This window comes from Nerophis ophidion, linkage group LG02 (genome assembly GCF_033978795.1).
Source record: "Nerophis ophidion isolate RoL-2023_Sa linkage group LG02, RoL_Noph_v1.0, whole genome shotgun sequence".
In the NCBI taxonomy this organism is placed as follows: Eukaryota; Metazoa; Chordata; class Actinopteri; order Syngnathiformes; family Syngnathidae; genus Nerophis; species Nerophis ophidion.
In genome coordinates this window covers 24,778,488-24,904,871 of record NC_084612.1, presented here as the reverse complement: position 1 = coordinate 24,904,871, position 126,384 = coordinate 24,778,488, and the positions used below count along the sequence as shown (strand labels likewise).

Here is a 126,384-nt window from a genome sequence, read left to right as displayed (position 1 = left end):
CTCAGGAAGGGGAAGCAGTGCACTATCAACCCCGTGTATGGTGCAGATGGTGTTCTGCTGACTTCGACTGCTGATGTTGTGGATCGGTGGAGGGAATACTTCGAAGACCTCCTCAATCCCACCAACACGTCTTCCTTTGCTGAAGCGGTGCCTGGGGAATCTGTGGTGGGCTCTCCTATTTCTGGGGCTGAGGTTGCTGAGGTAGTTAAAAAGCTCCTCGGCGGCAAGGCCCCGGGGTTAGATGAGATCCGCCCGGAGTTCCTTAAGGCTCTGGATGCTGTGGGTCTGTCTTGGTTGACAAGACTCTGCAGCATCGCGTGGACATCGGGGGCGGTACCTCTAGATTGGCAGACCGGGGTGGTGGTCCCTCTCTTTAAGAAGGGGGACCGGAGGGTGTGTTCCAACTATCGTGGGATCACACTCCTCAGCCTTCCCGGTTTATTCAGGTGTATTGGTCATGGAACTGTGGACCAGCTCTATACTCTCGGCAGAGTTCTCTAGGGTGCATGGGAGTTTGCCCAACCAGTCTACATGTGCTTTGTGGACTTAGAGAAAGCATTCGACCGTGTCCCTAGGGAAGTCCTGTGGGGAGTGCTCAGAGAGTATGGGGTACCGGACTGTCTTATTCTGGCGGTCCGCTCCCCGTATGATCGGTGTCAGAGCTTGGTCCGCATTGCTGGCAGTAAGTCGGACTCATTTCCAGTGAGGGTTGGACTCCGCCAAGGATGTCTTTTGTCACAGATTCTGTTCATAACTTTTATGAACAGAATTTCTAGGCGCAGTCAAGGCGTTGAGGGGTTCCGGTCTGGTGGCCGTGGGATTAAGTCTCTGCTTTTCGCAGATGATGTGGTCCTGATGGCTTCATCTAGTCGGGATCTTCAGCTCTCACTGGATCGGTTCGCAGCCAAGTGTGAAGCGACCGGAATGAGAATCAGTACCTCCAAGTCCGAGTCCATGGTTCTCGCCCAGAAAAAGGGTGGAGTGCCATCTCCAGGTTGGGGAGGAGACACTGCCCCAAGTGGAGGAGTTGAAGTACCTAGGAGTCTTGTTCACGAGTGGGGGAAAAGTGGATCGTGAGCTCGACAGGCGGATCGGTGCGGCGTCTTCAGTAATGCGGACGTTGTATCGATCCGTTGTGGTGAAGAAGGAGCTGAGCCGGAAGGCAAAGCTCTCAATTTACCGGTCGATCTACGTTCCCATCCTCACCTATGGTCATGAGCTTTGGGTCATGACCGAAAGGATAAGATCACGGGTACAAGCGGCCGAAATGAGCTTCCTCCGCCGGGTGGCGGGGCTCTCCCTTAGAGATAGGGTGAGAAGCTCTGCCATCCGGGAGGAACTCAAAGTAAAGCCGCTGCTGCTCCACATCGAGAGGAGCCAGATGAGGTGGCTCGGGCATCTGGTCAGGATGCCACCCGAACGCCTCCCTAGGGAAGTGTTTAGGGCACGTCCAACCGGTAGGAGGCCACGGGGAAAACCCAGGACACGTTGGGAAGACTATGTCTCCCGGCTGGCCTGGGAACGCCCCGGGATCCCCCGGGAAGAGCTGGACGAAGTGGCTGGGGAGAGGGAAGTCTGGGCTTCCCTGCTTAGGCTGCTGCCCCCCGCGACCCGACCTCGGATAAGCGGAAGATGATGGATGGATGGATGGATGTGCCATAATCATTGACTAAACATTACGGGCAGCACTTGTATTGATAGTGACTACACAGTAGCGGCTGGATATTGGTAGGGACGTGTCCCTAGCGTCCCTACCCAATTCTACGCCCTTGATAAACCCCCATACCATCACAGATGCTGGCTTTTGAACTTTGCGCCTATAACAAGGTGTAGTGGGTAGAGCGGCCGTGCCAGAAACCTGAGGGTTGCAAGTTCGCTTCCCACCTATTGACATCCAAAATCGCTGCCGTTGTGTCCTTGGGCAGGACACTTCACCCTTGCCCCCGGTGCCGCTCACACTGGTGAATGAATGATGAATGAATGATAGGTGGTGGTCGGAGGGGCCGTAGGAGCAACCTGGCAGCCACGCTTCCGTCAGTCTACCCCAGGGGAGCTGTGGCTACATATGTAGCTTACCACCACCAGGTGTGAATGAATGATGGGTTCCCACTTCTCTGTGAGCGCTTTGAGTATCTAACAATAGAAAAGCGCGATATAAATCTAATCCATTATTATTATTATTATTATAACAAGCCGAATGGTTATTTTCCTCTTTGTTTTGGAGGACACCACGTCCTTTGTTTCCAAATATGATTTGAAATGTGGACTCGTCAGACCACAAAACACCTTTCCACATTGCATCAGTCCATCTTAGGTGAGCTCAATCCCAGCCAAGCCGGCGGCGTTTCAGGATATTGTTGATAAATGGGTTGGGCTTTGCATAGTAGAGTTTTAACTTGCACTTACAGATGTAGCGACCAACTGCAGTTACTGACAGTGGTTTTATGAAGTGTTCCTGAGCTCGTGTGGTGATATCCTTTACACACTGATGTCGGCTTTTGATGCAGTACCGCCTGAGGGATCAAAAGTTCGTAATATCATCACTTATGTGCAGTGATTTCTCCAGATTCTCTGAACTTATTGATGATTTTACGGACCGTAGATGGTAAAATCCCTAAATTCCTTGCAATAGCTCGTTGAGAAATGTTGTACTAAAACTGTTCGACAATTTGCTTACAAAGAGGTGACCCTCACCCCATCCTTTTTTGTGAATTACTTAGCATTTCATGGAAGTTGCTTTTATACCCAATCATGGCACCCAACTGTTCCCAATTAGCCTGTACACCTGTGGGATGTTAAATATAAGTGTTTGATGAGCATTCCTCAACTTTATCAGTATTTATTGCCACTTTTCCTAACTTCTTTGTCATGTGTTGTTGGCATCAAATTCTAAAGTTAATGATTATTTGCAAAAAAAAAAAAATGAGTTTTTTCAGTTTTAACATCAAATATGTTGTCTTTGTAGCATATTCAACTGAATATGGGTTGAAAATGATTTGCAAATCATTTTATTGCGTTTATATTTACATCTAACACAAATTCCCAACTTATATGGAAACGGGGTTTGTACAATACTTCTGCCAAAATCCTTTTTATATTTTATTATTTTCCTTATTCGTCTGTTCTTTTATATAGAATATCATAGGATTGAAAGTACTTTATTGATCCCTGGGGATCAATAATAAAAATAAAGGAAATTTAAATATGGTCAGTAGGTCAGTATGTATGATGTCCAGTTTATTGTTTTGCTCTAAGATAATATTCAATATAGTTGTTGAAATTCATACAGTTCTTTAATTAAAAGAAAACTTTTTTTTTTTTTTTACTGCTACGGAGCACTTTTTTTTCCCACCTTTCTGGAATAGAGCTTTTAGCAGCTTCCACAATATCTTTGCTCGTATTATTATTCCTTACATAAGTTTCATCTGTGTTTTTAATTTCCTGCATACCCCTATCAGTTACACCTGTAAACATTCCCCAATCATCTTTGTTGAATGTCCATCGCTTTGAATACTTTATTTCAGTATTATTGTTTTTGTTACCAGGAAAATGATCACTGTGACGCTTAGCTGGCATCGTGGTGAAGTTTTGTTTTCTCGTGTATGCAGGGTAATGGAACACAGTATGAAGGTAGGAATGATGATTTATTTCTAACTACAAAAACAAACTAATAACAGAAATACTGGCACAAAGGCACTAGAGACAAACCAACCGAACTAACATGTGAGCTAGAAGGAACAAAAAGCGCTAGCATGTAAACTAAGGACAAGCAAACGAAAGAATAGCGTGGAAGCTTATGAACACGAAAAGTCTTTACCACAATGTGGGAAGATCGACATCACCTGTTGCATGGGATAGCAAACGAGAATCCGAGACCGAATGAAAAACAAGGGTAGGCTTAAAGGCCTACTGAAATTAGATTTTCTTATTCAAACGGGGATAGCAGGTCCATTCTATGTGTCATCCTTGATCATTTCGCGATATTGGCCTATTTTTGCTGATAGGATTTAGTAGAGAACATCCACGATGAAGTTCGCAACTGGAGAAAAGCCCTGCCTCTACCGGAAGTCGCAGACGATGACGTCACATATTTATGGCTCCTCATATATTCACATTGATTTTAATGGGAGCCTCCAACAAAAACAGCTATTCGGACCAAGAAAACGACAATTTCCCCATTAATTTGAGCGAGGATGAAAGATTTTTGTTTGAGGATATTGATAGCGACGGACTAGAAAAAAAAAAAGAAAAGAGAAAAACAAGTTAAAAAAAAAACAAGTTAAAAAAAAAAAACGCAATTGCAATCGCGTTGCATTGAGACAGATTCATATGTTTTTAGAGACATTTACTAGGATAATTCTGGGAAATCCCTTATCTTTCTATTGTGTTGCTAGTGTTTTACTGAGTTTAACAGTACTTGATAGTCGGAGGTGTACATCCACGGCCGGGTGTCTCAGGGAAGTCAACGGCAGCTGTACGGACGGCACAAACTATGCTGATATCCGGTAAGTGGAGACTTTTTAACCACAATTTTCTCACCGAAACCTGCAGGTTGACATTCGGTTGGGATCCATGTTCGCTGTGATTCATAGGAAAGCTTCACCTCCGTGAATTTTAAACAAGGAATCACCGTGTGTTTGTGTGGCTAAAGACTAAAGCTTCCCAACTCCATCGTTCTATTTTGACTTCTCCAGTAGTAATTGAACAAATTGCAAAAGATTCAGCAACACAGATTTCCAAAATACTGTGCAAATATGCGGTTAAAGCAGACGACTTTTAGCTGTGTGTGTGCAGCGCTCATATTCATAACAGCCCGTGACGTCACGCATCATCATTACGCGACGTTTTCAAGAAAAAAGTCCCGGGAGATTTAAAATTGCAATTTAGTAAACTAAAAAGGCTGTATTGGCATGTGTTGCAATGTTAATATTTCATCATTGATATATAAACTATCAGACTGCGTGGTGGGTAGTAGTGGGTTTCAGTAGGCCTTTAAATAGAAGGGATAATCAAAAAGCAGGTGCGTGTGAAAAACAAGGCAGGTGACACAAACTGGTAACTATGGACACGGAACAAAAACAGGAAATGCCACCGGGAACTAAGGAAGTCAAATAACAAGACGAGATACAAAACAGAACCAAAACCAGAATATACCATAATCCGAGGAGCGGATCATGACAATCACTTCCTGTTGTTGTTTCATTAATGACTTCCTATATTATTTTGTCTGCGAAAGTGTGGAAGGCCAATGTCAAGTCTAACACTGACTGCACGGTCAGACCAACTCTTGTAGCCGAACCATCTTTTAAACATACCAAATTCTTCCCATCAATAAGCTCTTCCAAAACAATGCCATTGTGATCCGTTTTGTCTGCTCCCCACAATGTGCTATCTGCATTATAATCTCCAAACCAAATTAATTTATGTTCATTTTGTACTTCAATTATTTCCAGTGCAATCACTTCTAACCTTTTACACGGGTTATAAAAGTTTACCACCACCAATTTGCCCTCACCACTCCAAATTTCTACCACTACATATTCTAAATGTTGAACTTGAACTAACACGCTGTAGGGAATCCCTACTTATATAAAAACAGCACACCCACCCCCACTGCTATTTGCCCTGTCAATTTTTCTATCACAAAACTTCCCCATTAATAAGGACATTTAAATATGGTCAGTAGGTCAGTATGTATGATGTCCAGTTTATTGTTTTGCGGTAAGAGAAATTGTTTCAATTATTGACCCTTGTCTATGAGACTTCTTGCATTCCACTGTAGGAAATATTTTTGGTATTTTTGAGTTTTAGTGCCTGCCTCGCTTTCTAATTTTTATCAATTTTTGAGCTCCTCATATATTTGCTGCCATGTGAGATCTTTGATGTCCAAAAATCTTGCTGCCTTTTCCCTACAATCGCACTTTTTTCTGACTTATGTTTAGCTTGACATGTGCAAATAATTACTTCTGCATTGAAACAGACATTTTTTTTTTTCTTTTTAGACGATGAGAGAGAGAGCCTTCCTGCATCCTGCAGCAGGCATCTACCTAATTCTCATGCACTTTTTTGCTACCTCTGCATTCAACATTTCCCCCAGCCCAGTTTTTATCTTTTGTATTTCAACAGCCTTTATCCTCACTTCACAATCTCTGTGGCCTACACTGTGTGCCCCACACCAATTTACACATTTGTCCTGCACAACAGTTTCACACGTACCATATTCATGGCCTCCCCCACGGTCCCACCTGTTTGTTCCCCCTTGCTGTTAGCTATTACATGGCCACATTTCTGGCACTTGTAGCACCATAGAGGTGGTGGCACAAATATTAAATCCCATGGGGTTGTGTTTTTTCTTGCCCTGATTTGGGTTCTGAGCCGAGGATGTCGTTGTGGCTTGTGCAGCCCTTTGAGACACTTGTGATTTAGGGCTATATAAATAATCGTTGATTGATTGATTATGCTTCATGTACCATGTAAACACAAATGTAGGTAGAGTTTCCTCTTCAAATTCCACAAGCACCCATAAACTGTTGACTTTTTCGCCCCCTCTCCATGCTTATAATCTGCTCAGGTTAACTAATTTCCCTCTTTTAATTTCTCCTTCATTTTGTCCAAGTCGACCCTCAATGGAATATCATATATCACTCCTTTTGTTACTCTCATTGCTTCTATCTTTTCCCCCATGCAATTTCTTTCTTGCAAATGTTTTTAAGTTTTAAAGTCTTTTCTCTTTGTCCTTCACTCTTACACACTATCATTAGATACCCATTATTAAGCACGTTTGCTCTCGTTACTTCACCCAGGTTTTCACATAGGAACTAATAACTGCATTTGGAATTTTACCTTTGCAGCCTCATTATACTATTGGCTAAGTTTTGTATTCATAAATGTAAGTTTCACCTGTTTTTGTTTTTTTTTTATTTAAAAAACAACAACTTTACTTTAAAACGCTTAAAAAAAAAAGCTGTGAAAACTATGATGCGGTGCTCCAAATTTGGACTATTTATGGAACTTGTGTGAGCCTAAGGCTTTACACACACACACACACACACACACACATATATATATATATATATATATATATATATATATATATATATATATATATATATATATATATATATATATATATATATATATATATATATATACATATATATATATATATATATATATATATATATATATATATATATATATATATATATGTACAAAAGACTGTCTCTGAAACGCTTGTTTTCTTTTTGTGTCATTGAGTTGCTTGAGTGTAGTTCACTTTTACGACACTGGAGGGGGCATTGAACACATCACTATATCAGCAAGCTCTGAAAGTTACGGTGAACTTCGATGTCATTTGTTTAATTGACAGTGTGCGTCAATACAAAGAAATCACACACATACACAAATGCAAACAAACAACTCAATATACAATTGAACCTGCAGATCTGGACTTGGACAATCTATTTTTTCTCCTGCACTCACCTGAATGAATAATTGCTGTCCTGACCCGACACCCTGAAGTGATTGCTAATCCATATTTAACCAGTCATAGTCGTCATTACAATTTTTGGTCCTTCGAGCCGGATACAAGCAACCACTTCAGTCAATATGTTCAGGCCACATGAGAGAAAGCCTAGAGATATGGATCGTCCACAAAGATCAAGACAGCCGCCATCATATCTTCAGGACTACGAGGTCAATTGCCCTATGAGGTACCACGTCCCTGGTGATGAGCTGGCCAGACGAATGTCTTCTCCAGAAATTCACAGATCTTTCCAGAGCATGAGGGAGGAAAATGACCAATTGCGCAAAGATGTCAAACATCTTACAGACATGATCCACAGTCTTCCCACAGCCTCCTCACAGAATCAGTCGCGGTCCAGACGCCAAAGGGAAGAAATATCGACAACACCAGCACATACTTGTAAGCCGACGCCATCTAGTGGTCATCAAGGCCCACGTCAGCCAGTAAGTGCCCCACCGGTGAGCAGGGATGATTCCCCATCTCCACAAGGCAACCGACCTGACACAGTCGAGGATCTAAGGCAGTGCTTGCAGGAAGCAGGATTAGTCACAGAGCACATTGAGTCACAAGCCACATCTGGCAGTTCATCTCCTTACTCTCAATACAATTTTGGGGTGACCGACATTAAGGAGTGTCAACCACTGCTTTACTATGACAACAAAGACTGTCCACCACACAGTAAAGCCCACCACCAGTCCAAAGATATCCAACAAACACAATATAAATCTGTGCCAAGTCAAATATTGTCTGATGTCAAGTACCACCCGATTTATGAGGAAGACTACGTGCGCTATAATGATCGCTCCTATCAACGTGATGTCCAATACCATCACCCTTATAGCACACATCCACCCCATCTAAGTTATCCATCAAGCAGTAATGAATACAGTCATCCTGCTAAGCCCTATAGACCAAGTAGTCCAAGAGCTCATTACGAAAGCCGCTACTTTGGCCACGAAAGAGGTTACTCTCCTGATTATAGAGGCCCCTATAATGACAATAACCCCCCTGACCATGTATATGACAGTAAAAAAGGGGAACACAGATACTCACCTGACCTGCCATATCATTTACCAAACCGTCAGACTCCATTAAGCAGAACGCCCGGTCTAGATGCCTACCGGGGACCTAAACCCACAATCCCAGACTTTAGGTCAGAGGACCCTCGTGAGTTTGCAAGACTTAAACTAGCCCTTGACAATTTACTACCATACAAAGCCCCAGAGCACTTTAAATTTCAAATTCTCACAGACCATCTCAAATGTGAAGAAGCATTACTTCTTGCTGACTCATACAGTAACAGTCCATTCCCATTTACAGACACTATGAGGGCACTTACAGAGATGTATGGTCAACCACAGCAGTTGGCACTAAAGAAGATTTCTGAACTGATGGACGGGCCCAATATCAGGACTGGTGACATTAAAGCCTTTAAATCATTTGCACTTCAAGTTCGTGCATTGGTCGGGATGCTACATCAACTAGGAGGCCAAGGTTGGACAGAACTACGGTGTGGGTCACATGTTTCGCGCCTCTTAGCTAAGTTGCCACAGGACCTAAGAGCTAACTTCCATAGATTTGTGAACCCCATCAATACTCCCATTCCAACACTGCTTGATTTGGCTGACTGGCTCGAATATGAAGTGCGAGTTCAAATTAGTGGCGACCAACACAGTAGCACCTCATCGAGAGAGAGACAAGCTCTGCCCAAGAGTCGACGTCCTGACTACAAGTTACAGAGATCCACTACTATTCTCCATGGTAGTGAGTCTATGGAGTCAAGAGAGACATCAGATAAATCTCCAGTTAATTCAGTGAGAGAGGTAATTCAAGATAAGCCGAAAAAATACTGTCCCTTCTGCAATACTGTACAGCATTATCTGAACCAATGCAACAATTTTAAACTCTTGTCAGTGGAACAGAAAACACAGTGGATCAAGGAAAATCATCGATGCTGGAGATGCGGACGTGAACACCAAGCAGCTAAATGTAACCTCAAGGCCAAGTGCAAGCAGTGCGAAAGGAAGCACCTGGATGTCCTGCACCAGGTCAATACCAGCCAAAATGCCACAGCAACTGGTAAACTCCAAACACCTGAATCAAGCACTTGTTTAGTGAGTTCTGTGTCAGAGATTATGTACATTGATCGGCCAGCCAGTAGCCATCAAGTGTTACTCAAGTTGAGTAGAGTCATCCTCCAGAGCGGCAACAAGGTACTTGAGACATACGCAATATTGGATGACGGGTCAGAGCGCACAATACTCCTAAATGATGCTGCTGTTTACTTGGGCCTTCATGGGAAGACTGAAGACCTCGCCCTCCGTACAGTCCGGCAAGAAGTCTGCACCATCCACGGAGCAAATGTATCCTTCTCAGTATCTCCTGCATCACAACCAGGCAAGAGTTACAAGATTAATAAAGCTTTTACTGCCAGAGAACTGAATCTAGCCAGCCACACATATCCAGTCAGAGCTTTGCAGGAGAAGTATCGCCACCTGAAAGACATTCCACTACAGACCATCAACAATGCCCAGCCGCTACTGCTGATTGGGTCGGATAATCCCCATCTGGTCACTCCAGTGGAACCAGTACGTCTTGGCCCTCCAGGCGGACCTGCAGCGGTTCACACCAGGCTAGGATGGACACTACAAGGCCCTACAAGCCTCTTGAACCACCAACTGTCCACACAGCAATGCCTTTTTACCACATGCACTCCTCCAGAATCAGAGTTGCTTAATCATGTGGAGAGGCTGTGGCAGTTAGATATCTTACCATACAGGAGTGAGCGTTTGATCACCAGGTCAAAGCAAGATGACCAGGCAGTCCGAATTCTTGAACAGAAGACCACCAGGATAATGGTTGATGGTGTAAATAAGTATGCTACTCCATTACTATGGAAACAAAATATTCCATTGATTCATTCAACCAAAGAAGCAGTGCTGCCTCAGTTGCGTGCGACAGAGAGACGACTTGTGAAAGACCATGAAAAGGCTGTCATCTACTCTAGAGAAATCCACAAACTCATTGACGCAGGCTACGTCACAGCCATTTCTCCAATCAAGGCAGAAGAAAGCGACTATTCGTGGTTCATCCCCCATCACATGGTGCAGCACAACGGTAAAAACCGAATAGTCTTTAACTGCTCCTTCACATTCAATGGACAGAACCTTAATGACCACCTCCTTCCGGGACCCCCGCTTGGAGCTAGCCTATTGGGAGTTCTATTGAGGTTCCGGGAACATCCAGTGGCCATCAGCAGTGATGTGAAAGGAATGTTTCACCAAGTTCACCTGCTTGAAGAGGACAAACCATTCTTTCGCTTTCTGTGGCGGGATGTTAAAGTCAACCAAGAACCTACCATATATGAGTGGCAAGTACTCCCTTTTGGCACAACATGCAGTCCATGTTGCGCCACCTTTGCACTCCAGACTCATGTCCAAAGACACACAGAACCTGATGAGAATGCTCGCCTGTCAGTAGAGCGCTGTTTCTACGTTGATAATTGTCTACAAAGTCTCCAGTCAGAATATCAGGCGAAGCAGCTTGTAAATCGATTGCACACATTATTGAAGCAAGGTGGATTTGAACTCCGAGAATGGGCCAGCAACGTTCCTGCAGTCATCGAACACCTGCCAAAGGAATCTCGGTCAGAAAACAGTACACTGTGGTTCACACAACAGACAGCTGACCCTCAAGAGCGGACTCTTGGACTCTTGTGGCAGTGCAAAGCAGACACACTCCGCTACAAGCAGCATCAAAGTGAGTGCTCTGAATTGACAATGCGTAACATTTATCGTCTTCTTGCCCAACAGTATGATCCTTTGGGATACATCATTCCATACACCACAAGAGCCAAGATCATCGTGCAACGCCTTTGGGACAAGAAGAGAGGATGGGATGATCCCAATCTCCCTGAAGATTTGCTGCAGGCTTGGAGATCATGGGAAGAAGAGCTTCCTCAGTTGTTAAAGGTAACATTACCCAGGTGCTACACCGACCGCAACATAGACTGTAGTAATAGCAGCCGGACCATCCACGTCTTCTGTGACGCATCGGAACGTGTGTATGGATCTGTGGCGTACCTGTTGACCGACAGTGGTGATGGACAGGTTCAAGTGGCATTTTTAGCAGCCAGATCCAGAGTGGCACCAAAAAAGCAACTTTCCATACCCAGACTCGAACTGTGTGGCGCCTTAACAGGGGCGCAGTTAGGTTCAGTACTAATTAAAGAGCTCACGATCAAGATCCAAGCGGTGGTATACTGGACTGATTCTACCACAGTCCTCAACTGGCTGCAGTCTGACTCCTGCAGATATAAAGTGTTTGTAGGTACAAGAGTTGCAGAGATACAAGAACTCACCGACATTAGAGCCTGGCACTACATTGACTCAGCCTCTAACCCAGCAGATGATATCACAAGGGGGAAAACACTGACTCAGCTCATAGGAGTGAGCCGATGGAGTCATGGACCTTCCTTTCTCCTACAGTCATCTGACAAGTGGCCTAAAGCACCAGCTGGTTCAGGCCCCAAAGAAGATGATGAACTGAGGAGAACTGTGTTTTGTGGTTTTACAGCCAGCTCAACTGATTCAAATATACCTGACATCCTGCAGTTTAAAACATTTCAAGATCTTTTGGAGGCAACCACACAGAAGTTACACGGGGCGGCCGACAACACACAACTCACCGCTGGTGACTACCATGAAGCAGAATTGACCCTCCTGAGGCATGCACAAATGGAGACCTTTCCTGAAGAAGTATCACTGCTCAAATCTGCTAAGCCGCTCTCATCTAACAGTAGATTGCTAACCTTAGCTCCTGAATATGATGAGTCATCAGGCTTGATCCGTGTTGGAGGTAGGCTTAGAAGATGTGACAGCCTCAGCCAGGAAGTGCTGCATCCCATTCTTCTGTCATCCTCGCACCCAGTATCCAAGCTTCTAATTCAGCAATATGACACCCAGCTGCATCATCCTGGAGCAGAGCGTGTTTTTGCAGAGCTGCGCAGAAAATACTGGATACTGAGGGGCAGAGAAGCCGTTAGGAAGTACCAGCACAACTGTGTGGACTGCAAAAGGTGGAGAAGCAGACCACAAGTACCAAGAATGGCTGATATACCACCTTCTAGTTTGAGGCTTTTCCGACCTGCATTCTACTCGACCGGTGTCGACTGTTTCGGACCTATGCATGTTAAAGTAGGACGACATACAGAGAAAAGGTGGGGCATCCTGTACAAGTGTCTCACTACTCGTGCTATCCACCTCGATCTTCTACCCAACATGGATACCGATTCTTTCTTGATGTCACTCAGACGTTTTATTGCTCGCAGAGGGAAGCCCTATGAACTTCTCTCAGACCAGGGCACCAATTTCAAAGGAGGAAGTAAGGAATTGCATGAAACCTTCTGTGCCTTAGAACCTGCAGTTAAAGACCAACTTGCAGCTGAACAGATTTTTTTCCGTTTCAATCCACCTAATGCTCCACATTTTGGTGGTTCTTGGGAACGAGAAGTGAGATCTGTAAAGAACGCCCTCCGTACCACTTTGGGAGCTCAGACTGTGCCAGAGGAAGTGTTAATGACAGTCCTTATTGAAGTAGAGGGAATCCTCAACTCAAGGCCATTAGGTTATGTCTCCTCCGACCTCGCTGACCCGGATCCTGTCACGCCCAACTGCTTGTTGATGGGGCGGCCAGACTCTTCACTCCCTCAAGTGGTCTACCCTGAGTCAGAACTGCTGACCAGAAAAAGATGGCGTCATTCGCAAGTTTTAGCTGATCACTTCTGGAAGCATTACATCAAACACTTCCTCCCCACCTTACAAGCCAGACAGAAATGGCTAACTGAAAAGGATGACATTACTGTTGGGACAGTAGTTCTTATCATTGATCAGCAAACGCCGAGGGCTCTTTGGCAAATAGGGACTGTGAAGAATGTTATTCCTGGAGCAGATGGCCGAGTGAGGACAGCTGTGATTCAGGTTAAGGACCGAACCTACACTCGCCCAGTTGTTCGTCTCATCAAGCTGCCAGCTTTACCTTAGGACAATATAAGCACCTAGTGGACAAATTGGTACACCAATTTGGGGGCGGCTGTACAAAAGACTGTCTCTGAAACGCTTGTTTTCTTTTTGTGTCATTGAGTTGCTTGAGTGTAGTTCACTTTTACGACACTGGAGGGGGCATTGAACACATCACTATATCAGCAAGCTCTGAAAGTTACGGTGAACTTCGATGTCATTTGTTTAATTGACAGTGTGCGTCAATACAAAGAAATCACACACATACACAAATGCAAACAAACAACTCAATATACAATTGAACCTGCAGATCTGGACTTGGACAATCTATTTTTTCTCCTGCACTCACCTGAATGAATAATTGCTGTCCTGACCCGACACCCTGAAGTGATTGCTAATCCATATTTAACCAGTCATAGTCGTCATTACAATATATATATATATATATATATATATTGCATTCTACCATATTTGCTTTATTGAGTTTACAACCCCTTGGCGCTGTATTGTACTGTTTTTGTTCTTGTCTTTATTATTATTGTCCAAATGCTTGTTTGTAAATGTTCCATCCATCAATCCATTTTCTACCGCTTATTCCCTTTTAGGGTCGCTGGCGCCTATCTCTGCTACAATCGGGCGGAACGCGGGGTACACAGTGGAAAAGTCGCCACCTTATCGCAGGGCCAACACAGATAGACAAACAACATTCACACTCACATTCACACACTAGGGCCAATTTGGTGTTGCCAATCAACCTATCCCCAGGTGCATGTCTTTGGAAGTGGGAGGAAGCCGGAGTACCCGGAGGAAACCCACGCAGTCACGGGGAAAACATGCAAACTCCACACAGAAAGATCCCGAGCTGGGATTGAACCCAGGACTGCAGGACCTTCGTATTGTGAGGCAGACGCACTAACCCCTCTGCTCTGAAGCCTGTTTGTAAATGTTAAACAATATAAATAAAGGTGTATTTTATTAAAAAAACATATATATATAAATTGCATTTTGCCCTACTTTCCTGAAGTCCTGCCCTTCCTAAAGTTGTATAAGCACTTTAAATTCCTCCTTCCTATCAATCTTCATTTGCACCACCCTTTCATTCTCACTCACACCGCTTGACGCACTATCTCGACTCAATGTCATTTTTAAGATAGTGACTATTGTGTTTGACATCAAAACAAATGGTCCATTTTATCTTTGTAGAGGGACAAGCAGTAGGAAAATAGATGGATGGAAGTTAATGTGTAGCTATGTACTTTGTACCACAATGTCCACCAAAAGGCGCACTATGGCAAACGTACGATAATTACCGTATGTATACCCTGTTCAATCAGGGTACTGTAAAGTTGTATTTACATTTCATTAGTATTTTCTATTTGTAATTATGTTATTTTGCCAAATTTTTAACTATGAGACCCAATTGACTTTATTATATATATATATATATATATATATATATATATATATATATATATATATATATATATATATATATATATATATATATATATATATATATATATATGTCTGTCATATTACTTTTGGATAGTTAGTATTGTGTATTATATTTTTTTCAATCAAACTTTGTTTATAAAGCACTTTTTATGCACATGCAAGTTGCAACACAATGTGCTTTAACAAAATAGAATAAGAAAAGAAAATAATAAAAATAAAAATAATAATTCCGATTCTAAGAAGAGTTTGAAATTATTATTAATAAGACTAATTAAATAAATGTGCCATTCAAATAAAACATTTAAATGAATAAATTACCGTTTCAATCAAACAATCAATCAATGTTTATTTATATAGCCCTAAATCACAAGTGTCTCAAAGGGCTGCACAAACCACAACGACATCTTCGGTACAGAGCCCACATAAGGGCAAGGAAAAACTCACACCCAGTGGGACGTCGGTGACAGTGACAATGATGACTATGAGAAACCATGGAGAGGACGGCATATGTGGGCAACCCCCCTTCCCCCCCAGGGGACCGAAAGCAATGGATATGGAGCGGCTCTAACATGATATTGTGAAAGTCCAATCCATAGTGGATCCAACATAAAGGTGAGAGTCCAGTCCAAAGTGGATCCAATATAGTAGCAAGAGTCCCGTCCATAGTGGACCCAGCAGGAAACCATCCCAGGTGGAGGCGGATCAGCAGCGCAGAGATTTCCCCAACCGATACACAGGCGAGCGGTCCATCCTGGATCCCGACTCTGGACGAGCGGTCCATCCTGGGTACCGACTCTGGACCCAGAGGCCACCGGACATGGCCAATGGTCTCTGCAAGTGTCATGGCTCCCCAGCCGACTATTCCACAGCTGGGGGGCATAGTGGCTAAATGCCGCCCGATCACCCTAGATCTTTGTTATTATATTTGGTAAAGGTAAAAGGCCAGTTCCAGAAGACCTAAATCTAGTAATTCAATTCAATGTACTTGTGTGTATATACTAAAGCATCAATTCACAGTTGCATTTCTTTTTCAAGCCACTTAGGACGTTTTTTTTTCAGATCCTCACACATTAAAAATCTTTATTTCCTACTGTATTTATATGTGTGGACGTACAAAAGACACAGGAATAAATGATACATGTACAACAACAGTATAAAAAATAATGATAGTGATGGAGGACGATGTACAAGTCAAATGCCAAGACATGAAGATCCAAAAAGTTCATAGCTATAATGTGAAGAGATTTGTGGTGGATATTTACTACAGTAAATACAATGACTAAAAAGAATGTACCAATGGAATTTGCACAGTAGTGAAAAACATGATAGTCAATAGCCAAGGTCTGACAGCCTTGGAATGCCATGCATTGACATACCATTGGTCTTTACTAATCATACATTGTTGTAAATTCAGAATTCTCTGAGTAGATTAGAACAACCTTCTGATCAATATAAATATACTACGTTCCTCTCCATCTCCTAAGGCACAAATCATTTTCCAGCCATTGTTTTTATCTTGCTTGACCCACCCATTCTTGCATTTTGCCCTGTGATCCTTTCATGAGAGTCAGTCCACATGTGCACACATCTAAGCCCATTAACATATTGTGCACAGAATGCCACCGACGTGCATTCCAAACAAGCAGAGTCTTGCAAGGGTAAACACCTGGCCAACATCCCAGCCCAAAACATATGACGGGGCATATTTATGAGTTCCTGTGATAATTCCTCCCAAAACTGCTCAACGGCTCTCACTTATAGTGTTCTATAAGTCTTGATACCAAGTAAGCGTTTTAACCACTGAGCTATAATACAGACAAAAATATTAGGCAAACAAACAAATCAACAACTCTTTTCCTGTTCTAAAACTTAGGGAAGTTCACAAGTTTAATTAGCGTATTTTTTAAGACCGTAAGCAGCCGATATATAAGCCGTACCCGCTAAATTTTAGGACAAAAAACATTAGCCGCACCGGACTATAAACCGCAAATTTTGGGAAATTACACATTTACATAGAAATTTTTATTTACATCCCTTAGTTGTTTCCAAACGGTGCCTGTAATGCGGCAGTAAAACAGCTGATCAAAAAAAACAGAGAAGACACTGGTGTCACAGGGGTTCTCAACCTTATTGACCGCGGGGCCCAATGGGTCGTGTAGAATGATGTCTAGAGCAAACGATCGTTCAATATGTTTGGGAACTTCACCGCCGAATAATCCTTTATCATGCGACAAATATTATTTAATTTTTTTAAAGTATAGGGATCGATTCCATTGCATAGATGGATTTTTCTTTGGTTTGCAGGAAGATCTAGGCCGCATGTGTACTCGAGAGTTTGCACGCTGCATGCTGCACAACAGCCATCTTGGCTTGGTTGACCACCACTGTTTTTCACTTACGGGAAAAAGTCACGTGACGGAATACAAGTCCGTAAAATACAGTATTAAGATGGAAGGTTAGTCTTAAGTCTTACTCTAAGTCTTCTGAGGTACATTTGTTGTAAAGTCATCCCTCGTTTAATGCTGTCAATTAGTTCCAGACATGACCACAATAAATTAATTTACTCAAAGTAGAAATTATTAATTATTAATCAAATACTTCCATGCATATGGCTACTATCAGTTTACGACCTTGTAGATATGATTTTCTACAATATTAGAGGCCTTTAGACATGAAATGACACCTTTTAGTCATTTTACACTCTTTTAATCCAATACAATAATGCTCCCCAAGGCTGAGCCAATTAGTGGCCACGATACTGAACAGTGCACTCTAATTGTATTGGTCTCATCTAGTGGCCAATACTACTGTTCTTGATTGATATATATTTCTACTTTATTAAGCCAATGATTGAAAATGCTTTAAGGGGAAATGCGGTCTTTTTGGACTTGTTCACAATCATTAGGAGAGACAAGAACACACACTTATTTTTTTTTTACGATTTTAAAGATTTTTAAAAAACTCTTGGAAGATGTGGCCAATGCGAGTCTCCGTTGTAGCCTTCAAAGCCCTCTAAAACAACTTTAAAACTCTCGAGCAACATTTCCCATACACATTTCCAGTCTATATATAATGTAGTAACAGACACATTCATAACAAAATATAATATGGTCAATAATTACCTTATTTTGATCATTTTAATAATTTCCGGGACTGATTTATACCGGGCATTGATCTGTTTCCATAGCATCGCACGTCTGAATCCTGGCAACGACTGTTTGTTCCTATTACCAGAAACAACCAGAGCAGACTAGGCAATAGCCAACCAAGACGACTGTTTTTGTACAAAAAATAATTAACAACCTTATACTGCTACTTATAGAAGCGAGCACGAAGGAAGAGAGAGATGTTGGAGCAGGCGGAAGCCGGAAGAATGAGGTTAAAGGGATCTTGTCGCTATAAATATACAATATGGAGCCAAGCTATTTCAACAGAAATGGAGTGCATACCCAAAATCAACAGGAAACATCATGGACGGTCCTGGTTCACCGTGAGTGACTGCTCGCTGACTGCTCGCTGTTGCAAAAAAGCTAAGTATCGTTCTATCTGTGTGATTTTAATTTGTTTGCGGCTTTCTTTACTACTTCCCAAACATATTTAGTAGTTCCATTTAACTTGCAAATCACCCGATCTCTGTCCCACCACTCCGCCTTCAGCTAGCTAGCTGCTAAGCTAACAAAGCTAGCGCAGAGAAATGCAGCTGAAGGAAGTTACTCCCCCGCACACCGTGATCACCACTTCCCTGAGGACAGCTGGCACTCCACTCGGTGACAGAAAGTATTGTGAGTATGGCTTCCTGTGCTTCGTGCACCTTACTCATGGATAGGTTGGCTCTGCTACAGAGCCGTGTCCGCCAGTTAGAGCAGTGTATTTTCGTAACTGTAGATGTTGCGGACACATCTGCTAGCGTTTGCTGTAGCGAGCTAACTAGCCCAGCTTGTAGCAGCTCTAAGCGGCCTACAAGCTACGGTGTACCGGTTGAGACGCATAACAGATTTAGCCCTTTAGCTAGTCCTACACCCCAGTCTACCGGGCACCACACTTTAGTCACAGGGGAATCCATCACCCGAAACATAAATCTTAGCAAACCAGCCACAATTAAGTGTATTCCCGGTAGGGGTGTAACGGTACACAAAAATTTCGGTTCGGTACGTACCTTGGTTTAGAGGTCACGGTTCGGTTCATTTTCGGTACAGTAGGAAAACAACAAAATATACATTTCAAATTTGTAAACAATGGCTTTATCCTTTTAACACTAGGAACACTATAATAATTTTGCCCACATTAATCCACATTAAACTGCCTCAAGTTGTTGCTTTGATTAAATAAAATGACAAAACCTTTCTTCTACATATAAAAAGTGCAACATTAAACAGTTTCAAGTCAACTCATAATGCTTAATTTATTACAGCATTTGGGAAGCCTGTAGTTGACTTTTATTATATATACACACACACACACACACACACACACACACACACACACACACACACACACACACACACGCACACACACACACACACACACACACACACACACACACACACACGCACACGCACGCACACACACACAGCAAAATGAGCTAACGTAACGCTAAAAACTAATTAGCCTTCACCTCAACCGTGAACTATGAGAGAGCTGAGCTGCAGTTTAAGTTTCTAGAAGGTCAACGGGCTTATAGTGATGTTTGTAATAGTTGTGACTGGGAAGTGTTTTTTATAATTTGGGGAGTGTACGATGTCAGCTGCTCACCTGCTAAACACATATCTGCTCATCTCGACGCCGAAGTATTGACTACTCCATGCTTTCTGAATACGCACTGCTGATTGGCTGGTACATCGCTCTGAATACGCCCTGCTGATTGGCTGTTACATCGCTCTGAATATGCACTGCTGATTGGCTTTGTATGTAACCAATCAGATGGTTGTGTGGGCGGGACAATGCTGGGTGCTCACTGCTCAGACAGAGGCAGCTACAGAGCAGCTTGTTAAGACTTTAGCTTACAAACTCGTTCGATACACCCTCGTACCGAACCGAAACCCCTGTACCGAAACGGTTCAATACAAATACACGTACCTTTACACCACTAATTCCCGGGGCCAGAGCACCTGACATTGAATCAATCAATCAATGATTACTTATATAGCCCTAAATCACTAGTGTCTCAAAGGTCTGCACAAACCACAACACAAACCACTGCGACATCCTCGGTAGGGCCCACATAAGGGCAAGAAAAACTCACACCCAGTGGGACGTCGGTGACAATGATGACTATGAGAAACCTTGGAGAGGACCGCATATGTGGGCAACCACCACCCCCGCTCTAGGGGACCGAAAGCAATGGATTTCGAGCGGGTCTAAAGTGATACTGTGAAAGTTCAATCCATAGTGGATCCAACACAGCCGCGAGAGTCCAGTCCAAAGCGGATCCATCACAGCATTGAGAGTCTCGTCCACAGTGGAGCCAACAGGAAACCATCCCAAGCGGAGGCGGATCAGCGGCGCAGAGATGTCCCCAGCCGATGCACAGGCGAGCGGTCCATCCTGGGTCCCGACTCTGGACAGCCAGTACTTCAACCATGGCCATCGGACCGGACCCCCTCCACAAGGGAGAGTGGGACAGAGGAGAAAAAGAAAAGAAACGGCAGATCAACTTGTCCAAAAAGAGGTCTATTTAAAGGCTAGAGTTTACAAATGAGTTTTAAGGTGAGACTTAAATGGTTCTACAGAGGTGGCATCTCAAACTGTTGCTGGGAGGGCATTCCAGAGTACTGGAGCCCAAACGGAAAACGCTCTATAGCCCGCAGACTTTTTTTGGGCTCTAGGAATCACTAATAAGCCGGAGTCTTTTGAACGCAGATTTCTTGCCGGGACATATGGTACAATACAATCGGCAAGATAGGCTGGAGCTAGAACGTGTAGTATTTTATACATAAGTAGTAAAACTTTAAAGTCACATCTTAAGTGCACAGGAAGCCAGTGCAGGTGAGCCAGTACAGGCGTAATATGATCAAACTTTATTGTTTTTGTCAAAAGTCTAGCAGCCGCATTTTGTATCAACTGTAATCTTTTAATGCTAGACATGGGGAGACCCGAAAATAATACATTACAGTGATCGAGGCGAGACGTAACAAACGCATGGATAATGATCTCAGCGTCGTTAGTGGACAAAATAGCGCGAATTTTAGCGATATTACGGAGATGAAAGAAGGCTGTTTTAGTAACACTTTTAATGTGTGACTCAAACGAGAGTGTTGGGTCAAATATAATACCCAGATTCTTTACCTAATCGCCTTGTTTAATTGTTTGGTTGTCAAATGGTAAAGTTGTATTATTAAGTAGAGGTCGGTGTCTAGCAGGACCGATAATCAGCATTTTCGTTTTTTTGGCCTTGAGTTGCAAAAAGTTAGCGGACATCCATTGTTTAATTTTATTAAGACACGCCTCCAGCTGACTACAATCCGGCGTGTTGGTCAGCTTTAGGGGCATGTATAGTTGGGTGTCATCAGCCAAACAGTGAAAGCTAACACCGTATTTGCGTATGATGTCACCTAGCGGCAGCATGTATATGCTGAAAAACGCAGGGCCAAGTACCGAACCCTGGGGAACTCCACTCGTTACCTTAACATAGTCTGAGGTCACATTGTTATGGGAGAGCGCACTGCATCCTGTCAGTGAGATAAGAGTTAAACCAAGACAGGGCTAAGTCTGACATACCAATTCGTGTTTTGATACGCTCTAATAAAATATTATGATCGACGGTATCGAAAGCAGCGCTAAGATCGAGGACCAGCAATATAGGTGACACATAAAGAATCCATCGTTAGCAATAGATCATTATTCATTTTTGCGTGGGCTGTCTCCGTAGAGTGATTTGCCCTGAAACCGGATGAAAGGTTTTACATAGATTGTTAGACGCTAAGTGTTCATTTAGCTGCTCTGCAACAATTTTTTCGAGGATTTTTGAAATAAAAGGAAGGTGAGACACCGGTCGGTAGTTTACCATGAGGTCAGGATCGAGGTTAGGTCTTTTAAGGAGAGGATAATTAACCGCTTTTTTGAATGCTAGGGGAACAGTGCCAGAGGAAAGTAATAAATTTATAATATTTAGCACTGATGGACCTAATAATACAAGTTTCCCAGGAAGTGGGTCAAGTAAACATGTTGTTTGTTTTATTCCATTTACACGTTGTAACAAATCTTCTAATATTATTTCCTCAAAACGAGAGAAACTATTTTGGAGGGCAGTATCCGCCGTATATACAATCGTATCTGTGTTAATAGAACCCAGTTGTAGATGGGACGCATTGTCTTTAATTTCCTTTCTAATGACTTCAATTTTCTTATTAAAGAATTTCATAAAGTCATCTGCTGAGTGGGTAGAGCTACTGGAAGGAGTCCCTTGTTGGGTTAGTGATGCTACCGTACTAAACAAAAATTTAGGATCTTTTATATTAAGGTGGATGAGATTTGAGTAATATTTAGCTTTAGCTAAGGTAAGCATGCGTTTATAAGTTATTAAACTATCACTCCATGCTTGATGGTGCACCTCAAGTTTAGTCGTGCGCCATTTGCGTTCCAGCTTTCTACATAATAATTTCTGAGCTCTAGTTTCTTCTGTAAACCACGGGGTACGCCTTTTTGTAGCCTTTTTTAACTTCAGCGATGCTATACTATCAATGGTTTTGCGTGGGGCGTCGTTAAAGTTGTTACTGAGGTTATCAATAGAGCCCACATACTTTGGGAATGGTGCCATTACCGAGGGCAGTAGGTCAGCAAGAGTTGTCGTTGTGGCAGCATTAATGTTGCGGCTGCTATAGCAGTTATTCTTATTATTAGCTTGCCGAACATGAGTCTGAACCTCGAATTTTATAAGGTAATGATCGGACATCACTTTAGTACACGGGAGTATCATAACTTCGGAAACGGTGATACTCCTGACAAGCACTAGGTCTAACGTATTACCGTTGCGAAGCGTGGGTTCATTTATTATTCATGTAAGACCTCAGCTATCAATTATAGTCTGGAGCGCCACGCACGGTGGGTCGGATGGGGTATTCATATGGATATTAAAGTCCCCCATTATAATTATATTATTGGCGTGCGTCACTAGATCAGCAACGAATTCTGAGAATATATTGATAAAGTCCGAATAGGGCCCTGGGGGGCGGTAGAGAACGGCTAAATCTTAATATAAATAATATAAATAAGAACATCTTATTTCAGTAAGCCTTTAAGAAAAGCCCACAGCAAAGCCAAATTACTTGCATAAAATGGGTAAGTAAAAGTTCAACGATTTGTGTCTCCTGAACGATCAATTTAATGCATAGTTGAAGCCGGTGGATGGAAACGTATAAAGTGTTTATTACCCAGAAGTGCAGCCATCGAGGAGGGAAGCAATTGTGAACATGGCGGTGAAAGTGAATGGAATGATAATGTAAAAGTCAAAAATCTGGGATAAGTCAGTGTCAAAAGATGCTGAAACGTCGCAAACACTTGCACACAACTTTACAAAGATAAACATAACACCCCAAAGGACTGTTATGTGGGTTAAGTGGTACCAAATTCTAGAATGAGATCAATATGAGAAGTTTAGTATTGAAATCACATTATTACATGCAGTAAGCACACACTCATTTTCTCCGTGGTAGTAGTGTAAAAGTATATTAAAAAAAAAAACATAGTTCTCTTATATTATTTCTATTATTTGTTCCAATAATATCAGGTCAGCTTCTCATGCCTAATCTTTTTCTCCAAGTTTATACATAGACTGACATTAAAAGTGGTTGCTTGTGTTTACACTCATCTTATTGTGTGGTGAGGAAAGCAATGGAGATTTGTGAATGTTATCTTGTCATGCCTAAATAAATTCATTCTTGTGTATCAACTATATTTTTTTTAAAAAGTCACAAAAAAAAATTTGAAAAATGCATCCATACACACCAGATACAAAATGAGCTGAGCACATTTGAACGTTTTCCACATTATTCACATCCAAATTCTGTTTGAGGCTTGCACGCCACAATCACCCTCCTTCTTTTTAGACAATAACTCTGTCTGCACACTCTGTTTTTCACAACTTTGTGCAGATACAGTAGTACTGTAGATGTTTTTAGCGGTTTGCCCAATTCAGACAGCCGAAATAAACATGACCAAAGTTAACCATTTACCTTCAGCAGAGATGCCAACAGACAATATATTGTTGTGCTTTTCTCTACCATTGCTGATGTTGATGTTACATGAAAACACTTGATATGAAGGACACTGCACCTTTTGCAAGATAACACTTCCATGGCAAATCTACAATTGGTTGTTACGAAGTTTGCTAATATTTTTTCAATTAGTTTACATTATAGAAGCTTAATGGTAACAAAACTGCTATCTGCTATGCAGGCAATGTTAAGTGGAGATAAACTCTGTTGATGCACTTCATTTTTGACACAGTCAGCTCCACATGATATTGGTGAGCCTTTGGCGTGAGCGATGTGGAATTACAACATGGGACACGCTAAGCCAGTGGTGACAAATGTATGGGGGCCGGATCAGGCCCGTGAACAGGTTTTTTCCGGCCCGCGTGATGAGTTTGCCAAGTATAAAAATAAAAATGGTTTCAATGAGATAGGCGCCAGCGCCCCCCGCGACCCCAAAAGGGAATAAGCGGTAGAAAATGGATGGATGGATGGATGGATGTTTTCAATGAAAGAAACTGCTGATCTCAATGTATCCACTAGATGTCACAATAGCAATTATGTTAGGAAAGCAATAGGTACACAGTAAAGGGTGACTGTGGCTCCTTTTCTTCGACCCACATGAAACTTAAAACCTGCCGTTTTAGGTCTTCTCCTTCGAACACATTGTCATTTGGAACCCTCGTTGCCGCAAAATGTCTCTGTCAAACACAAGAAAAGTGAACTTAACCATTTTGAATAGTTTTTCCCTCTGTTTCTTACAATTTGTTGAGTTAGCACTGGATTGATACATGGACATGACAAGGGAGGTATTTGTTACCTCGAAGAGTTTATATGTTGTTGTTTTTAGTTTAATCCCAGAAAGACTGTGACTTAAAGTATAATCTTGGCTTTGTATATACACTGAGGCCAAGTCTAAGCACATTGGGATTTTGAAGCTTCACCAATTTCCTCAGAATTTTTGACAAACTTGAAGTGTTTTGTCCAGAGACTTATGTGTAATTTGTACGTTGTCATATTGTGCTTGTTCTATTTTTGGCCAAAGTACAACAAAGAAAACAACCTGGAGTTGTCATGATTTTACCATTCCGACTCACTTGGGAATAGATTTTCCTCCATGCGGCCCCTGAGCTAAAATGAGTTTGACACCCCTGCGCTAAGCCATCAACACGGAACGCCAACAAAACGGCCAATGATCGTACCTGCGACCATTAAGTTGACCAATTTTCGGAAGAACAACACACACTCGTGGTTAGAGCACATCAAAGCCCTGTTCTAACTTAGAGGAATCATCCAGGACGTAGTTTGAAGTATTTACACATACTGTAGTGGTCGTGTGGTAATGTCCATGTGACGGCCACAGTAAGGACCCTTGGAGGATCCGCCAGACAACCAGTGAGTTTTTGAAGGAGTTGAAATAAGTGTAAAGGTGAATTTACGGTAGGTCTGGACAATTAAGAATTTTCAGTTATTGCTTCTCACTATTACTAAAGTATAATCTTGGGGAAAAAAACACGATTATTGAGCCGTGCAACGTGCATGTAACGGTGAAACAGATGAGGAGCAAATGAGTGGAAAAAAAGAGCATGTCTATTAGAAGTTTAGGATCTCACCATGGTTGCTACATTTCATTCAACACAAGGCTATGGTGCCTAATCAATAATCACTAACTCAACAAAAAAGTAAGGCATAGGATTGCTGCGTTCTCAAAACCGCAGACAGAGCCACATAATAGGCCAATAAAATGGAATCCGCCGACAAACGCAAAGTAATATCAGGGGTATATATGTAAGTGAAATGTTGTCATTGGGATGAGAAGGAACATTTGTTTGGAAAACTAATGTGTCCGGTAGCGCTAATTTATCCTCAACTCACTCAACCACCCCAACCTGAACTAAACTTTAATTTTCCTGAAGGAACTCTCCTGAAGTAATCAATAAAGTACTATCTATATGTCTATCTAAACGATGTCGAGACAGCCACTTGAAACAGCGATTAAACTACAAAGCTAATGATACCAAGAATAATCCATACACTCACAACACATATTATCTGCTTGTGTTGATGTGAACGACATCATCAATGTTACATTAAGGTATAAACAGTGGTCACAACTTTGGAGGCGCTCTCTTTTTTTTAACAGCATAACGTGAGTCGCCTCTTTACTTGCCAAGCTGAGAACAACAACACAGAACACCTCCTCCCCTTTTACAATAATAGCACGGTGCGCCACATTTGGTCTGACTGCGCTGACAAATAAATAAAGGTTTTAAAAAATACCTTGCACAAGCATTATGTCCTAAAGCACTTATTGATACATTTACAAACATATTATGTTTTGACCTAAAATACTCGTCAAAATTGTTTAAAGATGTATTGCACCAATAAATGTGAAGATTTTTGCATTTAATTAACACTGTATTAAATTTAATTTTATGTCAAAAAGCACACACTAGTAAAAAAAATAAAAAAAATAAAAAGAATTAAAAAGAAAACACGAAAAGATAATTGTATTGAATTTATTGTTTTTGCTAATATCATTATTTTAATTGTTGTGGTTTATTTGTTACTAATTTATATTCAGTTGTTTTTTTTAACTATATTTAAAGTGGTGTTTCAGTGGCACAAAAAATACTCATGTTTTCAAATAAATGAGTAATCGTGTTATTAATCCTGATTACAATATCAATCATTATTATTTAATTGTCCAGCCCTACTGTATGGGTGTTATTTCATGTTCAGAGGGCTCTAATGATGTTAGAATGGTATTTATTTTGAGCGTTGCAGTTACGAGGTTAGAAATCATGATGGCCACATCCACTAAAGCAATTTTTTGCAATTGCCTTTTCTGAATATGAACAAAATAAAAACACTTTCTGCAACCTTCAAACATGGTGGATAAAGAGAAAACACAGAGAAAACTTTGTTAGTGATGTAGTATGCCTGTACCACATGAAAAAAGGTGATTGACAGTTCAGTAACATAAAATTAAATAAATAAAATCTCTAACTTGTTTTTACTATACTGCTGTGTTTTTGATATTAGTCATTATGGCTGCACACAAAGAGCCAAGTATTTTTCTGAGGTGGCACTTGATGAAAAAAGTTCAAGAACCACTGGATTATATTATTATTAGTACAAACCCTGTTTTTTAAAACAAGTCACACCTAAATGTATGTTACTAACTTTAATTGAGGGTCCTTCAATGCACCACAGTTACGGTCAATGAGATGCAAAAGTGAAACTTGTACATAGGTTTCTCTTATGGTTCCACAAATACGTTTATTATCCATCCATCTATTTCTACCGCTTATCCCTTTCGAGTTTGCAGAGGGGTGCTTTGATTAATTGATTGAAACTTTTATTAGTAGATTGCAAAGTACAGTACATATTCTGTACAATTGACCACTAAATGGTATCACCCGAATAAGTTTTTCAACTTGTGTAAGTCTTGGTCCACCTTAATCAATTCATGGTATACAGTCTGGTGTGCCGTGGGAGATTATGTAGTTTCCCCAATCGTGCAGGTAAAAAGGTATCTAATGCTTAAACCAAAAATAAACAAAAGGTGAGTGCTCCTAATAAAAGGCATTAAAGCTTAGGGATGGCTATGCAGAACAAAACTAATATGGGAGTGGCTAAAAAGTAAACACAAACAGAATGCTGGACGACAGCAAATACTTAAATAGTGTGGAGCAGAGATGGTGTCCACAAAGTACATCCCGTTCATGACATGACAATCAACAATGTCCACACAAAAAAGATAGCAACAACTTGAATGTTATTGATTGCTAAAACAAAGCAGGTGCGGGGAATAACGCTCAAAGGAAGACATGAAATTGCAAATGGAAAATAGCAAGTGTTGGAGCCAAATTTCCTTATTTGTCTATATTTTTTTAATTTTATTTTCTCTAATTGATTGCTGGCCTCAGCTCATGTGAAATTTCCTTTTCGGCGGATTGCGCCGCCTACTTCCTGTTAAGAACCAGGAAGTGTTGACAGGGATGGGACTGTTGCTATGGTGTGGTTACCATGGTTGCCTACTTAAATTGGGTTCATGTTTGAGCACGGGCAGGGCGATTGGAGGACAAACAGTTTTCGACCGTGCCGTGTTGTGTTGGAGACATCCAGAATGCACCACAAAGTACAGGAAGCAACCCTGTAAAAGGAATGAAATCACAAGGTAAACCCAAATTCCAAGGTAGCAGTTTTTCCACGACCATTAATATCAAAACCCCTGAAGCAGAAAATCAAACCAGATTCAAACCTGCTCCAAAGCAAAGTGCATTTGCTCGCACCACATATGCCTCTAATTGCTGCTCTAAAAATCACGCTCTTGACCAGTGTCCTCAGTTGGAGGACAAGACCCACAGGGAGAAGATAACTTTCATAAGACAGAAAGGAATCTATTTTGGGTGTCTTTATTTTCGACATTTTAGCAGGCATTGTGATAAGCGCTTGACCTGCAACGTATGCAAGCAAAACCATAGAAGTCTGCTTAATATTGGTCAGAAGGAAAGAGCAAACAACATGAACGCAAACCAAAATAAGGCAATGGAACTATCTGTGAGTAATGCACAAATATCTCTGCACACATGTAAACAAACGGGGGCTGGTAACAGAAATGGAATTCTGTCAATTCTGCCTGTACAGATAAAGTCCAACAAAGGACAAACAGTCATACAAACTTAGGCATTCCTGGATCCGGGCAGCACAGATAAATTTTTTCCTAAAAGTTTGATGACAAAGGTCAACTTGAAAGGAAGAAAAACTAAAATCAATCTCCTAACCATGGGCCCCAAAACATCAGTTTCCAGTTACATGCTGACAGACACAAAGATTTTAAGCCTCACTGGACAACAGTTCTACAACCTTACAAAGGTCTAAACCCAAAAAAGAATGCCCGTAACTACAAACAACCTCATCAAAAAAGAAGAGTTGGCTAAATGGCCATACTTGGATGGCGTCACTCTTCCTCGTATTCAAGCCAATGTAGAGCTATTGATTGGAACCAATTCATCTAAACTGCTTGAACCCTGGGAAGTGATCAACAGCCATGGAAATGGACCGTATGACATTAAGACCCTATTGGGGTGGGTCAATAATGGCCTTCCTGATTACAGTAAAAAGAGGAGTAAGATTGGCTGTTCACTACCATTGTCAACAGGATATTGATAACAAAGCTGGAGGAGCTGCTGCACCTGCAATATAAGCATGATTTTAACGACAGGTCATCAAAAGATAAAGAAGACATTTCTAGAGATGACATGAAGTTCATGAAGGTCATGACTGATATGTGCAAGCTTCAAGATAGAAACTACATTTAGGAACTGCCCTTAAAAAGGAAGGATGATGCATCTCTGCCCAACAATCAGTGCGTTGCTAGGCAACGCATACTTGGTCAGGAAAGGAGATTTAGGAAAGATGAAAGATTTCAAACATCCGTAAGACAATGGTGATAAATTAATTCCACTCAAAATCCTGCAGACAAAACCTCAACAGGAGTTAAAGTGGAGGAGTTATTGACTCACAAAAGATGGACAGAAGGCCCTGAGTTTCAGAAGAAACAGAGGAAAAGTGGCCAGCTGATATCTTGGAGTATGGGATTGCCGCAGAGGACCCTGAGGTAAAAAAGGACCTCGGCACCAATGCAGCGATTGATACTCTAAATCATGGGTGTCAAACTCCGGCCCGCGGGCCAAATTTGGCCCGCCATGTAATTTCACTTGGCCCTTGAGGCAATATCAAATTAACATTAGAGCTGGCCCACCGCTGTAACACCGCATTCACCGCTAATACTCTTACTTGCCAACCTTCCCGATTTTCCCAGGAGACTCCCGAAGTTCAGTGCCCCTCCCGAATTTCATCCGGGACAACAATATTTGGGGTGGGCTTTAAAGGCACTGCCTTTGGCGTTCTCTACAACCTGTCTCCACGTCCGCTTTTCCTCCATACAAACTCAGTTTGTATGGAGGAAAATATATGCGGCTTATACACACACACAAGTGAATGCAACGCATACTTGGTCAACAGCCATACAGGTCACACTGAGGGTGGCCGTATTAACAACTTTAACACTGTTACAAATATGCGCCACACTGTGAACCCACACCAAACAAGAACGACACATTTCGGGAGAACATCCGCACCGTAACATAACATAAACACAACAGAACAAATACCCAGTACGCCTTGCAGCACTAACTCTTCCGGTACGCTACAATATACACCCCCCGCTATCACCAAACCCCGTCTACCTCAACCCCACCGCCGAAAAGAGGCATTCAATTTTCATTTAAATTTTATTTGATATGCCATTGGTATTTTCAAATTATTATTATTATTTGAAAATCGATTTTGCATGTCACTATAAAGTTATATAAGTCTTGCTTGTTCAATATTCAATGCAAAACTTGTTTGGGTCCCTATTAAAAGGTTAATTTGTTCAACCTCGGCCCGCGGCTTTGTTCTGTTTTAAATTTTGGCCCACTCTGTATTTGAGTTTGACACCCCTGCTCTAAATGCTACTTTCCAAATGATCGCTTCTCTGATTGGAAACGGTTGAAGAGGTCAGTTGCCTGGATCCTGAAAATAAGAGGAAACAACTAAGTGATGACAAAGTGGATCAGGAAATGGTGCGCATTAAAGCTGCACTGATAAACCAAACTCAAAAATGATTATTTCTTTATATTTATGGCTCCATTGTTATTTATTTTGAATTGTTCAGGGCATCCTGCCCTTCTAAATTGGGGGCCGGAGTGTTGGAGCCAAATTTCCTTTTTTGTTTATATTGTTTTTATCTTATTTTCTCTAATTGATTGTTGGCCTCAGCTCATGTGAAATTTTCTTTTTGGCGGATTGCTCCGCCTACTTCCTGTTGAGAACCAGGAAGAGTTGACTGGGATGTGACTGTTGCTATGGTGTGGTTACCATGGTTGCCTACTTAAATTGGGGTCAGGTGTGAGCACGGGCAGGACGATTGGAGGACAAACAGTTTTCGACCGTGCCGTGTTGTGTCATGTCGTGCCGTGACAATGTTGTAACAATGTGCCAGCCAAGGTCAGCATACTTTCTGTTACATGACCTACATTTGATTTTTTTTTGATAGCTTGGAATAATCGGATTGTTGTATCCAAATACATTTCTACAGTACTGGACATTCTATCGTTTGCACGTGTCCAACTGGTCACCACAGTCGCGCTCAGTATCAGCCCAAAGGTAAGGGCTATACACCAACAAAACAGGAAAAGCCCCCAAAATAGGAGCGCAAGATAAGAACTAATACACAAAGCACAGTAAAACGCCAAAAAACTCATGATAAGTCACAACGTGATATGACAGGTCATGACAGTACACCTACTTTGAGACAAGAGCTATAGCAGGGGTAGGGAACCTATGGCTAGCGAACCAGATGTGGCTCTTTTGATGACTGCATTTGGCTCTCAGAAAAATCCTAGCTGACACTGCTTAACACGGTAAGTAATGAATAATTCCACTTGTAATCACAGTGTTAAAAATAATGTTCAAAATATAAAACATTCTCGTGCATTTTAATCCATCCATCCGTTTTCTACCGCACCTGTTCAAGAAGTTGCGTTAATGGTAAGAAGTTATTTATTTATTATTGGTTAGTGTGCGGCTTACCCTCTTGGCGATTCTTCAGATCACCAAGCACCGACATGAGAGCCTGTTTCAGGGTTACAATATTGTTTTATTTTTCAATAAGTCTCTCAGTTGCTTTCCAGCAATTGTCTTTTTCTCTTTCATTCTCACTCGCACTCTGGCTCCAGCCCCAACCCCGTCTCTCCTCTTGGCTGCTGCTTGTAAACAGAGCGACAGGTGATTAGATAACAAGGACCAGGTGGGCACTCTACGCACCTGTCGCTGATTTCGAGGTCGGTCCTGGCAACACCCCGCTTCGCTGCAGGCCACGTCCCCTCCACAGTTAGCTTCAGAATAACAATGTTATTACAAAGAATAAGATACCTATTATTCTCTAGAAATGTTGGTTTTACTTAAAAATGCACGCATTTAGTTGTGTTCAGTGTTAAATAAAATATTTTATGGCTCTTACGGAAATACATTTTAAAATATTTGGCTTCTTGGCTCTCTCAACCAAAAAGGTTTCCGACCCCTGAGCTATAGTGATGCATGCTTGGTGATGGTTTAAAGTCATATCCAACCATTGCGACAACGACTTTTCATTGAGTTTTAATTTTTCAATGATTTCTGCTGGTGGTGTGCCTTTGGATTTTTTCGATGAAAAAAATGTGCCTTGGCTGAAAAAAAGTTGAAAATCACTGCCTTAACCCTCTGATGCATAACATATGCACACCCCTTTTAATGCACAACATGGGTCAAAAATGACCCCCATCAAATTCCCAAGTTATTTCATGCTCCCTGAGTGTTTCTTTGCTGTATCTTTTGAAATCAATGTATTTTATAATTTAATAATTCAAGTATTATTTAAAAATCTTGTTTTTGATTACCACAAATCATTATTTATATTTTTCCTACCATACCTTATGAACAAAAGTATTTTTTGTAATACTACATCAAGTTTACACACATGGGTCAAAAATGACCCATTATCCAAGTGCGATTTAAAAATGGATGAATGCATATTACAATGATATTTTACTTCATTTTTAGATGTAATTCGGGCCAAACAATCATACATTTATTATTTGAAACCTGTTAATTTGTCATTTTGGCAAACATCTGGCAGTAACAAAAATAAACGTGTGAATTAGACCAACGTAAAATAAAATTGTCAATTCAGTTCTTATGATTCTTTTATTCTTTATTAGTTAGTTATCAGATTCCTCACATGTAGCACACATTACCACTGTGCGTTTGTGCTCCTTGCACACAGGCTTCTTGCACTGCGAACATCAGCTGCTGACTTTTCTGTCTTTGGCAGATGGGCAGATCGCACACCTCTTCCTCTTCGCCGCACCCTTCTGTCCAATGTCCTCTTCTGGTTGAGTGGTGACTATGGTTTGTTTTTCTATCCCGCATCTTCCCATTGCCTCTATGATATGCTTTTGGAGTGTGGGTGTGCCCTCCATGTGGCTCTTAATATGTGGCATGACCAGCTCTTTGCCCAGCTCCTTGATGAATAGTCGGCGTGCATTGGTGACACCACCCATGTAACCAGAATGTTTTGCAGTGAAGTCGGTGTAAGCATTGAGGGTGGCAGTATCCAGCATATTGTACCAGAGTGCCATGGGCCACTTCCGTGTTCTCCGCTTGCATGTGTGTGTGCCAACCATCTGATCTGTTGTGTCTGCTCCTCCTTTTGTTCTGTTGTAGTACAGTAGCACTTCTGGTTTCTTCTTCTGACTGTCATCCACTGCTTTGTCTTCATGCATTGTGCTCAGAAGGACAACAGCCTTTTCCTCTCTTCTGCACATAGCTCACCATGGTCATGTTGCCATTGAATCTGAATTGGTCTGTTTCCAGACGTAACGCTCTGGTCCTCTTGTCGTCAATCCGTATGAAGCGGCGTGTATCCTCATATCTGCTGAGCCCCATGTTGGCCTTGTACATTGGATTTTGCAGTGGATCCAGAAAGGCCATATCCCAGTTCTTGTCCCCACCCCCAATAAAGGCCATGAGTTCCTCTTTCTTGACACTTCTCCACGTTTTCCCTTTAGCTGCGGCTGCTCTTCGTCCCTCTAAGTTGGTGCATTTTAGAACCTCCTCAATGATGTTGTCACTGATGAACATATCCCATGCATCTTTCGGTGAAACAGCTCTTGATCCGGGTGTAGGTCCTGGGCTGCTTCTGAGCCTCAGAATGTTATGGCTTCTTGTTCTGCTGGAAGTGGGGGGATTCTCATTCCAGTAAGACCCCTTTGTCTATGTCTTCTTCATCTAGGAGAGCTGGATTTGAAGACACATCCACATCTTCAGCTTGATCCTGGGGCACATAGTCCGGGTCATCATACTCAGATATTTCAGACTCCGAATCCTCCTCATCTGGTTCTTCGTCCAGCATCCTTAGAACCATTTCAGCAGTAAATCTTTCAGCAGCCATACTTTGGATAAAGCAAATCAAACGTACAATACTGTAAAATGCACATCAATCTAAATTTCTATCTTGAGTTTTATGTTGGTGACCCAGCTATAAGATTAGTTTAGCTAACAAGAGTATGTCAACAGTTAGCTATTAGTATTGCAAATATTTCCCTTGCTGACAAGTGATGCACTAAATTATGCCAACCCTTTCACAAGGCATCAAATATTTTCTCAGGTAGAACAATTGTAAAATAACTTACTTATCAGATGTTCAAAGGTGTGAGTAGAAAAATGTGTAAGGTGAGCAGTTGTCTGCACCAAATACATTCCTAATTGCAAACATGCTCAAATTCAAAAGGATGTTGATGTATGAATACAAAAGCTGTGCTTGTTCATAGAGTGAGAAAGGAAACATAAAAATTATGATTTTAGCTGAACAAAATCATGATATTTACTGAATATATGTGATAGTAAACGATAAAATACATTTATTTTAAATATATAGCAAAGTAAGGCTCAGGCTAACATGAAATAACATAGAAAATAGATGTGGGTCATTTTTGACCCATGTTGTGCATTGGAAGGGTATAAATACAAAAATCATTTTTATTAAAAAAGTATGAAGAGAAAGATTAAAATAACAATGTTTGATGACCAAAAACAAATTCATTGAGGAATACCTGGAATACTGAAAGATTAAATTCAATTATTGCAAAGAAACAGATCATAAAAACTTGGTTTGGTGGCATTTGACTCATGTTATGCATCAGTGGGTGTCTGGTTCCCAGGTATTTATCCATCCATCCTTTTACTACCGCTTGTCCCTTACGGGGTCGCCGTGGTCCTAATCTCATCCTAATTACAATTGTAATAATAATAGATAAATGGCGAATAATCCATCCATCCTTCCTTCTCCTCCCGCTTATTCCCTTATAAATTTTATTAATTTACTATTTATTTTATTCTATTTTTTATATTCATTAGTGCTAGCTCGAATATTATAACTGGGGCATTGTTTGTGACCACATAAAGCCATGGTTTGTTTAATGTTTTTTTAAAAGCTTTTATGTTGTCGTACGAACATTGCTGTATGGGACGCGCCCCTCCCCATATATCGACTTCCGCGACCAACACGACTTGCTCAAACCGACGTCGGTGTGTGTTGAACACGGATGAAATGTTTCGCGCCGCTTTCCGGATCAACGTGTTTGCGGGTTTGCTTTCAATTCTGCTTCTTATCGGGTAAGTCCCTTTTTAATATTTAAAAAAATGTTTTTAGTTCGAACTTTAGAAAATCTGTGAATGTAACTAAACGTTCTCCTTTCTACATATGATATGACGAAAGTTACTTGATAATAAAAAAAAGGGGGGAAAAAACGAGAGAAAAATAACGATTTATCATGGGATGAAAGTTCAAAATAATATACATTTATTTGGAGGTTATATTTCATTTTCCTGTTTTTCTAGTTTTATCAGATTTTTAGCATGGTAATTTGTGTCATTACTCTTTGTACTCTACATTATACAACATAGGAAACGCATAGCTGAAGTAGACATTACAGTACAATAAAAAGAATAATCTAATTTAATCTAATACTGATTTTTGGACCTGTGCTAGACACATTTATGAAACATCACATTTGTTTAACACAACAGTAAACTTTAATTATAGATACCCTTTCACATGGTGCTGTGTACTGTACAGCACTGGTGTTAAACTCAAGGCACAGGGGCCAGATGCGGGTGTGGCCCGGCCGCCACTACATGTTATGTGGCCCGCGAGAGGCTGGCTAGATGCATTTATTCTTTAAACTTTAGCAGGAAAAAATGCACTAAATGCAATTGTGCATCCTCTAAATCAGGGGTCACCAACGCAGTGCCCGCGGGCACCAGGTCGGCCGTAAGGACCAGATGAGTCGCCCGCTGGCCTACTCTAAAAATAGCTCAAATAGCAGCACTTACCAGTTAGCTGCCTCTATTTTTTAAATTGTATTTATTCACTAGCAAGCTGGTCTGGCTTTGCTTGACATTTTTAATTTGAAGAGAGACAAAAATCAAATAGAATTTGAAAATCCAAGAAAATATTTTAAAGACTTAATTGGTCTTCACTCGTTTAAAAAAATCATTTATTTTTTTACTTTGCTTATTATAACTTTCAGAAAGACAATTTTAGAGAAAAAATACAACCATAAAGGCCTACTGAAACCCGCTACTACCGACCACGCAGTCTGATAGTTTATATATCAATGATGAAATATTAACATTGCAACACATGCCAATACGACCGGTTTAGTTTACTAAATTGCAATTTTAAATTTCCCTCGGAGTTTATTGTTGAAAACATCGCGGAATGATGACGCGTACGTGTGACGTCACGAACTCTCAGGAAATATTAGCTCAGCACTATTTGCGGCTAAAAGTTGTCTCTTTTCATCGACCAATTAAACAGTATTCTGGACATCTGTGTTGCTGAATGTTTTGCAATTTGTTCAATTAATAATGGAGAAGTCAAAGTAGAAAGATGGAGTAGGGAAGCTTTAGCCTTTAGCTACTCAAACACACAGTGATTCCTTGTTTAAAATTCCTGGAGGTGAAGCTTTACTATGCATCAGAGCGGTCAAGCGAACATGGTTCCCGACCACTTGTCAACTGGCAGGTTTCGGTGAGAAAATTGTGTTAAAAATTTGCCTCTTACCGGAGATCTGTGGAGTTTGAGCCGTCCTCGTATCTACCGTGACTTCCCTCAGACACTGGCCTCAAGACACCCGTGGACACACCCCTCCGACAATCAGGTACTATTTAGTCTCACTAAAACACTAGCAACACAATAGAAAGATAAGAGATTTCCCAGAATTATCCTAGTAAATGTGTCTAAAAACATCTGAATCCGTCCCAATGCAATCGCCTTTTTTTCTTTAACTTTATATTATTTTTTATTTTTTTTCTAGTCCTTCGCTATCAATATCATCATCCACGAATCTTTCAGCCTCGCTCAAATAATGGGGAGATGGTCGTTTTCTCGGTCTGAATTACACTTGCTGCTGGAGGCACCCATTAAAAACAATGTGAGGACGCGAGGAGTCCCACACTTGTGACCTCATCGTCTGCGACTTCCGGTACAGGCAAGGCTTTTTTATCAGCACCAAAAGTTGCGAACTTTATCGTCGATGTTTTCTACTAAATCCTTTCATCAAAAATACGGCAATATCGCCAAATGATCAAGTATGACACCTAGCCCCGTTTAAATAAGAAAATCTCATTTCAGTAGGCCTTTAAAAATTATTTTATGATTTTTAAACACATATACATACCTCTTTACCTTTTAAATTCCTTCCTCTTCTTTCCTGACAGTTTAAATCAATGTTCAAGTAAATTAATTTTTTTACTGGAAAACTGAACAGTTTGAACTGTGAGGTGCAAGGCAAAGGTAAAACTTTCGCCGATATGATTTAGTGCTTTAAATGCATTTAAAGCTAAGATGAACCTTTTCTCTGTGCATTTACAGAGAAAAAAAGTGCTGCACTTTCCCTCCGTGCAGATGGTGCTGAAAGACAATGCTTCTGCATCTGAGGCTTTTGAAAAAGCTGCAGAAAAGTACTCTCAGGTCATAAACAGAGTTAGGCAAGAGTTTGAGAACAGGTTTTGTCACCTGGATCAATCAGCCTGAGCCTTGTGTGTCGTTCATTTCTAATCCTTTCATGAACGTAGACATATCATGCATTGCTGAGCAGTTAAGTTCAAACAAAGGCTCCAAATTTAGCTGCTGACCTATGCAGTAATATATTGTGTCATTTTCCATTCTATTATTTTGTCAACATTAGGGACGAGTGGTAGAAAAATGATTATTAATCTACCTGTTCATCTACTGTTAATATTTGCTTATTTTCTCTTTTAACATGTTCTATCTACACTTCTGTTAAAATGTAATAATCACTTATTCTTCTGTTGTTTGGATACTTTACATTAGTTTTGGGTGATACCACACATTTGGGTATCAATACGATACCAAGTCGTTACAGGATCATATATTGGTCATATTCAAAGTCCTCATGTGTCCAGGGACATATTTCTTGAGTTTATAAACATAATATACATTTTTAAAAAACGAAAGAAGATTTTTTGAGGGCAAAACATATCTAAGTAATCATAATAGTATTGACTAAATATGCTCTTGTACTTGGTATCATTTCAGTGGATGTTAGGTGTTAGTACCGAATATGATTAATTAGTATCGCGGTACTATAATAATATCGGTTTACTGTACAACCCTACTGCACACCAAATCTGATTTTTTTGCCGTCAAATGACAGATGTGATTTTTTTTTGCCCAGTCTAAATGCTCCAGAGTGCTTCAAATCTGATCTTTTGGCATTGGATTCAGGCCACATCAGTAGGTAGTCCTGAATCCGACTGGACTCTGCTCTTTTCAAATGTAACTTCCACCCCATCCATTTTCACCGATTGTCCCTACTTCAGTCTAAATAAAAGCAATGCCATCTGAATGCGGTCGTATGGAGCCAGAACACTGCCAATACAATTTGGCCTCCAAAAAAAAAAAAAAAGTACAATGTAGATAAAGTTGTATTGGCACCAAAACAAGTTTTGCCAACAAATAAATACAAACATTGAAAAAACACAATATTTTTGGTAGATGTTTTTGATGCCAATATTCATATTTATTTACACATTATGTTTTTGTATGTATCAAAGGTTTTTATGATCGCTTTTCTTTTTTAAGATTGCCTGGCTTTTTTTTTTTCAATTTCGCTTTTTTTTACGGTATCAAAATAATAGCAGTGTTGTAGCGCAAAGTGCGGGCACCTGTGGGCCGGTTTTATAACAAGTTTACCTGGAGGCAGTTTTACTGGACTGGAAAAAAACACTGTAGCTGAGGAAAGGAGGACCGATGGCGTCTAAATCAAGTGTACAAGTTTCATGATACCTTTGTTGTAACGTAGCCATACTTTAAAGGCCTACTGAAACCCACTACTACCCACCACGCAGTCTGATAGTTTATACATCAATGAGGAAATATTAACATTGCAACACATGCCAATACGGCCTTTTTAGTTTACTAAATTGCAATTTTAAATTTCCCGGGTCTTTTTTCTTGAAAACGTTGTGTAATGATGACGTATACGCGAGACGTCACGGGCTGTTATGAATATGAGCGCTGCACACACACACAGCTAGATGTCGTCTACTTTAACGGCATAATTACACAGTATTTTAGAGATCTGTGTTGCTGAATCTTTTGCAATTTGTTAAATTAATATTGGAGAAGTCAAAGTAGAACAATGGAGTCGGGAAGCTTTAGCCTTTAGCCACACATACACACGGTGATTCCTGTTTAAAATTCACGGAGTTGAAACTTTTCTATGGATCACAGCGGACATGGATCCCGACCACTTGTCAACCAGCAGGTTTCAGTGAGAAAATTGTGGTTAAAAAGTCGCCACTTACCGGATATCAGCTGAGGTTGTGCCGTCCATATTTACCTCGGGAGATTGCAAATAGAAAAAAAGACATAACATTTTTATTTAGATTTTATTTGATATGCCATTGATATCCTTTTAATTATTATTATTATTATTTGAAACTGGATTTTGCATGTCACTAAAGTTATATAAGCCTTGCTTGTTCAATATTTAATGCAAAACTTGTTTGGGTCCCTATTAAAAAGGTTATCTTGTTCAACCTTGGCCCGCGTCTTTGTTCCGTTTAAAATTTTGGCCCACTCTGTATTTGAGTTTGACACCCCTGCTCTAGAGCCAGATGTGGCTCTTTTGATGACTGCATCTGGCTCTCTGATAAATCTGAGCTGATGTTGCCTAACACGATAAGTAATGAATAATTCCACTTGTAATCACAGTATTAAAAATAATGTTCAAAATATAAAACATTCTCATGCATATTTAATCCATTCATCCGTTTTCTACCGCACCTGTTCAAGAAATTGCGTTAATGGTAAGAAGTTATTTATTTATTATTGGTTAGTGTGGGGCTTGCCCTCCTGGGGTTTCTTCAGAACCCCAAGCACCGACATGAGAGCCTGTTTCAGGGTTACAATATTGTTTTATTTTTCAATAAGTCTCTCAGTTGCTTTCCAGCAATAGTATTTCCAGCCCCAACCCAGTTTCTCCTCTTGGCTGCTGCTTATAACAGAGCGACAGGTGATTAGATAACAAGGCCCAGGTGGGCCATCTACGCACCTGTCGCTGCAGGCCCGCAGGCCACGGCTCCTCTACAGTTAGCTTCAGCATAACAATGTTGTTACAAAGAATAAGAGACCTATTATACTCTAGAAATGTTGGTCTTATTTAAAAATGCACGTGTTTAGTTGTGTTCAGTATAAAAAAAAATATTATATGGCTCTTACGGAAATATATTTTAAAATATTTAGCTTTTTGGCTCTCTCAGCCAAAAAGGTTCCCGACCCCTGCACTACAACTATGAGAAATACTATACTTTGACTTTCACAAAGTCTAAGTCTAAGAAAGTGCAGTGTTGTGAGGAAAGTGAGGTTGAAGGGGGTGGGGGGTGTATAGTGTAGCGTCCCGGAAGAGTTAGTGCTGCAACGGGTTCTGGGTATTTGTTCTGCTGTGTTTATGTTGTGTTACGGTGCGGATGTTCTCCCAAAATGTGTTTGTCATTTTTGTTTGGTGTGGGTTAACATTGTGACGCATATTTGTAACAATGTTTAAGTTGTTTATACGGCCACCCTCAGTGTGAGCTATATGGCTGTTGATCAAGTAGGCCTTGCATTCACTTGTGTGTGTGTGAAAAGATGTAGATATTATGTGACTGGGCCAGCACGCAAAGGAAGTGCCTTTAAGGTTTATTGGCGCTCTGTACCTTCCTCTACATCCGTGTACTCAGCGGCGTTTTAAAAAGTCATAAATGTAACATTTTAAAACCGATACCGATAATTTTGAAACCGAAACCGATAGTTTCGGATATCGCATTTAAAAGCATTTATCGGCCGATAATATCGGTAGTCCGATATTATTGGACATCCCGAATTATTGTTACTATTATTATCAATGTTTGTCTTGATATAGCTGTGATATTTGGTGAAACTCTGTATGGAACAAAACTTGTTACATTTCCACGCGGAGACAAAGGAGCGACTTTAAAATGTAAGTGGAGCTGTATTTATTAATGTAAAACATTGAGCACCAGACATGTAAATCCTGGTGTGACATGTGTAACCAACTTGTGTTAAAATACAAGACTTCAACTATCGTAATGTTGAGCGACCTCCAATGTCTCTTCCTTTAGTTCCACCGGAAGGGAGCCGCATATCCAGGATGTGGAGATAACCTCATGCACATAACTTTTTTCAGCATTTTGAAGTAAAACCTCATATCTGATTTTTCTTTTTCTTTCTATATTTACACCTTAAATAGGTGGACTCATGTCTTATTGTGTGTCTTATTGTATTGTATTGTCAAGTGTTACTTTGACTTGTATAAACAGTGTGCTGAAACTACCGCTATTGTGATTAATTTCCTGTCTTAATTGCAAATTATACAAAATAGGGGAATATATTGATATCGTAAATGAAGTTCCACAAAATATTTACATGTACTTTTGAAACTACAACCTACAACATATTTTTAAATCAACTGCTATAATGTAAAGCTGATGGTTGACTGCCTTTTTAAACATTATTTAAAAATCACATAATAATCGAAAGGGAATAAGCGGTAGAAATGGATGGATGGATGGATAATAATCCTATAAACTGTATCATAACTAATAAATATGAGCAATTGCTTTAAAGTTATTTTATTTGTTTTGTAAAAAGAATATATACATAGTAATAAATAAAACATTTAAATAAACAACAGAAATATATTCTTTTAACCTCTTAGTGCTGAAGTCAACTGCATATACAAAAAAACAATTGTGAAAGTAACAACGTTGACCAGAGTGCTTTACAAAGTAGTCAGAGTAATAAATGTAGGTCACTGTATTATGTTTACAAATACAAAATTTCTCTCTGATCTGGAAAGGAATCTGCCGACAGCAACAAATACATGCCTACCTAAAATAAATGTAAAAACACAACCTTTGCGTCATAATTTCATATTTTGAAGCTATTTTAAACTTAATTTAGACATGCTCAGTCCTCATTTCTTCTTCTACGGCGTTTTACTTGCATGCCAAAGTCCAGTAAAACTGCTTCCGTGTAAACTTGTTCTAAGCTCCGCCCACAGGCACCCGCCCCTCACGCTAAAACGCTGCCATTATTTTGAAACCATAAAAAAAAAAAATTAAACCAAAAAAAAACAAAACTAAACCGTAAAAAAGAAATGCGATCATAAAAACCTTTGAAATACACTAAAACAATCAAAGTGTATTAAAATCTGAATATTTGCATCGAAAACCTCTACCAAAAATATTGTATTTTTTCAAAACTATGTATTTATTTGTTGTCAAACTTGTTTCGGTGCCAATACAACTTTTTCTACAATCTTTTTTTTTTTTTAATACCAAATCTTACTGGCAGTGTTCTGGTTCTGTACAGTCGCCAGTTTATCACAACATCCAGTTTTGATGAGCAAAGTCTATTAAAGACGACTGAATTTTTCGGTGCATCACTTGTTAATATTGCTCAAATAATAGCCTATAAGTAATCTATAAATATATATTTCGATTCCTAAGAAATAGCAATTGTTGATAGACCGGAATTGATGCTGTGGCGCATTTGCTTAGATGCGAGTTGAAAAGTAAATCTCACGTTGATCCACACTAATGTCAATGCCTCTTCTCCTTAACAGCCGTAAAAAAATGAGAATCCTTCCAAATATATTACTATATTTACATCCATCCTTCCAAATATATTACTATATTTACATCCATTCATACATTATATTTATTTAATTTATTTTCACATAAAAATAAGCTCAGCCATAAGATGTGGCGCCTTTATTTTATTTTGTAGTAGTATCGACTTCCTCCCAGTCATCTGCCTTTGCTTTCACTTTATTGCACTGTGCATGCAAGTGAGATCAAGGCCACATTGGGGCCACACTCACGTTTACACTGGAGTCTGATAAAACTAACATTTTACTTGCAGTTTAAACAGTCAGCTGGAAAAAACAGATAAAAAAAACGGATTTGGGCCTCTTTGGACTGCAGTGTTAAAGGCCTACTGAAATGAGATTTTCTTATTTAAACGGGGATAGCAGGTCCATTCTATGTGTCATACTTGATCATTTCGCGATGTTGCCATATTTTTGCTGAAAAGATTTAGTAGAGAACATCCACGATAAAGTTAGCAACTTTCGGTGCTAAGAGAAATGACCTGCCTCTACCGGAAGTCGCAGACGATGACCTCACATGTTTGATGGCTCCTCACATATTCACATTGTTTTTAATGGGAGCCTCCAACAAAAAGAGCTATTCGGACCAAGAAAATGACAATTTCCCCATTAATTTGGGCGAGGATGAAAGATTCGTGTTTGAGGATATTGATAGCGACGGACTAGAAAAAAAAAAGTAAAAAAAACAAAAAAAAACACGATTGCATTGGGACGGATTCCGATGTTTTTAGACACATTTACTAAGATAATTCTGGGAAATCCCTTATCTTTCTATTGTGTTGCTAGTGTTTTAGTGAGTTTAATATTACCTGATAGTCGGAAGAGTGTCTCCACGAGTGTCTTGACGCGCAGTGTCTCAGGGGGGTCGACACCAGCTATGGACGGCACAAGCTCAGCTTTTCTCCGGTAAGAACTGACTTTTTAACCACAATTTTCTCACCGAAACCTGCTGGTTGACATGTGGTCGGGATCCATGTTCTCTTGACCGCGCTCTGATCCATAGGAAAGTTTCACCTCCAGAAATTTTAAACAAGGAATCACCGTGAGTTTGTGTGGCTAAAGGCTAACGCTTCCCAACTCCATCTTTCTACTGTGACTTCTCCAATATTAATTGAACAAATTGCAAAAGATTCAGAAACACAGATGTCCAAAAAACTGTATAATTATGCCGTTAAAGCAGACGACATTTAGCTGTGTGTATGCGCAGCGCTCATGTTTCCTATAAACCCATGACGTCTTGCGTACACGTCATCATTACACGACGTTTCGAAGACGAAACTCCTGGGAAATTTAAAATTGTAATTTAGTAAACTAAAAAGGCCGTATTGGCGTATGTTGCAACGTTAATATTTCATCATTGATATATAAACTATCAGACTGCGTGGTGGGTAGTAGCGGGTTTCAGTAGGTCTTTAACGTAGTCTTAGGGACATGCATAAGACATAAAGAAGGGTCTTGTACAGAGTTAAGTTATTTAATGCGAATGCAATGGATAGGACTACAAGAATGTAATTGTAATGAGATAATTGATGTATTTGATCGTGCAAAATACGCGTTTCAGAATTAAATGCATACACTTGTTTGCTTTCAGTTAAAGTCGAGTCTGAGCTGGTTACAATTTTCGCTAACGGACCATCCCATTGGTCGAGATCTCGCCCACTGATCTTAACTGGGTGTGGAACTAAGAATCCCTCTTTGTGGCCAATTATCAGTTCTACTTTCGTGGGTGACTTTAGTTCTTCTATTTCAACATTTGAGAAGAATATTTTAAGTTTTTCAGGGTCAATGACTTTGCCAACTCTGGTAATCTCCTCAAGACCATAACACACGAGTGTGTGTGTTTCAATCCCTTCAAGGGTTTTGATTTGTAACTTTAGGTGATATTTCTGTTCATCTACTTTCCAGAACATGTCCCCCACACCATGCATAGCTATTGCAGGGCTCGAATTTAACCACGGCAACTGCAGCTCATTCCACAACCGCTCTCGCCATGTGCCGTAATACCCTACAAAATGGACCAGCAACTGCGGCAAGAACACACCGTGACCGCCCTTGACTTTTTACTTGGTAATGGAGTAAGAATAAACGGTATAATGGTAATTCACGATAAAATTCAAGACGGTTCGTAATACCGTCTAATTTTTTAATTACCGAAAAAACGTCATTTTTTAATGCATTTTAGGCAACTCGAAGTCAGGCGCAACTGTTGTACTGAATCACAAAGAGGCGTTGGAAAACAACAAAGTTTGTTAATTAGACTTAATCGTCATTAGCCAAACTGCTTTGTGTTTAATGTTGATATAAAAAAAGTAAACGCAATGATTTTTTTTTTCATTACTTGTGTTTTTTTCATGTCACAAAGGTATTTCTTCAAAAACTATTCACGTGACAGAGCATTTTGTTAATGTTTCCGTTCAAACTATTAGTGGATCTGTCCCGATACAGTCTCTGCATGTACATGTAAATGTACATAACTTAAATTTTTTTATAGATAATAAAAAAAAATACTTCGCTCTATCAAAATGTAAAAATAGCGATAAAGACATCAAGTAATGAGATATTATTAAAAAAAATAAAAATAATCATCTATAGCCTTTTTATTAGACATTACAAATTACATGATGGTATTACGTTCACACCTAACAATCAGTAATCTTGATTTCAAAATTGATAACAATAATCTTAATTATTACTTAGGCAGCCCTAGATCTCATACATTAACCCTATTTTTATATATATGGACAAAAAGTGCAGTTACATCTTCTATCTTGTCTTGGTGCCCTAAAATATGAGCACTCTAAGGCAAAACTTGCCCTGACCTTAAATAGTTTAAATTTGTGGCCTGCTATTATGACATGGTAACCTCTCACTCCAAGCTATCATGCAACCTTTTGGGAAAGGTAGTTTGTGTCTTTTCCAAGGTCAAACGTAGTGCCAAGTTTCTTGCTTCTAACCGTGACTACTTCCAGCAACATTAAGAGGACTGTTTCAACATTGTCAGTGTGGTCGTTCTGTCTTCTTCTTATGGCTGTGTTTGTGAAAATTTTCTTAACTTCTGTTACATTTTTGATTGAGCATGTTCATGTTCAGGCTTTGCAAAATGTATATTGGTTCATTGGTAAAGTGTCCCACCCTCTTTCCTTGTGTTACCAACTCTTCCCTTCCTTGGAGACAGGAGGTATAGGTTATCTCTTTCTCACTGCCTGTTGTTACACAGGTATGTTTTTTCTGCCATGTTTCTCTTCATCGTGACAATATGGACACACTTCACAGGCACCTATATTTTCACAAAAGTCTTCGTATAGTCCAAGTTCTTTAAATTTACTGCAGAAAAATATTTTGTTGTGATGTCGATTGTCATCACATACCGTATTTTCCGGAGTATAAGTCACTCCGGAGTATAAGTCGCACCTGCCGAAAATGCAAAATAAAGAAGGAAAAAAACATATATAAGTCGCACGGGAGCGAGTATAAGTCATTTTTTTGGGGGAAATTTATTTGATAAAACCCTACACCAAGAATAGACTTTTCAAAGGCAATTTAAAATAAATAAAGAATATTGAACAACAAGCTGAATAAGTGTACGTTATATGACGAATAAATAACCAACTGAGAACGTGCCTGGTATATTAATGTAACATATTATGGTAAGAGTCATTCAAATAACTAACATATAGAACATGCTATTCGTTTACCAAACAATCTGTCACTCCTAATCACTAAATCCCATGAAATCTTATACGTCTAGTCTCTTAGTCTAGTCTCTTACACAAATGAGCTAAATAACATTATTTGATATTTTACGGTAATGTGTTAATATCTTCACACATAAGTCGCTCCTGAGTATAAGTCGCACCCCTGGCCAAACTATGAAAAAAAAACTGCGACTTATAGTCCGAAAAATACGGTACATTGCATGCATTTTCAGTTGAGGTGGAGGTTCAAGTGAATGTTTTCTTCTTATCAGTGGTGTCGTCTTGTTGCTTTGAGAAGCGTGCATTTCATTGTGCCATTAGTTCAAGAATACGATACAATATTGAGTAAAATTCAGACTTGTTTCGGCGATACTGATCTCATACCAATACTTTTTTTTCAAATATACCGGTACATAATGTGACTGGCAAAATGTATTAAGTAGTGTATTCAAATCTTGCTGCTTTTGGGGAATCATCTTCAAATTGTATAACATCACAATGCAAAACAAATGATGGCGGTATTTTACACTGATTGCGTTATCTTATTTATATTCAACTCTGTAGTGTCTCCAAATAGCCTACAAGTAACTGATACACACACTTGTGTTTTATAATATCGAGTGACTCATTTTACTTGCGAGTAATTTTTCTTAAATTAAAAAATACAATTTTCAATTGAAATTGATATGTGTAATTGAATAACACCGAAATGAGGAATTATTTAGGAAACTTTACATGAATATATCTAGGCTTTTTGCCTATGTGAGATTAGTGTAGTATCATACTATATGTATATATATATATAATTGATGTGTATATATATATATATATATATATATATATATATATATATATATATATATATATATATATGTGTGTGTGTGTGTGTATCTGCGATGAGGTAGCGACTTGTCCAGGGTGTACCCTGTCTTCCGCCCGAAACGCAGCTGAGATAGGCTCAGAAAAAAAAAAATATATATATATATATATATATATATATATATATATATATATATATAGCACCAATCAATTTTAATTTAGACAAGATCTCAATGACTTAGTTGATTGATTTAGATTAATTTGTTATTGTTAATCATGTGCATTATCTAAAATTACTAAAGTATCAAAAGTATCGATATTTTGATTTGAGAATGAATATTAGAGCATCAGGATTTAGTATGTGTCGATATTTCAGTATGGATCCACACATCATTACTGATCATGCAACAAAGTATTCTCTTTGGTTATGAAAAATATATACTTAATGTCTGCAAAAAAATAAAATAATCAAACAATTGCCTATGCAAATTGTGTAACAAGGCTATTATACGTTCATTTTCGTATGGATTTACTGTTCCAAGCGGCCCTCTGAGGGCAACCATAATCGTGATGTGGCCCTTAAAAAATATGAGTTTGACACCCTTGCTGTACAAACCCTGTACAGCAGTTATGGCCGCTCTCACAGATGTAACAGTGAATATTACTTTATGTACTTCATATTATAATTACACAATTGCCTAAGCATTTGATTATTTTAACACATTGATTGACAACCTGCTTTGACATCATACTGTAAGTCGAGGTGAAAAGCAGATTTTTAGGTATTTATTTTGGACAACAAACATGTTTCTGATAGGATAGACTTTATTAAAACCAAACTATGAGCAAATAAATAATACATATTGCCAACATACGATAGCACCATGCATAGACAAAAAAACAAAAGAAAAATTGTTGCAAGATCAGATACTAATAAAGTTTAGAAAAGATGCAATTGGATGGAGTACATTTTTTTTGTATTAAGCTTTATTGATGCATGTTATTTTCAGACTTTTGGGGAACACATAAAATGATGAGGCGGGCAACATTTTAGTTTGACACCTTGTACAGTTTAATATTTGTCTCATCCTCGTAGTTGTTGTTTTTCTCTACTTAGCAGAAGACCTGTTATTCATTAGTCTTCGTTGTGAATATTCATGCTAATGAAGGTGACATTTTACTGTTATTTATTCACAGAGCTTTGTATATCTACTCGGGGAACCCTCACTCATTCCGATGGTAAGTAAGCACTATGATTTGTTTGTGGCATGGAAAAGACCTCTACCCAAGGATTCTCAAACTTTGGGCCTCATCTAGTGGTACGCTAAAGATTCACTTTAATAAATATTCAAACACAGTGTTACTGTTCAAACTATGTGCAATTCTATAGTGGCCCAAAATATTGAACATACTTGTTAAATAAAACCAATGCCTTGTTTTAATGTATACTTAGGCCTACTCTGCTACTGTATTTTAATGTTGGTCATTATGGTGGTACATGAGACCCAAGTTTTTTATGAGGTGGTACTTAGTGAGAAAGTTTGAGAACCACTGCTCTAGACCTTTCTGTAAAAAAATATGTAAATAATTTTAAATGTATGAATGTTATATAACATACACAAAAAAGTTGACAACAATGCACTCGCCAGTCGTCATCAAGCCAAATGCATATTGTACACACTACAGGAAGCAGCCACGCTGAACTTCCACTTTTAGGGGAAGTTTAGACTTGTTTTCCATGATATTAATACTGTTATATATGATTGTGTGTGTGTGTGTGTGTGGGTGTGCGTGCGTGTGTGTGTGTGTGTGTGTGTGTGTGTGTGTGTGTGTGTGTGTGTGTGTGTGTGTGTGTGTGTGTTCATTATAGTGTGGCTTTTAATTTTCCTGAGGGAGCTCTCCTGAAGGAATCAATAAAGTACTTTCTATCCATAACCTCAGCACGTATTTCCTCCTAATGTCACAATTGAGACCGCACAGAATTATAATGTTGGGGGCATGGCTACGTTTGGCCGCCATTCTATAGTCTTGGTTGTAAAGCTCATCATAAAAAATTACAGATTTCGGCCAATTTGCAAGGTTTTGCGGGTTATGGACAAAATCTGTAAATAAGACGAGAGTTGTGTTTCCTTCAGCCACTGAAGGTTGAGTACTCAAGGCACAAGCGAGAGACTATGCAGAGACGAATCAAATGAGCTCCGGGGATCACAGGGCGTGGTCATCCCTGCTTGGCTTGAGGGTTTCTAAACTCGCGTCTGGTTCAGCCTATGCTGTGGACTGCCCAGTGCTCGAACCTGGATCCATCTAATAAGAGCACAGTGCAAGAGAGCTCGGCATTGAGCTAAAAACACAAGCTGTCAAAAGGGAACTGGTCTTTTTTGGAATTGTGCCTATAGTTTACAATCCTTATGATAGACAAGAAGGCAAAAGTTTTTTTGTTTTCTTTTAGCATTGTAATTTGTGATAATTGGCTTATTGTAGGTGGCTAGCAATGCAGCTAATGGGAGCAATCCATTCTGCCTCAAAGTAACTTTAAAAATGCAACCAAAACCTCTAACAATACTTGATGTATGTTTCGTAACCTGTATAATATCTAAGCTGTAGCGACATTTTTGTTGTAAGACCAAACACTGAGGAACTCTTTTTTTAGCATAGTAACACATCGCCTTGCAATGGCATGCTACAGCATTAGCAAGAGGTAAGCTTACCTTTGCTTCAGCAGCTGATTTGCTTTTGAGTATGTAATACGCAACACAATGCAATAGGACACCAATTTGTACTGACTGAAAAACGTAACATACTCCAAATTAACTTATCTGTAAAATTAGCCCATGTTTCATGTTATATTTGTACACAGCTAGCTCGACAGTGTATGTAGTTGTACTAACAATAGCATGACATTCTACATGTATGTTGATCAATATTAAAGTGATTCACTCGGCGGACAGTTGTGCGTTTGGTCCAGCTCGCCAGGGGCATTTTTATTTGGTTTAGTTTAGGTAAGCACTCTATTTATGTCAACATAGTTTGGCTCCAAGTTCCACATTTACAGTATTAAGTCACGCCGACCTCACTCTCTCAGCTTCCGTCTGCTCCAACGTTTCACCCTTCCTTTGTGCTCGCTTCTAGAAGCAGTAGTTCATCCTCCTTATATTAAGTCTCAAAAATATAAGGCTGGGAATCCTCATTTGTCTAAAAATAGTTGTCTTTGTTGTCTGTTACCAAGTCTTCCATGATTAGAACACACTCGCGTTTGTTTCCGGAATTAAGAACACGTTTGTTGCCGTAATTCATAAGTGCTTTGCTTTGGAAACGGGAACAAATGCACTGAAGAAATAAGTTCCAGTAATGCATCAAATGACCAAAATACGGTAAATATTGTACATTTTACATATTATAAATGTGCCTCTTACTACAATATATATACTTGCATTGTGTATATAAAATGTTGATGGAGGGTTTTGAAGGTTTTTTAGAAGATTTTGAAGGCTAAAACGGTGACTCCCATTAGCTGCATCTTTAAATTGTTTTAATTTGGGCTTTTTAATGAGACTTACAGTGAACAAACAAGCCAACTTAAACTTTAATTAAGATTAGATGAGGCATGTTGTTTTTTTAACATTTGTTTGAAAACAACGTATTTCATCTGCTCTTTGTTTTACTCGCACATTTAAGTTACATGCTCCATATATACCTGTAGATTATCTTGAGCCAGGACACTTAGTTTTTTGCATATTAAATTGTATTATATACAAACCCCATTTCCATATGAGTTGGGAAATTGTGTTAGATGTAAATATAAACGGAATACAATGATTTGCAAATTCTTTTTAACCTATATTCAGTTGAATACACTACAAAGACAAGATATGACAAGATGGCGGCGCCCGGACGGGCTGCGTCCTCGCGGAGCTCCTGCTAAAGATGAAACATTTGGCAGAAATACCGGACAATTCCACAGACTTTATGGCTGGCTCACATCGTGGTCACTCCGTGATCACGTACGACCGCCAGACACTTCTGGATGTGGACATATCGGGCCGTTTTGGACTGATAGACGCGTGCGTGCTAAACATGCTAACTAGCATGGGAATACGTCGGCGGCTACATCCAGCGGCCTGTGAAGCAGGGGAGTCTAGTAGCGGCGGGGGCCGTCTACGGAGCAGACGCCAGCGGTGTGATCGGAAACGCGGATGTCGAGCGGGGCTAAAAACAAAGCAGAAGGCTAATCCCCACAGAACACCACTTCCCTCCATCCTGCAGCCAGATTTAAATGGAAAATGCGAGACTACTGATCTGGGTAAGGAGTCAGTTAAATTAGAACACGTTTTTTCTGCTTTGAGTGTTTCAGAGTTGGACATGTGTTTTACTGAGGTGGCTAACTATGATGCGTGCAGTTTATCAAAGCAACAATCAAACAATCGGAAAATCCCCGTTACTGAGGTGGCTAACCATGATGCGTGCAGTTTATCAAAGCAACAAACAAACAATCGGAAAATTCCTGTCGTATCAATTCCTAGATATGGTCGTAACTATACTAAATGCACTGGGCATAATAAACACAACATTATTAATATTGCTACTACGGATAATTTGATCAAAAACTCCCTAAAACAGCCCACTACCTATAATATAGGTTTTTTAAACATAAGATCATTGTCTCCCAAAACGTTATTAGTTAATGATATTATCAGAGAAAACAATCTTAACGTCATCGGTCTCAGCGAAACCTGGCTTAAACCAAACGACGTTTTTGCGCTAAATGAGGCATGTCCTCCTAACTTTGCACATGCGCATATTGCCCGCCCGCTTAAAAGGGGTGGGGGGGTCGCACTAATATACAACGAAAACTTTAACCTTAGTCCTAACATAAATAATAAATATAAATCGTTTGAGGTGCTTACTATGAAGTCTGTCACACCGCTGCCTCTACACCTGGCTGTTATCTACCGCCCCCCCAGGGCCCTATTCGGACTTTATCAATGAATTCTCAGAGTTCATTGCTGATCTAGTGACACACGCCGATAATATAATCATAATGGGGGACTTTAATATCCATATGAATATCCCATCGGACCCACCGTGCGTAGCGCTCCAGACTGTAATTGATAGCTGTGGTCTCACACAAATAATAAATGAACCCACGCATCACAACGGTAATACGATAGACCTAGTGCTTGTCAGGGGTATCACCGTCTCCAAAGTTACGATACTCCCGTATACTAAAGTATTGTCCGATCATTACCTTATAAAATTCGAGGTTCAGACGCATGTTCGTCAAACTAATAATAATAATAACTGCTATAGCAGCCGCAACATTAATACGGCCACAACGACAACTCTTGCTGACCTACTGCCCTCGGTTATGGCACCATTCCCAAAGTATCTGGGCTCTATTGATAACCTCACTAACAACTTTAATGACACCCTGCGCGAAACCATTGATAACATAGCACCGCTAAAGTTAAAAAAGGCTCCAAAAAAGCGCACCCCGTGGTTTACAGAAGAAACTAGAGCTCAGAAATTATTATGTAGAAAGCTGGAACGCAAATGGCGCACGACTAAACTTGAGGTGCACCATCAAGCATGGAGTGATGGTTTAATAACTTATAAACGCATGCTTACCTTAGCTAAAGCTAAATATTACTCAAATCTCATCCACCGTAATAAAAACGATCCTAAATTTTTGTTTAGTACGGTAGCATCGCTAACCCAACAAGGGACCCCTTCCAGTAGCTCAACCCACTCAGCTGATGACTTTATGCAATTCTTTAGTAAGAAAATTGAAGTCATTAGAAAGGAGATTAAAGACAATGCGTCCCAGCTACAACGGGGTTCTATTAACACTGATACGATGGTATATACGGCGGATACTGCCCTCCAAAATAGTTTCTCTCGTTTTGAGGAAATAACATTAGAGGAATTGTTACAACGTGTAAATGGAATAAAACAGACAACATGCTTACTTGACCCTCTTCCTGGGAAACTGATCAAGGAGCTCTTTGTATTATTAGGTCCATCAGTGCTAAATATTATAAACGTATCACTCTCCTCGGGCACTGTTCCCCTAGCATTCAAAAAAGCGGTTATTCATCCTCTTCTTAAAAGACCTAACCTCGATCCTGACCTCATGGTAAACTACCGACCGGTGTCTCACCTTCCCTTTATTTCAAAAATCCTTGAAAAAATTGTTGCGGAGCAGTTAAATGAACACTTAGCGTCTAACAATCTATGTGAAACCTTTCAATCCGGTTTCAGAGCAAATCACTCCACGGAGACAGCCCTCGCAAAAATGACTAATGATCTATTGCTAACGATGGATTCTGATGCGTCATCTATGTTGCTGCTCCTCGATCTTAGCGCTGCTTTCGATACCGTCGATCATAATATTTTATTAGAACGTATCAAAACACGAATTGGTATGTCAGACTTAGCCCTGTCTTGGTTTAACTCTTATCTTACTGATAGGATGCAGTGTGTCTCCCATAACAATGTGACCTCGGACTACGTTAAGGTAACGTGTGGAGTTCCCCAGGGTTCGGTCCTTGGCCCTGCACTCTTCAGCATCTACATGCTGCCGCTAGGTGACATCATACGCAAATACGGTGTTAGCTTTCACTGTTATGCTGATGACACCCAACGCTACATGCCCCTAAAGCTGACCAACACGCCGGATAGTAGTCAGCTGGAGGCGTGTCTTAATGAAATTAAACAATGGATGTCCGCTAACTTTTTGCAACTTAATGCCAAAAAAACGGAAATGCTGATTATCGGTCCTGCTAGACACCGAACTCTATTTAATAATACAACTCTAACATTTGACAACCAAACAATTAAACAAGGCGACACGGTAAAGAATCTGGGTATTATCTTCGACCCAACTCTCTCCTTTGAGGCACACATTAAAAGCGTTACTAAAACGGCCTTCTTTCATCTCCGTAATATCGCAAAAATTCACTCCATTCTGTCCACTAAAGATACTGAGATCATTATCCATGCGTTTGTTACGTCTCGCCTCGACTACTGTAACGTATTATTTTCGGGTCTCCCCATGTCTAGCATTAAAAGATTACAGTTGGTACAAAATGCGGCTGCTAGACTTTTGACAAGAACAAGAAGGTTTGATCACATTACGCCTGTACTGGCTCACCTGCACTGGCTTCCTGTGCACTTAAGATGTGACTTTAAGGTTTTACTACTTACGTATAAAATACTACACGGTCTAGCTCCATCCTATCTTGCCGATTGTATTGTACCATATGTCCCGGCAAGAAATCTGCGTTCAAAGGACTCCGGCTTGTTAGTGATTCCCAAAGCCCAAAAAAAGTCTGCGGGCTATAGAGCGTTTTCCGTTCGGGCTCCAGTACTCTGGAATGCCCTCCCGGTAACAGTTCGAGATGCCACCTCAGTAGAAGCATTTAAGTCTCACCTTAAAACTCATTTGTATACTCTAGCCTTTAAATAGACTCCCTTTTTAGACCAGTTGATCTGCTGTTTCTTTTCTTTTTCTTCTATGTCCCACTCTCCCCTGTGGAGGGGGTCCGGTCCGATCCGGTGGCCATGTACTGCTTGCCTGTGTATCGGCTGGGGACATCTCTGCGCTGCTGATTCGCCTCCGCTTGGGATGGTTTCCTGCTGGCTCCGCTGTGAACGGGACTCTCGCTGCTGTGTTGGATCCGCTTTGGACTGGACTCTCGCGACTGTGTTGGATCCATTGTGGATTGAACTTTCACAGTATCATGTTAGACCCGCTCGACATCCATTGCTTTCCTCCTCTCTAAGGTTCTCATAGTCATTATTGTCACCGACGTCCCACTGGGTCATTATTGTCACCGATGTCCCACTGGGTGTGAGTTTTCCTTGCCCTTATGTGGGCCTACCGAGGATGTCGTGGTGATTTGTGCAGCCCTTTGAGACACTAGTGATTTAGGGCTATATAAGTAAACATTGATTGATTGATTGATATTTGATGTTCAAACTCATAAACTTTATGTTCTTTTGCAAATAATAATTAACTTAGAATTTCATGGCTGCAGCACGTGCTAAAGTAGTTGGGAAAGGGCATGTTCACCATTGTGTTACATCACCTTTTTTTTAACAACACTCAATAAACGTTTGGGAACTGAGGAAACTAATTGTTAAAGCTTTGAAAGTAGAATTCTTTCCCATTCTTGTTTTATGTAGAGCTTCAGTCGTTCAACAGTCCGGGGTCTCCGCTGTCGTATTTTACGCTTCATAATGCTCCACACATTTTCGATGGGAGACAGGTCTGGACTCCAAGTGGGCCAGGAAAGTACCCACACTCTTCTACTACAAAGCCACACTGTTGTAACACGTGGATTGGCATTGCCTTGCTGAAATAAGCAGGGGCGTCCATGATAACGTTGCTCGGATGACAATATATGTTGCTCCAAAACCTGTGTGGACCATTCAGCATTATTGGTGCCTTCACAGATGTGTAAGTTACCCATGCTTTGGGCACTAATACACCCCCATACCATCACAGATGCTGGCTTTCGAACTTTGCGCCTATAACAATCCGGATGGTTAGTTTCCTCTTTGTTCCGGAGGACACCACGTCCATAGTTTTTAAATATAATTTGAAATGTGGACTCGTCAGACCACAGAACACTTTTACACTTTGCATCAGTCCATCATACATGAGCTCGGGCCCAGTGAAGCCAGTGGTGTTTCTTTAACTGTAGTTACTGACAGTGGTTTTATGAGGTATTCCTAAGCCAATATCGTGATATCCTTTACACACTGATGTCGGTTTTTGATGCAGTACCACCTGAGAGATCAAAGGTCCGTAATATCGCTTACGTGCAGTGATATCTCCAGATTCTCTGAACCTTTTGATGATTTTAGGGACCGTAGATGGTAAAACCCCTAAATTCCTTGCAATAGCTCTTTGAGAAATGTTGTTCTAAAACTGTTCGACAATTTGCTTACAAAGTGGTGACCCTCACCTCATCCTTGTTTGTGAATTACTTAGCATTTCGTTGAAGCTGCTTTTATACCCAATCATGGCACCCACCTGTTCCCAACTAGCCTGCACACCTGTGGGATGTTCCAAATAAGATTTTGATGAGCATTCCTCAACTTTATCAGTATTTATTGCCACCTTCCCCAACTTCTTTGTAACGTGTTGCTGGCATCAAATTCTAAAGTTAATGATTATTTGCAAACAAAAAAATGTTTATCAGTATGAACATCAAATACGTTGTCTTTGTAGCATATTCAACTGAATATGGGTTGAAAATAATTTGCAAATCATTGTAATCAGTTTGTATTTACATCCAACACAATTTCCCAACTCATATGAAAACGGTGTTTGTACAATAAAATACCTACTACCTTTTTTGTTGAGTCGTTAATTGAAAATGTATTTTGCAATCAGAGGGGTAGTTACATGTTGCAAATCAGTGATATGAGAATAACACAATGAGGAATATATAATTTACATAATAATACTCTGACGTTTTGCTGTTGTTAAATGTAAAAAAAGAAACAAATTGGGTCTGTTACACCAGGCACCCTCAAAAAGACCGAACAATAAAATTGAAGGCGGCGATAGGTGGGGTAAAGGGGTGTTCTGTCGATATCTGCTACCCATTCATGTCTGCTACCCAATGCTACTTTGCATGCACCAAACGCAAATATTTTGTGTACAAGTAAGTAGTGACTTTTACATGATGTTTCTTTCATTATATCTTCTGACCAGCAGGCATATAGACAATTACAACGTGAGAAATTTCACATTGTATGTTCATACAAAAAGCAGCTGCCTCATAGTAAGCAGTGATTATAAATCACATTTCTTTCATTGTATCTTCTGAGCAGTAAGCATGTAGACCAGTGGTTCTCGAACTTTGTTCATCAAGTAAAAACTCAGAAAACATTTGACTTTCCAAGCACCACCATAATGACCAACATAACCTCAATACCACAATTTGAGAATCACTTGTATAGACAATTACAACGTAAGAAAACTACTGATGTTTTTTTTTTCGAGAAAGCAGCCAAATTTGACAAATGAGTGGCCCACCTGATATTCTTTCAGGGTGCCTAGAATTCCTAGCAACGGCCCTGAATGTCTTACGCAAAGTATATTTGCAGTCAGTGGTATCACTTTCTTTTTGTCACACAAAAAATACCGAGGACAGTATTTCGCTGTCCTCAATGGTAGTCATCTTTGTGATTGTGGATACTTGTGAACCAGTCCTACCATTTTCCTGTTATTTTCAACTGTAGTAGATTATTAATTTGTATAGTACATCATAAATAACATATTTTCTCTTATCAGGATATTCCAACAGGACGATTTCCACCAGATACATGAATCAACAACAAGTTGTGAAGTCCAAGAATATGTAAACAACTGTGGCAACTGGAGTATTGAGGAGTTTAGAATGAAAGTTGGGTGTGTAGCACACATATCCATTCACTGTGGTAATGTCAAATCCTTATCTGTAATTAAAAATTGACACAATTGTGCAGAGAGAGAATAAATAGATGAACAAGAATAAACAAAATTCCTACAAAGTAATAGAAGTACTTCTATTACTTCTATTACCGTTTTTTTGGCGATAAAAGGTAATTTTATGGTTTTAGTCAGTGTAGATAGCAATGCTTTTACTTTTACTAGTTTCTTAGCTGCCATTCTTGTTTAGTGATAGCTGTAAAAAAAAAAAAGTCAAACAGCACCTATACAGGTCAAACTGCAGTCATGTGATAATGTATAACTTCTCGTTCCCTTTCCACAATACATAGTCGCACACAAATTAAAAAGACTGAGTAGATTTTGACAGAGTAAAATAAACCACATTCTTGGATGTAATAATAGATAATAAAATGAACTGTTAATGTCAAAATAAAAACACAACATTAGGTGGCAAGAAATACATCAATAATGATGAATAAAGCTTAATATGTATTGGCTGCTGTAAGAAGGTCTTGGGTTTGATTACCAGGGCCGGGGTCTTTCTGTGTGGAGTTTGCATATTCTCCCCGTGACTGCGTGGGTTCCCTCCGGGTACTCCGGCTTCCTCCCACCTCCAAAGACATGCACCTGGGGATAATTTGATTGGCAACACTAAATTGGCCCTAGTGTGTGAATGTTGTCTGTCTATCTTTTTTGGCCCTGCGATGAGGTGACGACATGTCCAAGGTGTACACTGCCTTCTGCCCGAGTGGAGCTGGGATAGTCTCCAGCTTGCTAGTGTTTCCATATCTGAATTGTTGTGTAGAAATATGAGGAAATAACTACCAAAGTTCACTACACTCACTAAACGTGTTACAAAAAAAAAATAAAACATAGCGTTGTATACAGTGAACACCCAAACTCTTTAAATTTTAAACCAAAAATATTGAAATTCACTGACTTGTTGCATTTGCAAACGGCGAAAATTATGTACACAGTAAACTATTACCTACTACCTAGAACAGGGGTCTCAAACTCAATTTACCTAAGGGCCACTGGATGCAGAAACCGGGTGAGGCTGGGCCGCAAGAAAAGATGTCTTATAAAAATCTAACTTGCACTTTTTAATGAATTCACCTACTTTGAATGGCTTTCCCCCCCTAGCAGCATACTTGCCAACTCTCGCTTTCTTTCCGGGAAAAACCCGAATATCAGTACCCCTCCCGACAATCTCCCGGGGGCAATCATTCTTGCGTTCTCTGCAATCTGTCTTTTCGTCCGCTTTTCCACCAAACAAACTGTGTGGCGGCCCAGTCACATATTGTATGAGGCTTCTGCAGACCCACGGAAGTGAATGCAAGACATAATTGATCAACAGTCATACAGGTCACACTGAGGGTGGCTGTATTAACAACTTTATCACTGTTACAAATATGTGCCACACTGTAAACCCACTCCAAACAATTTGACAAACACATTTTGGGAGAACATCCGCACCGCAACACAATATAAACACAACAGAACAAATACCCAGAATCCAATGCGGCCCTGACTCTTTCGGGCTACAATAGGGAGTGTATATTGTCATTCCTGTTTGGTGTGGGTTCACAGTGTGGCGCATATTTGTAACCGTGTTAAAGTTGTTTATACGGCCACCCTTGTTGTAACCTGTGTGGCTGTTGATCAACTATGTCTTGCAGTCACTCATTGCATCTATAGAAGCCAAGTATAACAGGTGGCTTGACTGGCAAGCTGTTTGTTTGTACAGGTTGTAAAATACTTTAAAGGCAGTGCCTCCACAGTGCTTCCTTAATATTGTTGTTAGGGTGAAGTTCGGGAGAATGATTACCCCTAGAGGGGCACTAAAAATTTGTTGTCTCCTGGAAAAATCAAGGGTGTACAAGTATGACCCTGTAAAGTGCCATTCATATAAAACTTGCGGGCCGCACCAACATTAAATTTTCATGATAAGGTGTGGGCCGCAAAATAACGTCTCAATTGCGGCCAGCGGACCGCGTGTTTGAGACCCTGAATTAGAATGTACAACAATTGTTCTCAACAAAAGATAAGAAATAGAACCTTAGAGATAAATGTAATTTAAGCATATGCATGCACATACAACAATCAAAACCTTTAGTATATCTGTATGTATTAAATTATGGAATTGATTAAGCAAAGAAGTCAAACAATGTCCTAATATGATCCAATTTAAGACACCGCTCAAACTCCTAGTGTATACAAAGTATAAGGAAGAATAATTGTGATAAACATTTTAAATTTGATTGAAAATTAAATCATCTTATTCATCTCATTATGTGAATAACAACTCATCCATCCATCCATCCATTTTCTACCGCTTATTCCCTTTTGGGGTCGCGGGGGGCGCTGGCGCCTATCTCAGCTACAATCGGGCGGAAGGCGGGGTACACCCTGGACAAGTCGCCACCTCATCGCAGGGCCAACACAAATATAACAACTCATATAACTATTTATTGATAACTATCATTTATGAAGTTAATTTGTGTACAAATTGAGAACAGAAAGTGAATTAAATGTTTTACAAATTGCTATTAAATGGAAAAGGGGTAGGATTAAGGAAATACTGATTCTTCCTATTCCTTTTCGTTCGTGTTGCAATGAGAAACTGGAAATGTGATGTAGCATGTTCTAACGGTATGCACATTCAAAATAAACTTAAACCATAACCATAAACCATACCTGAATTGCACACGTTGCATGTGATCTAACAAACATATTTTATCTTGTGTTGTAGATTGAAATATGCACAGCCAAGCACTCAGAAAGGGTAAGCGATACAAAGAAGAGACTACGTAAAATTTAATTCGATTTCTTAGCCAATAATGAATATATGAATATGAAACGTAAATGAATTGAGTACATGATGTAGTAAGCAAACCCCCTGGACATACAATGCAAATGAAGCACTTTTCAGACCATGTAGTACACAGTCAACAAATATAAAATGTCTTTGCTCCCTTCAGACGTAGTGATGTGAACTCTGTCACTAACTGGAATGCTCCTTTGGTTTGGGAGGGAACTTTTGATCCAGTGGTCATAGATGCAATCTATAAACCAATGAACCCAAGAGTTGCTGTGGTGGTGTTTGCTGTTGGCAAGTATGTAGAACTACTTGGCAAAGTGGTTTGTTATGTTCTGTGATATTTATTTGGACTATTTTGTCATATTCACAGATATACTCTCTTCCTGAAGGGCTTCTTGGAGTCAGCTGAAAAATATTTTCTGGTCGATTTCCGGGTCACGTATTATGTCTTCACAGACAACGAACAAGACGTACCTAAAGTAAGACTATTTGTCAACACATTAATTTTTTTATTATTGTTTCTATGTCAAATTATTTATGACTTTTTCCGGCTGCACTTCAAAAGGCTGAGAAGATCGTAGAGGATGCTTTATCAGCAATTTCACACCAACTATTACAGGAGTTTGTCAAGTTAGGTTGATCATTTTAAATCAAAGAGAATAACATTAAAATACTATTTGCAGTAAACGTTATTCAATGCTTAGTAAGTAACGATTAATATGTACATAGAATATACAGTACATCTAACTGTATTTTAGAACCAACAACAGTGGTGTCTCCAGTCTTCTCTCATTTTCATTTCATTTGAGTAGTTTTGTTGGTTATTTATAATTTAAAAAAGTTAAAGTACCAATTATTGTCACACACACACTAGGTGGGGTGAAATTATTATCTGCATTTGACCCGTCACCCTTGATCCCCCTCTTTTTTTGATTGCTGTTATTTTTTTTCATTGTTTGCATTTCTAGTGGACCGCCACGTCAATTCATATGGCCAATCCTGTCATTTTATGTGGCCCGCCACAGCGTTTTACGTTAACCGCTTCCTCCATCCATCCATTTCTACCGCTTATTCCCTTTGGGGTCGCGGGGGGCGCTGGTGCCTATCTCAGCTACAATCGGGCGGAAGGCGTTGTACACCCTGGACAAGTCGCCACCTCATCGCAGTAACCGCTTCCTCATTTTATTAAAATATTGTGGAACAATTAAACACTTTGAGCCTGATCAACAAATGTTTTGCGTGTATTAAAACACGTGCACACTTTATAGTGCACACAAAGCTGATCTACCAAACTACCAGAGGATTGCGTCTCTAGCGGAATAATGAGCACAATCCATTTATCGTGACTGTCTTCATGAATATGCAGAATGTTTGCTGATAATCCGAACGCTCACAGTGCTGGGAGGAGAACATGCAAAAAGTACTATTTAGCACACAAAGGGTGATTTACCAAGGCTGAAACTGTTCTTCAGCCCCCTTTTTACTTAGTATGTCTACAAAAGGATGTGCTAATTAACAGAAATAGTTGTAAGAAAGTAGGGTATTGCGCTGCTTGCGTCTACATATACATACACACAGTTTTGCGCATGTTATTTGAATCTCAGTAGATCAGAACCTTTATGCTTCTTACTAAATGTATATGTTCTTTCAATTTTGATTAAAAAAACTTGCATATACTAGTATGTACCGATAATCGCATTTATTATCATATCACAAACCAGGGTTTTCCCTAGATTGCCAAAATACGGGCGTGGTCACCATGACATCATTCCATATTTTGCATAATCTGGTGTGATATTTGTTTTTTTTTAAAAACTAAAAAAATGTATACATACATTTATAAACAGATATGTTATTATTAATTAGTATTAACATGTATTTTTATATAGATTTGCCATATTTTCAATCGTTGCTGCTTGTACAATTGACTTTGAGAATTTTTCAAGTGTCTAGAGCAGGGGTCTCAGACAGCCCGTGGGTCAATTGCGGCCCGCGAGATGTTATTTTGCGGCCCCCACCTTAATATGAAAGTTTAATGTTCGTGCGGCCTGCAAGTTTGATATGAATGGCGCTTGACAGCGTTGTTATTTGGGTCCAAAATGGCTCTTTCAACCTTCCGGGCTGCCTACCCCTGCGTTAGTGGGAGAGACAGAGACGTTGCCATGGAGACGAAGGTTTTCTTACGTGCCTGGCTGCAGTCACACCGTGACACCTGTCTGTCAGTAGTAACAGTCCCCGAGAACCTGGACCGATTCAAACCGTTATGTTTTTTTTAGTGTTTAATTTGCATTGCATCACAAAATGAACACTACATATATTTCTATATGACGCCGGATAGCACTCCGGGAGCCGGCACTTTTTTTGCGCTCGCTATCCCGGTACTTTCCCGGCTATTGTCCGCCGACCGCCGTGTTGCTGTACGAAGGAAAAGCGGAACGACACACATTGCGGAATTAACATTATTCTCCGTGCGTCAGCTAAAAATAAATACATTCCGCAACCCAAACATGTCTTTTTCAAAGCCTGCAGTGAAGAGAAAGGTTCGTGATGAGTAAAGACAACTCCAGGAAAAGTGGGAGATGCAATATTTCTTTGTTGAGCACAGGGCATCCCGACGTGTCTTATTTGCACAGAGAAAGTTGCGGTGCGGAAGGGATACAATTTGAAACGTCATTATACAACTAGACGAGCTGAGGAGTATGCAACATTTTTAAATAAATATTTTCTTGCGGCCCAGCCTCACCTAGACTCTGCATCTAGTGGCCCCCAGGTAAAGTGAGTTTGAGACCCCTGGTCTAGAAACATTTGATGATTTTTTTAATTGCCAGCAACTTGAGGGTTCCAGGTTCGATCCCTGTCTCTGGGCTACCAAATCACTGCCGTTGTATCTTTGGGCAAGACACTTCACCCTTGCTCCCAGTGCTCCTCAAACTGGTGAATGAATAATGGGTCGAAGGCGCAAATTGGCAGCCACGCTTCTGTCTGTCTACCCAATTGTAGCTGTTGCTACAAATGTAGATTACCACCACCTTGTGTGAATGTGGAGTGAATGAATAATGGGTTCTCACTTCTCTGTGAGCGTTTTGAGTAGCTAATTGATAGAAAACAGCTATACAAATGTAAACCATTATTATTATTATTATTATTCTATAGCTTGGAAAATACATTACTGTAGCGGCTTATAATTTGGAAATTACAGTAAAGTACTGTAAATATTTCAGAAAAATACATGTAAAACAAAATATGAGTATAAGAAATGAAGTAACTTAAAATAAAATATGAGTAAAAGAAATGAAGAGAATGTGTCAATTCATTACAAAGTGCTAACACATTTGCAAGAGGTATCTTTTGCTCTGTGGAGATAGTGATGATGAAATCTTACTGGATCCAAGTTTCTTTTGGCAGTTCAATACAATCAAGAAAAAACGTCATACAAAGGTCAATGTACATTTTTTTTCTTCAAAACACAAGTAACTGCAATTATTCAAATATTACCTGACATTATTCAATTATTAAAAGAGACTTATTATGCGAAATGTTTCTTACCTGTTGATACCTGTGTTTTGTGTGTTTAAAATCCCCAAAAGTTTCGAAAATTTGAAATAAAAATCATGGAGGCACGGCGGAGATGTATACAAAACAATCTTGCTTTCTTCCAAACTTGCTCCAAATGAGCCGTTTAGAATGTGAGACTTTCATGACATATTTTGCCTCAGGAATGCCAGCGGATATCGCTACGAAGGTGAAGGTTTACCCGAAAAGCATTGCCCGAGTTCGCAAAGTTTTATTTAGTTGTAGTCCAAAGTTTTAGTTAAGAAGCTCTCATTCTAGGGCAGACTGGCTTGTACATGCACAGGCTATATGTTAGCATATAGTTGTAATTTATATCTTTGTCAGTAGACTCGATATGGAAGCGCTAAAAACTACAACATGGATGACAGGCTGGAGATGCAGTTGAAGGACACTTGGCTTTGAGAAGGACTTGGCACATAAATAAGACCGCCCAGAAAAGGGTGCATTCTGAAGAGACAGTCAGAGAGCGGCTTGAAGTTGGTCAGTAAAACATACATCTATGTAAAATGTTGATCAAAGAACCACATTGCATGTTATGTAGACCACAAAGAAGAGTTTTAAATGTAAGAGAAAAAAATCATGAAATGACCCTTTCAACATACCGGTAACATGACATGTAATATTGGGGAATGTATCTAGTAAGTAAAAGAGTAAACATTATAAATCTGACAAGCAAATAAATCAGGTGCAGTTTGTAAACCTGCAGGTAGATCAACAAAAATGCCAGCTATGTTTTAGCAACATAAAACCCTTAGGTAGGCTGACCATAATCTGACATCCCAAAAAGAGGACACATATATGCGTGCCAAGGCGGGGCAGCACGCCAAGGCCGGGAGTAGGTGAAAATTTGTCAATGATACTCTAACTTGCTTTATAAATAATATATTTATTTAAATAAAGCCTTTTTTCTCCTCTGTTGACTGCTGTGTTGGCGCTAGGGATTTTTAAAATGGGGTTCCAAGGACCCCATCAAGTCATAAAAATGGGGTCCCACAGTAAATTTTTGGGGTCCCACTTTTTTGTAAGCGTTTTGAAAACAAATGATAAACGTATTCATTAACCTGTTGTATCTCACATTCTATATCGTGTTTTGGAAAACGGTTGTCATAAACGTTACTTAATTCATTAAAAATAAAAATAAAAAAAGAAAACAAATGTGTATACATGTGTAAATGTATTCAGCTATAAACATTCATTCACTTTTTTCTTTCCTTCATAGATATAAACTTTACCGCTCCTGGTAGTTTTTTCTATGTTTTTATTTAATAAGTTGTAGGTGTATTTATTTCAGTATAAAAGTGTATAAATGTTTTGCTTTGGTCATGAAATGATGATAATGGTGTGCCAGGGCATACATACATTTTATATTTAACGCTTAAATCTCTGGAGTCTACATCAACTTCACATCCATCCCTCATTTCAAAATGTTTTATTTTGCTCGGGTGCTGGTTAGCTTGAAGCTAACAGCTAGCCTGTCTCCATCCTCAAACGATGTGGATCCAGCGGGAGATAAAAGTGAAGTTTCCATGGACTCACAAATACTAAAATAACTCATTTACTGGAGTGAAAAATGTTGACTTTACACTCACCTTAGTGTTTACCAAGGAGTCTATTTCCTTTTCCCGGCAAAACTCGAACCAACACTTCCTGTCAATAGCGTCACTTCCCTAACTTCCCCGGAAGTTCCGCCCCCCAGCCAAAGCCATTGGCTAACACCCCGTTGCCAGCCGCTATAATATGATGGCTTTACTTTTAACGTCCTCGACACCATGTCATCGCACGCCTTTACACCATGCTATCTGTGTGCCGGCCGGACGCATGCATCTAGCTGCTTCTATCGTCATACGTACGAGATTGCAAGGCATATAGTCAACAGCCATACAGGTTACACTGAAGGTTGTGATATAAACAACTTTAACACTCTTACTAATATGCGCCACACTGTGAACCCACACCAAACAAGAATGACAAACACATTTCGGGAGAACATCCTCACAGTAACACAACATAAAAGCAACATAACAATTACCCAGAATGCCATGCATCCATGACTTCCAGGCTATATCATACACCCCCGTTTCCCCAACCCCGCCCACCTCAACCGACGGCATTCTGGGTAATTGTTATGTTGCGTTTATGTTGTGTTACTGTGAGGATGTTCTCCTGAAATGTGTTTGTCATTCTTGTTTGGTGTGGGTTCACAGTGTGGCGCATATTAGTAAGAGTGTTAAAGTTGTTTATATCACAACCTTCCGTGTAACCTGTATGGCTGTTGACTATATGCATTGCAGTCGTGTAAGTCTATCAGCGGAAGCCACGTACAACATGTTACTAGACTGACAAGCTGTTCGTACATGTTGTAGAAGGCGTCAAAGGCAATGACTTCATAACTCGCCCTTATTATTATTATCTGGGTGACCATCAGCAGATATTAGCGAGAATTGTTGCGGCTCCCATTATCTACTTAATTTTGTGAAACGGGTCAAAATGGCTCTTTGAGTGGTAGAAGTTGCCGACCCCTGTTATAAAAAATATAGAAAGACTGTCTGAATTACTGCATGTTGCTCTCTGCGTTTTCAGTATGTGTGCTAATGGTGGAAGTAGCCTTAAAATTGTTTTAATTGTAATTATTTACAAAGTTCAATAATGACCTATCTTATTATTAAGAACCAGTAATACTTGCCTGTGTTGCTCTTCTGACCATACAGGAATACTTTGGCAGCTACAACATGGCTTTCACCACATCTTGACATTATAAAAGACATACACATTACTATTACTAGTGGTGTAATAATTTGTTTTAACAACGATTCGATTCAATGTTTGTGTACAATTCAGTAACAATCTCATTTTTTCGAAACGATTCAGTGAGTTGAAATCAATTCAGAAACTTCATAGCAAAAAAAATCAACCAGTGTGTCATTGAAATAAACGCTGGATACTGGACACTGCAGGTAAGGTTTTCTATATTCCTGTTATTTCTTGCAAGGGAATTATGTATGAATTAATTGTGGATACAAACAAGCAAGTGAACAACACTCAATGTATACAATGAAAATGATGTTGATGATGCATATGGGAATTTTTTTAACACCTTTCCAAACATTGTCCATGGAAAGAACTTAGTAAGAAGCAAAAGAAAAACAGAAAATCAACCAACCATGGATGAATAGGTATTCAACCATGCATGACAAGGTATTCAAGGCATGACAAGGTATTCAAAATGTCCTAGTGGTGTGTTGAATCCAGTTTTCCATTCATCTCCTTGCTTAATTCTGACTAAGTGGTAAGCGTTGCGGAGGTCCAACTTGGTGAAATGTCTGGCAGTGTGTAGAGGGTTGAAAGCTGAGTCGAGAAGCGGGAGAGGATATTTATTTTTAACCGTAATATTATTGAGGGCACGGTAATCGATGCAGGGGCGAAGTGTTTTATCCTTCTTTTCCACAAAAAAGAACCAGGCGGCTAGTGGAGAGTTGGAGGGACGAATAAGACCAGATGCAAGCAAAGTGGTGATATAGTCCTCTAGTGAATTTCTTTCGTGTCAAGAAATGCTGTACAGTCGCGAAGAAGGGAGTGTAGCACCAGGGAGGAGATCAATACCACAATCATAGGGACGGTGTGGAGGTAACGACAAGGCCCTATCCTTGCTAAAAACTTCTTAAAGGTCGTGGTAAGCAGAGGGCACAACCGATAAAGACTTCCTAGTTGACGATATGCGAGGACTCTGTGCGAGGGCGTGCGGATCGCAGACAATGTGTGTGACAAAAAATTCCCCAGTTAATGATTGGACCAGTCAATATGGGGATTGTGTTTAGATAGCCAGGTGAGCCCGTGCACAACCAGAGCAGAACGAGAAGGAATGACTAAAAAAATTATTGCTTCGAAATGGAATAGATCACATACCAAACAACATTCAAAGGGGAAGTAGAATCCAAAAATCTAAACAATGTGAAACTTTTTCAATTTGTAAACTTATTTGTAAATTTGTGTTGTGTGTGTCCCAGCAGGCACAAGACATTGATACAACGTTGATTATACATGCAGCTCCCCTTTAAAATCTGACTTTGAAACAACGTTGCAAAATAGTTGTATTTGTAAATTGAGACAATGTTGATGTCTAACTTTGGATCCACGTTGTTGGTTGAAAAATTACCAAAATTGCAATAGGCAAATCTATGTCATAACCTGACATTGAACAATCGTTTTAAAAAAGCATGTTGTTTCAACGTTGTATTTGTGTTGTAAAATATTGCTTGGAAGATACCCAAAATTCAATGATCAAATCAACGTCAGAACCCAGCTTTGTCAAAAAGCATGTTGTTCCAACGTTAAGTTTGAGTTGCTCCCAGTCAAGACCCGATTCAACAAGTTTCAACATTGTTTTATTGTATTTACTCTGAGTGCAATTGTTTTTTTAACATTGACTTGAGTAAAAATAACCACATTTGCACATTTCCTGGTCAAATACAGCAACATGAGGCTGCTGGGTCGGAAGCCGCCCAGCTTTCCTGCCTATCTGGCTGGAGAGGCTGAGGGTGGGGCTTACTGGCTGGTCTGCTTGTCACAATGTTGCCAAAATTATGTTTTCCGATAGACATCTACATTTCTAGTTTCTACATTGTAGAATCTATAGCTTGTTTAATGTTTTTAATGTACAGTACATGTGAGACCATTATTCTTGATGAGTATAAATAAAGAGAAATCCTACTGAAAGGCACTGTAGTACTCTGAATCATGTTTGTTTTTTGTCATATGTAAGAATGTTTTTTAATACTGTGCTGAACCAATAACTGTATGTGGCTGCCAATGTGGAGGATTATATACCCAAGATCAAAATTTTAGAGGTGATTGTACAAAGTTTTTATAAAGAACAATTTCTGGAAATGGAACAAGTGGCGTAATCAGGATCCTCGTCTGGATTAAGGATTGTTAACTATTTGGGGATAGGGCCTGGTGGACATTTGAAATTGTGATTGTGTAATAAACATGTTGTTCCCCAATGTTACTTGTTGAGCAGGTTCTAAACATTACTTTTTACCCTTACCCAGGTTAAACTGGGCAGAGCCCGGAACATCTCTGTGGTCCCTGTGCCCAGCGCCCAGCACTGGCAAGAAGTGGTTCTTGGAAGGATGGAGTGGGCGACCAAAGCCATTGATAATCAGGTAGCGCATTCTTGTCAATCACACCCCATAACGTCACAATTCAGTTTCACAAACACATAAATTGTGTCTTGATTGGTTTCCAATCATGTGTTCCAGATCCGGAGTAAGGCTGACTATCTTTTCATGATGGACATCGATAGCGTGTTCCACAACCGCTTTGGAGCCGAGTCTCTCAGTCGACTTTCTGCTGTGCTTCACCGTGGCTACTACAAGGTCTGTTCACTGGTTTTATGTGGGGGTTTTTCAAGATGGCACACTGTAGTGGCTGCTAGCTGCAGGAGCTCTCTGCTCTTGTGTATCCTACTTTTGTGTCCTTGGTATGTCCCCCTTGTTTTCATGTGTGTGAACATCTATTGCTAGGGGTTCGTATAGGACCACAGGACACCGGCACGTCTCTCAGATGCGGAGTTACAATGTGCTTTATTTTCTTTTCTTTCTCAAAGTTCTTCTGCGCTTTTCAGTAGTCCTTGCTCTCTTCTCCTGGCCGTCTCGTTTTTCGTCAGTCTCTCCCCCCTCATGGTCTCTGGCGCTTTTTAATAAAAGGAAAGGTGATTAGATAACTCGTTTCAGCTGAGATATCCACTCACCTGTCTGTTCTTCATGGCCGGCCCCCGCACACACCCTGCCTGCGTGGAACGTGTGAACCACGCCCCCTCCACAATGAAATTTTGCCTTTTGACCATGACCATCTTTGCACTGGAGCCCAGCAGCTAGCTTTTTGCCACACCGTAGAGTGACCGGAGGAGAAGCAGACCAGAAAACGGGGCTGCGGATCTAGCAATGAGCATCGGGATGGACGGTCTTAATGGAGTCCTGGCTGAATACGCTTCAGTCTCTATGCTACGGATTCTCGCTTGTCCCTGCAGACTGGACATTGGCCAAGAGCTCGTAGGCAGCTTATGATGGAGTCTGCTCTCTTGGTTGCTTTGTTGGGTCTGTTCCTGTCTCTGGTCGTGGAGCGCTCCCGAGGCCACTGTGGTGTGTTTGGTTGGGTTTTGTTTGGTTTGTCTGCATGTTGAAATGGTAAATGGCATGTGCGCGGTATGTATTATGTACTGCTCATTGTTGATTTTATTGTGTTTTACTTTTGTAGCTGTATGTAGAAATGGTGCTGCTGAAGTGGCAGCTTGTTGCATCAGTTCTCCATTCATCCATTGTCTACCGGTTGTCCCTTTTGGGGTCATGGTGGGGCTGAAACCTTCCTCAGCTGCATTTGGGCGGAAGGCGGTGTACACCCTGGACAAGTCGCCGCCACATCACAGGGCCAACACAGATCAATAGACAATATTCACACTCACATTCACACACTAGGGCCAATTTAGTGTTGCTCAGCAACCTATTCTGTGATCCTTTAATGCAGGGGTCCCCAAACTTTTTGACTCGGGGGCCGCATTGGGTAAAAAAAAAGATATATATATGTATATATATATATATATATATAAATATATATATATATATATATATATATATATATATATATATATATATATATATATATATACATACATACATACATATATATACATACATACATATATATACATACATACATATATATATACATGCATACATATATGTACATATATATATGTACATACATATATATACGTATATATATATATACATACATATATATATATATATATATATATATATATATATATATACATACATATATGTATGTGTGGGAAAAATCACAAGACGAAGAAATGAAGTAGTCTTGTGATTTTTCCCACACATACATATATTGCGCTCTACCACGGTATCGAGCACTATTCTCTGGATAATCAAATTAAGACATTATATATATATATATATATATATATATATATATATATATATATATATATATCGCACTAATATACAACGAAAACTTTAACCTTAGTCCTAACATAAATAATAAATATAAATCGTTTGAGATACTTACTATGAGGTCTGTCACACCGCTGCCTCTACACCTGGCTGTTATCTACCGCCCTATTCGGACTTTATCAATTAATTCTTAGAGTTCGTTTCTGATCTAGTGACGCACACCGATAATATAATTATAATGAGGACTTTAATATCCATATGAATACCCCATCGGACCCACCATGCGTAGCGCTCCAGACTATACTTGATAGCTGTGGCCTTACACAAATAATAAATGAACCCACGCATCGCAACGGCAATACGATAGACCTAGTGCTTGTCAGGGGTATCATCGTTTCCAAAGTTACGATACTCCCGTATACTAAAGTATTGTCCGATCATTACCTTATAAAATTCGAGGTTCAGACGCATGTTCGTCAAACTAATAATAAGAATAACTGCTATAGCAGCCGCAACATTAATACGGCCACAACGACAACTCTTGCTGACCTACTGCCCTCGGTAATGGCACCATTCCCAAAGTATGTGGGCTCTATTGATAATCTCACTAACAACTTTAACGACGCCCTGCGCGAAACCATTGATAACATAGCACCGCTAAAGTTAAAAAAGGCTCCAAAAAAGCGTACCCTGTGGTTTACAGAAGAAACTAGATCTCAGAAATTATTATGCAGAAAGCTGTAACGCAAATGGCGCACGACTAAACTTGAGGTGAACCATCAAGCATGGAGTGATAGTTTAATAACTTATAAACGCATGCTTACCTTAGCTAAAGCTAAATATTACTCAAATCTCATCCACCAAAATAAAAACGATCCTAAATTTTTGTTTAGTACGGTAGCATCGCTAACCCAACAAGGGACTCCTTCCAGTAGCTCCAACCACTCAGCTGATGACTTTATGCAATTCTTTAATAACAAAATTGAAGTCATTAGAAAGGAGATTAAAGACAATGCGTCCCAGCTACAACGGGGTTCTATTAACACAGATACGATTGTATATGCGGCGGGCACTGCCCTCCAAAATAATTTCTCTCGTTTTGAGGAAATAACATTAGAGGAATTGTTACAACGTGTAAATGGAATAAAACAAACAACATGTTTACTTGACCCTCTTCCTGGGAAACTTATCAAGGAGCTCTTTGTATTATTAGGACCATCAGTGCTAAATATTATAAACTTATCACTTTCCTCTGGCACTGTTCCCCTAGCATTCAAAAAAGCGGTTATTCATCCTCTCCTTAAAAGACCTAACCTCGATCCTGACCTCATGGTAAACTACAGACCGGTGTCTCACCTTCCCTTTATTTCAAAAATCCTCGAAAAAATTGTTGCGGAGCAGTTAAATGAACACTTAGCGTCTAACAATCTATGTGAAACCTTTCAATACGGTTTCAGGGCAAATCACTCTACGGAGACAGCCCTCGCAAAAATGACTAATGATCTATTGCTAACGATGGATTCTGATGCGTCATCTATGTTGCTGCTCCTCGATCTTAGCGCTGCGTTCGATACCGTCGATCAAAATATTTTATTACAACGTATCAAAAACACGAATTGGTATGTCAGACTTAGCCCTGTCTTGGTTTAACTCTTATCTTACTAATAGGATGCAGTGCGTCTCCCATAACAATGTGACCTCGGAATACGTTAAGGTAACGTGTGGAGTTCCCCAGGGTTCGGTCCTTGGCCCTGTACTCTTCAGCATATACATGCTGCCGCTAGGTGACATCATACGCAAATACGGTGTTAGCTTTCACTGTTATGCTGATGACACCCAACTCTACATGCCATTAAAGCTGACCAACACGCCGGATTGTAGTCAGCTGGAGGCGTGTCTTAACGAAATTAAACAATGGATGTCCACTAACTTTTTGCAACTCAACGCCCAAAAAACGGAAATGCTGATTATCGGTCCTGCTAGACACCGACCTCTATTTAATAATACAACTTTAACATTTGACAACCAAACAATTAAACAAGGCGACTCGGTAAAGAACCAGGGTATTATCTCCGACCCAACTCTCTCCTTTGAGCCACACATTAAAAGTGTTACTAAAACGGCCTTCTTTCATCTCCGTAATATCGCAAAAATTCACTCCATTCTGTCCACTAAAGATACTGAGATCATTATCCATGCGTTTGTTACGTCTCGCCTCGATTACTGTAACGTATTATTTTCGGGTCTCCCTATGTCTAGCATTAAAAGATTACAGTTGGTACAAAATGCGGCTGCTAGACTTTTGACAAGAACAAGAAAGTTTGATCATATTACGCCTGTACTGGCTCACCTGCACTGGCTTCCTGTGCACTTAAGATGTGACTTTAAGGTTTTACTACTTACGTATAAAATACTACACGGTCTACCTCCATCCTATCTTGCCGATTGTATTGTACCATATGTCCCGGCAAGAAATCTGCGTTCAAAAGACTTAGGCTTATTAGTGATTCCCAAAGCCCAAAAAAAGTCTGCGGGCTATAGAGCGTTTTCCGTTCGGGCTCCAGTACTCTGGAATGCCCTCCCGGTAACAGTTCGAGATGCCACCTCAGTAGAAGCATTTAAGTCTCACCTTAAAACCCATTTGTATACTCTAGCCTTTAAATAGACTCCCTTTTTAGACCAGCTGATCTGCCGTTTCTTTTCTTTTTCTCCGCTGTCCCACTCTCCCTTGTGGAGGTGGTCCGGTCTGATCCGGTGGCCATGTATTGCTTGCCTGTGTATCGGCTGGGGACATCTCTGCGCTGCTGATCCGCCTCCGCTTGGGATGGTTTCCTTCCTGCTGGCCCCGCTGTGAACGGGACTCTCGCTGTTGTGTTGGATCCGCTTTGGACTGGACTCTCGCGGCTGTGTTGGATCCATTATGGATTGAACTTTCACAGTATCATGTTGGACCCGCTCGACATCCATTGCTTTAGTCCTCTCCAAGGTTCTCATAGTCATCATTGTCACCGACGTCCCACTGGGTGTGAGTTTTCCTAGCCCTTATGTGGGCCTACCGAGGATGTCGCAGTGGTTTGTGTTGTGGTTTGTGCAGCACTTTGAGACACTAGTGATATAGGGCTATATAAGTAAACATTGATTTATTGATTGATATATATATATATATATATATATATATATATATATATATATATATATGTATATATATATATATATATATATATATATATATATATATATATATATATATAATGTCTTAATTGGATTATCCAGAGAATAGTGCTCGATACTGTGGTAGAGCGCAATATATGTATGTGTGGGGAAAATCACAAGGCTACTTTATCTCTACAGAACTGTTTCATGAGGGGTCCCCTCAATCATCTGGAAATTTTCTCCTGCAGAAAATCTCCTGATGATTGAGGGAACCCCTCATGAAACAGTTCTGTAGAGATTAAGTAGTCTTGTGATTTTTCCCACACATACATACATACATACATACATATATATATATATATATATATATATATATATATATATATATATATATATATATATATATATATATATATATATGTGTAATATATATATATATATATGTATGTATGTATGTATGTATGTATGTGTGGGGAAAAAAAATATATATATATATATATTTATATATATATATATGTGTGTATATATACAGAATTTAAACATGTAAGTACATGTGATATTGCTTTGGTGCACTTAGTAAAAGGTGTCTTCATCCCTCAAGGTGATGACAGATATATACATACATATATATATATATATATAATGTATATATATATATATATATTTATATATATATGTATATATATATATATATATATATATATATATATATATATATATATATATATATATATATATATATATATATGTATGTATGTGGGAAAAATCACAAGACTACTTCATCTCTGTTTCATGAGGGGTTCCCTCAATCATCAGGAGATTTTAATGGAAGCATTCACATACAATGGTTTATATAGGGCACAGAGTGGGTGGGTACAGGCAGGCGTAGGGTGTGGTGATTGGCTCATGTGTTACCTAGGAGGTGTTTCCGTCTGTGGCGGCATGTTGAAATGATTTCACTGCGCTTGTTGAGGGATGATAGATCTGGATGATATATAATAAACAGTTTCTCTTTTAAGCATAGGTTGCATCTTTTATTACCACTGTTGTAAGGTGTGCTGGATGCAAGAATTTGCCATGTTATTGAATATTCAACATTATTGTCTTTGAGGTTCCAAATGTGTTTGCTGAGTTCTGTAGAATTCCGCAAAGTCTGGTTTCTAAAGGAGGCGTTGTGATTATTCCATCTTGTTTTGAACGCTCCTTCGGTTAATCCTACGTACGTGTCGGATATGTTAATGTCCTTGCGTGTTACCTTTGCTTGTTAAACGACTGATGCCTGTAAGCACTCTCCGTTGAGAGGGCAATCAGGTTTCTTGCGACAGTTACATTCCTTATTGGTTACAGAGTCGTTTAGTCTGGGGGTAGGCAGTCCTTTTGCAATTGCTTTGTTGTGGTTTGAAATGATTTGTTGTATGTTATTCATACATCTGTAGCTCAATTTAATGTTGTTCTTGTTGAATATTTTTCTTAGGGTGTTGCCTTTGGGGAAGTGTTTGTCGATCAGAGTGAGGAACTTGCGGCCGATGTTGGTTGGGACGTTTGGCTGAATGGCGGATTGTACCAGATGATGTTGTTTCGTTTTCTGCTCTTTTTTGGTTGGTTTCCTGGAGTGGGTTCATAGGTGAGGGTGAAGTTGTATCCGCTTTCATCAAGTGCTTTCTGGTACGGGGGGGTTGCTTGGTCGAATTCAGCTTTGCTAGATGACAGCATCGATAGCCTTTTGTTGATTCCGGTAGGTATTCTTTTCGTGGTGGTGGGTGTGAATGCTTCCATTTTTTGGGGGATGGATGGCTATATATATATAAATATATATATATATATATATATATATATATATATATATATGTATGTATATATATTTATATATAGCCATCCATCCATCCATCTTCTTCCGCTTATCCGAGGTCGAATATATCTATATCTATATATATATATATATATATATGTATATATATATATATATATATATATATATATATATATATATATATGTATGTATTGGTGAATACAAGAGAATACATACATAATGTATGTATGTATATATATACATGTATACATATATATATATATATACATATATATATATATATATATGTATATATATATATACATATATATGTACATATATATATATATATATATATATATATATATATATATATATATATATATTAGGGCTGTGAATCTTCGGGTGTCCCCCGATTCGATTCAATATCGATTCTTGGGGTCACGATTCGATAATATATCAATTTTTTTGATTCGATTCAATTCTCGATTCAAAAACTATTTTTTTCCCTATTTAAAATGATTTTGTATCCATTCAATACATAGTATTTCAGCAGGATCTACCCCAGTCTGCTGACATGCTAGCAGAGTAGTAGATTTTTTTTAAAAAGCTTTTATAATTGTAAAGGACAATGTTTATCAACCGATTGCAATCATGTAAATTTGTTTTAACTATTAAACGAACTAAAAATATGACTTATTTTATCTTTGTGAAAATATTGGACACAGTGTGTTGTCATGCTTATGAGATGTGATGCAAGTGTAAGGCACTGTGACACTATTGTTCTTTTTTATTATTTTTATAAATGTCTAATGATAATGTCAATGACGGATTTTAATCACTGCTATGCTGAAATTATAACTAATATTGATACTGTTGTTGATAATATTCATTTTTGTTTCACTACTTTTGGTTAGTTCTGTGTCGTGTTTGTCTCCCCTCAATTGCTCTGTTTATTGCAGTTCTGAGTGTTGCTGGGTCAGGTTTGGTTTTGGAATTGGATTGCATTTGCTGTGTAGCGGTTTGTTGGATTGATTAAAAAAAATAAAATAAAAATAAATTAAAAAATCGATTTAAAAAAAAATTAAAATCGATTCTGAATCGCACAACGTAAACGATTCTATTCGTATTCGAATCTATTTTTTCCCACACCCCTACTATATATATATATATTGTAGCTGAGATAGGCACCAGCGCCCCCCGCAACCCCAAAGGGACTAAGCGGTAGGAAATGGATGGATATATATACAGTATATATATACATATTCTTTTTTTTTTAACTTGGACGCTGGCCGGCCGTAGCCGGTTTAGGGACCCCTGCTTTAATGTATGGTAAATCCTTTTGCTAAATGTTTTCCGTCTTGTTTTCCCATGTTTTTGACCTTATTTGTGTGGACTTTATTTCCCATTGCGGGATACATCCTATCCTATCTCATCTCATCCTTGTACAGTATGCATCTTATATGAGCCAAAATATTAGTCCCCAGTGTGATCCCTCACTTCATATTTTACATACAGCAATTATTTAGTTGTATTATGATACTTTTCAGGACATCCATCGGGACAAATTTCCATATGAGCGGCGGCCCCAGTCCAAAGCCTACATTCCTGCTGGGGAAGGAGACTATTACTACACGGCAGCAGTCTGGGGGGGCTACCTGGAGGATATGTATAGACTAGTCAAGTAAGCAACACTTACCTGTAAAAACTGAAAAACAGAGCAAGAATTGGGAAATTTAAAGATGCCACAGGGGAGTAAACTACTGTTAACATTTGTCTTAACTTTACAGTCATGTAAGTTCAAAACTGAGCCGAGGATGTCGTTGTGGCTTGTGCAGCCCTTTGAGACATTTGTGATTAAGGGTTATTTAAGTAAACATTGATTGATTGAATATTGCTTAAAAAACCAAGGAAGATTAAGTTTTACTCACATTTGTGAATGTCATAAAAATCCATGAAAAGAGAGCTTTACATATTGAAAAGACTTATCAATCCAGGCAGTTCTGTCACGTGAAGACGTTTGCCATAGTGATGTAGTGTGTGTGTAGTGTGTGTAGTGTGTGTAATTGGTTATTTTTTCGGAACAAAACTAATCTATCTAGCGGGTTAATCTAAATATGTTCTAGGTTTGTTAATCTCATCTTTAAAAAGTCAAAAACCTAAAATCCAGGTTTTTAGAGGTGTTTTTAAAAAGCTGGTTTCAATCTAATCCATGCAATAATCGTTTTTTTAGCGCATGTAAACATACTTAGCGTGTGTGTGGTGTGGCAACGTTGGTTTTAGAGTGGGATGGAAAGCCATTTAGGAGTCTTGTGCATGAGGGCCCAGAATTTGCTGCTATACTCCTGACTGTGTGTTAAGTATTATAATTATTATTACTATTTTCTATGTTTATGTCACAAAATTCTGTAAAAAAAAAATGTTTTAAAAAGCATTGTAAGAAGTCAAAAGATCGATTTTGTTTCTCTTTTTAAGTGCCGTTTTAGGCACAGTTTATAGCAACAGTATTGTACAATATGTAGATGATGCCCAAACCTTGCAGTAAAATTACCTACATCAGTCCAAAACTTACAACTGGAAGGTTTTGCATAATTGCACTTTAATTGTTAACTTATTCGCTATAACTACTCAACCACTGTAATTTAACTATCGACGAAGCCACTGTAATTCAACTGCTTATCTATCCAATGTTATTTAACTGTTTACCCTACTCAGTGGCCTAGTGGTTAGAGTGTCTGCCCTGAGATCGGTAGGTTGTGAGTTCAAACCCCAGCCGAATAATACCAAAGACTCTGAAAATGGGACCCATTTACCTCCCAACATCAAGGGTTGGGATTGGGGGATAAATCACCAAAAATGATTCCCGGGCGCGGCCACCGCTGCTGCCCACTGCTCCCCTCACCTCCCAAGGGGTGAAAAAGGGGATGGGTCAAATGCAAAGGACACATTTCAGCACACCTAGTATGTGTGACAATCATTGGTACTTTAACTTTATGTATTCACTTCAACCTAACTGTTAATCTATTCCCTGCCACTCAACCATTCATCAGTGCACTGCTATATAACTGTTTATGCATCCTTCGCTTCATTGTGAGATAACCATTAGAATTGCTGAATCAAGATGCTGCTGTTTAAGAGGATTGTTCAACTAAGTTGTATTGTGTTGCAAATACAATGACAATAAAGCACCTATCCTATCTAATGTGAAGGTTGAGTGCAGTACTACTGCATTTATGCTGGACAGGCAGAGGCTAATGACTAGGAAAAAACTAATACAGGCCGGGTTGCAGACAAAATCAACACATTTTAGTTAATTTTGGTTTGGACTGTACACATAATTGCCGTTTATAACATATGTTTCTCACTAGACACTGTTACACCCAAGCCCAGGAGGACTCCAAGATAAAAATTCAGGCTGTGTGGCAGGAAGAGAGTCACCTCAACAAGTAACATGTTCATATCCTCTTTTCAATAGTCCCACTAAATATTTCCTTACAATACTCTCCATTTAACTCTCTGCAGATACCTGCTGTACAACAAGCCCGCCAAAGTGCTGTCTCCTGAATACCTGTGGAGCGACTATGACCCGGTCCTGGCAGACATTAAAGTGGTTAGAGTTTCCCAGCTGGTTAAGAACTACAAGGAAGTGCGGCCTAATGCTGGAAACCGATGATATTGTAAGCAGAAGTATAAACAACATGTGGCCATTGCTGATTATTGCATTTTAACACTATTTATTTTTAGTCCCAAGAGGCTAGCAGCTAATAATGTGTCTCCATACGCGATCATAATCAGCTCCATTACAGAAAATAAACGGCATTTCTCTGTATTGAAGTATCATAATCAGGTAACATCACCGAGGATGAGGCTGAACATGTTACGTGCTGATAAAAAGAACAGGCAACTGGTTTAAATAATGTGTTGTTATTCCTAAATTGTCAATAACACTCTTCATAAATGAATGTAAAAGATTGAAGTTAATACATGTGATTTGTATCGGCCGATCTCACAAATTGAAGATTGGTATCGGAATCGGCAGCATAAAGCCCTGATTGGAATATCCCTACATTTTTATTGTAGTGTGTAGAGTTTGCTGTGATTTTAAATTGCTCTGCATCATACTGAAATGTGTTTCTCATACTGTGTTGTCATATAAGGAATAGTGCAATCACATTATCAGAAACCGCTCTAAGTTTGAGTAAATATTGAGTATACGTTAGGTGATTAATGTAATGACTCGACAACCACATGAAATAAATGAAACGATATAAATGGTACAGGTTGTTTTATTTTGATACATGAAAGTTGTCACATTTACGGCGGTCGGGTCGGGCGGGGTTTGTTCTCCCGGAATGCAGAACGGACGGCTCGGGACGGCAGCGTGTGGTAGGACATGATTTTTTTAATCAGACACGAACCAAAAGACAAAACAAATTGAAAGAAAAATTGTGCCGATCGCACAGGAAACTAGGGTAATGCCTTAGCACAGGAGCAGGACACAGGTACATGGGAAGTAACAGCTGCGTATAGCAAATAATGGACCCACGACGAGTGACCGGGAAAGGCAGGCTTAAATCATGACAGTTGGACTCCGCCAAGGCTGCCCTTTGTCAACGACACTGTTCATAACTTTTATCGACGGAATTTCTAGGCGCAGTCAGGGAGTTGAGGGGATCTGGTTTGGTGGCTGCAGGATTAGGTCTCTGCTTTTTGCAAATGATTATGGCCCTGATGGCTTCATATGGCCAAGATCTTCAGCTCTCACTAGATCGGTTCGCAGCAGAGTGTGAAGCGACTTGGATGAGAATCAGCACCTCAGAGTCCGAGTCCATAGTCCTCGCCCGGAAAAGGGTGGAGATCTTGCCCCAAGCGCAGGAGTTCAAGTACCTCAGAGTCTTGTTCACGAGTGAGGGAAGAGTGGATCGTGAGACCAAAAGGCGGGTTGGTGCGGCGTCTTCAGTAATGCGGATGCTTTATTGATCTGTTGTGGTGAAAAAGGAGCTGACCCGGAAGGCAAAGCTCTCAATTTACCGATCGATCTACGTTCCCATCCTCACCTATGGTCATGAGCTTTGAGTTATGATCGAAAGGACAAGATCACGGGTACAAGCGGCCGAAATGAGTTTCCTCCGCCTGGTGGCGGGTCTCTCCCTTAGAGATAGGGTGAGAAGCTCTGTCATCCGGGAGGAGCTCAAAGTAAAGCTGCTGCTCCTCCACATAGAGAGGTGCCAGCTGAGGTGGTTTGGGCATCTGTTCAGGATGCCACCCGAACGCCTCCCTAGAGGAAGACCCAGGACATGTTGGGAAGACTATGTCTCCCGGCTGGCCTGGGAACGCCTCGGGATCCCCCGGGAGGAGCTGGACAAAGTGGCTGGGGAGAGGGAAGTCTGGGCTTCCCTGCTTAGGCTGCTGCCCCCGTGACCCGACCTCAGATAAGCGGAAGTAGATGCATGGATGGATGTATATGTCTTTAATGGATATGATGATGTTAAATGGCAGACAGCATCAAGATATGATCTTGGATTGCGCTACAAACATAATGCTACTACCAAGAATGTATTTGAGCAGATGCAGGTTTGAAGCAAAGAAAGACCGAAGAATGACAACGAGAATAATGGAAACAAAACTTTCAAATGTCTCCGAGTTCATCCATAAGGCTCTGGATTGATGGAAGGAGTTTTGAATCCGAAAGAAAAGACAGTTTGTTCTGCGGCTTATACTGTTCCAGATGAAAGTTGCTAATGTTCTGGACTATCTTCACATTTTTGTGTAAAACAGAGTAATTGCTAATCAGTTTGGAGTGCACAAATGCAGCATGAAGAAGTTTGTGTATGCTTTATTATTTGCTTTTAATATACCTGCTTCTGTTATGGTACCGGGGCATTACGATGCCTTAGGTCGACCGCGAAAGGGAATAAGCAGTAGAAAATGGATGGATGGATGGAGGTCATCTTTCCAGGATGCGGACGAACGTCACGAAACAGCTTGCCGGTAAGAAGAATGATTTATTCCATAAATCACCACAAAAATATGCAGCGCAGTGCCCACAGCACAGAAAACATGAATGGGTTATCCAAACAGATGCTATTCCAAAACACTGAAAGCAGGAACAGGAATGTGATGTATTGCATGAGAGCAAACCAAAGCACCAGACCGAGTGAGGCGAAACGCAGGAATAAATAGCTCTCTGATTAGTGCCCGGGAACAGGTGAGCATCCGGAACATTAATCAGAGGCAGGTGAAAATAATCAGCACACATGACAACCAAGAAACATAAAACAGGAGTGCTGAAACAGAACTTAAACAACAAGTAAATCAAAACCTAAATAAACTATGATCCGGGCAACGGATCATGATAGTTTAATTCTCTTTCATCTCATTTGTATTTTGGGAGTCCGAAGGAAACTGTCATTCTACATTTCCTTAGCTAGCTTCTTAAATAAATGTGTTTCTTTTTTCTCCAATCTATGCGCTTTAAATGTTATGTTCTTTTACCTTTCTAACCAAATAAACAGTCTCGTGTTCATTACAATTGTTGCTTAGGTTTTTATTGAATGGTATCTGCTTCCGGGTTATTTCCCGTACGTCGAGACCGGCATGTGCGCGATTCGAAGGCTCCCCTCCGGCGGTCGAGAGATCTGGTTTTCAATTGCATAATCAAGGTGTGTTTGTCCGACTTTACAAAAAACAAACTTGATTGAATTAAGGTGTTTCCATGGGTAGTAGGAGGCTTACTTAGGGTCGTAGTCTTTGAAAAATTTGACTAATTTCGTGCATGGTCACGTAATGGATGATGCTGAGCACTCCCAAAATTACTTTCATAGAAATCGCTTTCATTTGCTGAAATTTTCAAAAAAGCCCTCTTTTGAGCTATGTTGCAAATGAACTAACCCCTGCGAATACCTCCTGGAGCTTTGCCTTGAAGTGAAAGAGCTACTCAGACTAAGCATTGTACTATTGTGTAGTTTGAAGATTTATTGAGATATATTTCGCAAAGCCTTTCCTTCAAGAGGAAACTACTCAACACTACAATTACTGTTGTAGTAGTGTTTATATGCGAGAAAGCAGACTCCCGAGACTTCATGTAAACTTCACTCAGCTTCCTTTACTCGTGTTTGTTAATCCACACTGTTAATCCACACAACACACTCAACGGCGCCCCCTCTAGACACTATGTCAGTGGTCCTTAACCTTGCTGGAGGTACCGAACCCCACCAGTTTCATATGCACATTCACCGAACCCTTCTTCAGTGAAAAATAAAGTGTTTTTTTTTGTTTTTGTTTTTTTCAAATTCAAATTCAAGACAAAGTTATGTTTTTTTTACTAGTGCACAAAATGAACCGGGCATGAACATCACCTTGTTCAAAGAACAAAACCAACGCAGTGCATGAACTCACAACAAATTACACACTTGAAAATCAGATGGAAAATTAGGGAACATCGTTTGGGGGTATCCATAATACTTAGACTTCCTTTTTATTGTCATTCAAATTTAAACTTTGCAGTACAAATACGACGATAGGGAGAAGTTTTTAATTACATGATTGATTGATTGATTGAATGACACTTTTTTTATTAGATTGCACAATACAGTAAATATTCCGTACAATTGACCACTAAATGGTAACACCCGAATAAGTTTTTCAACTTATTTAGTTAAGTCGGTGTCCTCGTTAATCAATTCATGAGTCTGCTGTGTCTTGACCGCTGCGGCGGAGGCTCTGCCGAACCCCTGAGGCCGACTCACCGAACCCCTAGGGTTCGATCGAACCCAGGTTAAGAACCACTGCGCTATGTGATATTGTACTTAACATCTGTACATCCCCTTTTAGCTTGTAAACCTATTTTCTTTATTTTAAATATTGAACTGTTTCAAAATGAAATAATTCCAAAATGATAGTTACTTCTATAACTATAACATTAGTACCCAACATAACACACATGTTTTTGGAACAACAAACTGTTAGGTCTACACCTTTATTTCCAAAGACCAGGGGAAACTTTCTGGTCAATTAGAATGTTCATAAATCCAGTCTATCTGGAGGGCGGGAAACTCTTCCCGATCTGGTCACTGTTTCACCTGAATCTGTCTGCATTTGGACAGTCTCTGTCTCATCAGGACAGGACAAACCTCTCTCAGGGAGCACTGTCAGGTGAGCCCTGTTTCGTCTTAAGCTCCCTTGGTTTGTTTCCACATTGTACAATCATGGTGTTGAAGCCAGTTCCTGGACAGTACCTGTGGTCTGCTGCGCTGTTTTAATCCACACACTGTTCTGGAATCAGAACTGGTAAGTCTTTTGTCCTGTGTCTCAGGTTGAACAACTCTCTCTGCTTCACTCTTAGTTCTTTGTCTTTTTCCCAGAAAGCTCTGAGGTTTAGCCAGGCTGGTTTCAATGCTTGTAGAGCGGTAGGAACTGTTGATCTTATCCTCCGCCCCATCAGCAGCTGCGCTGGACTCAGCCTGTGAGCCAGTGGTGTAGCACTGTAAGCCAAAAGAGCTTTCTGAGGGTCTGGACTTTTGTTGAGCATCTCTTTGACCGTGCAGACAGCTCTCTCTGCTTCCCCATTGCGCTGGGGATAGCGAGGGCTGCTGGTCGTGTGGTTGAAACCATAGTCCCGGGCAAAAGTGGCAAAGTCTGTGGAATCAAACTGTGGCCCGTTGTCAGTCACCAAGATTTCAGGCACTCCAAATCTTGCAAAGATTACCTTGAGTCGTTCCACAGTTGTAGATGTTGTCAGGGTCGGAAGGTTTGCTACTTCAATGTATCGGGAGTAGTAGTCCACCACCATGATATAATGTCCATTCTTCCACTGAAAGATATCAGCCGCCACTTTTTCCACTGGTGGTGCTGGTAGGGGCGTGGTCATTAAAATTTCTGTCTTTGTCTGTGAATATTGGCAACAGATTTCACACCTTTCCACCATCTCTTTAATCTGTCCTGTTATCCCTGGCCACCATAGGGATCCCTGTGGCCTTGCCACAAACTTAGTCACGCACCTATGGCCTTCATGCAACCTTTTCATGGAATTCCTGCTGCATGCATCCAGTGATCAGAATCCTCGTTCCCTTAAGAAGCAAGCCCTCTGCCATGTTAATTTCGTTCCTCTTAGACCAGAATGGCAGAAGATGCTCAGGAACGCTTCTCCTGTGAGAGGGCCAGCCTTTTTCCGTCAATGTTTTCAGCTGCCTGCAAACACTGTCTGTGCTCTGAGCTTCCCTGATGCTAGCTAGTTTACTGTCAGTGGCAGGGAGATGATGCAGAATGTGTTTAATGTGTGCACAGCATTCTTTCTGCAAGCTGCTATTGGCTTTTCTGGCCTCCATTCCCAGGGGAGCTCTTGCGAGAGTGTCAGCAGTGACAAGTTGTTTTCCCGGGACATGTATGATTTTATAGTTGAACCTCAACAGTCTTAGCCTAAATCTAATAATTCTTGGAGGAATATCCTCCAAAAACCAAGAGCCAAGCAGCGAGATTAAAGGTTTGTGATTGGTTCTCACTGTGAATTCCAAGCCTAGCAGATATGAACTCAGTCACTCACAGGCCCATGTAGCCGCTAGTGCTTCTTTTTCTATTTGCGCGTACCGGACCTCTGCGGGCGTCAGGCTCCGTGATATGTACACAACAGGTCTCCACCTACCATCTGTCTGCTGCTTTTTTTTTGTTTTTTGTTTTTTTCTTGCCTCTGGTGAGGACAGTCACATTTTTTTTCAGCTCCCTCTTCTCCCCCGAGCTTGCACTTTGTTTTTGTCTTTTCTGAACTTTTTTGAAGCCTCTTTCTTTGCGCTGTCCTCAAATCCAAACATCAGACATGGATATGATCAGCTGGACTCTCGACGCAATTGACAATCTTTTGGACGAGGAAAAGAGGTTCGGGGGAGCCTGGCTGCCCTGATGCAACCATTGCTGCGGGGTACGTGACAGATTCCTGGGACAAATGGAGAATCATATGCCTCTCAATCCTTTCCATCGAGGGCGTGGAAGACATCTACCTATTTGGAACTGTGATCGCGGGGCACTTGCGATCTGGTGTATCGTCAAATTCGTAAGACGATGGCAGCCACTCATGGAGCCCAAAGGCTGTTCGTCGCAATGGATCGTTTGGGCAGGGCTGTGGGAACACAGACTGCGGCGATTTCTGAACTGAATTGCAAAATGGATCACATCATGGAGAAGTTTGCTGAAAAATTTAATTTAATTGAATTTGAGAGCCCCTAGCATGGATGAATAGAACAGACAAGTTATTGTTTTGTCTACTCGCGGAAAACAAACATCCTAATCTACGCTTTGACTCCCTCGAATGGCCTTGACACTGTGGAAACAAAACCAGGCTGTTCCGAAAAACACCCCCGAGGACACATCAACGACACCTGGACTCAAACTTTTGCAGATCGGCCTCAGTCTCAAAAACATTACATCCATCCATCCAAGAAAATGGATCGATGGATGGGGTGATGTGCTCACGGAAGCAGGTCAAAAATTTAAGTACCAATGATTGTCACACACACACTAGGTGTGGTGAAATTTGTCCTGTGCATTTGACCCATCATCTTGTTCACCCCCTGGGAAGTGAGGGGAGCAGTGGGCAACAGTGGTGCCGCGCCCGGGAATCATTTTTGGTGATTTAACCCCCAATTCCAACCCTTGATGTTGAGTGCCAAGCAGGGAGGTAATGGGGGTGGACTGCTTGCCTGTGTATCGGTTGGGGACATTTCTGCGCTGCTGACCGGTCTCCGCTCATGATGGTCTCCTGTTAGCCCCACTATCGACTGGACTCTCACTATTATGTTAGATCCACTATAGACTGGACTTTCACAATATTATGCTAGACCCACTCGACGTCCATTGCATCCGGTCTCCCTTAGAGGGGGGGGAAGGTCACCCACATCTGCCGTCCTCTCCAAGGTTTTTCATTGTCATTCACATCGACGTCCAACTGGGTTGTGAGTTTTTCCTTGCCCTTATGTGGGCTCTGTACCGTGGATGTCGTTGTGGCTTGTGCAGCCCTTTGAGACACTTGTGATTTAGGGCTATATAAATAAACATTGATTGATTGATTGATCATCACACCCAAGACAATTGGGCATACACGCACACACCCCGCACCCACACCCTTCGGGGTGATGGTCGGATGGGAGCGCTTCGAAGCAGCGGTCGCCTTCCAGGGCCCCAACTCCCTGCCCCTCTGTTGCGAGTATGTCATGATTAAATGTAACGTGTTTATGTGTGCATTGCATGGAGTTTTTTTTCACCACTCCAGACTAGGCCCCCTTAGGAGCGCAGTCTAGATTGTATTTTTTTACTCATCTTTTTCCCCAGCGTTTTACCTTATTCCCATCTTTTACGGGGTGCCTGGTGGCGACCCGTCAACAGTCCTGTTCTGTAACCCTGTACACTGTTTGTTTGTCTAATCTGAACGGGTTTGTGCTCAAAACAAAGTTTCATTGTACTTGTGCAATGACACTAAAGACCTACCTACCTACCTACCTGCAGGAGGACCACCCCAAGTCCGTATGAGGACGCATCTGCTGATACCAATGTTTCTTTTTTAGACTGTATTGTGCAAGGACTGGAGGAGAACTCAGCTCTTTTTTAATTTTTTCAAAGGCTGTTTTCTGTTGTGCGTCCCAGTTCCATGTGTTGTCACTTTTTAACAGTTCACGTAGGGGTTTTGTGAGAGCTGGTAGACATAATTCACCATTCCCATGAACCGGCGGACCTTCTCTACATTGTGAGGTTCTGGCATGTTTTTAATGGCGCTGATTGTCCGGATCAGCCTCGATTCCTGATGCGCTTATGTTGTGTCCAAGGAATTTCACTTTTTCCTCTGAAAATTTACATTTTTCATTTAGGGTGAGGCTCGCTTTTTCACACCTTTTCAGTACTTCCTGCAGCCTTTCATCATGCTCTTGTTTGTCTTTTCCAAAGACTAAGATGTCATCTGCATGGCACAGAGCGTCCTTTGCCCCTGCGATTATTTGTGAGATTCTCAGCTGAAAATGCTCAGGCACGGAAGAAATGCCCAAGGGGCAGTTCTGAAAGCAATATCTTCCGAAGGGGGTAATAAAAGTTGTTATAGGCTGTGATTTTTCATGTAGAGGAACTTGCCAGAAACCAAATTTTGCATCTAATTTCGAAAAGACTCTTGCCCCCTCCAGCTGCGCCAGTGTCTCATCAACTGCAGGCAGTATGTGTCCCTCTCTACACACGCTGTCATTAAGTCAGGTAAGGTCCACACAAATGCGAGGTTTCTTATTTGGCTTGGAGACAGACCACTACCATCCCTGCACACCATTCAGTTGGCTCTTCAATTTATCTTTTGACCCCCATTGCTTTCATCCTGTCTAACTCTTCTTTTACTTGGTCTTTCATAGGTAATAGAACTCTGCGCGGGGCTGAGAAAGCACAAGGAACTGCTCCATTCTTCAGTTTTATCTGGTTGCTTCCTTGTAGCTTTCCAAGCCCTGAAAACACTTTTGGGAACATAGCTCTGTATTGATGGCTCGGTTCTTGTTTCTCCTCCTGTACTGAAGCTACCTCTTGAACCAGGTTCAGCTTTATTATAGCAAGAAGTTCCATTACTGGCATCACCAGGTGTGTCACTACATATACATCCTGCCTTATTTCTCTTTTTTCTGTTTTAATGTGTGCTTTCATGATGCCTAAAACCTTCAATGGACAGTTATCTGGACCTTTAATCTTTTTAGGTGGTGTCTTCAGCCTGCCATCACGCGCTCTCAAGTACGTGGAAGATGGAATAGCTGTAACTGAGGCTCCTGTGTCCAGTTTAAATGTTACCTTCTTTCCCTTGAGGCTGATTTATTTTAACCATTCCTCTTAAATTCCTTCTGTGTTAACTGTCCTCATTAAAGCTATGTCTTCTTCTGTATTGCTGTTCACTATAGCTTCCACTCTTTGAGATGATCAGCAGACCGCAGCAAAATGTCCCTTTTTTTTTGCATTTTTGACACTCGGCCTCTTTGGCGGGGCACAGTTTCCAGGGGTGTTGTGGCTTTTTGCCGAACATTACTCATTATAGTATGTCTTTTTTACAGTGCTTGGCTTGGACATAGACTGCTCTGGTCTGCGTGGGGGGGCTTGTCTATATTGTGTTTTCCCTCTGTTTGTGTTTATGGCATCCACATTAGCACCTTTAATTTCTGTGTGTACCCTCATAGCAGTTGCTGTTGTTTCTTTATTTCTTCCTGCTGCCTGACCTGGGTTCTTGTTTTTGCCAGCGACAGGTCTGAGTCTAACTGGAGTCTCTCTGACAGCCTGGAGTCTCTAATTCCGACTACTATGCGGTCTCTTATAATTTCTTCCTTCAGGGAACCAGATTTTCAGTGTTCTGCCAGCGTATGCACATCTTTGATAAAGTTCTCTGCACTCGCTTTGTTTTTGCTGTCTGCTAATAAACTTAGCACGTTCATAAATGACATTGTGCTTACCCTCAAAATGTTCATCAAAGGCTTTTGTCACCTCTGCATAGACTGTCTTCTGTTGGTCGCTTAATGGTAACGTAGTGAGAATGTCGTCACTCTTTTCACCCATCACATACACTAAGGAGTTGACCTGCTGGTCGTCCACTTTTCCGCTCAATCCTGACGCCATCCTGAATCTCCTGAACCGTCTCCACCATTGCGGCCACAAGCTGGGCTCCTCAAAGTTGAAGCTGCCAGGAGGCGTGATGGAGAATATTTGATCTGTCATCTCCCGTCCTTATCCGGAATCCAATGCGAAGCCCCTGGTCTCCGTAGCCTAGCGCAGTTTAGCCTGCCGTTGGCCAGGTAAACAATGACAACCTCGGCTGGACTATTACAGCCTCACTTCTCTCAACTACACCTACTTTTTACCCACAGTAGGTTCGCCTACTTCTGACACCATGTTGTAGTAGTGCTTATATGTGTGAAAGCAGACTCCCGAGACTTTATGTGAACTTCACACAGCTTCCTTTACTCGTGCTTGTTAATCCACACTGTTAATCCACACAACACACTCAACGGCGCTATGTGATATTGTACTTAACATCTGCACAATTACAACCTTTTCGCTGGCTTCCGAATACAACTCATCTTCTTTTTTACGTTTTTGGGTGCACACTACCACCTTCCGTATTCGAGTGTGTATTATCAGGGTGAGTACTTGGGTTACCGACTTTATACAGTACATTAGACTGCCCTACAGTGCGTGTACTTGTGCAAAGATCGACAGCCAGCTAACAGTGAAATGTACTCCAGTAAGCCCTCAAGTTTAGTCTTTTCTTGAATTTTAGTGAGGTAATTTGTTACACCACTATACTACTCTCCTTTCCCTCGTTTCCAAAAGGTGTCAGCGAGACATTGGACCCTATTCCATTGCTTTCCATAGGGGGCTGATTCAACACTTTTTAGAGTGGGTAGCAAGGCTGGATTAATTATGTTTGGCATATCTGGACCAGTGGATACAGGCACAAGAGGTCTTTCGTTGACAATTGCCATTACCTCTGCCATAAATGCAGACAGGACTTCATGTGTCAGAGGCGTTAGACATACAGTATTTGAAAAAACTTGCCATTGAGAATCCGTTATAGTACTTCAATGAGCCTTTCCCAGCTGCCTATAGTGTTGGACGTATGAGGGGGAATAAACAACCAAGACCATCCTCTTTCGTAGGTATGCTTTGACTTGTGTTTCCTCTGGGGTCAACACCAGCTCCTTACATGAACTTACAAAGTTGGTCCATCTATCAGATCTCAGATGTTTAGCTTGGCCACGGATGGCCAAAACCCTTCTTAGGGCGTTAATGAAACTGTCTGTTGAAAGGGCTTGGACCAACTCGATATGGACCGCTCTGGTTGCCAAAAATGTGAAGAGCACAGCCCAACGTTTGCTGTTAGCTGCTCCTCTTGTTAGACGTGTTGTTATAGCGCATGGTCCAAATACATCTAGGCCGACAGAGGTGACTGGGATTCAGGAGTGAGTGCCTGCTGGCATATCTGCCATTTTCTGGGTCTCAAACCTTCCTCTTAGATTGTGCCAGATGACACACTTGTTGATGACAGTGGAAACCAGACGCTTACCACCAACAATCCATTATCCAGCTGTTCTTATGGCTCCATCTGTAAAGTGTTGTTTGTGGTGAGCTACTTGCTCATTAAAGGGTCTTAGTAGCATAGAAATATGATGAGTGTGCGGAATAATTAGCGGCGGCTGTTCCTTTTCTGACATGTCGGTATTGGACAACAACCTCATACACGGAGTGGGCCATTTGTCTATAACAGGGTTTAGTGCATGTGCCTCACAATACGAAGGTCCTGAGTTCAATTCCGGGCTCGGGATCTTTCTGTGTGGAGTTTGCATGTTCTGTCCGTGACTATATGGGTTCCCTCCGGGTACTTTGCATGTTCTGTCCGTGTACTCCGGCTTCCTCCCACCTCCAAAGACATGCACCTGGGGATAGGTTGATTGGCAACACTAAATTGGCCCTAGTGTGTGAATGTGAGTGTGAATGTTGTCTGTCTATCTGTGTTGGCCCTGTGATGAGGTGGCGACTTGTCCACGATGTACCCCGCCTTCCGCCCAAATGCAGCTGAGATAGGCACCCCCCGCGACCCTGAGAGGGACAAGCGGTAGAAAATGGATGGATGAATGGCGCTACGCCTTGGCCAAATTTGACAGTTTTTGAAACATTTGAGTTATCTTGAAAAGCATCATGTTGGACAGAACTAATGTTTATGAACTTTCGCTTGGGAAAGTTTGCTGTGGGTAGGCGTTTCTTTGAGACATTTCCATCCTTTCCTACCTCCGCTGTCTGGTTTTCTTTTCAAAGAAGGACGCAACATGAATAAGCTTTCCAGAGCAAACTTATTTCAAAATGTCGTGCACCAAACAGGATCTCTGATATTCTGTTTGGCACAGTAGTGACCCCAGGACGGATCTCACCATCACTTTCCGGCTTAACAAGTGAGAAGATGTCTGGTCCAAGTGTTTCTGCTGGGTTATCATTATAAATGAAGGCTGGACCGGTAAGCCACTTCCAATGTTGTAACTGTGCTGCTGGTATTGGCCTTGTGGCGTGATAAGCAGGGGTTCGGTGTGTTGGCACATAGGTCAGGCAGGGTTGTTGAATCTTCTGATTTGGGAGACACAGATTGCTACATACAGTCAAGAAAATAAGTATTTGAACACACTGCTATTTTGCAAGTTCTCCCACTTAGAAGTCATGGAGGGGTCTGAAATTTTCACGGTAGGTGCATGTCCACTGTATGAGAGATAACCTAAAAAGAAAAATCCAGAAATCACAATCTATGATTTTTTTTTAACAATTTATTCGTGTGATACAGCTGAAAATAAGTATTTGAACACCTGTCTATCAGCTAGAATTCTGACCCTCCCAGACCTATTAGTCTGCCTTTAAAAGTCCTGCTCCACTCCTATGTATTATCCTGAATCAGATGCACCTGTGTGAGGTTGTTAGCTGCATAAAGACACCTGTCCAAACATTCAGCATATATATATATATATATATATATATATATATATATATATATATATATATATATATATATATATATATATATATATATATATATATATATATATATATATATATATATATATATATATATATATATATGTAAGAGCAAAGAGCTGTCCAAAGACACCAGAGACAAAATTGTACAACTCTACAGGGATGGAAAGAGCTCTGGAGAAATTGCCAAGCAGCTTGATGAAAAAGGGTCCACTGTTGGAGCAATCATTAGAAAATGGAAGAAGCTAAACATGACGGTCAATCTCAATCGGAGTGGAGCCCCATGCAAGATATCACCTCGTGGGGTCTCAATGATGCTAAGAAAGGCGAGGAATCAGCCCAAGACGACACGGCAGGACTTGGTCAATGACCTGAAAGGAGTTGGGACCACTGTTTCCATGGTCACTGTTGGTAATACACTAAGACGTCATGGTTTGAAATCATGCATGGCACGGAAGGTTCCCCTGCTTGAACCAGCACATGTTAAGGCCCGTCTTAAGTTTGCCAATGACCATTTGGATGATCCAGAGGAGTCATGGGAGAAAGTTTTGTGGATAGATGAGACCAAAATTGACCTTTTTGGTCATAAATCCACTATGCGTGTTTGGAGGAAGAAGAATGATGCGTACCATCCCAAGAACACCATCCCTACTGTGAAGCATGGGGGAGGTAGCATCATGCGTTGGGGGTGTTTTTCTGCTCATGGGACAGGACGACTGTACTGTATTAAGGAGAGGATGACTGCATCCATGTATTGTGAGATTTTGGCCAAAAACCTCCTTCCCTCAGTCAGATCCTTGAAGATGAGTCGTGGCTGGATCTTCCAACAAGACAATGACCCAAAGCACACAGCCAGGAAAACCAAGAAGTGGCTTCTTAAGAACCATATCAAGGTTCTGGAGTGGCCTAGCCAGTCTCCAGACCTAAATCCAATTGAAAATCTTTGGATGGAGCTGAAAGTCTGTGTTACTCAGTGACAGCTCAGAATCCTGACTGATCTAGAGAAGATCTGTGTGGAGGAGTGGGCCAAAATCCCTTCTGCAGTCTGTGCAAACCTGGTGGAGAACTACAGGAAACGTTTGACCTCTGTAATTGCAAACAAAGGCTACTCTACTAAATAATAATGTTTGTGTTCAAATACCTATTTCAGTCGTAAATTGTTAAAAAATCATAGATTTTTCTTTTTAGGTTATCTCTCATACAGTGGACATGCACCTACCGTGAAAATTTCAGACCCCTCCATGATTTCCAAGTGGGAGAACTTGCAAAATAGCAGGGTATTTAAATACTTATTTTCTTCACTGTATATTGTGATAGCAAAATTACTTGTACTCGTTTTAATAGATGATGTTCTTTGAACTGGGTACCAAAAGTTGTTTATTGGGCTCAGGAATGTGACACTTAGCAAGAGATCTATTATCTGATCAAGCTCTGTCTCCTGTGTCTTTGATGTAACATGTGGACTTTAGTTGACCTGGGCATATGTGTCATGTATTCTTGACCCCCAACAGAGCTAAATTGTTCCCCTTTCCTTAGTGACCCCCCTCCTCTGGGCAAACGACACCCTCTTCCCTTCACAGGACTTTGATTATTCATTGCACTGGTGTACTGTATGTAAATGAGCATGGAGGGTAGGACTTCTGAGAACGTATAATTGTCATGTCAAATTCTAAAGGAGTTAGAACAAGCTGGAACGAACGGATGTGTCGTTCTGTTTTGGTCTCGCTTTGCAAAGCTTGTTATTATTTGTTTGTTACTTTAATAAATCATTTTAAAGCTATTTGTCACTAAAGGATTGTCTTTAAGAAAATTTCCACGACAAGTTGGTGTCAGAAGTGGGATCCCAAGAAGATCGCTGTTCCTGTTCGCAGAGGCCGCTGAAATGGACTGATCAACCTGGCAGCACAAAAAAAGCTGACGTCTCCTTCCCAGAAATTTGAAAGGACGGGAGAGTTTTGGAGGCCCCTGCGAATCGGACAGCCGTCTCTTCGGGATCACGTTTAACCCGCTGCAACATCGTAACGGTAAAATTAATTGAATCATCCTGACTGAAATTTTAAGACGAATCTGTGACATTTGAATTTTAAACAAAAGGCGAATCCACGAAAGTTTTTTTTTGTGTGACAAAGCTTGAGTGATTTATATGTTTCATACATGGAAAATTAGCCGTTCTTTTTCCGTCTCGCTGCGATTTTTAATGCTGGGTTAGAGTCCCTGGGTTAGAGTCCCAATTGTAGCGCTGGGTTAGAGTCCCAATTGTAGCGCTGGGTTAGAGTCCCTGGGTTAGAGTCCCAACTGTAGCGCTGGGTTAGAGTCCCAATTGTAGCGCTGGGTTAGAGTCCCTGGATTAGAGTCCCAATTGTAGCGCTGGGTTAGAGTCCCTGGGTTAGAGTCCCAATTGTAGCGCTGGGTTAGAGTCCCTGGGTTAAAGTCCCAATTGTAGCGCTGGGTTAGAGTCCAAATTGTAGCGCTGGGTTAGAGTCCCTGGGTTAGAGTCCCTATTGTAGCGCTGGGTTGGAGTCCCAATTGTAGCGCTGGGTTAGAGTCCCGATTTTTAATGCCGGGTTAGAGTCCCGATGATTAACAGTGTCTATAAGGCTGTGAGTGTATGCCCGGTTAGAGGCCGGAAGAAACAACAGAAATTTTAGCCTGTTAAATTTAAACGAGAAGAGCGGAAAATTAAAACGAGCTTGAATATGTGGTCCAGGAAAGTTAAGCCTGAGGTATTCGATTATGATTTCCCATGTATGTGCACAATGAAAGAAAATATGTAGAGGGATCCCTAATGTGTGTGAAAGTATGGGTGAATGAATTGGGATTTCCCACGACTGGTTCATTTAGTATGACTCAATTGAATAAAATTAAAGAAAAGTTGGCGCTCCAAGAGGTCAACATGCGAAAGGGAAAGACGGTGCGTGTGAAAGATTTGAATTGTTTGGAACAACATAAAGAGTGTTTGAAACTTTGGATGACTGAAGCAGAAAAAAAAAAAAGATAGATCTTGCAACTGATACTTTTCCTAGTACTCTGTTTTCGAGCCAATCTCAGGGCCTGAGTCGCAGTTGAAGGGTTTCTGAGGACTGGGCGCCACTCTACTCCACTCTTCCCCCGCACTACGACCAGCAACAGCAGCAGCACCCGCCGATGGCACCCCTCCTGCTCCAACTTCAGCAGCTCCCAACTCTTCCCCTCACAATGCCGTTTCCGCCCACTAACTACCAGCGGACTCACATCAGGATGACAATCAAGGAGCATCGGGCTCATCAATTCAACATGTGACCGATAAAATGAACAAAATGTCTCTGAGTGAGGACAGTGCTGGCAGGACTCTGAGAAGTGGCAGAACCTTCCAGGCTCCGATGATGGAATATCCAGGACCGTAAAGGACTCCCGCTTTGGTCTTACGCCAGATGGACCAGGAAATGCGTGAAGCGATCAGAGACTGGCCGTCACCACACAGAGGTGGAGACGCGCTTGCAGCCGCATTCCAGGCTTTCTGTCAGGCATGGCGTCCCACAGGAGCAGAAATACAAAAACTTCTGCTGTTGCATCTGGGACCGGAGCAGTTCGCAAAGATAGCAGCAGAGGTGCACGCGGGACATTTTGACCCCTCCAAACTTCCTCCCTTTGTTTAAAATGCCAATTTCCTGCTGGATTTGCTCTCAATGAACTCCAAGGAAAAGATACCCGGCCGGCGGCAATTTTTGTCATTCTTGTCACTACGGCACGTGGGCCGAAAGCGGCACGCTGGGGTCCATAATTCGGCCCTTGGATTTTTATTCATTTTTTTGCATTTTTGGGACATGGGGGACTTGTGGGACTCCACCATGGACTGATTTTTGATTACTTTGAGGACTGCCGCTGTGAAATGAGCCGAGGAAGAGGCAAGAAGAAAGAAGGACGTGGCCGTAACTATTGTTTCACATGCAGAAAGGAAGGTCACTGGAGGCGCGACTGTCCTGAGAATAAACGGGATGGACAGCGGGACTATTGGGGCAGAGCGGATGGAGGCCAACTCAGAAACAATTCAAATTGACTGACCGCCTCGGGACCTGAGACAACGAAACAGATAAGTGTTGCACCCACACCTTCTCACGATAACACCATACTAACCGCTAACCGCAATGAAGACATGCTTGCTTTTACTGATACATTGCTGCTTGCTAAGGTACAGGACAGAATTAGGGAATTAGAAGAACGTGAACAGCAAATGATTGGGACGTATTCTTTTAGTGAGGATTTAGCATACAAGAAAATGCCAATGATTGTGTGTGATGTGGGTGGAAGGTCATTGACGTTTCTTGTCGATTCTGGAGCGACAAACAGCGTAATTCAAACGAGTGAATTCTCTCCAAAATTGAGTGATAGAACTATGTTTTCCACTAGGGCGAGTGGACAAACTGTCTAGAAAAGTTTTCAATACCAATTCGTTGTGCATGGGCGACAGCTGATTGTACAATGATAACGAAACATTCGTTCTTAATGTACTATCTTTGTCCAATCAATCTGTTGGGTCGTGATTTAATGTTAGAATGGGGTATCAGAATCACACCGATGCCAGAAGGGCTCAAAGTTGAGAGGAATGCAAATGGGTCGAATTTTGTCACATTGGAGGTGAATTGTCCGCTCTATATCTATCAGTGGTGGGTAACGACCACTGCTTTGCAGGATCTAGAGAGCACAATATCACCCTGTATAAATCCAGTATCTGACAAAATTGAATCTGAAAGCATGTATTGTGTGTCACATGAAGGTCCGGACCAAGAATATGAAGCTTCATTCTATCATGATTTGAATGATAGTTTGTTTATTAATGACGTCTATTTTGATGGATGCAAATGCGCAGTTGCAGTAAAATTAACTCCATCACAAGAAATATTGGATCAAGTTGAAAATTCCAGTCCGCACATTCCGATAGCAAAAGCTAAATCTGATAATTGGCAGGATTTAAATCCTTTTATGCATGACTGTTTATTGGCAAAGGATTGGCAACCGTGTGCACGCGGGAAAAAATTTATTTTATTCACAAGCAGTCGATGCATATAGAAATAATTATGCCGCAAAAATTAATGTGCTACGTTCGGTGCAATTAGCATCTCCGACTGACGAAAAGTATGACGCACACCTGACTTTGACTGCGGTGACTTCTCCGACTGAGATTTCACCCTTGTTGGCGCAAGTGCCGAGTTGTTTGTGGGCGAGGAACGACAGGCATGGGCTAATTCTGGTGCTGTTTTCCGGGATGGAGCCTGGTTTGGCCCTAACGGTAAGCCTTGTGTGAATGTTGTCTGTCTATCTGTGTTGGCCCTGCGATGGGGTGGCGACTTGTCCAGGGTGTACACCGCCTTCCGCCCGATTGTAGCTGGGATAGGCACCAGCGCCCCCCGCAACCCCAAAGGGAATAAGCGGCAGAAATGGATGGATGGATGGGAAGCCTTGTCTTCCTAAACGCTTGTTTGATTGTTATGCAAAATTGACACATGGGTTGGACCATGTGTCAAAGGGAGAGATGTGTCAAGCAGTACAGCAATTCTGGTTTACTAAGGGCTTTTACGCTTTCACAGAAGATTTCTGTAAAAGTTGTTTGATTTGTGCTCAAAATAATTCAGGTAAATTTAGACAATTACCACAAGCAGCACACCCACCGCCTAGTAGGGCTTTTGAGCATGTCATGATGGATTTCATTGAACTTACACCCAGTGAAGGGAAAAAATATTGTCTAGTGATGGTTGATATGTTTTGAAAATGGGTAGAAACCTTCCCAGCGAAACATGCTTCTTCCGCTGCAGTGGCAAAAGCACTTTTAATTGAAATTGTGGCAAGGTGTGGCATTCCGAAGAAGTTATCGAGTGACAATGGTTCACATTTTGTAAATGAGGTGATACAGCAATTGTCTGATTATTTGCAAATTGATTTGAGAACTCATTGTAACTTTCATCCACAATCCGGAGGTGCTGTTGAAAGAGAAAACGGAACAATTAAATTAAAACTTGCCAAATGTTGTGAGGAGACTAAACTCAGCTGGCCTAAATGTTTGCGGATAGTTCTCATGTACATGCGTATGCGGGTGCGCGCGCGTCATAACTTGTCACCTTTTGAGATTCTGTTTGCAGTCCCACCTAATGTGGGGATAGGACCATTAGGACCGCCAATTGAGACGACCCTTTGTGAAGACGGACTGGTAAGATATTGTATAGCTTTCAAAAAGTGTTTTGCTAATATTCGAAGGCAAGTCTCTTCGGCGCTTCCGGGGCGAGCGGATCATCCTCTACACACCATTGTGTAGAGGACTTCGTGCTCATCAAGAACTTCAGACGGAAGAGCTGGAAACAACGACGCTGGCTCGGCCCGTTCCAAGTTCTCCTCGTCACCCACACTGCAGTGAAAGTGGAAGAACGGCCGACGTGGGTCCACGCTTCGCATTTCAAGGCGCTTTCGGGCCGTGTAGCGGTGGCCGCAGCAGAGGAGTGAGGAGCTGCAAAATCGCTTTTGGCTCCTACGGCAGGATCCGCGGCTGCGGAGACTAGTGTTACACACACCTCCCTCGCATCACATCTTTAGAGAAACACTACTAGTTTGCAGACACAGGTGAAGGCGCTGAGGGCCAAAATCACCAGGACAAACAGAAGAAAAGAGGTTAGGGAACACAAGAAGATTTGCGCTAAGGACAAGCGACGGAATAAAGTTTTCCCCTGGTGCGCATACAGGGGATCAGGATCGAGTACAATGAGAAGTTCATTGTGTGTTGAGGGTGCATGGGAGTTTGCCCAACCAGTCTACATGTGCTTTGTGGACCTGGAGAAGGCATTCGACCGTGTCCCTCGGGAAGTCCTGTGGGGAGTGCTCAGAGAGTATGGGGTACCGGACTCTCTTATTGTGGCAGTCCGCTCCCTGTATGATCAGTGTCAGAGCTTGGTCCGCATTGCTGGCAGTAAGTCGGACACGTTTCCAGTGAGGGTTGGACTCCGCCAAGGCTGTCCTTTGTCACCGATTCTGTTCATAACTTTTATGGACAGAATTTCTAGGCGCAGCCAAGGCGTTGAGGGGATCGGGTTTGGTGGCCACGGGATTAGGTCTCTGCTTTTTGCAGATGATGTAGTCCTGAGGGCTTCATCTGGCCGGGATCTTCAGCTCTCACTGGATCGGTTCGCAGCCGAGTGTGAAGCGACCGGAATGAGAATCAGCACCTCCAAGTCCGAGTCCATGGTTCTCGCCCGGAAAAGGGTGGAGTGCCATCTCCGGGTTGGGGAGGAGACCCTGCCCCAAGTGGAGGAGTTCAAGTACCTAGGAGTCTTGTTTAGGAGTGGGGGAAGAGTGGATCGTGAGATCGACAGGCGGATCGGTGCGGCGTCTTCAGTAATGTGGACGTTGTATCGATCTGTTGTGGTGAAGAAGGAGCTGAGCCGGAAGGCAAAGCTCTCAATTTACCGGTCGATCTACTTTCCCATCCTCACCTATGGTCATGAGCTTTGGGTCATGACCGAAAGGATAAGATCACGGGTACAAGCGGCCGAAATGAGTTTCCTCCGCCGGGTGGCGGGCCTCTCCCTCAGAGATAGGGTGAGAAGCTCTGCCATCCGGGAGGAGCTCAACGTAAAGCCGCTGCTCCTCCACATCGAGAGGAGCCAGATGATGTGGTTCGGGCATCTGGTCAGGATGCCACCCGAACGCCTCCCTAGAGATGTGTTTAGGGCACGTCCAGCTGGTAGGAGGCCACGGGGAAGACCCAGGACACGTTGGGAAGACTATGTCTCTTGGCTGGCCTGGGAACGCCTCGGGATCCCCCGGGAAGAGCTAGACGAAGTGGCTGGAGATAGGGAAGTCTGGGCTTCCCTGCTTAGGCTGCTGGCCCCGCGACCCGACCTCGGATAAGCGGAAGATGATGGATGGATGGATGGAACTTCTGTGGATCCCAAATAGACAACAGCAGGTACCATAAGTTGGTTTTGCATAAAGGCCCCTTTAAAGGGGAACTGCACTGCTTTTGGAATGTTGCCTATTGTTCACAATCATTATGAAATACATGACGAATGATGTTTTGTTTTTTTATGCATTCTAAATATTAAATAAAGGTAAATAAAAGTCTGCTTACAGTGGAGCCAATGGGAGCTATTCCGCCCATAAAATCTAATATAACCCTTCAAAAAACTTCAAAAAGACTCTTATCTTTATTTCGTGACTTGAATATTAAGCAAGTTTTAGTGATACCAGTATTGTTATTATAAGCGCTCATGCAGACAAGCTGTTTATAGCGGTGACGTAATCACGCCCGTTTGTCCCTATGTTTACATCATTGAGTTGTCTGCTGCTTCCTTGCTTCCTTGCTCCTTGGAAGTTTATTCTAGAAACATGCACCTGGGGATAGGTTGACTGGCAACACTAAATGGTCCCTAGTGTGTGAATGTGAGTGTGAATGTTGTCTGTCTATCTGTGTTGGCCCTGTGATGAGGTGGCAACTTGTCCAGGGTGTACCTCGCCTACCGTCCGAATGCAGCTGTTATAGGTTGCAGCACATTGGTTGTGCATCCAAGGCCCTCGTTTTTCAACATGGCCCATATCTAAGGGTCACCAATGTGGAGATATATTATTGACAAAGCATGCGGTAGAAAAATGGATGGATTGAAATGGCAAGCTGTGATGAGGTGGCCACTTGTCCAGGGTGTACCCTGCCTTCTGCCCGATTGTAGCTGAGATAGGCGCCAGCGCCCCCCGCGACCCCGAAAGGGAATAAGCGGTAGAAAATGGATGGATGGATGGATGAAATGGCAAGAACGACACAAAAAGCACTTGCCCCCACCCTGTTTCTTCGTGAGGATTATGAGCCTTTTTCCACCTAAATGAGAATATACAAACATCCCATTAGTCGACATCTTAATAACAGCAGACCTCATGAAGTCTGCATTGAGTAAAAATCAGTGATGAAGGGAAACAAAACTAAACATTGTGATGCAATTTTGAAATTAATGTTTTGCGTATGCCAAAAATTTCCAAAATACTTAAATATTAAATGTCATTAAAAATATGCCTTTTACTATATATTTGGATGCTTTGTTTAAGGGCTTTATGGGCAGAATTGAACGGCTCCCATTGGCTCCATTGTAAGCAGACTTTTAATCAAATGTATTTATTTTTAGAATGCATTAAAAAAAATCCATCCGTCGTCAGTTCTTTCATATTGATTGTGAACGATAGACAAAATAAAAAACAAAAAAAGTGCAATTCCCCTCTTAGGCTTGTAATAATGTGGGACATATCCGTACTGGGATCTGTCTGGTTGAGGTTGAGCTAAAATCCGACTCAAGAAACTCATTTGATATTTACTTTTGTTTTCCAGGGCTTGTTGTTTCACGGCTCAGTATATTGTTCGCCGTTTACAACCTAAAACAAATGAAACGATCAGTTGGATTAGAATTATGGGAATGGAAAAAGGTACTGGGAGCACAAATAATAATTCTAAACACTATACCGTAGTTGAAGTTCTCATAGAGAAAAGATGATTCTGGTGAACGGTCATTGCACTTCAAAAATTGCGACTTCACATGGATTTAAAAATACTGAAATCAATTTAGTGTTAAATTAAGTCTTATTCGTGTTTTACATATATTACAGTGCATATATTCCATCTATTAGTTTTTTACCTGTTGTCCCTGTGGGGTTCGCGGCTGGCCTGGAGCTTATCCCAGCTGGATAAGCCTTGGAAGGCAGGGTAGACCCTTGACAAGTCTTATCGCTCATTATTGAGGGCGGTCAAAGTTAACCAGTTACCTCATTTTATTGATCATACAAAAGTATCGCCTGAATCATTAACACACTCAGATTAAACATGCAATATTTTTTGACCGTACAAGTTTCTTTTTTTTACCTTAATTGCTAACGGGCAGTGATCAAATCAATGTATACTGTACATCAGTACAAAAATAAGTGAAGAAACTCCAACTCTGATGCTTGCTGGTTAATTTCACTCCAAAATGCAGCCTGAAAGAACTTTATATAAAACTTACCAAGTTTTTTGCAAATAAATGACATATAAGTAATATGTTTAAAATGTTTCTGGATGACATTCTTACAATAAAATTGCATTTGGGTACTGTTGTGTTTGTGGGTTTGTTTATGTGTTTTAGATTGGATGCTAAGTTTAAGTAAAACTGAGTTGAGTATCAGCAGTCTAAAACCGAAGTGTCTCTTTAAGAGAGGCGTGTACTCTTAGCCCAGGTGATCGGCGTTAGGTCTGTTAAATGGCGTTGCAGTTCATTCAGTCTGTACTCACGCTCAACCCGGTGTGCAGCCACTTGGTAAGTTCCCGTTTGCCTTGTTTTATGTTGTACACTGTCACCATGCTCATCTGTATTATGTTGTGTCCGCTGCTTTTAAACTCCACTATAGCGCTCTTGTAGATCCGGGCGCTTAGATAAATGTTTGTTTATCGAGGCACCTGTCTTAGCCTAGGTATCGCTACTTCCTGGTTTGCCGTGGTGCATTTTGGGAGTTGTAGTGATTTACTAAAATGCACTTTACAGAGGCTTGTAAATGGTAAATATAATGTTTGATAGATGAAACGTGCTCATGAATGATATACCTTTATTTGAATTGTATTGTATATGATCAACATGAGTTCATAAATGGTTGATATTTATTATAGATATTTATTATTATTATTATTTATTATTAAGGGCATTGATTTTGGTACGAAAATGATGCACTGAATTCTTCCTTTCAGATTTATTACCTAACTAACTGATTGACCAAGACTAACTAACCAACTAAGAACCTGCCACCAAATAATAACAACTACTGCTGCTGTCTCCTGCTTGGAAAATAAATAAACAAAAATATACAAACTGGAAATCTTGAGTAATAATCTGTGCACACTTGGTTGCCCTTTCCGTGGGGAAAACGGAACAGTAATAAATCAAGGGCTCAAGCAAAGCAATCCAAAGCCAAATCTGCTATCTTCCTATTGCACTGACCAGTGAAGGAGCACTAAAGGAAAAGGAATAGGCCGAATAGACCCCTCTGTGGATTAGCGCCTTGGTCAGAGCAAGATAAGGAAAATGGATTCCGCAGAATTAGCGGCCTTGAAAGTAAAGCGCTCAACAGCACAAGCCCTGTTTAGCAAGAGAGCTAACAAGCTGTCCCTCACTGTGGATCTCCTAGAGAAAAGGGTGCTTATCGACGAGATCAGAGCACTTGGTATGGACTTCGGAAAGGTGCATGATATCGGTCTCGATTGTGATGACGCTCTTGGAGACATGGGATATGAGGAAGATGAGAAAACAGCAAAGTGTCTTGCCACGTACAAAGAAACACTTCAGCTCGCTAAGGAGACCTTATGGAACAAATTAATTTATGTCGACCTGGAGATGCACGCTGAAGGTGCAGAGGACAAATGTGCTGAGGTAGAAGGAACTGATGTTACTGAGTTGCCAGATGAAGACCGTGAAGCACTGAGAGAGAGCCTGGCAGAGAGAATCAACATGCTTGAACGAAAAGTGCTTGAATGGGAAAGTCTTGTCTTGGGGACCAGGATGACAGTGTACAAGCAGCAGATATACAAGCTGGGAAATAGACTGCACGACTGGGTCCAGAGCTGGCAGAGGCTGAAGCAGAGACAGAAGGCTGAAGAGGTAGGCACTAAGGGAGAGCATGTCAAGCCTGACGAAGAGTCCACTGGAGCTTACATGCAACCTCAGGGCCCCAGAGTAACACCTGTACCCAGCGCTGCAGCGCCACCACCAGAAAGCATACCTGCCATGCATTTGGGGGCATACAGCTTAAAACCACAGATAAGTCTTGAAAGAACACGCTTGCCTCCATTCTCAGGAGACATGACTGACTACTAGCGGTGGAAGGCTGAGTGGGAGGAGCTGGAGCAGCTGGGAAACCCACAGAGAACGGCTGGTGTTACAAGGTTCCACCTTCTGGCGAGTCTAAGTGACAAGGTGAAGAAAGACGTGGTTCTGTCTAGCTGTACGACAGTAGATGAAATGTTCAGGCGCCTCGATAACCGCTTCGGGAATAAGGCTAAAATCGTTCTGAAGATATCCCAAGAAGTTCATGGGCTACCCCCTGTAAAGGGAAAAAACCCCAGGAAAGCAATCGAGCTTATCCAGGCTGTGGAGCGGGCCCTTATCAACGTTGTTATCCTGGGAGAAGAGGATGTCATAAACAACCGGTGGGTAGCCAGTCCCTTGAAAGCAAGCTCCCAAACTCTCTGAAGGAGAAGTGGATTACGCACAAGACTGAGCCTGTGAATGGCTTTACTCCTCATGACCACTTCGACTGCTTGCTGCGCTTTCTGAAAAAACAGGAGGCAATCCTGGAGGAGCTGGATCAGCTGGAGGTAAGCCCTGGAGAGGGGAGCTCCTCAGTAAAAGGCCTGACAGACAGGCCAAGAAGGGTCTCAGTTTAAATCACGCATGGACTCATGCACTGCCTGTGCTGATGAGGCACACGCTGGCAGGCTGTTTACCTGAAAAGTCTTCAAGGAGATGGATCTCCAGAAGAGGAAGACTCATCTAAGGACCCATGGTGTGTGCAACCGGTGCCTGTGCCTCCACCTAAAGGATGGCAGCTGCAACTTGAAGTTCCTCTGCAGTAAAATGGACTGCTGCAAGGAAGAGCCACACCACTATCTGCTCTGCCCCAAGCTCACCGTGCAAGACAGAGATTCCGGCAGCAAGGACCAAGGTACCAAAAGAGTGGAAAGAAAAGGCCTTGGGCTGACCAGCAAGCAGGAAAAGCTCCTGGGAAAAGTCACTCCAGAACTGAGAGCAGAATTCAGAGAGGCATTTTCCAACAAAACCTCAACAACAATCCGCTGGAGGCGGACCGAAAGAATGTCCAGTGATAATGATGTTGCGAGAAGTAACAACTAACTCAGGCCGGCTGATTGGCACTCTTATTGATCTTGCCTCTGATACCAACTATATAACCAACAACGCTGCTCAGCGCCTTGGATTGATTGGTGAAAGCATCAAGTTAATTGTTCACGGGATAGGAGGGATGACGAAGACGGTCACAACCAAGAGGTACTCCCTGCGACTTAGAGTGAATACCATCAAGGGGACGGTAACAGAACACAAACTGCTCTGCTATGGCTTGGAGAGTATTGCAGAGGTAACTCAGCCTGTCACTCCGAAGCAACTGAAAAAGATATTTCCTGACATCACTGCAAAAGAGCTGGTCCGCCCTGAGAAAATAGATCTTCTGATCAGCCACAGGGAAGGTCGCCTAGTTCCACAACCAGTCAAGATGGAGGGCGATCTAGTCCTCTGGGACGGCCCGCTAGGCAAAACAGTTGGCGGCACTCACCCGGATCTTTTGGAGATGGTTGACCTAACGCTGCACCAGTCAGAAACTCACTTTGCAAGGTCGATGAGAACCTCCTCGAAAGTGTACAAGGAAGTCCTGGTGGATGCCAAAGACCTGAATGAGAACCCAATGAGGATGGAAGAAGTGACCCTCAGCAGTACCACAGCCACGAATAAGGAGGTGCTTGAATGGTTCAAGTGGGATAGTATTGGAGCAGCATGTGAGCCGAAATGTGGTAGCTGCAAGTGCAGCAAGTGTCCACCGAGGGCGAAGAAATGACTCTTGGAGAAGAAAGGGACTTAGAAAAAATGAAGGATTGTCTCTCATTTGTGTTAACTGACAAGCACAGTGCTGCTCCACACTGGGACACAGCTTACCCCTGGAGGGTGGACCCATCGATTCTGCCAGATAACCGCCAAGCAGTGGAAGCAACTTTCCGGACAACTGAGACTCGGCTGGCAAGAGAACCTGTGTGGAAAACAGCATATGGAGAGCAGATCCATGAGATGGTGTCGAGAGGAGCAGCCATCAAACTTACAAAACAAGAGATTGATAACTGGAGCGGGCCGGTCTGGTATGTCAGCCATCTGGTCGCCCCCAATCCTCATTCTAGCACAACGCCTGTAAGGATAGTCTGGAACAGTAGTCAGGAGTTTAAAGGGATGAGCCTAAACAACCTCCTGCACAAAGGTCCTGACGTCCTAAACCCGATCCGAGGAGTCCTCCTGAGATTCAGAAGCGGGTTGTATGCTGCACTTGGTGATGTGAAAAAGATGTACAATTCCGTCTGGCTGAAGGATAAGGAAGTACACCTTCACCGATTCCTCTGGAGGGATGACCGCAAAGATGAAATTGGTGTGTTTGCTGTTGTCAGAGTCAACATTGGCGACAAACCTGCTGGATGTATTGCTCAGGTTGCAATGAGGGAGACGGCCAATCTGCCCCAATTTTCATCTATGGTTGAAGAACGACGGATCCTGACAGAAGACTGCTATGTGGATGACATTTTGACATCCCACGACAACCTCCAAACTCTGACTGCAATGACCAAAGGAGTGGAAGAGATCCTAAAAGCAGGCGGATTCGCCCTCAAGCCTTGGGTCCTGACAGGTCAAAGTGGGAGGAGTGAAGAGTCCACTAACTCTAGCAATGTCAAGCAAACAGAGCCCAAGACCCTGATACTCCCCAACCAGATGCGGGATGAGGAAAATAAGGCACTTGGATTAGGTTATGAACCTGAGTCTGATGAACTCTGTGTGCTGACGTCAGTGAACTTCTCTAAGAGGCGAGGGAAAATGAGAACTGGGCTGGATCTACAGGAGGATGAGATCAGAGGCTGCACCCCCGACCCTCTCACCCGGCGCATGCTGCTGAGTCAGATTGCAGGGTTCTATGACCCCATCGGCCTGGCCTCACCTGCCAAGCAACAAGGAGTGATGCTTGTAAGAGAGTCTTTTCACGAAGCAGGAAAAGACCGTCAGTCGAAAGACACCTGGGACTATCCTCTTTCGTCACGTCTTCGAGAGGCTGCAATAAAACTGTTTGAGCAATACGTGCGGTTTGGTCAGGTCAGATTTGACAGGAGCCTCACACCCCATGGAGCCATAGGCAGCCCTATGGGGATCACATTTTCTGATGGTAGTGAAACTTCCTATGGCGCTGTTCTTTACCTGCGGTGGGAGACAAAAGATGGAGTCGTAGTAAAACTAGTCGAATCAAAGGTCAAGCTTACCCCGCTCGACCAGAAAGGTGACGTCATTAAAGCAGAGCTGTGCGGGGCCGTCTTTGCAACTCGTCTGAAGACATACTTCAAAAAACACTGCCACATCAAGGTCGATCGATGGACTCACTCAGACAATTTTGGGAGCCATCCAGAAGGATAGCTATGGCTATCAGACATTTTTTCCAAATCGGATTGGAGAAATCCAAAAGGCCGGTTCAGTAGATGACTGGAAATGGGTCGAAGGAAAAGTGAATATTGCCGACCTCATCACAAGGGGAGCATCCCCTGATGCGCTTGCTGAAGGATTAGTCTGGCAGGAGGGCCCTGAATTTTTGAAGTTACCTGAATCAGATTGGCCTGTGAAAGCTGCCAAAGACATCATCCCTGCTGTTGCTAAAGAGATTGGAGGTCTTCAGAGGAAGGCGTTTTCAGCGCTGGGCACAGCAGGAGCCCAGTCCAGGAAAGGATCAGGCCCAACCAGCATTGCACTTGTGTGCCTGGTGGAACCGCAGAGGTTCAGTTCACTGGCACGGTTGTGTGGGACCATTGCCTGGGTGAGACGAGCAGTGGAAATCTGGCTGGGTGGCAACAGCAAGGCCCCAGTTCAGTCAAAGTGGGAGGGAAGACCGTATCTGTCTGTGGAGAGCAACAGCCTTCAAAGATCTAGCTCTCGAGGCTCAAGATGGTGCAGAGTTCCGTGATACAACCCTGGATCGCTTAGTGGTTTGGAAGGAGGAAAAGACTGGACTCTTACTTTGTGGAGGGAGAATCCAATGCTGGGACGAGACTGGAGTAGCTGTACCGCTAATCCCATGCCAGTCATGGCTCGCTACCCTACTGGCCAGGGAGGCACATGAAGAAAATCATGAAGGTGTCGCCTCTACCCTTCTACGGACTCGAAGGAAAGCCTGGATCACGCAGGGATGAAGGACAGTTAAGAAAGTGCTGAACAACTGTGTTACCTGCAGAAAGCAAAGAGCCGAAATGTGCCGACAAGTAATGAGCGATCTCCCTCAAGAGCGTACTAAAAGAGCAAGACCATTTGAGTATACAACCCTCGATCTGTTTGGCCCTTTTGAGGTTAAAGACTCTGTTAAAAGAAGGGCAAGCAAAAAGGTTTGGGGCATTGTTTTCTGCTGCATGGCCTCAAGAGCCGTCCACGCGGATCTCACCGATGACTAGTCATCAGAAAGCTTCCTTCAAGCATACTCCCGCTTTGTTGCTCTTAGGGGACATCCAAGAAAACTATGGTCCGATAGAGGCACCAACTTCATTGGCGCCAAGCCAGCACTGCGTTAGATGCACAAACATTTGGCCTGCCTGCAGGCTGCGTCTAGAATGGAACTGAATGGAAGTTGAAGTTTCACCCTGCAGACGCACCCCACAGGAATGGGGCTGCGGAGGCTGCTGCTAAGCTTTTGAAGAGAGCACTTATGAGCCTTGGAGGAGTGACAGGGTCTCTTACATGGGGAGAACTCCAAACACTGTTCTATCAGGCAGCCAACTTGACAAATGAACGGCCAATTGATGCCAGAGCACAAGAACAGGAGGATTTAGTTGAGTATTTGACGCGTAACTCTTATCCTGGGTCGAGCATCGCTTGGAGGAGACACCAGCGGACTTGACTTAGAGACCCATCCTTGGCGTCGACTAAGGGCTATCCAGATCGGAGTGGACCAGTTCTGGGCCAAGTGGAGGGAACTAGCTGGCCCAAATCTGTTCATTCGGCAAAAGTGGCACCGGACAGAGAGAAACATCAAAGTTGGAGACCTCGTTTGGATTGCTGATCCCAATGCCTTGAGAGGTCAGTTTCGTTTGGGTCGGATTGCAACAGTTTACCCTGACAGTAAAGGGATCGTCAGGGATGCCGACATCACAATAAGTACCGGCCTTCCTGTTTCCTTGATGGGTGGTCAAAAGAAGAGTTCTTCATTTCCCGTGGCAGTCATTAGAAGAGATGTGAGAAGGCTGGTGGTCCTTCTCCCAGTGGAGGACCAAATTCCTCTGCCCAAACTGCCATGACGCCCACCTGTTCCTGAACCCCTCCCTTTATGCACATGGCCCAATTCCCCTGGCACCAGTCATTGTCCAAACCCCTTTCATTCACCGACCAAACCTCAGCCACTGCTCAGCCTTACTCCCTGTTGGCTGGTTGGTGCCAGCGTAGCGCTGCCACAATGCCACAATCACATTGCACATACACGAAGACGTAAGAGCATGCACATCCCATACCTCGCATACCCGAGCAGTGCACCACACAACTGCCAAAGGATGTGATTGACTTGGACTTTGCTCCACCATTGACTGCAACTTCATCATGCACTTGCTTGTATGGAAAAAAATTTAAAAAAAAAAAAGAAAATAAAAAAATGTAAAGATGTTGCCACTTAAAGGGGGTTCTTTGAGTAAGTTGGTAAGTTCCCTGGAGCTTTAGATCAGGAACCTAAGTGGGAGGTGTTGTGTTTGTGGTTTTGTTTATGTGTTTTAGATCGGATGCTAAGTTTAAGTAAAACTGAGTTGAGTATCAGCAGTCTAAAACCGAAGTGTCTCTTTAAGAGATGCGTGTACCCTTAGCCCAGGTGATCGGCGTTAGGTCTGTTTAATGGCGTTGCAGTTCATTCAGTCTGTACTCACGCTCAACCCGGTGTGCAGCCACTTGGTAAGTTCCCGTTTGCCTTGTTTTATGTTGTACACTGTCACCATGCTCATCTGTATTATGTTGTGTCCGCTGCTTTTAAACTCCACTATAGCGCTCTTGTAGATCCGGGCGCTTAGATAAATGTTTGTTTATCGCGGCACCTGTCTTAGCGTAGGTATCGCTACTTCCTGGTTTGCCGTGGTGCATTTTGGGAGTTGTAGTGATTTACTAAAATGCACTTTACAGAGGCTTGTAAATGGTAAATATAATGTTTGATAGATGAAACGTGCTCATGAATGATATACCTTTATTTGAATTGTATTGTATATGATCAACATGAGTTTATAAATGGTTGATATTTATTATAGATATTTATTATTATTATTATTATTTATTATTAAGGGCATTGATTTTGGTACGAAAATGATGCACTGAATTCTTCTTTTTAGATTTATTACCTAACTAACTGATTGACCAAAACTAACTAACCAACTAAGAACCAGCCACCAAATAATAACAACTACTGCTGCTCTTCTCCTGCTTGGAAAATAAATAAATGAAAATATACAAACTGGAAATCTTGAGTAATAATCTGTGCACACTTGGTTGCCCTTTCCGTGGGGAAAACGGAACAGGTACAACTATTCTTAAAATAATTTTAATTGTGCAAGCGAGTAATCACCTGTGATTAATCATGATTATGCCAAATTGTAAATGTGATTAATCTGATAAAAAAATGTATAATTATACTGCCCTCCTATTATTATGTTGAAGCGGTCAGTAAAAATATTCACCAAGCAAAATGTATGTTTCCGGGTTAAAGGTGAACACTGTACACAACAATACGGCGGCTAATCTTGGTGGTACCATATCTCTACCGTGACAATAAAGTGGACCAACTTTTTGATAGCATTTTATCTTCACCGCACGCCTCGTCAATAACATATCTCCACACTGGTGACCCTTACACATGGACCATGTCGAAAAACGAGATGCCCTTGGATGCACAACCTACCAAGAGCTCCACTCTTCCACGAGTGGGGTCAAAAATGACACCAATTAAAATCAATGCAATTTGTCCAGGGTGTACTCCACCTTCTGCCCGAATGCAGCTGAGATAGGCTTCAGCACCCCCCGCGACCCTGAACGGGATAAGCGGTAGAAAATGAATGGATTGATGGCATTTTGTGCCACAAATTGGGTTGTCTTTCTTCAAATTCATTAAAACGTAGAGTTGTAATATTTTCATATTCCAGGTATTCCTCATTAAACGTGTGTGAAATGAAGCCATTTGCAATGCATTTTTTTATCATTAATTTTAAGACATTGCAGTTTTTGAGGCCACTGTTCCGCCGTCCATTGTTGTGCTTGTCAGCACCTCTTCTATTATATCATCAGACATGAACAGCTTCCATGCATCTATTGGGGAGACAGTACTAAACCTAGGTGCAATCCCTGGCCGACTATTCAGAATCCTGGCCGACTATTCAGAATATTGTGGTTTGGTGTTTTAGCCTGCCCAGTAAGAGCCTTTGCGGCTAACTCTGTTGGACACAATGTCCTTTTTCTCTTCAGAGGACTCCTCTTTGTCCGACTGGCCTTGTTCAGTGGGGGAACAATAGTCTGGGTCTGAGATGTCAGAGTCTGAATCACTGCCTCCAATGGGCTCTTCATCTTATTTGTCCTGGATTGTTCGTTCGGCAAGGTCCATTACCATGAATTGACTAACGAGGACCCAGACTTAAACAAGTTGAAAAACTTATTCAGGTGTTACCATTTAGTGGTCAGTTGTACGGAATATGTACTGTACTGTGCAATCTACTAATAAAAGTTTCAATCAATCAATCAATCTCCTCTATGGCAGCGAAAGCTGGACCATGAAGCCAACCCCGGAGAAGTCTCTGGATGGTTGCTACACCAGGATGCTGCGTGCAGTGCTTAACATCAACAAGAGTACACACGTAACCAACAGAATCCTCTACAAGGGAATACCAAAGGTGAGCAAGAAGATTGTTGTAAGGAGAATGAGACTAGCAGGTCACTGCCAAAGGCATCATGAGCTGCAAGCCAGCCAATTGGTGCTGTGGGAACCAACACATGGGCATCGGTCAAGAGGACGTCCAAAAACTAACATACGTGGACATACTCAAGGACGCAGGAACTCAGAATACCAAGGAACTGGCCAAATGTATGGAGAATCGGGATGACTGGAAACTACAATGGAAGGCTCGTCTGAGGACGACCTAGAGAGAATCAACCACAGGGATCCTTGCTGGCCTCCTAGCAGCCATGTTACTTTAGATAAATAAAAAAGAAAAAAAACATTACAAAAGACAATGTTTCAAATGTAAAGAAAACTATAAATCTAATATAACATTAGCCTACTTCAGAGTTAGCTATAAGTCAATGTGTCTGTGTCTTTGTTTTTATACCTTAGTGGGGTACATGACCTTACCACCATGCGCATATTCATTGGTGCAAACAAGGTGCTAGCCTGTGCGCTCAAGAGCTGCTCTACACTACTCGCCCCTCTTGACAAGTAATGGCGAGACGCGAGTCAAAACAGGTCGTGTATTGGACAGACGAGTTGACATGCGCCTTCCGCCACGCACCCAAAGCTTTATTGCCGGTATGGGCAATCCCAGCAGGCACAATACATTAAAAGAACAATGAAAACATGTTGAATCAGGTCCTGACGTTAAGCCAGTTAAACATAATGTTGAAAAAACATGCTTTTTGACCATGTTTAATCAATGTTGGGTTCTGACATTGATTTGACCTTTGAAATGTGGTCATTTCCCAAACAACAACGTTGTCTCAGTTTACAAATACGACTAGTTTGCAACATTGTTTCGAGGTCAATTTAAAGGGTATGTATGTATGATCAACGTTGTATCAATTTCTTGTCCCTGCTGTGATATCGCTGGCCTGTCCAATTGACCAATTGTGGGTGGTCTCCGATGCAGCTGTCCGTGAGCCCAGGTTGGCAACAACCCTTTACATCACACGTGGCGACACAGTCAAACCAGTGGGAAACTTCAGCGCAAAACTGAGGAAAAAATACAATTCCTGGCTATACTGCGAGGTAGAGGTGTTGTTAATAGCGGCTGCAGTGAAAGAACTTCGTCCACCTCATCATACATACCACAATCAACAAGCCTTGCTTTCAGGCCTTTGAGAAATCATGTCGGGGCAAGCTCTCAGTGAGTCATCACGTTACATCTTTCCTGTCAACTGCCAGCCGCTAAAAGGTGCATGTCAGGTTTGTGTCGGGTGTGGGCGCATCTATTCCAGGAGATAAGGAATGACTCCTTTTTGTAACTGGGCCCCCCATTCAGCCCTTAATTCATCAAGTAGTTCAACAATTGCATTACTATAAAGACACTATGTCTCTATTATTTTTGTTTGTGATTGTCCAAAAATGTTGACACGTGCACGGAAGATTATTTCTCTCCATCGGTCTGTCATTCCATCTTTGCCTTCTTCTTGCCACATTGACAGCAGCCATCTGTACAAAAAGCTGAGCCAGATTGCACCTGGGTTTCAGACTTTCCAAATAAAGACGCTTCTTAAGTGCGGCAATCACTTTGTAGTTTAGTCAATCAGGCTGCGTGTGCTGAATAATTATATATTTTATATAATACATTTTTCATATTATTGAAAACAGAGAGGCAAAATAAATGACACGCCTTATTCTGCTCACTTAAAAGACATCATCCACTTTGCACACGTTTAGTACAGTGGTTCTCAACCTTTTTTCAGTGATGTACCCCCTGTGAAATTTTTTTTTATTTCAAGTACCCCCTAATCAGAGCAAAGCATTTTTGGTTGAAAAAAATAGATAAAGAAGTAAAATAATGTGATGTTTTTATTTCCCTGCCTTCTCTTTTGGTTGTGATCTGTTTCCTCAGCTCGTTAGCCTCCAGCGAGGGGCGGACACTAGACACAACTGCAACCTTTTTCGACTGAGGAGTACATAAGCTCGTCACCCAGAACTGGTCTTTGTCAGTTAATTTTTGATCCTGCATGTGCCAGCTTTGCTCCGTCAGACCGGTATGTTACATTCCTCATTCGTGACCTTGTTATGTTTTGTTTTCTAGCCTCCCTGAAGCAGTAGAGACTTTTTCCTGCGAACTTGTGCATACCGGCTTTCCCACTGCCAACCACTGTGGAACCGGCTTCAGTTAGTTTACATGGTGTGCCTTTTCTGCCCCATCGCTTTTCGTTGCACTTTTTGGACTGATTAAATATATTCACTTTTGTTATTCAAACTTGCCTCCCGTCTCTGCATCCCGGGGTCCCTCCTCGACCAGTTCTTAACAAAATAAAGCACTTTGTCATCAGTTTCTTATTTATTAAATTGTATAACTGTGCATTGCTCATTTATAGTGGTCTTTTTTAACTATTTGGAAAACAAGATATAAAAATAACTAAAAACTTGTTAAAAAACAAACAAGTGATTCAATTATAAATAAAGATGTCTACACAAAGAAGTAATCATCAACTTAAAGTGCCCTCTTTGGGGATTGTAATAGAGATCCATCTGGATTGATGAACTTAATGCTAAACATTTCTTGACAAAAAAATAAATCTTTAACATCAATATTTATTGAACATGTCCACAAAAAAATCTAGCTGTCAACACTGAATATTGCATTGTTGCATTTATTTTCACAGTTTATTAACTTATATTCATATTTTGTTGAAGTATTATTCAATAAATATATTTATAAAGGATTTTTGAATTGTTGCTATTTTTAGAGTATTTAAACAAAATCTCACGTACCCCTTGGCATACCTTCAAGTACCCCCAGGGGTACGCGTACCCCCATTTGAGAACCACTGGTTTAGTAGATCAGCTTTTTGCGTGCACTATCATGGTTTGCATGTTTTTTATTGCATGCATACCTTTAGTAAATCAGGCCCTAGGTCTGAGAAATTGTACTTGCGGGGATCAATTTTAAAAACAAAATCAGGAAGTTCTCCTCTATTGATTACAATGCGCGTGTCTATGGGGACTAGGCTTATGTCATCACCGGGAAAATTGGACTCCACGGGGTGAGTGCCTTAAACTGTCTGCGGTGGGGGGCAGGCAGACAGTGCAGTGTCACGATGTGGGCAGGCTTGTATAGTCAGAGGTGGGTAGAGTAGCCAGAAATTGTACTCAAGTAAGAGTACTGTTACTTTAGAGATGTATTACTCAAGTAAAAGTAAGGAGTAGTTACCCAAATATTTACTTGAGTAAAAGTAAAAAGTACGTTGTGAAAAAACTACTCGAGTACTGAGTAACTGATGAGTAACCTGTTCGTTTAATGATGACGGCAACAAGTAATGCACAAAAACATAGAAATAGCAATGAACAAATTCAGAGCCAGGAATATCTCTTAAGCAACTAAAACAATAACATATATTAAATAATATATATTTGGTTTTAAACTGTATTGAAAAAAAATTTGAAAATGAATTTTACCTTTGCAACCTCATTATTCTATTGGCTACGTTTTACATTCATGAATGTAAGTTTCTCAATACCCGACCTGTTTTTGTGCCTTTAAAAAAGATTTAGAACTCTACATTGAAACACTCTACCTCTGACAACCAAAAAGCTGTGAAAACGATGATACTGTGTTCCAAATTTAAGGTATTTACTGAGATTGAGTGAGCCTATGGCTTTGAAGTATGTTTATTTTATGTATATATATTTTTTGCATTCTATTTTAGTTACTTTGAATTTACAACCCCCTGGCGCTATTTTGTATGGTTTTTATACTGTTTTCTACTGATTTTGTACTTACTTTGATAATTATTTTCAACTGTTTGGAAATGTTGAAATTTATAAAGGTTTATAAAAAAAAATGTGTGGAGTTAATCATGTGACCGCCTGGCTCTGTTTGATTGGTGAAACGGAGTCAAACGTCACCAGTGACTGCATTTGATTGGTGAAAGGCAGGCTTGTGATAGATCTTACTTTAAAGGTTTGTCTGACAAACCAAAACAAACAAAGCGTGCATTAACAGATCGATAAAAATCAGTAGCGAGTAGCGAGCTGAATGTAGATAAATGGAGCGGAGTAAAAGTAGCGTTTCTTCTCTATAAATATACTCAAGTAAAAGTAAAAGTATGTTGCATTAAAACTACTCTTAGAAGTACAATTTATCCCTAAAGTTACTCAAGTGGATGTAACGGAGTAGATGTAGCGCGTTACTACCCACCTCTGTGTATAGTCTACCCGCACAGTCGAGAGCGGATGAGGCCACTAGACAAGGAATGTTAGGGTAGGCATGCACCTGCGATGCAGAGAGTGCCAGGATCTCAGAAGTTTGGTCGTACGTCACACAGATGCAGCACTTATGAGGGCTTTTATGAATGAGCTGTGGGATGCCTGTGAGGTATGGAACACGTATTTTGCCCGCCACGCTCCTTAGCAGTGTGGGGGCACGGATGTCCAACTTATTGTGCAGGGACTTGTCGTCAGGTTTCATCGCCAGATCCCTTAACGAGGTCGTGTAGGTCTGGTGGCAACTCTAAGTCGATGAAGTCTCCTGGCCACAAAGTGGACCTTACCGGGGAACAGAGCATGTCCGTCCCAGTGAGCTGTCCCAGAGTCATACTGAAACACGTCTTCCTCCAAATGACACGTTCTTCTCCATGAATGGAATCCGCGCCAGCACATCAGAGTCCAAGTCTTCCATGACCAGGCCCTCAAAGTAAATACTGGGCCCCTCCTTTAGGAAATACATCCTGACTTCCCCCATGACTTTCAAGAGGGACGAACCATCTGCGTGGCGGGCTGACTGCATGTGTTCTGCTCATGACTGTCAGGCCAAGAAGCACGGTGCACAAGGATTTAATCATGTCCCCTGTCCCACTGCAGTCCATGGTAAGACACGCAGGATTATGTCCGTGGGACGTATCAATATACGGGGACGGTTTAATGAGCACAAAAGGCTGTTGTGAATTGGTAGTGTCGTCGTCATTGTCACTGACATTATCCTCTGAGCCGCTCTGTTCTACAGCGACATGGTGTGCTCTTGCCATGTATGTTCTGTCACCGCAGAGCAGGAATGTGCATTTACCATATTTTTCGGACTATAAGTCGCAGTTTTTTTCATAGTTTGGCCGGGGGTGCGACATATACTCAGGAGCGACTTATATGTGAAATTATTAACACATTACTGTAAAATATCAAATAATAATAGTCATCTCATTCGCGGAAGAGACGAAGAAAATGTCAGCAATCGTCACACACACGTCCACCAATAAGAATTCGGCGGGGGAGGGTCATGGCAGAAGTGCATTGTGGGTCATGGAATGCTAACTGCTATATGCTATATGCTACTGCCGTAGCTATTAAAGTGGATCATTTCGTCGTTGCCGGTAACGTATAAAAACTGAGAAGGGCTGAACAAAAATTGGACCGAAAAATAAATCAAGTACTGCAGATTACAAGCTGGATGTAGTGAAATATGCAGCAGAAAACGACAAGAGGAAGCGGCGCATACCTTTGGAGTTGGCAGAGTTGTTTAGAAGCAACATCGAGGAAGAAGATTTCATCAGATATATCGATTAGGAGTGACAGATAATTTGGTAAATTAATAGCATGTTCTATATGTTATAGTTATTTGAATGACTCTTACCATAATATGTTACGTTAACATACCAGGCCCGTCCTCCGTTGGTTATTTATGCGTCATATAACGTACACTTATTCAGCCTGTTGTTCACTAGTCTTTATTTATTTTAAATTGCCTTTCAAGTGTCTATTCTTGGTTTTGGATTTTATCAAGTAAATTTCCCCCAAAAATCTACTTACAGTATACTCCAGTGCGACGTACTGTATATATGTTTTTTCCCTTCTTTATTGTGCATTTTCGGCCGGTGCGACATATACTCCGGAGCGATTTATAATCCGAAAAATACGGTACTCCGGAAGTGGTTGTGAGGCTTCCCAAAGGCTTTACACAGGAGACAGTTCCTCCTTGTGATAAGGGGTCCAGGTTTAGAGGGCCCCTGGACCGCCGCGCACATGGCTCTTAGTCTTTGTTGCCAGTAACTCATCCAGGGGCGACCTGAATGCTTGTGAGATCTCGGGCTTAATGGACGCCAACTTGCGGGAACGCAACTCTGTGCTGTAGCGCTGTTCCACGAGCTTGGGTGGATCAGCATGGGTGAGTCAAAGCCACCTGAGCACAATAAAGTTCTCCAGCGACGGTGACAGCTCCTTGTCTTACTCCAATCTGCCGTCGTAATGAGAAATGCCAGAGTCTTTGGTTGGCAAGTTGTCCTCTGCTGACAACATTCGTCGCTTATTAAGGTCCTCAGGTCTCTCCCCGGGTTAAATCTTAATTGCATCAAAATCAATTAAATGTGCGCCTAGTGCACTGGAAGCCTAAATGGAGCTGAATTGAATGTCATATCATGTCCATGAATGTGGAATTTTTGACAATGGCATGGCTTGAGATCACCGGGCAGTAATGGGCCATTTGTATTTGTATTTGCATTAGCTCGAGCATGCTACCCTTCTCATTGCATAACAGGAAGAGGAAACATACTCACACACAACAACTACCGGAATAACTCTCGAACACATCCGCTCGCCTTGCCCACACTGATAACCACACTATCGCAGTCATTTTACTTTAACATGGTATTCATGGGGTGGGGGGGAGAAAGTTTTTGTTCGCAAGTTGAAATTAAGTCTCAAGTAAAGAGGTGAAAGTTTAAAAAAAGACAGATCAATTCAAATTCGAAGTCAAGTCAAGTCCATTTCATTTATCTAGCACGTTTACAACAACTTTTAAATTGAACTAATGTACTTTACAGGTTAAAAGAGACAAAGAACATAAAGAATGAGTAAGCTGAACAAAATAGTGCAAAAAGAAATACGGTAAAAGGATTAGAATAAAAAAAAAATGTGCCAAATAAAAATAATAATAATACAAGTGCGACAAATAGAAAAATAAAACTAAAGCGAAGGGGTAGGGGGTTAGGACAAGAAAATGGTGGCCTTGTGGGCAGACTCAGCTCAGGTCTTATGCTTTTTCGAGTCCTTACAAGTCATAAGCACTGTTTATTGTTTACCAAATAAAATGACATTTTAACAATGTGACCAACTATCAAACTGTTTTCAATTTGACAGAAAAATGCCTTTTCATTTATTTATTTATTTTTATCAAATAAGATCAGCAGGACAAGACTAAATACATTTCTAAATCGAAAGAGTTGTTTTTTTTAATCTGTAACATAACCCCTTTCAAAAATATAAAGAAATGTTTGTGGTGTGCTATGATAATATGAACACACCACACATAAACATTCTGTCCAACCACTGAGCCTGACAGCCCCAAATCTTGTATGAACAAACGTAATCAAAAAAATTAAAGAAGAAGAGACATAGCAACTGCCATGGCAAAAACCAGAGGAACTGGGTGTGAGTTTTCCTTGCCCTTATGTGGGCCTACCGAGGATGTCGTGGTGGTTTGTGCAGCCCTTTGAGACACTAGTGATTTAGGGCTATATAAGTAAACATTGATTGATTGATTGATTGAAAATAAAGTTGAAAAAAACTGGCAATTGCTTGTATCCCGTCACATGACTTCTTGCCGGAAGTGAAAACCAGTGGTGGTCAACCAAGCTAAGATGGCTGTTGTACAGCAAGCTGCGCGTACACTGACTACAAAAGAGGCTTAAATCTTCCTGCAAAAAGTAGATACAAGAAAAACTCAAAGTATGCAATGGAATAGTTCCCTGTACTTTATCAAAAAAATTGTTGAGTGATAGCAAGGATTATGCGTCGGTCGCCTCCCCAGACTTATCTAAATATTATGCTCCAGACGCCATTCTACACGAAAAAACAGATGAAAACTTGGCAAACCTTGGAGGTCTACAACTTCTTTGTGTGTGGCTGGGTTAAGGAAATTGGTATCACAACTCTCCTGGATAAATATGCATCGTTCTTCCTTGTGTAAGGTTGCATTTTATGATTTAACTTAGCGTCTAATAAACCAGGGGTCCCCAAACCTTTTGACTCGGTGGCCGCATTGGGTTAAAAAAAGTTGTGTGGGCTGTGTGTGTATATAAATAAATCAACATATATACATATATATATATATATATATATATATATATATATATATATATATATATATATATATATATATATATATATACATATATATATACATATATATATATATATATATATATATATATACATATATATATATACATATATATATATATATATATATACATACATATGTACAAACCCCGTTCACATATAAGTTGGGAGATTGTGTTAGATGTAAATATAAACGGAATACAATGATTTGCAAATCCATTTCATCCCATATTCAGTTGAATGCACTACAATGACAAGATATTTGCAGTTCAAACTCAGAAACTTTATTTTTTTTCGCAAATAATAATTAACCTAGAATTTCATGGCTGCAACACGTGCCAAAGTAATTGGGAAAGGGCATGTTCACCACTGTGTTACATCACCTTTTCTTTTAACAACTCTCAATAAACGTTTGGGAACTAAGGAAACTAAATATTGAAGCTTGAAAGTGGAATTCTTTCCAATTCTTGTTTTATATAGAGTTTTAGTCGTTCAACAGTCCGGAGTCTCCCCTGTCGTATTTTACACTTCATAATGCGCCACACATTTTCAATGGGAGACAGGTCTGGACTGCAGGTGGGCCAGGAAAGTACCCGCACTCTTTTACTCGGAAACCACGCTGTTGTAACACGTGGCTTGGCATTATCTTGCTGAAATAAGCAGGGGCGTCCATGATAACGTTGCTTGGATGACAACATATGTTGCTCCAAAACCTGTATGGACCATTCAGCATTAATGGCGCCTTCACAGATGTGTAAGTTACCCATGCTTTGGGCACTAATGCACCCGCATACCATCACAGATGCTGGCTTTTGAACTTTGCGCCTATAACAATCCGGATGGTTATTTTCAATCTTTGTTCCGGAAGACACCACGTCCAGTTTCCAAATATAATTTGAAATGTGGACTCGTCAGACCACAAAACCCTTTTGCATTTTGCATCAGTCCATCTTAGATGAGCTCGGGCCCAGCGAAGCCAGCGGCGTTCCTTGGTGTTGTTGATAAATGGGTTTTGCTTTGCATGGCACAGTTTTAACTTGCACTTACAGATGTAGCAACCAACTGTAGTTACTGACAGTGGTTTTATGAAGTGTTCCTGAGCCCATGTGGTGATATCCTTTACACACTGATGTCGGTTTTTGATGCAGTACCACCTGAGGGATCAACGGTCCGTAATATCATTACTTACGTGCAGTGATTTTTCCAGATTATCTGAACCTTTTGATGATTTTACGGACCGTAGATGGAAAAATCCCTAAATTACTTGCAATAGCTTGTTGAGAAATGTTGTTCTAAAACTGTTCGACAATTTGCTTACAAAGTGGTGACCCTCGCCTCATCCTTGTTTGTGAATTACTTAGCATTTCATGGAAGCTGCTTTTATACCCAATAATGGCACCCACCTGTTCCCAATTAGCCTGCACATATAAGTGTTTGATGAGCATTCCTCAACTATATCAGTATATATTGCCACCTTTCCCAACTTATTTGTCACGTGTTGCTGGCATCAAATTCTAAAGTTAATGATTACTTGCAAAAATAAAAAAAGTTAATCAGTTTGAACGTCAAATATGTTGTCTTTGTAGCATATTCAACTGAACATGGGTTGACAATGATTTGCAAATCATTGTGTTCCGTTTATATTTACATCTAACACAATTTCCCAACTCACATGGAAACAGGGTTTGTACATGAACTCAACGTCAAATTTGAGGAAGCACATCGCGGTCAGTAACGTTAGTACATATTTTGGCTGTCACCGCAGGCTAATGTTAGCTTTCCTGCAATGAATCACTGTCAAATGTACGTAGTTTGGGTATAATTTATAAACGTACTGCAGCCTCATAGACAGACAAACACACACACGCACACATGCATACACACACCACTCAGAAGTGCCCGTGTGTTCCCAGGTGCAGCCCACACCTATGAGACTTTATGATTTGCGTAAAGACTAACTTATCTTCCTTTGTAACTTTTTGCCTACTGAGCCTATGGTGCTGTTACGTTATTGTGGTTAAATTTTCCCTAATTGTTTTTATTTTAATGTATTATTACATAATATACTTTAATATAATACTGTATTACATTAATAATAACATTTTTTAAATAATATATTTTTCTCCTTGGGAAATATTAAAGTATTTCTGATTTCTGATTCTGATATATTATTGTTTTAGTCGCTTAAGAGATATTCCTGGCTCTGAATTTGTTCATTGCTATTCTTACATTTTTGTGCATTATTTGTTGCCGTCATCAATAAACGAACAGGTTACTCATTAGTTACTCAGTACTTGAGTATTTTTTGCACAACATACTTTTTACTTTTACTCAAGTAAATAATGGGTGACTACTCCTTACTTTTACTTGAGTAATAAATCTCTAAAGTAACAGTACTCTTACTTGAGTACAATTTCTGGCTACTCTACCCACCTCTGCTTCCTTGTCCTCCGTGATCGTGCCTTGTCACCCGACGATAGCGTCACATTAGTGCCAAAAATCCAAGCGCATAAAAACTGTTATCGCGCGCTGATTCTCCACTTCGTGCGCGCGTGCGGGGCCTTTTTGCGTTGCGCGAGGTGTCTTTGAGCGCGCGCGCGGCGCCTTTTTGCTTACGCGCGGTGCCAATGTGCGCGCGCGCCTTCTTCGTTTTGGCACTTTGTGGGCGGTTATTCTTACACGGCCCCTCCTTTCCGATTGGTCAGGCGAAAATCGCTCAGGGCCAATCAGAAGTATTGCAGGGCGGGTCATCGTCAATATGTATCAAAATAATACAGCTCTTGTCGACAAACACATTCTAAAAAGTCCACATTTATTGGAGTTGTGGAAAATGCCAATTTAATTTGATCTAAAAGTCTTTGAAGAAGGTAATGTCTCATCTGTTGAGAGAACATCACATAGTTAATGAAGTGTCAAGATATCTATATTTTCATACACATACAACCAGTCCACAGATGTCAGTCAATGATGGAAATTATATTTTCAAATATGTTTTCTTTCCTCACTTGTCTGTTTTAAAAAACATTTTTATTTATTTAATATTTGTATATGGAAATATTGAATGTATGCCACAAAGTGGGACTATTAATTTTCTTTCCTCCTTTCGATTTGTTATAAATGTCAGAGTATTGTATGTATATGTATATTTAAATAGTACATGTACCATTGACATCAATAAAATGATTGGAACCAGCTGTCCGAGGTAAGATGGAGAAACATGGAGTGTTTATTCATATCTATGATGAAAGGTCCATGGCAGTTCCCTGGGATTAAAAAGAAATGAAATCCCGTTTTCATGAGGCTATCATGGCTGACCAAGTAAGTCTTTAATACAATTATCTCTCAGATTTAATCTGCCTAATGTATGGAACTAGCTTCTTTTGTTGTTTTTTTTAAATACATATTTTTAACTCTGCCATCTATACTGATCTGGGCTGATATCTAATTGTCCATAGTTTAAGTTGTTTGCAGAAACCTAAATACTTTTTAAAGTAATATTAAAACCATATTACTTAATTGTAGTGATAACCTGTCATTCATTATTCTACTAAAATACTAATTGCAATCATAACATCAATAATTAGGCCCATATGCTAATCATGTGGTCCTGATATGAAGTACGCATAGATAAGTGGGTTCAGGTAGACTCTGGTGTAAACTTAAAGTAGATAGAGGAAAGAAAATTAATAGTCCAACATTGTGGCATACATTCAATATTTACATATACAAATATGAAATAAATAATTGATTTTTTTTTTTAAACAGACAAGTGAGGAAAGAAAACATGTTTGAAAATATAATTTCCATCATTGACTGACATGTGTGGACTGGTTGTATGTGTATGAAAAGAGAGATATTGATCTTGACACTTCATTAACTATGTGATGTTCTCTCAACAGATGAGACATTACCTTCTTCAAAGACTTTTAGAATTTGTTTGTGTCAAGATTAATATCTCTCTTTTCATACACATACAACCAGTCCACACATGTCAGTCAATGATGGAAACTATATTTTCAAATATGTTTTCTTTCCTCTTTGTCTGTTTTAAAAAATATTTGTATTTATCTAATATTTGTATACGTAAATATTGAATGTATGCCACAATGGTGGACTATTAATTTTCTTTCCTCTATCTACTTTTAAGTTTACACCAGAGTCTACCCAAACCCACTTATCTGTGGGTACTTTATATCAGGACCACATGATTAGCAAATGGGACTCGTTATTGATGTTATGATTGCAATTACTATTTTAGTAGAATATTGAATGACAGGTTATCACTACAATTAAGTAATTTGGTTTTAATATCACTATAAAAAGTATTTACGTTTCTGCAAACAACTCAAACTATGGAAAATTAGATATAAGCCCAGACCAGTACAGATGGCAGAGTTAAAAATATGTATTTGAAAAAACAAACAAAAAAGCTAGCTCCATACATTAGGCAAATTAAATTTGAGAGATAATAGTGTAAGACTTACCTTTTCAGCCGTGATAGCCCCATGAAAACCTGACATTTATAACAATTCAAACCGTTTGGAAATGAGTTGAAAATTGAGCAAGATATGGTTATTTAAATAGTACATGTTTCTTGACAACTATGTACTGGGCGTGGCCAGCTGCCTGAGGTAAGATGGCCACCACGTTGCCATTGACTGACAGCGCTCAGAACCAATCAGAAAGAAGGGGCCGTCCAACCATTCCCGCCCCCAAAGCGCCAAAAGAAACATGAGAGCGCGAGGAGAGGTGCCAGTCCGAGACAGAGCGCGCACATATAGGCACCGCGCGCGCGCTAAAAGGCGAATCGCGCGCGCAAAATGGCACCGCGCGCGCGCTAAGGCAACACACGCGCGCAAAAGGGTGAAGAATCAGCGCGCGATAACAGTTTTTATGCGCGTGCGCGCGCGAAGTGAAATATCAGCGCGCGATAACAGTTTTTATGCGCTTGGATTTTTGGCACTAATGTGACGCCATACCAGACACCCATCCGGATTCCTGACAGCTCTCCTCGATCTAAGACCTCCCTGCTCTGACCCAGACCACGCTGCCCTGCTCTTGCCCACGACCTCTTGCCTGTCCACAAAGTGCGTCTTCGCCTTGCCCTCTTGGACAACGACGAAAAATACAACCAACATTTACAGACAACAACCCTTGGTAACATTTACATATTTAATATTACACATAGTCAACACTCATTCACTTTGAGTAGCATTCCCACGCCACGTATTCATCAAAGGTTTAAAATAGACTTTGTAAACCGCAGTCCTGCCCTGGTTGTCGCCTCCTTCCTTTCTCTGATACACAACAACAATAGTTTAAAACACATAAAGTCCACTTTTGTGCATGATGTCACACAAGATATTTCAATAACTGTCAAATAAAAATGGGCTGCATAATCGGAAATCAAAAAGTGTATGTCCTTCGCTATGTGGTAGGCTACTGCGGACGTTATTTCCCTCTGTTGTTGACTATTTTTTTCATACGGTGTTGATGTGGAAATGGTCCCTCTGCATTTTGTTGGTGTGGCATCGAACAGAGACGTTCAATCCAATCCAATCCACTTTATTTATATAGCACATTTAAACAACAATAACGTTTCCAAAGTGCTGCACAGCCATGTTAAAAACAATTGTAAAAATAAATAAATAAAATTAAAAAAAAATAAATATATATATATATATATATATATATATATATATTATGCTCCACCAATGACTGAATAAAAACAAAATATAAATAAATATAAAACCAATAAAAATAATACAAAAACAAA

At 41.0% G+C, this 126,384-nt stretch overlaps 1 protein-coding gene across 1 annotated transcript; it reads left to right on the top strand.

The window, feature by feature from the left end:
- Positions 1 to 35,305: 35,305 nt before the first annotated feature.
- On the top strand, positions 35,306 to 80,584 carry LOC133538580 (globoside alpha-1,3-N-acetylgalactosaminyltransferase 1-like). The gene is made up of 11 exons (XM_061880235.1): positions 35,306 to 35,450; positions 48,751 to 48,792; positions 57,860 to 57,976; positions 60,750 to 60,782; positions 60,979 to 61,113; positions 61,189 to 61,297; positions 69,440 to 69,553; positions 69,650 to 69,766; positions 77,858 to 77,991; positions 79,676 to 79,753; positions 79,830 to 80,584. Exons 1-11 carry the CDS (start codon positions 35,386 to 35,388, stop codon positions 79,978 to 79,980), a joined length of 1,095 nt encoding a protein of 364 aa, XP_061736219.1. The 5' UTR covers positions 35,306 to 35,385; the 3' UTR covers positions 79,981 to 80,584.
- Positions 80,585 to 126,384: the final 45,800 nt, after the last annotated feature.

Excerpts from the sequence above, each read along its gene's own strand:
- LOC133538580 (XM_061880235.1), top strand. The coding sequence starts at position 35,386 with ATGTTTCGCGCCGCTTTCCGGATCAACGTGTTTGCGGGTTTGCTTTCA. Across the intron at positions 57,977-60,749 it reads GAGTTTAGAATGAAAGTTGG|ATTGAAATATGCACAGCCAA; the intron begins GTGTGTAGCACA and ends CTTGTGTTGTAG. Across the intron at positions 60,783-60,978 it reads CAGCCAAGCACTCAGAAAGG|ACGTAGTGATGTGAACTCTG; the intron begins GTAAGCGATACA and ends TGCTCCCTTCAG.